Source organism: Lepisma saccharinum, chromosome 12 (genome assembly GCF_977018435.1).
Source record: "Lepisma saccharinum chromosome 12, izLepSacc3.1, whole genome shotgun sequence".
Classification (NCBI taxonomy): Eukaryota; Metazoa; Arthropoda; class Insecta; order Zygentoma; family Lepismatidae; genus Lepisma; species Lepisma saccharinum.
This window is the reverse complement of record NC_139240.1, coordinates 46,547,739-46,665,236: the sequence shown is the minus strand read 5'-3', so window position 1 is coordinate 46,665,236 and position 117,498 is coordinate 46,547,739. Positions and strand designations below refer to the sequence as shown.

At 38.6% G+C, this 117,498-nt stretch overlaps 1 protein-coding gene across 1 annotated transcript; it reads right to left on the bottom strand.

The window, feature by feature from the left end:
* Positions 1-4,971: 4,971 nt before the first annotated feature.
* LOC145996043 (PDF receptor-like) lies at positions 4,972-98,132 on the bottom strand. The gene is made up of 12 exons (XM_083132251.1): positions 98,020-98,132; positions 97,095-97,185; positions 61,998-62,105; positions 49,793-49,941; positions 44,521-44,624; positions 41,072-41,222; positions 40,213-40,346; positions 39,795-39,881; positions 38,917-38,986; positions 38,029-38,114; positions 9,829-10,012; positions 4,972-7,489 (listed from the first exon to the last, which is right to left on the bottom strand). The coding sequence occupies exons 2-12, from the start codon at positions 97,159-97,161 to the stop codon at positions 7,364-7,366; spliced, it is 1,266 nt and encodes a 421-aa protein (XP_082988377.1). The 5' UTR covers positions 97,162-97,185; positions 98,020-98,132; the 3' UTR covers positions 4,972-7,363.
* Positions 98,133-117,498: the final 19,366 nt, after the last annotated feature.

Here is a 117,498-nt window from a genome sequence, read left to right as displayed (position 1 = left end):
GGGAGTCGGCCATGGGCACCGAGCGATCTAAATGAAAAAGTTGCAAATGAGAGAATACCATATCGCCCAGTGAAATTATTTGCTCCCTATTAAATCAATATTATTTTCAGTTACAAAAAATTTCTTAATCGCTTCGCTCGCGCTATATTTGTTTTCTGGAATGTACTTAAATAATATGTTTTGTATGTATGTATTGAATAAACTTTGAATACGTGCACAATTTAGTGTTGCCATGTTGCACATGTATTTTCTTATTTTATGTCGCTCCATGTTGCATATGTGTAAAACATATCCTGTACAGTGGGATCCATGAGTATTACCGTGCAAATTGTCCATCAGCATATTCGTGCACTTTATTTGGCTCAATAAGAGCTTCAAGAATTAAAATAAAACTAAAAACAAGCTGTTGACAACTTCTGCACCAGCATACATAAAAATCCATCGCTTAAAAACACATAGGATGTAAGAGAAAAATTAACGAAATTAGTAATGGACAATTTGCACGGTAATACTCATGGATCCCACTGTACATGAAAGCTATACATGTTATATGTACAGTGGGGTCCATGAGTATTACCGTGCAAATTGTCCATCACCATGTTCGTGCACTTTATTTGACCCAATAAGAGCTTCAAGAATTAAAAGAAAACTCAAAACAAGCTGTTGACAACTTCTGCACCAGCATACATAAAAATCCATCGCTTAAAAACACAAAGGATGAAAGAGAAAAATAAATGAAAATAGCCATGGACAATTTGCACGGTAATACTCATGGATCCCACTGTACAGAAATAATTTTCGGAATGAATTTATCATTAATTTTCTGCCATTCAAAAATACAGTTTGTGTGCTTGTTTTCCATTGTTAGTTATTGTGAAATTGAACGTATTGAAAAAATATTTCAAATAGTTTCTTCCAAACAAATGCTTTAGCACCGACTTCTACCCCCTTTTTGCTTAATTTTTGAGGATGATAGCGTCTTTGATACCACAAGTAGTAGTAGTAGTAGTAGTAGTAGTAGTAATAATTATAATATTGGTACGTTTATCCTGGTACTTGCTCCAACCCTCCAAACAAAGGTTCGTGGTTGCGCCTCTGCATTCATCCTATTAACCGAAGAAGTGGAAAATGACTTAAAATAAGCAAAGTAGAAATATAAATAGATATATGTATAGGCTTATATTCAAAGGAATAGAAATAAGAAGGAGCACAAAAATATATGGATACAAACAATGGCGTGACCAAGGGAGGGAGGTTGTAAGGGTATCCCCCTTTGACCCGAGAATTCCTTTTAAAAAACGACAGACAGGGAAGATGACTACTAAAAACGTAAATTTAACTCCCATTTCGAAAATCCTGGGCAAGCCAGTGATACGAAATTGGATCCTATTACAATCAGCACTAATGCCGAGTCTGTAGACTTCAAACTTCCTTGAAATTTCGAAAGAGTTTTTTGTGTAAATCGATAAAGTGTTTAGTAAACCTTTAAGATCATGTGTCAAGCAGTAGCTGCTTCTGCCTATTCGCACATTCGCACGTGCACACCCAATAAATCTGTAATGCAAATCATTATTATTATACTTATTTATTGAACTTTATCTCCTTCGAAAAATCAAGTGTTCCCACGCCGCTTCACCAAGAGAGGTGGTGGAGAAGCGTTCAATTAGTGATATCAATCCGCGTAGACCGAGCCGCCATAACACAATGCGAGTTTCGTTCCCTTTGAGGATGTCACAGCTTAAGAGAACGCTGATTGGGTCTTCTGGCTTGGGCGAAGTGCCTGGGGATGTTACACCATTTAGGAAACCCATGAACACAGCTGTCGTTGTGTTAGCAAATGTATTGTTGCAAATCCATTCCATTGGAGACAGTGTGAAGGAGTCGAGGGAACCCATATATCATTGCATATTGATTTTTTTCTTTTTCATTATTTTTTTTTATAAGAAAAGGGAAATGTCGATAGTATATTGTCCCTCTCATTCTGTCACGAGCATGACAGAGGCAAGAAAAATGGGAAGGGGAGGAGGGCAACTGAAAGCGAAACGGGTGTTTTAAACATGCCTGGTATTCGCGATTAAAATTATCCGATATGCCATCTGGTGAGATTTTCAGGAACCACTCCACGTAGGACATCTCGCTCCACATCGCCGTGTTGAAGCCGTTCAAAGCATGGGGAACATGCGAAAAAGTAGCGTATACTGTTCAGTTTTTTGCTCTAAATCGTTTTGTGGTTCAAGACAAGTGAAAAGCTTACATGTGTTTTCCACCCCGTGGAATCGACAACATGAAATGTTTAAATAAATCTGGGAAAACAGAACTGATCGACAAGATTGGCATAACTGAAATGCGGCAAGGAAATTACGAAGAATGTACAAGTCTGTTCACTCTATTCTCCGAAATAATCTTTCGGAAAGATGATTTTATTGCCATGAAAGTAAGTTTTAAATTGTTCATTATGAATATAACATTTTTTTCGAAAACAATTATGTATGTAATTTGGAACAGGTTCAAGTCGATTAAGTGCAAGGATGAAAATAGTTTGAGAATTAATTATTGTCCGCAATCATAAAGGTAAGTCAGAAAAACATAATAAAGGGTAAAAAAAGTAAAGTGCTCCCCTGTGCATAGCACCACGCCATGAAGGCGTATAGGGGGTGTGGGGGTAACGCCCCACACTTTCTTGATCCGGTCGTGAGTGGGGGTGATGTGATCAGCACCACGCCCCTGACCGCCTTTACCCCCCAGGGTTTCCCCCAGGTACCCATGTTATTCGACGCTGGGTGAGCGCCGGGGCCGCTTCCATCGTTACAAAAGTTCCCGGATTTGAACCGGCCGGGGAAAACATAATTGACATGCTAATGTTGCGGTTTTATTCAGTATATCAATTTTTCAGTGAAGACTGAAAATAGCCTCAATGAAATTGTTGTTATTGTTATTATTATCATCATTATCCGGTGTTGTTATTAAACCAGCCTGCCTTGGGGGGAAAAACTGCAACAGCATGTTTTCATTTATTGCCTCCCAAGCCTTGCAATACAGGTGAATTGCTTTATTTTCAAATCATTCAACCGAGATGCAGTGCAGATGAAACAGCACTGCTTTGAAAAACCAATGCGTATACATTAGTTTCGTGTTCGTTTCCCGTGTTATTTTTATTATCATAATTAAATGCTTCGCTCTCAGCAAAACTTCACCTTCGTTATAGTTCCTGGAATTCACATCGCATTCGCAATATTTAAATATAATGCGTAATTTAAACGTTTCTTCCATACCAGCAATGACAACACGCTGCTATTATGTACTACTACTGATTGTAAACAAAGATCTATCCTACGTAGAGCGGCCATATTGGAAGCGACACTAGCGCTGAGGTGGTAATTTTAATCGCGAATTGCCTTTCTTTAGCGCATCTTGGCCAAAATAAACGGTACCTGTGACGTAGTAGCCGAATTATTAACTCGCGCGCGGAGGGAGCGTAAAAAAATCAGTCAGCTGTTTTGCATTGTGGTGTGCCAACTTCGTTGCAAAATTGTTTAGCGCTGTCAAAATATCGTTCCTGTTTCAGTGCAAAGTGTTTGATTTAATGATGAATAGGGAAATTGTACACAGCGAAAGCAGAGACTTAATATCTAACGTTGTTGAATTTTTGGAGGGAAGTGTGCTACAAAGCGTGCAGTGACTGCAGTAATATACTCGTATGGATACGGCGGAAGAGAAGGAAAAATTCTGAAGCACGAAGCAGGGCAGTGTGGACTGAGTGAGTACTGTATTTATTTATTTATTTACTTTTTTTAAAAGATTTATTATTCTCTTGATTTCGCTTGATTTGCTTGGTTCGATCAGTCTGTCATTATAGAAATAAACAACGGCTAGTTAGATTACAACTGATTTCCTCCATGTGATAGTTCGATCGGCTCCTTTGTGTACGCCAATGTTATTATTTTCCTTGTTCATTAATATCAGCCAAGCGGGGAGGAAGATTTTACGAAATATTTTGCAAATCGACAATAGTATTGATATTGTAGATCGGTATTTCTGTTTTGAGTGATTTTGTCAGGTTATCGAATGCTGAATTACATACTGTACAATAACATCGCTCTTCTCGTGATTGGCTGAATAATATCAAAAATATTTGAAATTTGTATAAAATCCGTGTTAAACAAAAATCATGAAATATAACTCAGTCATAGACTCATTTCCAGTGGAAGGTGATCAAAACTTGGGTTGCCAATACATTTAGCATCATTATGTACGCAAAAATGGGTGCGAGTATTTGAGAGGGTTGGTATAACACTTCCGGACGCGAGACTGAAGTGCACACCCATAAGCCAGACCACCAGCCGCCACTGGTGATAAGTCATAAGTTTCCGAAAATTACTTTATACTGAATCTAGAAATTAATATACGAAAGCGCAACGGCAGGGTAGCTAAATAACGTATGTTTATTCATAAGGAGTGCAATCTTCGTTTGAATCTTGCTTTATTGGAAAATATATTCATGTGTGAATTGTATCTGTACGGTGATGATGGATGTCAAAGTCGCCCGACTTCTGGTGGACCAGTCTGTCATCTCTATCGTCTACCGGAAAAAAACTTTGACAAATAACTGTTTTTTGCCAAAATATGCATTATTGTGTGGTATTTAGAGATTTATCCCAGGCAGCCGAATGGCTAGCGTCCTTGCCTTTTGGCGCGAATGTTTCCGGGTTCAATCCTGGTCAGAACTCCTGATATTCGGTATTGACCCTGCATTGCAAATCCGTAGCGGCAGAAAGGGTCTCAAAAGGCATTACAAACTCGATAGGTTGAAATATTTTTTACTTGATCTTCATTAAAATTCCAACTTATCAACATCACCTCCATAACGATATACCATGCAACCACTAAAGAGATATACAAGAATATCATATTTTACATTTTCATTAATTTTATTTCCTTTCCCGTAAGAACGGAATTTGAAGTGCACGTTTTCGTCGAATTTGGTGTTTAAAATAACAGACAACCAGGAATGTTAGAACTCTCATTAATAAGGTATCAACATCTTATAAGTTTTTTATCAGATCAACAAACTAACAATTTACTCCCGTCTTTGAAACGATTAGGTCTACAAACATTATATTTCAACCTTATCATATTCAAAAAAATTGACGACCATGTTCTGTTTTCAATTTTCTACAAAGGTTGCCACGGTTTTAAAAAGTATATGTATATTCGAACACTCAATGAAGAATGTGCGAAGTCTTATTTCACAAAGTTTCCTGACCCGCCTTTCAGAACTGATGCTGAATCGTCATAGTTTTGCCCCAAGAAGTCTTCATTCACAAAGTTTCCTGGTCCCATTTTCATAACTGCTGCTGAATCGTCAGAGTTTTGCCACAAGACGTCTAAATTAACAAAGTTTTCTGGTCTTCCTTTCAGAATTGCTACTGAATCGTCGGAGCTTCAGCACACAAAGTTATATTTCAAAAGTTTCCTGGTCCTCTTTTCATAACTGCTCACGAACTTTTGTTTCACAAAGTATCCTGATTCAGCTTTCAGAACTGCTGCTGCATCGTCGGAGTTTTGCATCAAGAAGTCTTATTTCACAAAGTTTCCTGGCCTCCCTTTCAGAAAGAACTGCTGTATCTTCGGAGTTTCACCTTAAGAAGTCTAATATCACATGAACTTTTCAGAACGGCTGCTGAATCGTCGGAGCTTCACCACGAAGTTCTATTTCAAGAGTATTCTGATTCCCCCTATCCGTGCTGAAACGCCAGAGTTTTACCACACGAAGTTTTATTTCACAAAGTTTCCTGGTTCCACTTTCAGAACTGCTGCTGCATCGTCGGAGTTTCGTCCTACAAAGTTTTATTTCACAAAGAGTCCTGATTACCATTTCAGAACTGCTGCTGCATCGTCGGAGTTTCGTCCTACAAAGTTTTATTTCACAAAGTGTCCTGATTTCCCTTTCAGAACTGCTGCATCGTCGGAGTTTCGTCCTACAAAGTTTTATTTCACAAAGTGTCCTGATTTCCTTTTCAGAACTGCTGCTGCATCGTCGGAGTTTCGTCCTACGAAGTTTTATTTCACAAAGCGTCCTGACTACATTTCAGAACTGCTGATGCATTGTCGGAGTTTCGTCCTACGAAGTTTAATTTCACAAATTGTCCTGAACCCCTTTCAGAACTGCTTCTAAATCGTCGGAGTTTCGCCTACGAAGTTTAATTTCACAAAGTGCCCTGACTACCCTTTCAGAACTGCTGCTGCATCGTCGGAGTTTCGTCCTACAAAGTTTTATTTCACAAAGTGTCCTGATTACCCTTTCAGAACTGCTGCTGCATCATCGGAGTTTCGTCCTACGACGTTTTATTTCACAAAGTGTCCTGATTACCCTTTCAGAACTGCTTCTAAATCGCCGGAGTATCGTCCTACGAAGTTTTATTTCACAAAGTGTCCTGACTACCCTTTCAGAACTGCTGCTGCATCGTCGGAGTTTCGTCCTACAAAGTTTTATTTCACAAAGTGTCCTGATTACACTTTCAGAACTGCTGCTAAATCGTTGGGGTTTAGTCCTACAAAGTTTTATTTCACAAAGTGTCCTGATTACCCTTTCAGAACTGCTGCTGCATCATCGGAGTTTCGTCCTACGACGTTTTATTTCACAAAGTGTCCTGATTACCCTTTCAGAACTGCTTCTAAATCGCCGGAGTATCGTCCAACGAAGTTTAATTTCACAAAGTGTCCTGATTACCCTTTCAGAACTGCTGCTGCATCATCGGAGTTTCGTCCTACGACGTTTTATTTCACAACGTGTCCTGATTCCTCTTTCAGAACTGCTTCTAAATCGTCGGAGTGTCGCCTACGAAGTTTAATTTCACAAAGTGTCCTGACTACCCTTTCAGAACTGCTGCTGCATTGTCGGAGTTTCGTCCTACGAAGTTTTATTTAACAAAATGTCCTGATTAACCTTTCAGAACTGCTGCTAAATCGTTGGGGTTTAGTCCTACTAAGTTATATTTCACAAAGTGTCCAGATTACCCTTTCAGAACTGCTTCTGCATCGTCGGAATTTCCCCCCATGAATTCTGATTAGCTAAGTCTCCTGAATTTCCTTTCACAACTGCTGCTGTATCGGCGGAATTCCCCCCCCCCCCCGAATCTCGTTGGCTAAGTCTTCTGAATTTATTTTATCCCACGAATTCTTATTTCGCAGAGTCCTCTGAATTTCCTTTCACAACTGGTGCTTCATCGTCGGAATTTCCCCCTATGAATCCCTTTGGCTAAGTCTCCTGAATTTCCTTTCAGAACTGCTGTTGCATCGTGGAGTTTTGTCCCGTGAAACCTGTGGTGTAATGTACAGGCTCTAGGACTTCTGCAGCCGTATATCACCTTGGCATCTCTTGTAGACAGGAGTTGTACTCGTGCAGACTTGATGAATAACCCATAGGATGCCTATTGAGATTCCTCTGCGACCAGTGATTGTGCCAGCTTTTCTGTAGGACCGCTCGCACCTGTACAGAAAATGAAAAACTGATTATTGCACACACGACACCAAATACAGGTATCAGACCACAAACTTTGACATTTCCTACCTATGCTTAACCAATTCAGATACCAATATATACAGTGAATTCTGAACAACTTCTGCTATTAACTTACGCCAAGGATCTGGGTTATATGAAGCTAAAATTTTGACAAATTCATATAAACTATTTAGAAAAATGTGAGTTATGTGTGGTGAGTTAAAATTATTAGAGTATTGGCATATTTGAGCCCAAAGGAAGTTATATAAATGTTAATGACAAAGTTTTATTTTATTTTAAAAGGCATCTTAACACAGAACAGAACATTTCCGAGAGGTGCGTTGTAATGAAGCAGAATGGATACAATCAGACAGAGAATTGTACATGCTTGTGACCAATTGCGAAATGAACAGGGGGTGTTCGAAAGCATTTTACCAACTAGGACGACGTTTACAAACAATGAAGTCAGTGGCGGCTTGCAATCAGAAATTCCCGATTATCTCGAAAACTGCTCGTTTGCAGACCCATGTTTACTGAGACTTTTTTGCTTCTATTATCGTGTACTTTCACCTGTGTCAGTTTGCGCTATTACTTTTGAGACACCCTGTATAGTTATGAGAAATATGACAATTTAACTAGATTTTCTAAGGGGAATTTCTTTGCACGGGTGTGACATTGAGACAAAATTACATTCATTTTTAAATTATTTTCTTTGCACCTTCAAATATGTAACTCTATTAATTCATGTAATTTCATTTTCTTTGATGAAAGGTATTTAATTTCAGAATATTCCTCACTCATCTCAATTCTCAGCTCCAGAAAATACATTGATTGTACTTGAGACGGGTGTGACACCTCTGAGACATGACTTTATGAGTTTCCTCAGTCTTTCAGAAAACTCTGTGAAATATATGGATTTACTGAAACAATTCTATTATATTTTTACAAAGCGAACTTTATTCGACATTTAGATGTTTTTAGTTTCTAAAAATATTACTACGTACTTGTTTTTATCTACATTTTTTGCCTGTGACGGGTGTAACATCATGCACATGTAGGATTATGGAACAATGTAAAGGCTATGAAAATTATCACAAATAGATTATTCAAACTAAGGTTTGTATCAGAAATGAAATAGGATATTTCAGAGCTTAAGATATAGAAACAATAAATGAGACAATTAGAACGAAATTTGAATTATTTTAGTTTTCTTATGGTATAATAGTGTATCATATTGAAATAAAATTAAGTGCAAACACCACACATGAAATCCAATTTCTACTATATAAACTAATAGGTTTGAAACAATATGCTACTTAAAAGCCATGAAACTAATGTTTGTATTAATAATTCCAAATTCTGCATAGTCTTCCCTTTTATTTCATACATAGTAAGTGATATTTTCAATAGAAATGAATTAATATTGTTTGTCCACTTTCACATGGAATGGCTCAGAACCACTTGCACAATGGACACTGCCAATAAAGCTTTTTTAAATAATGAGTCTTGGTATTGTTAGAGCCTATACAAACTGGATCCACAAAAGATAATGAGGGAAAATTTCTATCTAGTATCGTATCATACCCTTAGGTATGAGGGATCTTATTGGGAATGTAGCTCACTTAATCATTCATCCTAGACGGTAGAGCAACTTGCTGCTCATAGTGAGCTTGGTGGTAAAGTGCACTGAATCATACATGGTGAGGGTAGGCCAATTACATGTCTAACGTGAAGTCTGATGATCGAATCCAAGAACGAAGTGTAAGCCTGTACTGAAGGCTTGCTTCTCAAGCTAAGTCAGGAAAACTGACTGTTCGAAGACAAAACCGAAGAGAGCTGTTGACTATTCCAAATCAATCCAAAGAGTGATTGCATACCTTTTCTCTTCTATTTCCCTACCAGTGGAAACTTGCTCCATGCCGATTCGTCAAGTTCTGACTTCCTATTCTCTTAGCAAAATTCCTGCCTGTTTACCTGTCTGCTAGTTTGCTACATCAACACTCCAGGAAGTCTGTTAGCACTTGACTTTGCATATTTGAAATGCCTAAGAAGAGTAGGCAGCTGCTAGAATAAGTGTATCAGAAGGTTTTAGAAAATGTACAGGCTTACCCTTCATTACGGTATTACTTAAGTTCAAAGTTGTCAATTGAGAACTTGGCAGACTCTGATTATACATCTACGTAATCAAGAAGATGAAAGCTTCTTTACATTTACAGTGAGAGTCAAGTTCAGAGATGGCAACTTTCCCTAATTTTGAAAGAACTAACTTTTAATCCAGTTTCTCTAAAAGCATATATGTAGCTTTCCGAAATATGCTGATTACTTACCTCTTTGTTGAAGAAGCAGTAGAGAAGAGCAATGAAGAAGCCTTGAAATGACGTCAAGAAGTTGGTGACGTAGGACCACACAGCAAAGCCAATGGCCCTTCCCGCAAGAGGCGCATGGACCATACCGATGAAGTTGGTGATTCCCAGAAGCGGCAACAGGACAATCGCTGCTCTAACCGCTTTCCTGGAAGTAGAAAAATAAGAATTGTATTCGATGTTCCTTTCAATCCATCATGAACAGTGGCGTGCTCGGAACTATCGTATCTGGAAATTATAGCTTATTTTCGGTAGCAGTTAGTACATATTACCATCTTTTCGTGAATCTAACGGTCTTTCCTTTCACGGAAGTTTGATCAAAGGATGAGTTACAACAGCAGGTCTCTTATCGCACATCGTATTGAGCTCCTTCGTCGACTGATGTATTGTTTTCGTTCATAGATTAGGCATGTTACGTTCAATGCTCGTAGCATAAATACGGTAAATACACTGCAATTTTTCGAGGATTGACCAGAAAGGTACTCGTATCATTTATGTTAAGAGCACTAAATCTAACATGCCTATCCTCACAATACGAACATTTATAGTGACGTCAGTATATGAAGGAGCTCAATACGGTGTGCAATAAGTGATACCCTACAACACCCCCTCTGCTGGTTCCTAAGTATGCCACTGCTAATGAACGAATCATTCATTTCAATATATTGCTGTACAAAATTTATGGTTTAACAACAAAATTCCCACGAAATAGGATCTTCCTTACAGATTTTTAGCTACTAACTTCAAATCTGGTATTCGATTTTAAAATAAGCTAAGTTCAAAATACATCTATTATTTCTTTAAAAGACAGTAATGTACAAATATATGGATATATATACAGGGTGAGTCATAAGTCTCCATACAAATTTTGAAAACGGTGACTAATGTTTATTTTTCCTTTTCAGGCAGGTGAACCAATGAAAAAGAGATGCCACTAACGAAGGAAGAAAGGATTGACATCATTCTGTTGGCTTGGAGTGGTACCACCCGTCATGTAGCACGTACATTCAATGCAACCCACAGAACGCAGATAACCTATGACACCGTGGCACCTGCGTTACCCTCCTTTCATCTGTTGCTGTCTTTGGTCTTCCAGGCCTGCTTTCGTCGGCGACGGAACCTGTCCTTCTGAATTTCGTGATAAGTTTGGCCACTGTGCCATGGGTTATCTGCGTTCTGTGGGTTGCATTGCATGTACGTGCTACATGACGGGTGGTACCACTCCTAACCAACAGAATGATGTCAATCCGTTCTTCCTTCGTTCCTTATTTAAGAGCCTAGTTTTCAGGATAATTAAATAATATTTCGCCTACAGATAACAACTTTCTACATCCGCCATACTATCATTTATTAGTGCATGTTCTTTTTATATATATATTGTTTCATTCAGACCTTATTTTCAGGCACAAATGGTAATTCTTTTAATTAAAAAATGAATTTATCCTTAATCCTACATAGAGACCAAGATTAGAAGTACCCCGACACACTCGCGATAATTCAGTAATTTGCGAGGTTCTCAATTTTTTTAATAGTCCTTAATTCTTCCTTCCCTTAATTCACTTCTTGAATAGAAATTTCTTAAGATTCAAAAGCGTCATAATACTTATAGTGTTCCAGTTTAGTTCACTTAATTTCAGAGTCCCATAAAAATACACATGATTTCGTTAAGCATTTTTTATACACATCGCTGCTCATTGAATGTTGGCAACATTTATACATTCCTGTTCATTCTTATTTGGTTACTGATTTGCCAATATGCGGTACTGGACTATAATCTGAATCAACGAAACTTAGAAAGCCATTGGTTTCTGGTCGATTAGATATTAAGCAAAGGGCGCCCGCAGAGGGGGTGGAGATATCTGGAAACGCTTCATACAATTCAAATTTTGAAAGCATAGACGAGGGGTGCGGTGAAAGATGGCAGATTAAATGCCTATGCAAATTATCCTGGTGGTGGGTGCTATATGAGAATTCTCTAAACTGAGGAAAAGCATCACCCCACCTTACCTCCACTTTATGTACTGCTGCCCCCCCCCCCCCCCCGAAGAAAAATCTCGCGGGTGGCCTTTATTATGCAAATAACGTCCAATTATAAGCATGCATTGTATGTTGGTAAAAAGATATGCATGTGAGGTTTAAATGAATGGAAACTAATTGCAGCCTACTAAATAGTATTCTGGGGAGCTCTTTGCAAACATTTATAAGATTATGAAGATAGCAAACCAACTAAGTTCATCCCCTCTCTCCTCTCTGAGTTAGTCTTCAAGTTTTCTTCACGAATCTAGTCGCAAGTGGTTCTCACTTGTAGTAAAGTTAGGAAAATGCGAAGTTTCGTTGAATAGAAATTAAGGAAATTTAAATTTTTACTATTCCATTACCTATGTACGTAGATTGTCCTATTAAATGCCTTGCAGCATTATAATTTCCTCAGTACCTGTACACAGGATTACCCTTTAATATTATCACTAACTAAAATTATACCTTCCTTATTCTAAAGAAGAAATGTGTTCTTTAATAAATCTACAACCATCTATAATAGCGTATTTATTCCTTTTAACAATTCCATTTCTTTTGGATAAGATAATGTGGTGATGACCTGTCTCCCAAGGAGAATGCCTGTGATAATTTTTGTAATGGATAAAAGCATGAATGAAGTTAGCCCCAGCTAGCCCCCCCAAGCGGACAGGCAAAACTACGCCTATGGGCTACAGCCAGTGATGTGCGTCTACGCGTAAACAACGATAGTCTACATTCTACACGTAGACTATTTTATACACGTAGATAACGTAATCTATGTAAACAACATGGCATAGGCGCCGACTCCATGGGGCTTGGGGGGCTCGAGCCCCCCAATGTTAACAATGTGGGGGCAGAGCCCCCCCAATAATTTTGCTTAAGAGGATCTAATTTATTATTTTGCTTCTCTTGTAAAGTTTACTCTGAATTGTGCCACATGATCTTAACTTTAAATACACATTTGAAATGTTCTAGACCATCAACTTTGGGGGGCTGAGATCGCCAAACCATCAACTTTGGGGGGGCTATGACCGGAGACAGCAAAACACATGTCTTATTACTACATACTAAGAATATAATTATAATATATTAATCAGAGACATAATAAATTTAGCCAACGACTTCTTCAAGACTGTTTGGGAATCCCCTAAAAGAATGAAAATATTTAGGAATATTATTGATGTGAATGAGAAGGCTGGCCATACTGGACTGCGACCACTTTGCCCTCGTCGGTGGACGTTGAGAGCCTCTAGTATGCAACAGATCTTAAGGAACTACGAAAACCTTCTCAATTTTCTTGAGAAATTTTCTGAAGAAGATTCTACTGACGCAGCATCAAAATGTGCTGGATACCTGGAGACAATGCTTCACTTCAAGACATTTTTCTTTCTCTCCCTCTACTGCCATGTGATGGGTCCAATAGAAGAGGTAAACTGTAAGATTCAGTTTCCACACATTGATGCTACAGAAGTGGGATGAAAACTAAAATACTTGACTGACATCTTTCAAGAAAAGCGAATGGGTTTTGAGCAGTTCTGGCAGAGGTCAAAATGCACAGAGGGCAAACCCAGCCTCGTTGATGAGCCAGAATTGCCCCGGCAACGTCACGTCCCTAAGAGACTTGAAAAACCTAATGCTGCCAAACCTCACAAGTTCTACACTCCAAAATAGTATTATAAATCAATATACACTGACGTGTGTAACACAGCAAAATCATGTGTTAAACAATGACATGAATCTACAGGCCTACAAAAAGTAACATCCGTAGAGAAAGAATGTATCTCAGCTGTGAACAGTTGCACAACAAACTTTCAGCAAACGCGAGAATTTTTTCGCCAAGATTTGGATGCCGATAGGCTCTCCTTACACATGTCCATGCTTGGTGATATCGCCAAACAGAAGAAAGTGGTTCTAACTACCATGCGTGACATAAGGAAGTTTCTTTTGTAAGACAGTACCCTCCAGGAGTTTCTGCCTGAAGTTGCCAAATTCATGATGGTCCTCCGCACTGTGCCAGTGACGACAGCCACAGGCGAAAGGTCATTCAGTGCTATTCGCCGACTGAAGACATATTTGAGATCTACAATGGGACAGAAGAGACTAAGCAGCTTAGCGGTACTCCACATACATCAAACTGTGCTTGATAATTTGGACCTGAGACCGCTCGTTAATGAGTTCATAAAAAAATAACCCAGTGCGTAGAGCAACTTTTCCTTAGTGTTGCCCACGGGACGAGACGGGACAGGCTTTTAAAAATTCGAGACGAGACGAGATTGATCATGTGTCCCGAGACAAACGAATATTTTCGAGACGAGACAGCATTTCACAGCATTTCCACGAGACGAGACAGGCCAAAGTCTCGTCTCGTGGGCAACACTACTTTTGCTTTATTTTCAAATCATGTTTATATGTTTTTGTTGTGTATGTCACTTTATATCTTAGTGTACATGCTATCTGTTTTTTTATTATTGTAAAATTAAATTTAAAAAATTAAATATTGTACCAAGAACAAAAAAGTAAAACTTATTTTTCTGCTATTTGTGTTAGCATTTATGTAAATAATTAAATAAAACTGTTAAATATTGTAAATATTCGTTATTTTATGGGTACGTCAACACTCAGGTTATTTTCAACCCATCACATGTCTGTTGCGGACATTAAGACACATCCATGTCCTCGCCGGGACTCGAACCCGAGACCCCTGGATCAAAGCGAGTTGAGTCGACCACCCAACTTCGGCTACCGAGACCGGCATAAAACTGTTAGGTTGGCCTCTTAATGTAAATACATACTTTTCAATAAAAATGTTAATTGTTATCTAAGAAAAACAAATGTGCAGACACAAAAGACATAAAGCGACTTTGAAACATTTTCTAAACGTTTTTCATGTTACATTTCATTTGCATGAGGAATATAATTGCTGCTTAAAAACTGCTATACGAAGACGTAATTTTTATTTTTAAAAAAGGGAGGGAGCGAGTCATTCATTTATTTCAGTGATCAGAGCCCCCGCAATAATTTTGACAAGTCGGCGCCCCTGCAACATGGCAAAAGGTGATAACTTAGCAAGGGGCGCCGTGGAATTAAAGTTAATTATACTGCGTATCAGTTGCTGACGTGTGAAGAGAACTGTTCATACTCTTTCTTCCAAATTCGAACAATTTCTCACCTAGGAAAAACCCTAAGATAGGAAATATTTTAGTGTTTTATGGGGAAAAGACTAATTTTGCCTCACGACTGCCATCTGTTGTTTCTTTTGCATACTATTTATCTTCTTCCACAGTTGATAATAGAGGAGAAGAGAAATTTTATTGTAAATAGGATTCTTTTCAGTTCGTTAGGAACCAATATAGTTGAAAATGTCACTTTCTTTTCATGAAACTCTTGAAAATTAATTTTAATGCACTTTAGATTGTCTACGTAGTCTACGCGTAGACAACGCATGTAGACGTAAACTTATAGTCTACGGCACATCACTAGCTACAGCCCTTCCCGGAATCTTGAGAAAATCAAAATTTTCAAATGAAAGCAGTAAAGAACTCGTTCCTACCCGATACGCACTAATGAAATTTCCACTTTTGCAATTCCAGCCGCCTCCGAAAAAAAAATGCGTGTATACGTTAGTCGCGCTTGATGATATTTATCCTCGGGGATGTAGCTCCAGAAAAAAAAATATCCGCTGTTTCTGCATACTGAGTTATACTGAAGAGAGTACCTTACTGATACTATATTCTCTCAAAACGATATTTAATCGGTAGTTACTTGAATTTAAGATGGCTTGCTATTGAGCGGTTCAAAGTCACCTTGCCTTTTTGTGTCCTATAGTACCCCTCGGCTCGAGGTGTTGGGCGATATACACAGATGCTTTGTCTACTCACCACAAGATGGTGCTAAGGTTTTCTAAATAGGAAACTAAAGATCTGGGAGGCCTACAAGTTGATTCAACATAAGCAATAAGAAGGATATATAGAAAAAATGTAAGTTTGAAAGAAAATAAACTATTTTGCAACTGTAAATGTAAATAGGTCAGCATTACTGGTTTTTTTATACTAGGATATACGTTCATGATGTGAACAAGTTTACATAAATTCAGTTTGATACAAAAGGATTATATTAGATTGCCTGTTCTTTGTTAAGAATTGATGTTGTAAGTCGATTTTATTCACAGGAAGGTATCCATGACAAATTTTAACGATAGAGAATTGTAAATATCATCGTAGAAGTATAGAGTTATTAAACTGCAGAAACGTTGACTGTAGATTGCCATCCCACTATTGTAAAAATTACCATTACCTTTTTGTAAGTATTAACAATTATTTCGTAGTTTACCTAACTAACTCTCTAGCCTTCTTAAACCCAAAGGTTCATGGTTGCAGCAACACAGGCCTTCCATCTGTCCCTTTCCTGAGCAAGATCTATATACTCTTTTCCATCCCTGTCGATTTCCTTTAGGTCCATCTCAACATTATCCCTCTATCTTCGTCTTGGCCTTCCTACTGGTCTTCTACCATCAGGTTTCCCAACAAGAATCCTTTAAACTCTTCTTTCCTCTCTGTTACGTACCCAATAGGACCAAGTAATGTGAATAGTTTGCCAAAGACGAATAGAGATGGCAGCACCAGGCGTGCAAGGTTAAGAATTGGCATAATATATGTGAATAATTTTATAAATAAGAACAAAGCAAATTGGAAAGATGAAAAACAATAGAATATATTATAAGAAGACAAAGAATAAATATGAAAGAAGTAAATTAATATATATATTTTATAAATCAAATCAGTGATCACATGTAAGTTAATATGAAAATTAAGGAAGTCAAAGCACTGATACAAGTTTGTGTCTTTCAAAAGATATTGCATCTGTCTGATTGATTTACATCAGTGGCAAGCGCGTTCTGATCGACGCCCCACGGCACTTTTTGGTTGCGCGGTTTAACCGTAGCACCTACTTGGATGCGCGTGTCAAGCGTTTGCACCAAGTATGCACTTGGTTGTACAGTGGGATCCATGAGTATTACCGTGCAAATTGTCCATGACCATTTTCATTAATTTTTTCTCTTACATCCTGTGTGTTTTTAAGCAATGGATTTTTATGTATGCTGGTGCAGAAGTTATCAACATCATGTTTTGAGTTTTCTTTTAATTCTTAAAGCTCTTATTGGGTCAAATAAAGTACACGAACATGGTGATGGACAATTTGCATGATAATACTCATGGATCCCACTGTACCTAGTTAGTGGTGGCGCGTTCCAATTGCAGCCCCAAGGGAGGATATTAGTATTATTCCCAAAGCTTAAAGGAAAAAGTTGGAAAAGGATAAAGGAATTCGTTAAATAGTCAAAACCTAAATAAATTGAAATCCAGAGGGAAGTTCACAAAAAAGACAAGAATAAAGTCCAGATCCAGACCGTCCATTGAGAAGGAAGTTCCGATCCAGACCGTCCATTGAGAAGGAAGTACAAATAGAAGAATATCCAAATAGAGAAAATAAATAATAAAAGAATATTGAGATGAAAATTGACTGTAAACGTGAAAATTATAGAAGAATGTACCTTTTCATGTAAATATTCTTACTCCATGTATCCTGTGTTTAAATAATATATTCGTTTAAACGTCTCCATTGGAAGGCATCCTGTCTGCTTTCGTTCTCTACAAAGAACCCTACCCTGTAGATAAGCTAGCTGAGTTTTAAGATTAAGGTTTATGTACCTTTGCACCAAATGAAGGTAGCATAAATAAATGGCGACCAACTTTTGGGGCTAGAGAATTAGGAACCAGACAGCGAAGAGAGAAAGAATAATTGAAAATGGAGGAAAAGGATAAAGATGGAAATGAGAATGAGGAAGCTACAATGAAGGAAGACGGAGAAAAAAGGGATACTTTCATTTGCTGCGGAGAGGAAGGAAATAAGGAAGAAATTATTTTCTGTGTCACATGCAAGGAAATGAAACATTGGACGTTCGAAGGAATAAGAAAGGAGAAATACATATCAATAAGTAAAAGGGAAGAAGATTATACATGTAAGGAATGCAAGAAGGAAAAGCTAAAAGAAAAGCAGAAGAAGACAGAAGAAATAAACTTGATGGAAATGTTCCAAAAGCTGTCAATGCAGATAAATGAAAATAACAGAGAATTGAAGGAGAAGATTGATGAGAGTAATAGAACAGTAGAAGAAAATTTAGAAGAAAATAACAAGGAAGTGAAAGAAAGGCTCGATGAAAATAGTAGAAAATTAGAAGCAGTAAGAAATGAAAGCAAGAAAATGTACGAGATAATAACCGAGAAATGTGAAGAAAATAGAAGATCATTGGAAAAGAAGATAGAAGAAACAACACTGCTAATTGAAAACAAAAGCGTGGATATAAATAGGACGATCGAGGAAGAAGTTTCAAAACTTAGAGAGGAGAATATATACAGAACCAACAGTATGGAAAGAAAAAATTGTTGAAAATAAATCGCAAATAGAAGCAGTATCTTCTAGAGTAGATGAAAATGAAAGCAAGATAGAGGAAGCAAAGGTCCTAATGGAAGATAGAAGCTGGGAAACACGCAATAGAATGGAAAAGGAAGTTCTAAAACTGAGAGAAGTAAGTACGCGGGAACTGCAAGAAGTACAAGAAAAAACTAGCAGTATGGAGAAGGACATTGCGGAAAATCAAAATAAAATTAATGCAGCAGATAAGAAAGGAAAGGAATTAGACAGAAAATTAAATGGGGCAGTGTCAAAGATAGAGAAGACAGAAAAGAAAGTAGAAGAAGTGGAAAGAAAGTTAAGAAAGCCATTCATCAAAGAAGGAAACATAAATCCTAGGTTTCGAGAAAGTGAAGAAACGAAGGTTAAGAAAGAGCTGAGAGAAGAGAGTTCAAGCGATGAATCGACGACGGAGGAAGAAGAGAAGCATAAGAGATATAGAATAGCGGGAGGTCACAATAAAAGGAAATGGAAGAATAGCGAAGATGGAAATAATAATGATAGGCTCTTAGACATATTGGAAAATGAATTCCCGAGAGACGAGAACTATAGGACCAGGATACCTAGGCCACAAGAATTGCAGCATCTTCCAAAATTCAATGGGAATATATCTGATAAATGTCCTAGAAAGTTTTTAAGGGAACTAACAACAAATGTCAGACTTATGAGGATCCCCGAAGGAATGATTTTGAACGTCATAGAGACATGTTTTGAACAGTCGGCAGCAGGATGGTATCAACTAAATGAGCACAAATTTAGAAATTTTAAGGATTTCAGCCGAAAATTCCTGAACTACTACTGCAGTGAAGACATAAAGGAAAGGCAGCTAGAAGCATTAAAAAGAAGATATGTAGATTGGTCAAAAGTCGACAGCCTGGAAGAACATACATGGGAGACTCTTAGAAGCTTCAAAAACCTAAAGGAAGGATGCAGTGAAGAGGAGCTGGTTAAACAAGTTGTCCAAACATTGCCATTAAGAATACAGAGAGCTATAGCAGCGGTTAAGATAAAAGCAGTTGATGATTTGATTGAATATCTAAGAACCGAAGATGTGCTAACAAAAACTCAGAATTCCTGGAACGATAAGGAAGGAAGATTCTATGGAAAGAGGCAACATTCAGAAGAAGAAGGGCGCTCAAAACCAAAGTTCCGGAGACAAGAATTTGATGTAAGAAGAATAGAAGTTAGAAACCAGAGAACAAGTGCAGAAAGAAGAGATGTAGGAAGAAACAATGGAAGATATGAAAGAAACATAGACTCTGTGGAAGAAAGAGAGAGAAACGATGATAGATGTCGAGGAAATTGGAGAAACTTGAGAGGCCGAAATAATTTCCGAAGATACGGAAGAGGAGGAAATCAGCGATGGAGGAACATATATGAACAGAACGAAAGAGAATACCGAGTAAGTGTGCCCAATGAAGAAATGGAAAGAAGAAATGCACTTCCGGATGTAGAAAGAGACGAAGCCATAGAATTAGCCAGAAATTATTGTAATGACGCAAGAAGATTCCAAGAGGGAATTACAGCAGATGAAGATTCAAGGAATGCAGAAGAGAATAGAGGGTCAAACATGTAATGCTCTTGCAGCATCCCCCAGGTGTGAGAGCAAAGACAGAGAGAAATGTAAGGCAGGTAGAAATTGTAAATAGAAATGTACATAGTGAAAGAGAAAGTCTTGAATTATGTTTAATAGAAGAGCCGAATTTCAATGACCTGAAGCCAGCTAGAACTTTTTATGTAAAGGCAAAAATTATAGAATTAGAAGTAAAGTGCCTAATAGATTGTGGTAGTGTGGTAGAAGTAATGAGTTATGATTGTTGGAAAAGGATAAAAGGAAAATATCCACAAGCTCGTCTAGATGCATCAGAAAGGGATAAAATAAGATTGGTCATGGCAGCAGGGAAAGAAGAATATAAAATACAAGGAACCGTCGGCGTAATGATGAACCTTCAAGGGTTAAATTTTCCTGTCAGATTCCTCGTAGTAAAAGGTCTAAGAAGTGATATGATATTAGGAATACCATTTTTGGAAAAATATGATGGTCATATTTATATCAAAGATAGAAGATTGAATCTAGAGTCATTGGAAGAAGAAAGACTAGATGTTCATATGGAAACTGTAAACAACGAAATGGAGAGAAAAGAATGCATTGGCAACCTCAATTTAATGTACGGACAGATGAAGGCTGTACCAAATGATATATGCGAAGAAATTGAAAGTGAAATGAATAAAGAAAATTATGAATACACTGCATCTGTTGAAGAGATAAAGAAAAAGGTTGATGAGTGCAAAGATATCTCCAAAGAAGAGAGGAAGCAATTACAAGAAGTTTGTTAGTACATAGGAACTTGTTTAGCCAAAAGCCAGGACTCACCAGAGGGTATTCCTACGAAATAGAAGTAGATACAGAAAGACCTATAGTATCTAAACAGTATCCGATACCTTTTGCGAAAATAAATGCTGTAGAAGAAGAACTTCAGAAATGGTTAAGATGGGAAATTATAGAAGATTAAAATAGCATACATGTAAGCCCGATGCATGTAGTTGACAAACACAATGGAGAAATAGTCAGACTGTTAAGAACATACTGCCACGATAAACATACACGATGGTCAACTGTTGTTAATAAAATAACTAAATTGTTAAATAACGCATTGTCAGAAGAACCAGGAAGAAGCCCTGCTGAATTATTTCTCGGATACACGGAGGAACCATATGTGTTTGAAGAATTGGAGTGGCCAGATATGATGGAGCAAAAGAGCGAAATGAAGAAAGTTATATTAGAGCTGTATAAAAAGAGAAATAGAAGAAAAACAAAGGACGAGTAGAAGGTTAATAAAATATATATCAAGAAAGGAGATTTGGTGTTTTGTAAAACACATCCGGTGAACAAAGCTTCAGAGAAAGCTATCAAAAAGCTATTTTTCATATATGAAGGCCCATATGAAGTGATAAGTACTTTTAGAAATACAGTTCCTCTAAAGCACATAAAAACAGATGTAGAAAGGAGAGAGAATTTAGACAACATTAGAAGATATAATTGTACAGAAGAGAAGAAAGAATGCGTCAAGAAGAAATAATAAAATTGTATATATATAATTTGAAAAAATTGTATCTGCATATATATATATATATATATATATATATATATATATATATATATATATATATTACGATAATTTTTTTATGGCCAACGGGGGGAATATTGTGTTACGTACCCAATAGGATCAAGTAGTGTGAATGGTTTGCCAAAGACGAATAGAGATGGCAGCACCAGGCGTGCAAGGTTAAGAATTGGCAAAATATATGTGAATAATTTTACAAAAAAGAACAAAGCAAATTGGAAAGATGAAACTCAATAGAATATATTATAAGAAGACAAAGAATAAATATGAAAGAATTAAATTAATATATATATCTTATAAATCAAATCAATGATCACATGTAAGTTAATATGAAAATTAAGGAAGTCAAAGCACTGATACAAGTTTGTGTCTTTGAACAGATATTGAATCTGTCTGATTGATTTACCATTCCTATAGGGGAAATTTTGTTTACATTAGTGGCGAGCGCGTTCTGATCGACGCCCCACAGCACTTTTTGGTTGCGCGGTTTAACCGTAGCACCTACTTGGATGCGCGTGTAAATCGTTTGCACCAAGTATACACTCTGTTGTACCTAGTTAGTGGTGGCGCGTTCCAATTGCAGCCCCAAGGGAGGATATTAGTATTATTCCCAAAGCTTAGAGGAAAAAGTTGGAAAAGGATAAAGAAATTCGTTAAATAGTCAAAACCGAAATAAATTGAAATCCAGAGGGAAGTCCAGATCCTCCATATCAAGAAGGAAGTCCAGATCCAGACCGTCCATTGAGAAGGAAGTTCCGATCCAGATCGTCCACCAAGAAGGAGTCCCGATCCAGAACGTCCATTAAGAAGGAAGCCCAGATCCTCCATATCAAGAAGGAAGTCCAGATCCAGGCCGTCCATTAAGAAGGAAGTCCCGATCCAGATCTGCCCATTACGAAGGAAGAATATTGAGATGAAAATTGACTGCAAACGAGAAAATTATGGAAGAATGTAGCTTATCATGTAAAATTCTTACTCCATGTATCCTGTGTTTAAATAATATATTCGTTTAAACGTCTCCACTGGAAGGCATCCTGTCTGGTTTCGTTGTCTACAAAGAACCCTACCCTGTAGATAAGCTAGTTGAGTTATAAGTTTAAGGTTTATGTACATTTGCACCAAATGAAGGTAGCATAAATAAATGGCGCCAATTATTTATGCTACCTTCATTTGGTGCAAAGGTACATAAACCTTAATCTTAAAACTCAGCTAGCTTATCTACAGGGTAGGGTTCTTTGTAGAGAACGAAAGCAGACAGGATGCCTTCCAATGGAGACGTTTAAACGAATATATTATTTAAACACAGGATACATGGAGTAAGAATATTTACATGATAAGCTACTTTCTTCTATGCTTTTTATTATTTTATTTTCTCTATTTGTATATTCTTCTATCTGGACTTCCTTCTCAATGGACGGTCTGGATCGGGACTTCCTTCTCAATATGTAGGATCTGGACTTCCCTCTTAATGGACGTTCTGGATCTGGACTTTCTTCTTGTCTTCTTTGTGAAATTCCCTCTGGATTTCAATTTATTTAGGTTTTGACTATTTAACGAATTCCTTTATCCTTTTCCAACTTTTTCCTTTCAGCTTTGGGAATAATACTAATATCCTCCCTTGGGGCTCGAATTGGAACGCGCCACCACTAACTAGGTACAACAGATTGTATACTTGGTGCAAACGATTGACACGCGCATCCAAGTAGGTGCTACGGTTAAACCGCGCAACCAAAAAGTGCTGTGGGGCGTCGATCAGAACGCGCTCGCCACTGATGTAAACAAAATTTCCCCTATGGGAATGGTAAATCAATCAGACAGATGCAATATCTTTTCAAAGACACAAACTTGTATCAGTGCTTTGACTTCCTTAATTTTCATATTAACTTACATGTGATCACTGATTTGATTTATAAAATATATATATTAATTTACTTCTTTCATATTTATTCTTTGTCTTCTTATAATATATTCTATTGTTTTTCATCTTTCCAATTTGCTTTGTTCTTATTTATAAAATTATTCACATATATTATGCCAATTCTTAACCTTGCACGCCTGGTGCTGCCATCTCTATTCGTCTTTGGCAAACTATTCACATTACTTGGTCCTATTGGGTACGTAACACAATATTCCCTCCGTTGGCCATAAAAAAATTGTCGTAATATATATATATATATATATATATATATATATATATATATATATATATATATATATATATGCAGATACAATTTTTTTTTTTCAAATTATATATGTACAAGGACACAAGCTACGCAAGGAAGGAGACTTCACAGCTTCCTTCCAAACATAAAAGAACGACTTTCGATGGACCATTTCCATCCCACGAGAGGTCTCATACATTTCCTAACGGGACACGGTCCCTACGGTCAACACCTAAATAAGCACAACCTCAGACAGACTGATAAATGCCTGAAATGTAAAACCGAGACGGACACACCGGAACATAAAGCCTTCTTTTGCCAGACATCAAACAAACAAATCAAAGATTTAAGACAAAAGCTACCAAACTTCAACACGTACCAGTTAATAAGAAATCCCGAGCACTTTACGTCACTAAACGACTTAACAAACCTGGTGTCGAAAGAGGAACATTCCCTCTTCAAATCCGGCATCTCTCACCTCCCCATTCAACCCCTACCTCCGGAATGTAATATACCCCCCAGAAGATCACAAAGAATCCACCTTCGACAAACTCAACAACAGGACATCCCTCCTTAGGACTAAGATCACCAAGAGGATAATGAAGCAGAACCTCCCACAGGAACATCAAGAAGGAGACACTAATACAGAAGACAGTGATACGCCAAAACGAAAAAAGGTTACGTCTCCCCGGAGAAAGGCAAAGGATAACACTGCAAGGACTCGACCTAGGAACCAACCGAATTTAACCAAGATTCTTCTTTTTCGTTTCTTTCTTAAATTGTAATCTTACACCACCTTCTTTATTCTCGTTACCAAACACACTGCAAACTTCTCTCACTGATTCTTGACAATTCTCTATATTTCCACTACCGAACGTACTAATGTACCCGATACTTCCCAGGAAATCCCTCCCTACTTCTTCCCTTCCTGATGATGTCCCGGGTACCAACCGTCGTACCGATGTTCATCCCAGTCCGACCAACTCTTGCTGGTCTCCCGCAAGTCTCCTTGCATCAGGTACCACTCGTTCTTTCATATCTCTTCCTACTATTAATACGTACATCTCAAAGCCAATAATACTCTCACTATCTCAAACATAATATACTAGAACATAGACCCTGCTTAACATTCATAGAATCGTGTTAATGTCCATTCCTCATCTCATCCATCAACACTAATGCACACGACACACAATAAAACTTATCCTAAGAAAACATTACCCACCCAATTACACACTTATGTAATTTCGTATCTGTGATCATAAATAATGTTAATGTTAAACACTAACACTTATTTACTTCCTACTATTTCTAACCTTTATCTTAATCTTCTTACCTTGTAGAATGATGTGAAACCAACTTTGTTCAGGAAAACCGAACAAATTTGGTTCTTCACACTGGGACATTCTTGCCAATGTCACAGTGAATTATTGTAATTAAAAAAATAATGGAAATCAAGGATGAATCAAAGAAAAGCGGGGGAATCCGTAAAAAATTCACGGAACTGACGCCCTGGGTTAATTTTCAGGTACCAGGGCATAAGCACATACCTCCGAAAGTAGCTTGACTACTTTTATCCGTATACATAAAAAAAAATAATAATCGTTCTATGTAACCATATCTTGTATACTGTTTAGGAAATAAAATTCTTTGTATTATACGTACAAGTCTATTATTTCTTCTTGACGCATTCTTTCTTCTCTTCTGTACAATTATATCTTCTAATGTTGTCTAAATTCTCTCTCCTTTCTACATCTGTTTTTATGTGCTTTAGAGGAACTGTATTTCTAAAAGTACTTATCACTTCATATGGGCCTTCATATATGAAAAATAGCTTTTTGATAGCTTTCTCTGAAGCTTTGCTCATCGGATGTGTTTTACAATACACCAAATCTCCTTTCTTGATATATATTTTCTTAACCTTCATCTCGTCCTTTGTCTTTCTTCTATTTCTCTTTTTATACAACTCTGATATCACTTTCTTCATTTCGCTCTTTTGCTCCATCATATCTGGCCACTCCAATTCTTCAAACACATATGGTTCCTCCGTGTATCCGAGAAATAATTCAGCAGAGCTTCTTCCTGTTTCTTCTGATAATGCGTTATTTAATAATTTAGTTATTTTATTAACAACAGTTGACCATCGTGTATGGTTATCGTGGCAGTATGTTCTTAACAGTCTGACTATTTCTCCATTGTATCGTTCTATGGGATTCGAGCTGGGGTGGTATCGCGTTACATTTATTACTCTGACTCCTTTGAATTGCATATAGTCCATGAAATACTCCGATACAAACTGTGTACCATTATCTGTTAACACCTTTCTAGGAATTCCATAGTGTTTAGTGAAACCGTCTTCGAAACATTTAACTATCTCTTTTGATGTTGCTTTTCTTATGTTGTAACACATTACAAATTTACTACTTATGTCCACGCATGTAAGGATGTATTGGAATCCTTTTGATCTCGGCAGTGGTCCAATTAAGTCTATGGATATTAAATCCAATGGCTTTCGAGCTATAACATGTAGTTCTTCCTTTTTTTATTTCCATTTAGATAGCTTAGTCTGTATGCATACAACGCAGTTTCTAACATGGTCCACAACATCCTTTTTCAGAGTCTTCCAAAAATAAAAACGACGTGCCATCCTCAAAGTTTTGTCTGTCCCAAAATGCCCTGACTCTTCATGTACTGTTGTTAAGATCTTATAGATCATTGTTTTGGGTACACATAACCTTACTTGGTGTGGATTTTCAATGTTCACTTTAAAAATCATGCCTTCTATAATTCTGTAATTCCCTTTGATTCTGGCTTTTCTCATCTTCCTTTCTCCAACAATGGTTTCTCCTTCCAATATTTTAAATATAGTACTAAGTTCTTCATCTTCTTTGACCTCTTTTATCCATTCTTCTTTTACTATACTTTTCATTTCTTCCTTCACAATCGCATTTATGGACAATTTGATTATCTCTTCTGGTTCTTGTTGGGGTCTTATTGGAGCTCTGCTTAATGCATCGGCAATTTGATTATCCCTGCCCTTTATATCAATCACTTCAAAGCTATATTCTTGTATTAACAGGGCCCATCTGGTAAGTCTAGGATTCCACTGCTTTGCCGAATTTAGCCAGACCAAGCTTTTGTGATCGCTGAATACCTTAAATCTCCTTCCTTTGAGGTATGGTCAGAACTTTTGTATTCCGAATAGGATGGCTAGGCATTCGAGTTCACTTATAGTATAGGATTTCTCAAAAGTCTTAAGAGAACGGCTGGCATACTGGATGATTTGGTCTTCTCCATTCCCGTCCTTCTGGAATAGATACGCCCCTAGTCCTATATTAGATGCGTCGGTTCCCAAGCAAAATGTTTTCTCGAAATTCGGTTGGCTTATGGCAGGCGATGATATGAGATCGATTTTCAGTACACCGAAAGCTTTATCATCTTCTTCTCCCCAATTCCACTTGTTAGTTTTCTTTAATAGCTCATACAATGGTCTTGCCTTTTGTGCAAAATCTCTAATGAACTTGCTTCTCCAATTACACATTCCAAGAAATCTCTGTAATTGTTTCTTTGTAATTGGCTTAGGGAAACGTCTTATCGCTTCATCCTTATCTGTACATAGCTTAATTTCTCCACCGGATATAACATGGCCTAAAAACTTAACTTCCTTTCTGACAAAAGAGCATTTCTCCAGTTTGACGGTTAATCCTGCTTTTCCTAATTTGCTCAATACCCAATCTATTCTTCTTATATGTGAATCCCAGTCTTTACTGTGAATGCACATGTCATCTACATATATGGCTAACCAATGCTTAGTTTCTATCCCAAATATCTTGTTCAACGCAGTCATAAATGCCGAAACAGATGAATTTAAACCATATGGCAATCTTCTGAATTGAAACAATCTTGAGCCATATCTGAATGCTGTATACTTTCTTGACTTCTTCTCGATCTCAATTTGAAAGTATCCCAGGGTCAAATCAAAAGAAGTAAAGTATCTGCTTCCTGCAAATGAGTGTAGCATCTCATCTATTCTATCCACCTGGTTTCTTGGAAGTAATACGTGTTTGTTTAGTTCTCTCAGATCTAAGACTGGTCTAACTCCTCCATTGGGTTTGTCAACTACATGCATCGGGCTTACATGTATGCTATTTTAATCTTCTATAATTTCCCATCTTAACCATTTCTGAAGTTCTTCTTCTACAGCTTTTATTTTCGCAAAAGGTATCGGATACTGTTTAGATACTATAGGTCTTTCTGTATCTACTTCTATTTCGTAGGAATACCCTCTGGTGAGTCCTGGCTTTTGGCTAAACAAGTTCCTATGTTCTAACAAAACCTCTTGTAATTGCTTCCTCTCTTCTTTGGAGATATCTTTGCACTCATCAACCTTATTCTTTATCTCTTCAACAGATGCAGTGTATTCATAATTTTCTTTATTCATTTCACTTTCAATTTCTTCGCATATATCATTTGGTACTGCCTTCATCTGTCCGTACATTAAATTGAGGTTGCCAATGCATTCTTTTCTCTCCATTTCGTTGTTTACAGTTTCCATATGAACATCTAGTCTTTCTTCTTCCAATGACTCTAGATTCAATCTTCTATCTTTGATATAAATATGACCATCATATTTTTCCAAAAATGGTATTCCTAATATCATATCACTTCTTAGACCTTTTACTACGAGGAATCTGACAGGAAAATTTAACCCTTGAAGGTTCATCATTACGCCGACGGTTCCTTGTATTTTATATTCTTCTTTCCCTGCTGCCATGACCAATCTTATTTTATCCCTTTCTGATGCATCTAGACGAGCTTGTGGATATTTTCCTTTTATCCTTTTCCAACAATCATAACTCATTACTTCTACCACACTACCACAATCTATTAGGCACTTTACTTCTAATTCTATAATTTTTGCCTTTACATAAAAAGTTCTAGCTGGCTTCAGGTCATTGAAATTCGGCTCTTCTATTAAACATAATTCAAGACTTTCTCTTTCACTATGTACATTTCTATTTACAATTTCTACCTGCCTTACATTTCTCTCTGTCTTTGCTCTCACACCTGGGGGATGCTGCAAGAGCATTACATGTTTGACCCTCTATTCTCTTCTGCATTCCTTGAATCTTCATCTGCTGTAATTCCCTCTTGGAATCTTCTTGCGTCATTACAATAATTTCTGGCTAATTCTATGGCTTCGTCTCTTTCTACATCCGGAAGTGCATTTCTTCTTTCCATTTCTTCATTGGGCACACTTACTCGGTATTCTCTTTCGTTCTGTTCATATATGTTCCTCCATCGCTGATTTCCTCCTCTTCCGTATCTTCGGAAATTATTTCGGCCTCTCAAGTTTCTCCAATTTCCTCGACATCTATCATCGTTTCTCTCTCTTTCTTCCACAGAGTCTATGTTTCTTTCATATCTTCCATTGTTTCTTCCTACATCTCTTCTTTCTGCACTTGTTCTCTGGTTTCTAACTTCTATTCTTCTTACATCAAATTCTTGTCTCCGGAACTTTGGTTTTGAGCGCCCTTCTTCTTCTGAATGTTGCCTCTTTCCATAGAATCTTCCTTCCTTATCGTTCCAGGAATTCTGAGTTTTTGTTAGCACATCTTCGGTTCTTAGATATTCAATCAAATCATCAACTGCTTTTATCTTAACCGCTGCTATAGCTCTCTGTATTCTTAATGGCAATGTTTGGACAACTTGTTTAACCAGCTCCTCTTCACTGCATCCTTCCTTTAGGTTTTTGAAGCTTCTAAGAGTCTCCCATGTATGTTCTTCCAGGCTGTCGACTTTTGACCAATCTACATATCTTCTTTTTAATGCTTCTAGCTGCCTTTCCTTTATGTCTTCACTGCAGTAGTAGTTCAGGAATTTTCGGCTGAAATCCTTAAAATTTCTAAATTTGTGCTCATTTAGTTGATACCATCCTGCTGCCGACTGTTCAAAACATGTCTCTATGACGTTCAAAATCATTCCTTCGGGGATCCTCATAAGTCTGACATTTGTTGTTAGTTCCCTTAAAAACTTTCTAGGACATTTATCAGATATATTCCCATTGAATTTTGGAAGATGCTGCAATTCTTGTGGCCTAGGTATCCTGGTCCTATAGTTCTCGTCTCTCGGGAATTCATTTTCCAATATGTCTAAGAGCCTATCATTATTATTTCCATCTTCGCTATTCTTCCATTTCCTTTTATTGTGACCTCCCGCTATTCTATATCTCTTATGCTTCTCTTCTTCCTCCGTCGTCGATTCATCGCTTGAACTCTCTTCTCTCAGCTCTTTCTTAACCTTCGTTTCTTCACTTTCTCGAAACCTAGGATTTATGTTTCCTTCTTTGATGAATGGCTTTCTTAACTTTCTTTCCACTTCTTCTACTTTCTTTTCTGTCTTCTCTATCTTTGACACTGCTCCATTTAATTTTCTGTCTAATTCCTTTCCTTTCTTATCTGCTGCATTAATTTTATTTTGATTTTCCGCAATGTCCTTCTCCATACTGCTAGTTTTTTCTTGTACTTCTTGCAGTTCCCGCGTATTTACTTCTCTCAGTTTTAGAACTTCCTTTTCCATTCTATTGCGTGTTTCCCAGCTTCTATCTTCCATTAGGACCTTTGCTTCCTCTATCTTGCTTTCATTTTCATCTACTCTAGAAGATACTGCTTCTATTTGCGATTTATTTTCAACAATTTTTTCTTTCCATACTGTTGGTTCTGTATATATTCTCCTCTCTAAGTTTTGAAACTTCTTCCTCGATCGTCCTATTTATATCCACGCTTTTGTTTTCAATTAGCAGTGTTGTTTCTTCTTCTATCTTCTTTTCCAATGATCTTCTATTTTCTTCACATTTCTCGGTTATTATCTCGTACATTTTCTTGCATTCATTTCTTACTGCTTCTAATTTTCTACTATTTTCATCGAGCCTTTCTTTCACTTCCTTGTTATTTTCTTCTAAATTTTCTTCTACTGTTCTATTACTCTCATCAATCTTCTCCTTCAATTCTCAGTTATTTTCATTTATCTGCATTGACAGCTTTTGGAACATTTCCAAATTCCTAATTCTCTAGCCCCAAAAGTTGGTCGACATTTATGTACCTTTGCACCAAATCAAGGTAGCATCTCCCATTCGTACCACATGGCCTGCGCACCTAAGTCTTCTTGATTTAATCATTCTAATAATATCTGGACATGAATACAAATTATGTAGTTCTAAATTATTTAATATGGAATAAAGAAGAAATACCCCAACAATGGAAATAATCCATAATTTTCCCTGTGTTTAAGAACGGTGATAAAATGAACTGCAATAATTACCCTGGAATTTCTCTACTCTCAGCAACATATAAAATATTATCTAACATTCTTTTAACAAGACTAACTCCATATGCTAATGAAATTATAGGTGATTATCAATGTGGATTTAAACGTAACAGATAAACTACAGATCACATTTTTCTCTTCAGACAGACGCTTGAGAAAAAGTGGGAAGATATTCAAAGTGTCCATCAGTTATTCATTGATTTAAAAAAAAGCATATGATTCGTATTTAATATATTAGTTGAGTTTGGAATACGTAAGAAGCTTGTTAATGTGATAAAAATATGCACCAGTGAAACAGAAAGTAAAATTCGTGTGGGTTGACAAATTTACAATTAAAACAAGGAGATGCATTATCTCCATTGCTCTTTAATTTTGCCTTAGAATATGCTGTTAGGAAGGTAAAAGAAACTAACGAAGGACTAAAATTAAACGGTGTGACTCAGTAGTTAGCATATGCAGATGATGTAGACTTATTAGGAGATGATATAAATACAATTAAGGATAATGCTAAAATATTTTTCAAAGCAGCTAAAAAGATAGGTTTGGAAGTTAGCAAAGAGAAAACTAAATATATGCTTACAGGCCGAAACCAAGTGTTAGGTAAAAATCAAAATCTAATTATTGATAACAACTGGTTTGAACCAGTTTCCAAATTCAAGTAGCTACTTAGGAGTAATACTAACAAATGAAAATTATATTAAAGAGGAAATAAAAGCAGGCTTAATTCAGGAAATGCATGTTACTTCTCTCTTCATAAACTTTTGTCTTCTCGTTTAATATCTAAGAAACTAAAAGTTAAAATATACAAAACAACAATTTTGCCTGTATTATTATATGGATGCGAAACTTGGTCCCTTACATTGAAAGAGGAACATAAATTGAGAGTATTTGAAAATAAGATCCTTAAGAAAATATTTGGTCCTAAAAAATGCTGAGGAGACAGGTGGGTTGAGAAGGTTACATAATTTAGAAGTACATAATTTGTATTCATGTCCAGATATTATTAGAATGATTAATCAAGAAGACTTAGGTGGGCTGGCCATGTGACACGAATGGGGGAGGAAAGAAGAGTTTACAAGATTCTTGTTGGGAAACCTGATGGTAAGAGACCTGTAGGAAGGCCAAGACGAAGATGGAGGTATAACGTTGAGATGGACCTAAAGGAAATCGGTAGGGATGGAAAAGAGTATACAGATCTTGCTCGGGATAGGGACAAATGGAAGGCCTGTGTTGCTGCAACCATGAACCTTCGGGTTTAAGAAGGTTATAGATTAGATTGTTATTAAATTATGTAACCTTCTCAACTCACATGTCTCCTCAGAATTTTTAGGTCCAAATATTTTCTTAAGGATCTTATTTTCAAATACTCTCAATTTATGTTCCTCTTTCAATGCAAGGGACCAAGTTTCGCATCCATATAATAATACAGGCAAAATTGTTGTTTTGTATATTTCAACTTTTAGTTTCTTAGATATTAAACGAGAAGACAAAAGTTTATGAAGAGAAAAGTAACATGCATTTCCTGAATTAAGCCTGCTTTTATTTCCTCTTTAATATAATTTTCATTTGTTAATATTACTCCTAAGTAGCTACTTGAATTTGGAAACTGGTTCAAACCAGTTGTTATCAATAATTAGATTTTGATTTTTACCTAACACTTGGTTTCGGCCTGTAAGCATATATTTAGTTTTCTCTCTGTTAACTTCCAAACCTATCTCTTTAGCAGTTTTGAAAAATATTTTAGCATTATTCTTAATTGTATTTATATCATCCCCTAATAAGTCTACATCATCTGCATATGCTAACAACTGAGTCAAACCGTTTAATTGTACTAGTACTTCCTTAGTTTCTTTTACCTTCCTAACTGCACATTCTAAGGAAAAATTAAAGGGCAATGGAGATAATGCATATCCTTGTTTTAACCCATCATGAATTGTAAATTTGTCAGACACATTAATACCCACACGAATTTTACTTTGTTTCACTGGTGCATACTTTTATCATGTTTACAAGCTTCTTATGTATTCCTAACTCGACTAATATTAAACTCGTAGTTCACCTAATTAATGTAATTTTAATGATGCAGTTTTTAAAAGTATACTTATGGTGCACGCAATTACAGTATATGTAATCATTTTTCCAAATTATTAGTCTTTCGAAAAGAGTAACTCAGTTATTTTTTAAAAGAGTAACTCAGTTACTTTTTCCAAAAGAGTAACTCAGTTACTTTTCCAAAAGAGTAACTTACTTACTTTTTCCAAAAGAGTAACTTAGTTACTTTTCCAAAAGAGTAACCCGGTTACTTTTTCCTAAAGGAATAACCCAGTTATTTTTCCTTAAATAATAACTAGTTACTTTTGCCACAAAAATAAGTCAGTTACATACCTTCATGCAAAATAGAATATTGAAGTTGTAATGTTGTCTTCTTATGTGCCTCTATGATTTAAAACGTGTGAATGTGTGTCTGTTTTTAATATTCAAGCGGTTATACTTCTTATTCTAGCTACATTACGGAGAGGTGACGTCATGAACAAGGTGGACTGATTTAAATCGCGATCTGGTGATATCTAAATCTGGTGATTTAAAAAAAAAAACAGTCAGATATAATTCACTTTAAATAAATAATTTATAGAGTAATGTAGGGCCTACATGAGAATTTTGTAGATATCAGAATCACTTTTGGTGAAAGTTCATTAATCTCGTAATTATTTAATGGTGTTTATTAGGCTCTAAGAAAGGAAACAAAATATATGGACTGATGGGGTGAAGTTCATACGAAAGGAAATATAGTAGGTAAACCGCACACACACTTAAATTTATCTTGATTTAAAATTCAATAATTTTTATAGGCAAAAGTAGCAAACATTTTGTGTAGAAAAGTATACAAAATACTAATCATGTTAAACCGTAATTAGTGTCATTATTATTAAACTGTAAATAAACATTGCGGCTGATACTTTGCAAACTATCACTAAAAAATTGCAAAAATCAGCTACAAAGACAATTTACAATATATAGTACATCCAGAATGTTTTATTTTCACTGGAAGAAATTTACTGAAATTATTATAGTTTCATTAACACACTCAACAAACATTTTCATTGTAGGTTCATATATACATTATCAGAAACAGAAAAATGTATATTTACATATATTTTTTTATTTGCTTTAATCATACTGTTGAAATATTTTACAGGGCTGCTTATCAGAAAAGCCATTCCATAAAAAAGACATATATAGAGTAACATGGGGAAAGACTGTGCAATTTTTGTTCATTATGTTTTATTAAAGTTATCACTCCAAAGGGGTCCGGCGGAAGTGCTGGGGGGTACCTTCTTAAAAGCAAATTACACCAGCGACCTTCAGTGGGTCTAAAAAATCCGCTGATACGAATTCTACCGGAAATCGTATGGGAAATAATGTAAACGCAGCTTTATGCTAAAACACCGTTAGCGGCAGGACGCGGCTCGCCAACGGTTCTAACGATCGGAAGTTCGAATTCCACATAAATAGTTCGAGAGAACATTTCTCACCCCAGTTGTACTCAGTACTTTATCGCGTAATGGTTGTTGCCTCCGAATTCTCTGATTTGCAATTGTTACGTAGAGATCTACCGCGGAGTTTCGATACCGAAGGAACTTCGTCTACAGATTCAACGAGACCTTCAACTACAGGACTAAAGAGGTCAGGTGCCGATCCACGGGGAGGGCGATAGGGGCGATCCCCCCTCCCAAATGCCAGGTTTTTGTATATATTATTATGCTTAAAGTTTCTGAAGACTCAAATGTTCTGTACTTTGTTTAACAGGCTCGTAAATATTTTTTGAAGTTTTCTGAGGATAGGCTAAACGGAAATGAACCTACAGGTTATATTTGGATCCGAACCACTGCGCAATGTGCCTCCAAAGGAGATCGAACCCGAGATTCCTTGATAATAGTTTTCTTTCTGTTTATTCTCTTTACTCCTCATATATGTTCGCTCAGTTCACCGTGGCAATAATAGCATTTATGATGACATTCGATAGTAACCATCAATTCCAGTCACAGACCTCTAATTTTACAAAACTATAATCTCTAAAATAGGGAACTCAACTCGATTCTTGTTCACAGTATCATACGAGTATATTGTTTACAAGAAAACAGGCAAGCGTAGGTTGGAACTGATTTTTCGGTGAGGTGAGGCACCCGACTGAAATTCATCCATCCCAACTGCAACTTCTGGATCCGGCACTACCAGAGGTAAACAAACACCTCTTTCTTTTATTCCCACAACCCTGTCAGTCAACCCCGAAGTGTTAAAATCTAATGTTTAAGTGTTCTTCTTATTTCACAGGAGCTACCCCCTTTGCTTGGTTACGCGTTCCCCTTGTTTCTCCGCCATAATTACCTCAAGCCATAAGTGTACCTCTCGCAGCCCATATCTTCTCTCACCAGTCTCTCACATAGCCTGAGAACTGATCTACTGGAAACAATATTTCAGCAGAAAACAAACTAAAAGCATGACCATGCAAACGCGCAGTCTTGCCCTTCTCTACACTATATATGATAAGTTAACTGGTGTCGTCAGTTGAATTTAGAACTAAACCCTCAGAAATGCTCTTTCCTTACTTATTCCCTAAAAAAGAACAAAGTGCTGTCTTCTTATTCTATTGAAAACAATCCAATCCAAAACGTTTCCACCCAAAAGGACCTAGGTGTTATCATGGATGAAAAACTCACTTTTAATTATCATATTATATATACCACTCAAAGAGCCATGCGCCTTCTCGGTCTTCTATACAGATTTAGCGAAATTCAAAACCCATCACTTGCTTTATTCTTCAAATCTTTCATCTCGCCCATCCTTGAATACTGTTCCCCAATTTGGGCAATGGCCTCAAAAACCAATCTCACCAGAATAGATTCTGTTCTCAGTTTCTTTCTTGCAATTGTTCGCCATAGAATACCTTCCTTTCGACATGTATCCAAATCAGACACCATGGCTGCTCTGAATATTCACACTCCATCCTTTCGTCGTGATCTAGCTGACATGAAATTTTTATACAAGATAATAAATGGCAAAATCAGAACAGATCTCCTAATCAGTGAATTCACACTTAGGGTACCCCAAAAGCAAACGCGCAACCTGCAACTCTTTCACAACCCAACCACTAGGCTATCCCTTCTACAACGCTCCTTGTTTTACAGGCTCCCAGAAATCTACAACAAACTTCCCCTGAATGTAGATATTTTCCTTCCAGAACGTAATTTTTGTATATTACTGACCAAGAACATGTAAATCTATCCCATCTTGTTATTGTCTTTATCTTTTGTTATTTTTTGTTTCTAATTTATGTTGTTTCAGTGTAAAATGGCCAAATAAAACTGTATCTGAAACTCTGAGTAAATAAATAAATAAATAAATAAAAACCACACAAGCAATTTTAAGTCTGTTTTTAATGAAAAATCGATTTAAATAACAAATCATCAAAAATCCTGATTTTTTTACACCCTGGTCATGAATGAGGTCGCTCACGAAAACACGGCTGCGCTTCCTTTTTGTTAATTACTGGGCAGGCTGTTAAATTTTAAATATTGAAAATTTTACAGTAAATTCTAACAGCGCACATGGTTCGTTGCAGATACGGGGAAAATTGATAAAAGAGGCTATTTTCAACATCAAGGGCGGGGAATTAATCCCTTCCATGTTCAGATCGAGTTACATAACGGCAACCTGTTATAGCAATTAGAGGAGCTTATCCTTAGCGTCAATATCGAAGGCTCGCTAAAAGCAGAGCTTCTCTGTTATGCAAAAACTTCAAACGTTGCTTTAGATCTTAAAGCTGATATCAACAGTTTGAAAGTTACCATAGTTTCTGAGGTCAAGAAATGCCGCTTAAGATCCCTTCAGATGCACTCCTTTTGGCGGTCCCTTCAAAATTCATAATGAAATCGATGTAGGGATACCGCGGACTTGAATAAAAACAATTTTACTTACGAACAGTTGTAAGCAAGAAGATTCGTATCTATATAGATGTACAATATGCCACCTGCCAATTATTTACATCACAGAAAATTATATTTGCCCATTAACAGAAAATATTAGTTTACCTTAGGAATATGTGTCTGGAAATGTCCTCGTTTAATTTTTTATATCGCATGAAAGTAAGAAACAGCGTTTGAATTTCTTAGTGGAGGCATGCTTAGTCGAATAATGAATAGGTTTAAAGGGGTGAATTAACATCCAGTGTTAATTGGGCATTATCCATTGTACAGTGCTTCTATCTATACTTATTCCAACACTATGTTACGAAAGAGCACCTCCTCTCTCGTCTTCAATTCAACAATTAGTTGAAGCACTAAAAAATGATCAGTGTCCTGTTATCATTACATGCTAATAAAATCCCATTGTCACTAACACTCAGGGAAGTTTTAGGGATGAATGGTCGCTGCGTCTCGAGTGCATTATGAAAATTTTGCAAACTAATTTCGACAACTCGTAGAAACCGGTTTTACTATTTTCTATATTGTGGTTGTTATTTTTGTATCAATAACAATTTAGTCATTTGAAAGATCAAATATGAACTTCGCTAAGAAGGAAGAATTATCATTAGCACTTTCACTATTGTTAAATGAATTATTAGATGATAGAGTGAAAAGTACAGTGGGATGTGTAAGTAATACCAAGTAAATTGTCCATCACCATGTTTATTCTCTTTGATTTATTCAATAATAGCCTCAGGAATTGTGACAAGAAGCCGAACAAGCTGCTGTAAACCTCTGCACCAATATACGTAAGCATCCAGTTCTTAAGAAACACATACAAAAAATCAATTAAAATAGTCGTGGACAATTTGCCGAAGAGTACTTGTGCATCCCACTGTACGGATAGCGTGGTAGATATGTATTAATTTTGAAGGTTTTTGGATTTTGAAAGGTCGTCATGGCATTAGTAAGAAACTTCAGAAAGTGATAACTTTAAAAAATTTCTTACTTTTTGATATTATTATTCTACAATCCTGGGTTTACTTTCATGCAGAAAAACCTATCATCTATTATTATATGTGAACATGAATCAAAACTTACCTGACTTGCTGGGCCTCACTCGAGTTGGTCCTTTTTAATTTGGTCACCAGGACACGAATAATGTTCAGAAGGAAGATAAGATTGGCCTAGAAAAATAATTAAAAAAGATTTGCGTAAATAACAACTACGTACTAGCTAATATATGGTAAGTGAATATAACTATGGGAAATGATTTCTCTACATAGAAATTGAACATATTAGGTTATCTATCTTCTAAATTATGACAGAACAATTAAATTATGTAAACTTCGTGTGGAAAATGCGTGCTACAAGATGTCATATTTGTATCGATTTTCTAGTTTTTCATGTCGTATGCTAAAGTAAGTATTACAGCATTAACATGCATAAAATTATTTGTTTATAAAATAAGAACTCAAAAATTGCTTTTCCAAAGAGCACTAACATGTCAATCTCAACGTGTGATGTGTGCACTCTATCTCACTAACATCACTAAAAACTTAAAAACGCAGGTTGCAGTGTTCAGGCGACTAGAGCTTAAGCCTTAATCAGGGACACTAACTTAGACGGCTAACAGAATTTACACCGTTGCCATATCGGTTAATGACAATGCATGTTCTTTGGCAACCTGTCTTTGTAACATACAAACATGCACAAACATCTCTGGCAACGGTGTATTTCTAGTTCAATTTGTAGGAATATTTGGCGTCTGAACAATGCAACAGCGTTGCCACATCGTGGGCGAGAACTTCACATGTTTGTCCCTTGCCCGCTTTGTTCTTCCCTTAAGTGGCAACACCGCTGGTCTCGTAGATTACAATAACAGTAACGCCCCCTTCTTTTTACCTCGCCATACCAGCATATTTTTCAATCCTAAATTCGAGTAGATATTGTCTTAATACTAGACTTTACTTACAAACATAAACTTACCACAATAACAGTTAACCTTGGTCCTTCCAGGATCCAAAATAATGGAGACAAATTGTATCCCCACCAGCACCTGGAAAAAAAAATAGCTTCCTTATACTTGGCAACGCTACAACAAGAATGTGCAGATTCCAACAATACATGCATATTGTTGAGTACAGTTATTGGATAAGCATATCAACATCGTGATATTTTATACAAAAAATTACAATCGATAACCACATCAACATTTATCTCTGAACTTCAAACTGGGATTATGTGGATTCTGTATGGATACGCTCGGAAACACAACATCTCAATGTAAACATGCTCATAATCCCCAGTACAATCTATTCTAAACAAATAAGAACAGAAAGATAAAAAAAATTGAATAACTAACAATGGATATTTTAAACTGCATAAACATGCAGATTACTGTGTTTAGAACAAGAATGAAGGTAACAAAAACAGTATTCACCTTTGGCTAGAAATCGCTGAAAGGCGGTGGGAGCCAAAAAATAGAAAAAGAAGAAGCATAACAAATAAAAGTCAACCGATTTCTTGGTTGTGTCCCCTGGTAAACGATAATGGGAAGAAAAAGATAAATAAATAGGTAAAAATAAATATATTGAAAGAACAAGAGAGAGAAAAACAGACGAAGGAAGGAGGCGATAAAGAAAATGAAGAAAGAAAACAAAAAAGATCGAGGCAAAGGGAGAATTTTAGTAACCATGGCCACCGAAAAGAAGACAGCTAATTAAGAACGTGTCTGAATGTATGAAATGTTTGATATAAAATATCGGGATGTTTGTAGCCATAGGTTAGTGTAAAAATTCGATTCAGATCGAACATATGAACAGTAAACGTAACTTAAAATTGAGGATGTTACACGATCTACTTACTCCATTCCTGTGTAATTTAAGCCGGTGACAAGAGCCCATGTTGCAGTCATAAATACAGGGACTCCCCAGCCTAGGAAAAAGTAGACCCTGTAAAGATAGAAGAACCAGTCAATATGGCATGTCCTTCTTGAACACACAATAGAAAAGACAGTCTTAATTTACAGTTTGTTTCAATTGACCTTCCTAACCTATTCACAGGGAAAGTAAACATGCCAGTAGGTTAGGCGGGAATGAGGCCCCGCACAGGGCATAATCTCAAGTTTTCAGACATCTCTCATCAGTAATTTAACCTTGTGATCTTCAAATACAGTTGTGGCAACTCTGGTTGCGCTATTCATAGAATCTTATGTGAAGAGAGGAATAATGGTTAGGTCAATACGAGGCTATCTGTACAAATGTTTTAATTTCTTTTGCATACCTGTAGTTTGGACTGTCATGGAACACTAACACAGTGATTAGGTTGTGCAGGTACAGTCCTTCTATGAACATCCACATAAACATGGCTGTCCTTGCGTACTCCAAAAGGATGTAGAAACTCTCGCAGAGGTAGCGCTGAAGAGAAAGAAGATTAAATCAAGACTAGGGAAAAATTCAAATAAATCTAATTCACATGTAAGAATAACTGTGGTGAATGTGCAACGTTAACTCAGATACATGACTGAACAATGGTCCAAGATATGTCCGAAAACTTGTGATAAATTCAGGACAACAGGACAGTTTAGTATGTACTGGGACGAATGAGAACTCCAGTAAAACATTTAAGCTTATGTTTTACTACCGTTAAGTCGAAAGCCATGATAACAGAGCAGGAAAAAGTATTCTCTTCCATTTTCTTGTATCACTCTTGGTTTTCCTAACCTACTCACATGTAAAATAAACATGTGAATGGCTTAGGCGGGAATGAGGCCCCTCATAAGGCATAATGACAAGCTTTCAGACATCTCTACAGGATTACCTTGGAATTATGTAGGCAGTGGCGTGCCTCCGGTTAGTGAGAGGGTATTGGTGAAGTCGGAAAGGTTACATAGATCATAATACAGAATTTTTAGGATACGTTTTTAAAATTTATAGTGCACATTTTATGTGCATATATTGTCTGTTTTAATACATATTTGCATGCATATTTTGTTCTTTTTTAGCGCATATAAATCGACCCCCTACACTTCCATGCCTTGCTCAAGACTCGAACCTACAATCCCTTCTTCATAGCAGGCTACGCTAACCACTCTGCCAATGAGATAATGATGGAAACAGCTGTGGAAAACATAATGACTTACTGTGTTGTCGATGCCTGTAGCAACCACTCCGAGATCTGTTTTTCTCCTTGTCACATACTGGTCCGTGTACAGTGTCAGTCTCACCAACACCTGAATCACCATGGCAACGAACAAGTTCCAATGGATGCGCGTTCTGTGATTGCGCAAGCCTCTGAAAAGAAAAGTACTGATTAATTTTCTCGGAGTCAGCTCAATCCTTTGTGGTGCTTTTGTGTCACTAGACCTCGGATATTAGGTTTTTAAACCTATTGTTTCCTTTGCAGGTAAATAAGAAATAACAAGTTATATCAGCGTTTCATTAAAAAACGAAAACAACTGATGAAGTTTTTAGTGCCTAAAATAACCTATTTTGCTTTTTAGAACCTATTTTTAGGTTTTTATATTTTGTTTTACGTTTTACAGGATTTTTATATCTCACAGAGGTATTTACTAGGTTTGGTGGCGAAATAATTCAATGACTGGCGTTTTTGAAACATGTTTTCTGTCGATTTCCCTCCCTCCAAGTAAATGATGTTTATCAAAGCTTTAAACAAAACAAAAAATGTCTGACGTCACTGTTATCTGCGGACAGTGGCGGCGAAACGGGACAGTTCTCCCCTATACTTTTACCCCTGCACTATAGACTCATAATGCTAAGCCTTGCCTATTAAGATAAAGTAAACTGTCCTTGCCCCCCCCCCCCCCCCATTCTCCCCATTCTCAGTTCTGGCACCCAAGCGTCTCTACTGCCTGCACAGTCCCAAGTGCAAACTTCTGATCTGTGTGGCCTTGGTCACTCTCGCATCTGTTTGGTCCTTTTGTGGCATTCACGCCTTGCGAAGGAATGCTTCAGCATTCAAATGTGCGCTACTGACTATGTTTCTGTTGGAAATATAATTTTCAGCACATGAAATGATCCTCACAGACAAAAGGCGGTGTTTGAGTGTAGATAACGCAAAAAGATTGATGGTGGTCACTAGGAGCATGATAAAATTCAAGTATAATTCCTGGTTTTCAAGGCGAACTTTCCAAAAATTCAAGGATACAAGCAGATGTATCTTTCTATTCCAACCTTACGCATTACCGACTCTCACCTTCCCTTCCACACACAAAAATACAAACAATATAAAGCGTTTATATGATTCCAATGTAACAAAAAAATTACCTAATCAACTTCAAGATATATTATTTTGAAATAATCTTCCGTCTGTCAGATAGATTGTTCTGTAAAAGACACTAACAAAGAAAACGGATTGAGAAGATTTTGTTTAATTTTCCATGTACCTTTATTTTTCTTCCTCAAAAAAATAAAATAAAAGCTAAACTGAGAGAAACTTGCCTCAGGGCATTTATAAACATGTATAAATTTAATGGGATTTGGATTAATAAAAGTTGCAATTTTTCACGTCTACGGAGAAAAAATTGGAATAGAGAAAACATCCGCTTGTACCTTATTTCATGTCTTGCCAAAATTCATGAATAATTTCCAGAGACAATAATTCACGCATAATTTCCGGTGCCAATATTTCACGTGTAATTCCCAGAATTCAAGGAATTCCAAGTGAGTAGCCACCCTGATATTGCCCAGCAAATTATACGTACGTAATTCATTTTTCATATCAACAAGTAAGTTTTTATAACAGCGCAAGTGCAGTATTTTAATAATTTGTGGATAATTTTGAAAATGATATATAGAAATGAAAATTTGTTTACAAAATTAGTATTTGGTTATTACGGTTCTTGTGAAATTTTGTTTTTAACGAGTGTATCTTATTAGTATTTTTCAGGAATTTTGTATCAAATTAAGTGTTTTTGCAACCTATTTCAGGATTTTTCGAGCCTAATTTAAGGTTTCTAGAACCTATTTTAGGATTTTTAGAGCCTATTTTAGGAATCTAAAATAACAGTTTTTAGAACCTATAAATCCGAGGTCTAGTGATCACCAATTTAATTATATCAACTTTTATCCTCATCTTCGCGATTATCAAAAAGTGGCAGAAAAGCAAAGTTCAAAAGAAGCAAACCAGTTAATAGCGAACAAGATAATTTAAACCAGAAGTTTAAAAAAACTGTAAATATTTTAAAATTCATTAATCCGTTGTAACCTCTTTCAGATACATACCAAAATCAGACCAGAATGTAGAGATGTACAAAATAATTACAGAACCAGAAGATGGTATCGCGATATTTAATTATTGCATGATTCAGGAATGCTAGTATCAATAATAATGTAACAAATACATATTGAATGCCGAAGGACATGAATAGAAAATCAAATATATATATATACAGGGTGAGCCTAGAAAAATAGACAGATTTAACGTTTTTAAATCGAAAACTGTTTTATCAGGAGGCATTTGGTACTGTTTTATAAAGTCCTCAAGTTTACGACCTCCACTCTTCGTTTGTTTTCGTGACGTTAGCATCACGTCAGCGCCCTTGAGCAATATGGCCACTAGCCAGGTAGAAAAGGCTTTCTGTGTAAATTTCGTTACTGTCGCACAGACACGGTATGGGGAAGAACCACCCACAACGCATCACAACAGCTGCTGCGACTCTTGACGTGTTTGGGGAGAAATGGACTATCGCATTGATATGTGTCGTGTTACACAATGGTCTCGCATAGAAGTCATGTAAACTTCAGTATGTATTTCAATCATGTTTTAAAATTCTTGTTTCTGTAAAACTTTGAAACTGCCTATTTATTTAGGTTCACCCTGTATTTTGCTTCGAGATTCATTATAAATTACTCTATTACTTATGTACAGGAGTTCTATAAATTAGTTATACAAAAGTAACCGTTAATTGTGAAGAAAGTGTATTTGTAACAGAAATGTTTTATACATCAATGAATACAGCATATCTTAAAGTTTTCTCTACAAGTGTTCAATATGTGATCCTTTCATCACATGGCAAATGTCCCAGCGGTATTCGATTTCCTGCCAAACCCTTTGAAGCATGTCTGCATCGATGGTCGCAGCTGCCTCCGTTATCCGGATCCGCAGCTCGCCGACGTTGCTGGATAGAGAAATCCATGGGTTCAAATCAGGCGAACGAGGTGGCCTCGGAATCGTGCCACCACGATCAACCCAAGTCGGTTACTTCTTTATGAAAATGCGGAGGAAAATGAAATCAGCACCCATATCTTCACGCAATTGTGGCATTAGATAATTCTCAAGCATGTGCAGGTATAATATGCCTCTGACAGTCCATGATGACTGGCGCAATACCAGAGAAGATAAGCAAACATTCACGCCTCCAGTGGCGACGTCTGAAACTAACTGGAAGCAAATGACGTGCGACAATAAACTTGAAGATATTATGTATTCATTGATGTTCAAACCATTTCTGTTACACATACACTTTCTTCACAATTAACGGTTCCTTTTGTATAACTAATTTATAGAAACCCTGTATTTGACTTAGGTCAATAAACGTTATAATAACAGCGATCGTTGTCTTTTATTTACCTGAAGTAGTGAAATATAAGTAGTGAAACTATGAGTGATGCTAACGATATGTTTAGTCCCACCATTTCTAATATCCTCGTTCCTTCTGCCACCCTCATTTTCATCTGAAAAATACAGAAATCATAAATTAAAGAGCGTTGATGAGGAAAACACGATTGCAACAAAATATGCTTATATTGCTGAACGTTAATTCATTTAAATGATCTGTGAGCTGAATAAGAAGCTGTTACAAGGGGTAAGGTGTATTCGAAAGGGTTACGAATCAAGATCCTGGAGATTGCACATGATACGGTATTTCGGATTTTACTTTTAAACTGTAGGCCCAGTCCTAATTTCCGACCTTCGTGACGGAGTGGTTAGCATAGCGCGCTACGACGCCAGGGATCCCGGGTTCGAATCACGGCCTGTGCATGGATGTTCTTTGTGAGTGTTCCTTCATCAATTTCATCATATCATCACTCATCCTCATCTTCGTGATTAGCCAAAAGTGGCAGAAAAGAGAAGTAAAATAAACCAAATCAACAACAACAAAAAATCCAGTCCTAATTGTTTACCACAGCTTAACATGAACTTCAAACAAACTTTGACAAGCTGTTCAAACAATTGCCACAAGGTTTAACTGGAAGGATTTTGTAGTCTTCCCCACCACCCGCCCCCACCCCATGCAGATGTTACATGATTTGCCCCCCTAAGGTTTATAGAAGGGAATCATTAATTTGGTTTGGTTTATTTTACTTCGCTTTTCTGCCACTTTTGGCTAATCGCGAAGATGAGGATGAGTGATGATATGATGAAATTGATGGAGACACGCTCACAAAGAACACCGGGATTCGAATCTAGGACTCCTGGCGTCGCAGCGCGCTGTGCTAACCACTCCGCCACGGAGATCAGCTACAGAAGAGAAGGAAACATTTCAGGAGAACAATGCAGAACCATCTTTATGTACAAGTATCTTTGTCAAAGATTCCATTAATGTCACTTTCTTCTCAAATAGGCTAATCGGGGCTGGACCCACAGTTCGAAGTGAGAACCGCGCCACTGTACTGTACAATATGCCTCCACGGGGGAACGAATCCGGAATCCCTTGACTACAAGACGGCAGTGTTAACACTACATCATCGAGGAGACCCGTATACAAAAGAAAGCAAGCAGAGACAAATGAATGAATATACAATACAATACATACATTGACTGCATACACATTTACTTGAATTTTTGTTCACCTTGCAAAGACCAATCCTATGTTTCTCTGCCCCACAAAAGCAATTACGAAAAGTTTTCCTCGAAAACAAATTACGGAACACTTTGCATTACCGTTCTTCAATTAGTTCCAACCCACCATCTCCAACCACGTTTCAGAAAACTCTTTTATTTTTAAAAATTAACTTGGACATCTTACAAATCTTTACTCTTCAAGATCTCCTTTCTCTTCACGTGAATTCTCTAACTTGTTCCCTTGTTCCCAACTCTCCTCATAGCTGTGTAATACTTCTTTTCATTTTCCAATTTCTCCTACTAGTTAAAACTTCCTTCACTTTCCAGACGACTATTTCAACAATTCGAAACCGTTGAAGGGTTCCTTTATTGAAAACTGATCTCTCTAAAAAGTTGTTTTGAGGTCTGTCCAGACATCAGAGTATATGCTATGATATATCATGGGCTTTTACATTTTCGTCCACCGCCCCTCAAGAAAGATTTATTTGGTCAGAAAGCGAAGACGTTAATATTTGAATAGAATTGAATCGCCACGTGGTACATACCTGGAAAGAGCAGTTTTAATTTTATGCAATCCGAGTCACTTTGCAAGCACACATTACTTTGTTATATATTTTACGTAATTTGGGGGGTTAAAGGTAACAGCCGAATGGCAGTTGCATCATGGGTAAAGGGCGGGAACTAATAGGCTAAAGTTAAGAGAGAAATTGGTGCAGATGTCAAGTGTGTCATCATTGTGTTCACGGTTTCTTTCTAGTGTGTTTTTCTTCTTGTGGGGGGTGCACTACAGAAGAATTTCAATGGGTGGTAAAGTGCAGAGGCTGCAAACTTAGCTAAAAATCGCTAAATATGGAGGATTTAATTGGGGACGAAATTCACCAAAGAGCGACGGGCAATTTTAAATGTTCTGTAGTGACTAAGCTGAATAATTGGCTGAACCAAAACAAATCATTCATTAGGGAATTAGGCTATTTTAAAAATATTTTTATCTCCAATCTTACCGCGGTGGCTCAGTCGGTAACGCGTCTGACTACCATGCTCAAAGTCCCGGGTTCGATCCCCGGCCGGTTCAAATCCGGGAACTTTTCTAACGGTGGAAGCGGCCCCGGCGCCTACCCAGCGTCGAATAACATGGGTACCTGGGGGAAACCCTGGGGGGTAAAGGCGGTCAGGGGCGTGATGCTGATCACATCACCCCCACTCACGACCGGATCAAGAAAGTGTGGGGCGTTACCCCCACACCCCCTATACGCCTTCATAGCGTGGTGCTATGCACAGGGGAACACTTTACCTTTACCAATTCTTGAAAACTGCTCCACTACCTACAATTTTAAGGTTCTAACACCACATACTCATGAACTAGCAGCCATGAAAACTTTATGTAGAATAATCAGAGATAAAATTATAACGGATTCTTCAATTACTCAAGTTAGTTCTCGATTACTTACACGACCAACGAACTACGAAAAGCTTTTCTATAGTTCCACTAACAGACTCTCTTTTGCAGGCTTCCAGAGCTTGGCAACAATCTCCAAATTTGAATATTGTCTTCATTTTGATTTTGATTTGATTTAGTTTATTTTACTTCGCGTTTTGTGCCTCTTGGCTAATTTGCGAAGATGGGGATGAGTGATGAAATGATGAAATTGATGAATGGACATTCACAAACAACCAAGCCCGACCGGGATTCGAACCCGGGACCCTTGGCGTCGCAGCGCGATGTGCTAACCACTCGGCCACAGGGTCGGGCTAATATTGTCTTCATGAAATGAAGTTTCTAAGTGTTGCCATCTAGTTTTCTTTTTCTAAAATAGGCTACATGTTAGAGTTGCTCAGCAAAATGGTCCTAAAGTACTGTATCTAAAATTTTGGCCTATATTAGAGCCTGGTATTGGTAGCAGTGGCGCACGCAGGGGGAATTGGGGGTCTACAGCCCCTCCCGAAATTTTGAAGTAATCAAAATTTTCAAATGAAAGCAGTAAAGAACTTTGCAAACTCCCCTTTAAATGACCTCCTATTACCGTTTATATTTGAAGAAAAACGGTAATTTGCAAAATAGTTTGTAGTTTATCCCGGCTATATCTAGAAAGTAGCTGCGTGATATCCACTTTTACAACTCCTACGTACGCTAGCATGCCATCTTCAACTTACAAGAGTCAAACCTAAAAGTCAGATCAAATTACAGGACAGACTGTAAACAGGTCAAATTTACATGAGATATCGACTGTTATTTACAAAACGACCTCAAGGCTGCAACACTGATCAAGTGGGCTTCACACCATTTTTGACATTTTTAAGATGGCGCCTCCTTCATACACATGCGCCAGCGAAGAGCAGTGGTTTCTTGCCCTCTGGAAGCCTAAAACGTATAGCCATTCTGTGGCAAATGAAAATTCAATGTTTCTATGCATGCTTACCACGCCAGCAAGTTTACAAATAGAGGAGGAAGTTCGACAATGGCTTCAGTCCCCACGCAGATTGGTGGAAAGACCTTCACGGTGGCTCATAAGTTACTGAACATACAGTATTGGCCAAATCATTGAACTAATTGTAAAAAAAAAGAAGCACATTTCCTTGTTTTGAAAGTGTTCTAACTATATATGTACTTAACGATTGTTATAACTTTTCATGGGATTAAACTGTTTGTCTGCTTCGATGTAATCTTGTTTCCCACAATCCATTCTTTTACTGTGTCCCGAGAGCATATTTACAAACCCTATAGTACTGCAGAACCTCCAGCGATATTTGGCTACTAATTGGCTGCCATTCCGGAAGTTGATGCAGCGTTCCTTCAAGTTAACGCTAGATGGCAGGGTTCAAATTAACAGTATAGATTTCAGATATTCATCCCAACAAGATAAGAAACCCATTTACACTAAGGTTCATTTTTTAGCAAAATTATTTAAATTAAAATTTTAGAAGACAGAAATCAGAACTCTTCTTGAAGTGAATGATTTTTCTATTTAAAGTCACATCAGTGCAAACATTGTAACTACCAATGATTATTGAGAAAATTATGTATATCCAACGTATAGCAATTTAAACATTATATTTTATTATATAAACGTATATTTCTTAACATAATTTCGACAATCTGTTTACAAACTTTATTAGTATATAATCACAAGTCTTATTTCTCCTTACTTTTGCTGTAAATGAAGAAGCAAGGAACAATGGACACGGAACATAAACACTTCCGGTGCACACAGCCAATAAGAAAGTGTTATATACCTCTGGTTCTGCAGCACTATAGGGTTTGTAAATACGCGTCCCGAGAATAGATGGCAGCACGACTCTTTACATATTCGCAAAAATGCCTGGAACAATACGCACATTGTTTACCATGTTATTTATGCTGCTTTTTGGTTGTTAGAAAAGAAGTAATGTAAATTCTGGTTTTTGCAATGGTGTTCTTTATTTGTATATTCCGAGCAACACGTAATTTCATAAACCACGTAGTTTGAATTTCAGAAAAGAACATGAAAAGGAATTGTACACAAACAATGAAACGGGCTCAAAAAGAGCCAAAGGTGGTCATACAAAGTACCGACAGTAGTTGTAGTGTATATAACAAAACATTAAATCTGTCAAATTTCTCTATAAAATGAGATAATCTGCGTTTCATTTTTTCAAATAAGGAGTTCAATAATATGGCCAATACTGAAGATTCCAAATTTTCCTCTTCTTGAGGTATACATGCATTAACCCAGACATAAAAATATCCTGTATATGGATCATCAGTGGGTCTGTGCTAAAATGCAGCAAACTTGTGGGAACTTTACATACAGAAATCTACTAGATAAAAAACAAATTAAGGTTTTAGTTTGACTGTTCCTCGTACTTTTGGTGTTTTACTTCATTTTCTCATGATTTCAGTGTAAAATTTCCATTAAATTTCCTAAATAAATACATAAACAATACAGTTACTAGCGGTAAACTATTGACGCTGAAGTGCCGTCCAGAAACCTTCACCTTCGCCTTCACTTTCACCTTCACTTTCACCTTCACTTTCATCCTTCACCCAATGGGGTGGTTTTGTTGCTGAAGTCATCCTCACCTTAGCATCATCCATTGAGCCGCTAAAGAGGTCTTTAAGCAGTTGCTGCATCCCTGGCGGGAAACACTCGAAATAGTCTCCCAGAGTAAGATTTCCTCGTGCCCTGCTCTCCCATTGGCCAGACTGAGAGCATCGTCTTGTCGTCCATTCTGAAAACAAATGAATGTGTTCAAAGTGTAAGTTATATTGCCTAGGCTGGCAAAAGCCTATAAGATTTCATTAACCTAAAAATTCCAGTTTGATTATTTTAAAGGCAGATGTTTATGTTAGGGCAACGGCTGTTAACGGAAATATACGAGGTGTGATCAAATAGTTTAGTAAGCATGTTGCTAAGATAACAATTTTAAGTACACTTTAGTTAAGAAGCGGCAATTTCTTTCAACTTTACTGTGTGTAATCTGCATCTTGTTGACTGTGAACTACAGAATCTTCAAAATGAACGTTTGTTGAACGAATAAAATAGAAACTTCCTCATGGTTTATGAAACAAGTAGTAGCCTATAGGAAAGTTACGCCTTATTTTGGCTGGAGACGGACTATAAATTTGGAAAGCTAATTTTTGTTTTATAACATTCATTGGGACCCCATGCACCTCCAGAGAAAAATCACCGCAAATCGGGGAACATACATACATTTTGAAAAATGCCCGTTATCATGAAAATTTCAAAAAATTGCATTTGGACGGTAACGGTGGGCCACAAAATGATGATGCTTGTGCTTTTTTATTTTAAACTATTTCAGAAACGTAAACTACATAAAAGAATGTTTAAGAACTTATTTACATAGCTAAATTTGATCGAAATAAGTGATGGTATCGAGTATTTTGATAGCTTATTCTTGGAACGGCAACCCATCTACTCTGAACAATTTTCAAATCAGCTGAATGAAAAAATAAGTTGCAATTCCTATGTTGGCAAGATTTTCGATTATTAGAAGGCTTTACGCAGCCCATCGTTGCGCATGATCCGCCCTGTCCGTTCGCCGGATCAACGCCTCCAAGTGCATCGCTCTGATGGTGGTGTCTGTGCAATTCCTGTTCATGTGTGTTGTTTCGTGGAGCAATTCAATGTATGCATAACTCCTCTTAAGTTCTGGGTTGCATAACGTAGACATTAATCAAAATTCATTCATTCATTAAGTCGTGCGTTATGGGTTTCCAAACATGGTGTGACATTAAGTGAATGGTCTTTTGCATCTGGTGACACTGATGATAAAGGATAGCGGGAAACGTGGATGTTGGTAAAGTTTTTGAAGGAACATATAATTTTGCAGGAAAAGGCTGTAAGAAATCTTAAGTTTTAAAGTTATAAGAGATCTGCAGACCAATAAAGAAGATATCTTAAATGTGGATAAATGACGAATGAAGCAAAATTATCAGAAAACACTAAGTTGCTGACCAAGCCAGTTTATTAAGATGTAAAAACACTTAACATGTAATGTTTCAACCCCGTATCAGGGTCTTCCTCAGACGAAGAACTAAACTAAAATGATGAAATACATGAAACAGAAAGTTTACATACCTAGGTACACATAACAGGGTCACTAGCCACACAAAAACAAATGAAGTCGACAGTCCTTATCTTGGAAGATTTCTCCAAAGGAATTAAACATATCACCTCTTGACAGTTGACTAATGGGTATACCACCACAGTGACATGTGATTGACAGGTCAAGATTAGCAAGAGTCTGGAACCACCTGTTTATCATCCCCCCACCCCTCGTTCCTCTTAGGATATGGATGATTACCTCCTCCTCTGGTCGTCTTCTTTTCTCTTCTCTTTCTTCCTTGTTCATTGTTCTTCTTTTCCCCTCATTCCTTTTCTTCATCATTTCAACTTTCTCTAACACACTCTTCCATTCCTTGTTTATCTTGAGTCCTCCATTCCAATTCATGATGTCTTCTCCTTTCTTTTCTATTTCATTGGCCTGCTTCCATTTTGTTACCAGTTCTCTCTTCTCTTTCCCTATTCGCCTAGCCGAATCTCATTCTACTTAATGTCCTGTTTCTATAGTGTGTTTGAATATGGCATTCCTGTCTCTCTTCAATCTCACATCATCCATGTGTTGCTTTAACCTGTCCTTCAGTCTCTTCTTCGATTGCCCTATATATACACTTTCACATCCTCTGCACTTCACCTCGTAGATAACCCCTTCCTCTTCTTCCTCTCTCTTTTCTTCCTTCTTCTGGCTGGCTATACTTAAAACAGTGCGTCCACCCTTCCTGTAAGTTCTTATACCCACTTTCCTCAGCACTTTGCATATCTTCTCTGTGGCATCTCCCATACTTCTTATTCCAAACCATCTCTCCTTTTCTATTTCTTCCTTCTCTTCCGGTCCTCTCTCTTTTATATCTTTCCTTCTTCTGTTGATGTTGTGTCTGTCTTTCTTTTCATACCCATTCTCTTCCAGTTGTTGCCACAGGCTATTAATCTTGATTTCTTCTCCCCTTTCTCTGTGCATATCTTCTTTATTCTGTCTTCCATGTTCCTTATAAAATTACGTTTTGTCGCGTCACCCACATCACTTCTTTTGTGGCAGAACACTCCTTCAGACCACTTCTTTTGATACCATGTAGCCACAATCCCCATTCCTCTCTTCTTTTTCATCATAATATCCAATAAATTTAATGTTCCTTCCTGTTCCGTTTCGAGCTCAAGGAATATTCCTGCTCTCTCATCTTCTATATCTTTAACTAGCTTACTCAGCTGCCTCTTCGTTCCCTTCCATATCCCAAAACAATAATCCACATATCTACAAAACAGAATTAACTTATCTATGAGGTGAAGTGCAGAGGATGTGAAAGTGTATATATAGGGCAAACGAAGAAGAGACTGAAGGACAGGTTAAAGCAACACATGGATGATGTGAGATTGAAGAGAGACAGGAATACCATATTCAAACACACTAGAGAAACAGGACATGAAGTAGAATGAGATTCGGCTAGGCGAATAGGGAAAGAGAAGAGAGAACTGGTGAGAAAATGGAAGGAGGCCAAAGAAATAGAAAGGAAAGGAGAAGACATCATGAATTGGAATGGAGGACTCAAGATAAACAAGGAATGGAAGAGTGTGTTAGAGAAAGTTGACATGATGAAGAAAAGGAATGAGGGGAAAAGAAGAACAATGAACAAGGAAGAAAGAGAAGAGAAAAGAAGACGACCAGAGGAGGAGGTATTCATCCATATCCTAAGAGGCACGAGGGGTGAGGGGATGATAAACAGGTGGTTCCAGACTCTTGCTAATCTTGACCTGTCAATCACCTGTCACTGTGGTGGTATACCCATTAGTCAACTGTCAAGAGGTGATATGTTTAATTCCTTTGGAGAAATCTTCCTAGATAAGGACTGTTAACTTGATTTGTTTTGTGTGGCTAGTGACCCTGCTATGTCTATGTAATCTTTCTGTGTGTAGTATATTTTATCATTTTAGTTTAGTTCTTCGTCTGAGGAAGACCCTGATACAGGGTTGAAACGTTACATGTTAAGTGTTTTTACATGTTAATAAACTGCCTTGGTCAGCAACTTGGTGTTTTTTTTTAATATGGAAACAAGGCTTTATAATATTAGAATTATCAGAAAGCGAACTCAAGCAGAATGTTATTTTGTTCAACCACAAATATAATAAATGCTGTGATTCTTCTTTTGCCACCATAATTTAATGCATGCCAAACTGAAATCATGAAAACTCCAGAGGACGGAGCAACTTCCTTAAGAACAATGACAATGTTTGATCTCAGATCTCTTGCAGATCATATCAGATTTTAGCACAAGTGGGTCCAAGTACAGGAAGGGATATATGAAGGAACTGTTCATTGAGTGTGGCGGTGATGTGTCGCCAATCTTGAGCAGTTTCGGGAGGGTATTTTGTTGTCGTCCGCTGGCATTTCGTATTCTGACCGACAAGCTGCCTAGGGCCTATTTGATCGTCATCTTTTTAAGAGGAGACACGTTCCCATGCTCATGATTGCTCTTCGTACACAACTTCTCATAAATTACCAAAGAAGATGCAACCCAAACATAAGATCTGCTTCGCCATCATCTTCCCGACCTAAGGAAAAGCTAGCCACGAAAACGTCGTCCCCGTTCCGCACTCCATCTGTTTTCAGCTTTCGCAATCTCTTGAGTCGGCTCTGCAGGTGGGGATCGGCATTTTTTTTATTCACATTGCGATTTCGACCAATACACTTAGTATCTCCACTCCATACCTTAGGTATCCCATTTTAGTGAGATTTGAAAGAAAAAGACACCCGTGAGCGTATTTACAAACCCTATAGCACTGATTGGCTGCCATTCCGGAAGTTGATGCAGCGTTCCTTCAAGTTAACGCTAGATGGCAGGGTTCAAATTAACAGTGTAAATTTCAGATATCCATCCCAACAAGATAAGAAATCCATTTACACTAAGGTTCATTTTTTAGCAAAATTATTTAAATTGATGTTTTAGAAGACAGAAATCAGAACTGTTCTTGAAGTGAATGATTTTCTATTTAAAGTCACATCAGTGTAAACATTGTAACTACCAATGACTATTGAGAAAATTATGCTTATCCAACGTATAGCATTCTAACATTATATTTTATTATATAAACGTATATTTCTTAACATAATTTCGACAATCTGTTTACAAACTTTATTACTATATAAGCACAAGTCTTATTTGTCCATACTTTTGCTGTAAATGAAGAAGCAAGGAACAATGGACATGGAACATAAATACTTCCGGTGCACACAGCCAATAAGAAAGTGTTATATACCTCTGGTTCTACAGCACTATCGGCTTTGTAAATACGCCACCCGCGACTCTACTATAGACGACCACGGCCACTGGAGGAGTGAAATGTGTGATATCTTTCTCGGCTATGCAGACGGGTGTGGTACAACACGACCCAATATCTTGTCAATGCGACTATGGGGGGAAATGTTTTACTCCAACCAGCGCGTGCTGGTGCTGGTCCTTTGTAAATCTAGAGCCTACCAACCTCACAACTATAAACACATTTCCTCGATTTGCTGCTGAAAAGCGTAAGAAGCTGTTGAAGACGAGTATAGAGAATTTGGTCAACCTTTTATCATCAATACTGAGGAAATCGTCTCGCAGATGTACGAGACTGGTGTACTTTACTCCGGAGGAAGTAGGAAAATTCAAGGGTAGCAGTGGTCTTGAAGAAATATGGGAAGAAGTTGACGCAAGGAACGCTGTTGTTTACATGACAAATAAACATGAGCATAGGCGTGCGCACGTGGGGGCAATTGCCCCCCTTAATCAATGGACGTCCGCAGATTTTTTTACCACTGAGGGACAAGAAAGGTATTTTTTCCATAGGGCACATCACCCCAATAATAGTACCACTTGAATTTGAAATTATCTCATTCCTGCATCCCCATTATAATGATTATTTTAAATGCCCCCCACCAACCTTGAACGGTAATGAATTCTAGGGGCCAAACATTGAAGTAAAAGAAAGCAAGACTAGCAGAATTTAAGAGTAGGATACAAAAGGATACTCAAGATGGTATTACTTTTCACGTCTCTCTTCCATTATTTCTTCCAGACGGGCAAATGTACCTGCAGAGTTGGCACTGGGCGCCGAACGATAAAATTGAAAAAAATGTAGAAGGGAATGCCATGGCGTCATTTATGGGGTTCTATTAAATCAATTTTGTTTATAGTTTGCAAAATTTTCTTGCTCGCTTCGCTCGCAACATTTGTTCTTTTCTGTGATGCATTCTAAATTTCCAGAGAAAGACATAAGACCAACTATGTACTTCAGACTGTTGCTCCCAAACAGTTTTGTCTTAATTCCGTGAACGATTGTTCGGAGGAAAGGAGCGCGCACATTTCAGAGACAATTTATGTCATTTTTCTGTTTGTTATGGGGCAGATGAATTGATAATGTAATGTATTTAAATAATATGTTTACATATATATGTACACGTGCGCGTATCAATGCAATTAATACTAAAACAGTGAGATAAAATGAGGTTTTTCTTTCCCGACTGAACTTTCATCAAGGCTTTTGCCCCCCCCCTCCTAATCAGAGGGTTTGCGCACGCGTATGGACATGAGTATGCAATATTGTTCTCTGTCATAAGGGTTTGTTGTTTACACAGTGCCAGTAAAACAGTTGCAAGAACTGGAGGCTACATCTGTTCACTGTACAACGAAAGTAGAATCAGCTTAAGGGTGTTGGATATTTCTCATTATCTCAAAGCATGGCATTTGGATCTTCAGAACATAATACAATTAGAATATACTGTATCGACACATGACGTTATAAGATTAATCTAAAACGTCATCAAACTCCATGTTTTCCCGCTATCCTTTATCATCACTGTCACAACATGCAAAAGATCATTCACTTAATGTCACACCATGTTTGGAAACCCATAACGCACGACTTAATGAATTAATGAATTTTTTATTCAAGTCCACGTTATGCAACCCAGGACTAAGAGGAGTCATGCATACATTGGAATGCTCCACAAAACCACACATATGAACAGGAATTGCACAGACACCACCATCAGAGCGATGCACTCGGAGGCGTTGATGCGGCGAACGGACAGGGCGGATCATGCGCCTCTCTTGTCTGCGCATGCGCAACGATGGGCTGCGTAAAGTCTTCTAATAATCGAAATTCGTGCCAACATAGGAATTGCAACTTATTTTTTCATTCAGCTGATTTGAAAATTGTTCAGAGTAGACGGGTTGCCGTTCCAAGAATAGGCTATCGAAATACTCCATACCATCCATCACCTATTTCGATCAAATTTATGTAAATAAATTTTTAAACATTCAATCATTTGTGCTTTCTTTTATATAGTTTACGTTTCTAAAACCGTTTAAAATAAAATAGCACAAGCATCCTCATTTTGTGGTCCACCGTTATCATCCAAATGCAATTTTTTGTAATTTTCACGATGGCGGACATTTTTCAAAATTTATGTATGTTCCCAAATTTTCGGTGATTTTTCTCTGGAGGTGCATGGGGCCACAATGAATGTAATAAAATAAAAATTAGCTTTCCAAAAGACGTTTCCATCTCCGACCCGAATTTGCTTATATTAAAGATAACGCATAAAAGCATTTCAATATTTTTTAATTTTTAGATTTGACGTAATACACGAAACGGATGGATTACAAAGTTTAAGGATTGTATGTACGTAAAAAATACACATGTGATCATCTCCACAAAGACAAAAATAGGAAAACTACTTGGCATTTAGGCCTTTTTCGACATACTAATATATCGGTGGCTCGGTGGTCAAAGTACGTCGCGTGGTCGACTCACCGTCTCGCCACGAGTCTCGGCTTGGAGACTGGTGTTCCTTTGTGTCTATTTCATCACATCTATCGTCACGATTAGCGACATAAAATTTTAAAAAATGTAGATATGTAGCAATGAAACGGAAAAAAATATATAGATAAATTCTTTAATAATTCAAGGTCTAACACTGTAATCAGGGGGGTACCGGATTCGATACTAGGCGGAGGCACATTGCACAGTGGTTCGGATCCCACTTTAAACTGTAGGTCCAGTCCAGATTAGCCTATCTGTACAAAACAACAATTCAAACAATCCAAACTATATAAGATGTGAAATATTTGACGCGGTGGTCGGTAGGGCATCTGACTGCCACGAGGAAGACCGGGGTTCGATCCAGGAGGGAATTTTTGCAGCAATGTCCTGGTGGTTTAGACTTCACCCAGCTTACAACAAATGAACACCTGAAGATAAAAGCTTCCAGAGCGTAGTGCTGATCACATCACCTCCACATATGGCGAAGATAGTGAATGCCAATGAATTCACAGCATGTCGCAGTGTGCTTTACCTTACCTGATTCGATATTATAGTACGGTTGGTAATACAAAGTCAAAACTGTGTTCTATGCGATTCCATTTCCATAATTGCAACTTCTGTTACATCCAGGCCAGTAGGAAATGGAAAAAAATCATGAATTCCAGAATATAGGAGAGGAGAGGTTTAGAGTAAGCCCACATTTTTTCCTGTTATTTTGGCAAATGTTAATCGGTCACACACATACAAAGTTATGCCAAAACTAATTAGAATGAGTAAATATTTACTCAAAGTCGTGTCAGATATATCCTCGATGCCGGAAATGTTTCGTTTGTGAGGAAAATTCCTGTAACATTCACATTACTAATTACTCCAGTATAAATACATTAATTAATAAAATTCTCAACCAGAGGCAAAATGATATTGTATTTACATTTATATGGTCCCTGGTTCCATTAAAGGTTGTAATACAGCACGGTTAATCCTACCCAATTTGAAACTGTACACCGAGTCCCGATTGGGCTTTGAACTGAAAGCTTTTTGTTGTTTTTGTACAGGCTGGCCCAAAAAAATGAGTACTTGAAAGAATAGCGTTTCAGTAACCTTTTTTCCTCTTTCTTCTTCCGTTCCTCTCTCCCTCGCTCTCTTTCTTCCTTCTTTCCTTTCTCTCTCTCTCTCTTCTTCTCTAAAAATATTCCATTTTCTTTCTCTCTTTACCTTCTCTTTCTTCCTTTATTTATCTTTATTTCCTTTTCCCTCTTTTCCTTCCTTTCTTTCTCTCTCTCTCCCTCTTTCTTTTCCTTGTTTCAGTCGTTTTCTTTTTATTTTCTAACTTTCTTGCTGACACTCTTTTTCTTCTTCTCTCTCTTTTTCTTTCTTTTCTTTGTTTATTTCTCGTACTCGTTCTCTCTTTTTCTGTTTCTCTCTCTTTATCATTCCCTTTCTCTCTTTTCCTTGTTATTTCTCGCAGTTTTTGTTTTTCTCTATTTTCCTTTCTCTTTCATTTCTCTCTTTTCTTTCGCACTCTTTCTCTTTCTTTATATTTCTATTCTCTCCTTTCTTTGTTTCTTTCTCGCACTCTTTTTCTTTCTCTCACTTCTCTCTTTTCTTGGTTTCTTTCTCGCACTCTCTTTCTTTTTCTCTCCTTTCTTTGTTTCTTTCTCGTACTCTTTTCTTTCGCTTTCTTCTCTCCTTTCTTTGTTTCTTTCTCGCACTCTTTCTCTCTATTTATCTATCTCTTTCTTCTATCTACCTCTCATTCCACACACTCACTTCTTTCCTGTCTCTCTCTCACACACACACTCACTAACTTCTCTCTTTACCTTATTTTCCTTCCTTTCTTTGCATCTCTTTCTTTCTCCCTATCTTTCTCTACTTCTCTTTATTCTCGACCTTCTATATCATCTCTCCCTCTCTCTCTCTCTCTGTGTGTCATTCTATCTCTGAAAATTTCTAACGAGCTCTATTTATGTGGGCAGAAGGCTGAGTTGATATTTTACGATGTCAACGCCCCTGCACCATAAGTACTGGGGGAATTGAAAGATGTCCATTGTTCCATTAATTATAAATATGCATAAAATTTACGAGTGTTCTTTCCGCCTGGTTGACGAAACACATAGAGTATTCGAATATTCTAGGCTTGAATTCAGGATGGGAATGTGCCATCAGCAGGGCAGGAGCGTATTTTAAGAGCGAGGCGGGGTCGAGTTTCAGCATCCTCACAAATAGCCATTACCCACTGAGCATACAACTGTAATGGTATCGTGGAATATTTGGACTGGTGACAAACAAAATTACACCTGTAAAACAATTACATAGACTCTTACCTAAATGAAATTCTAAATACGTTAATTAACTAACCTATCTATCTTTTTGTGCGATAAATTTCAATTTCTTTCTTTCATCTGGCCATTGATTGAATAACACGACCAATGTTGCCAGTACACCTCATATTTTCAAAAATAGCAGTTTCTATAAATGTCATAATTAACCCCATGAACCGTCTGTAATGCTTAAAATGCGTAAAAAATTATTGTTCTTTTACCATTTCGATAAAAAAAAAGAGACCATCGAAAATTATTGCAAGTGCTGCCATCTATCCATGTTTGTTTTTACTTCGTACGAAAACATTTCTATGCCTTAGTAACGTTTTCCCGCATACTGAACGTTCATGCGGAGCATCATTCTCTTGTTTAATGTCTAAAAAATATCCACATAAACAAATAGTTAACACCTAGTGTACGTTTCTTGTCTCTATAGCTTCTAGTACAAAAGTTACGCACGATCAGAATATGGGATTAGCGACTTTTTGGGCACCCTGTTCTGATTGTAAATACTCAGTATTACGTACCGTATTTCAATAAATTCTGAGAAACAGTACATATATATGTATGCAGAACATACCAGTAGAATCAGTCTAAGGTTCACTTTTCTTTTTAGAAATATCCAACCTGGTTTTTCTGACGTATATTATTTGTATTTCCACAGACGAATCAGAGCCTGAAATTATCCCCCCCCCTTCCCTTCTCCTGTGCAAAGAAGTGACGTATTGAAGAGGGAACGAAAGCGCACACTTTCCCTTCACTCACCTTTCACTTACCTAATTAAAAAAACATATCATTCCTCTCATCTGCTTCCAAGGCACAAATACAAGCAACCATGCTCATCTAATTAATAAAATATACTTCCCTTAAGGTGTCGTCATTTTCACAATTAATTATTTCATTGTTCTTAATTTAAAACATATCGTTGGTCATGTACTGTCTGCGCTGGCCGAGGAGAATATATATAGGTGGGTCAAATTAACATGACTAAATGACGTCACTCAGAATCTTTGATTTTCTGAATAGCAATAGCATTACAATTTTAACTGTTTTCTGGGATTCATTCCAAATTCTACCAATTTAGGTGAATAAATATTGAAAATAAGAATCGTTTTTGTACTGCATAATCATGTACATTGATAAACTGTATTCTCCTACCTGGCCGTGCGGTCTAAGGCGCTGTGCTTTGAGCTCCGACTGCGGGACGGCATGGGTTCGAGTCCGTCTGGGTTCAGTCTCTGGGTTTTCGGCCTGTGTGTTGGACCGGTGGCAACCCACTATCGTCAGGAAATTGGGAAGCTACAAAGTGAGTAGCGTAACCCGGTCTGGGAAATCTCCTTTATCCGCTGAGGGTTCGACGGGCTGACCCCACGTCACCCCATTACCGGTTGAAGATCTCTACACATCTAGGTAGTGTGGGAGAGAGACTGGCAGTCGGGAGATAGGCCAAGGCCCTTCGAGGATTATGTTTATGTTATGTTATAGATAAACCGTATGAGAGTATACATGGTGAATACTATCTACATTATTATGTATTACTCAATCGTCCAATCAGAACTTCCTGATAACGTGATGATAAAGTCGCTGTCACGTACCCGCGTCCGGCTCCTTGGGCACCTCAGGTATCGCTACCTTCTATATCGGACTCTTTAGTAAGGTTGAGGTAAGATCTAGTCCGTTGTCAGCGATACAGGTCGTGTTTATATTATCTGATTATTTACTATGATAATTTTGCTGTCTTTTCTAATCTGTTCTGGATATCATCAGCTCATGTAATACCGCTATTCCAAGAATGAGGTTTGTGTAGATCTTCTTGACGTTGCTTGATCCTGTGGAAATACTAAAAATCTCGTTAGCGGTGAGAATTAGGTACTCCTGGGTCGCCTTATTGCTGACTCTTACTGATGATTATCAAACGAAAGGTCCTGGTCGGGTTTAGGTGAAGACCTCTCCCCCTTCCAGGTTTCCGAAGTGATCCTCAGACAGCTTAGTCTACGTCTCGAGGGCGAAGACCCTGTTGACGGGACTGTTGGGCAGAGAGCACACGGGGTGAAGACCCTATATGTCTCTGGCTAGCTGTCGAAATTTTCTCGCTTTTATACCCGAGCTTGTTGATATGGTAACTAAGTAATCTTCAACTGTCTGAGGATTGCTAAGCTGATAATTTAGTCTTCTGCCTTTTTACAATTTGTTAGTAATAGATAATTATCATTCTTAAATTTCTAGCAATCTTCTGAAATCATCATTTTCTTTAACATTTGCATCTTTATGAAATTAAGAAAATATAATTTGTCTGCGTTTCCAACGAAATCCACAAAATGTCCGTTTCGGAAAGAGGCCGTCGTATAGGAGCGTCCTGATTCTTAGAAAACGAAAAAGTAACGTTCCTATAGGAGAATCCTTGTTTTACCTATGACAGGAAAGTAGTACTTATAGAGAGGTACCTGTCATCGTCGCCTTGTAATGAATGCGTTCCGGGTTCCATACCAAATGGAGGCACATAGTGATTCGGGTCTTGCTTTAATCCAGTCCCGATTAGTCTTTTGTGCATAATATGGCCTTAAAAACAAGCTAAAAGAAAACTAACTTGTTCTGTCGACGCCTTTCAATGGCGGGCAGCGTAGCTTGGCTTCTGAGTCCGCTTCGGTGGGCGGCCAACAGAGAATCTGGTCCCAGGTTGCATTGCAGTGCGGGCCTGAAAGAAAGAGAGCCAATACATTAATACACCTACCTACCTACTTAGGTATTAACGCACATACATTGAAATATATGATACAAAGTCTAGAACCAAGGACGTATTTAGGGGGGACCAGGGGAGTCCGGATCCCTCCCCGAAAGATTTATCACGTACTAAAATTAAATAATGAAGAATATATTATTTTAGCCTTTGTTGTATAATTTCCTCTGAGCTTATTGAAAGACAAGGATTATATTAAAATCATACAGCTTTGAAGAACAGGACGGACGTATTTAGAGGGTTCGGACCCCCCCCCCTCCCTCCTCACCAGAATGACTAATTAAGTACGAAAATTAAATATAATGAAAATATACTCGTATAGCATTTGTTGTATAATTTTCTCTGAACCATTGGAAGACAAGGATTATATTGGGATCATACGGCTTTGAAGGACAGGAATGACGTATTTTAGGGGGCTCCAGGGGTGTGAACCCCTCCCCCCAAAAGACTTACGAAGTACTAAAATTAAGTAATGAAAATATTAGCATTTGTTGCATAATCGATGGTTATTAATTTCCTTTGAACTTTTTAGAAGGCAAGGATTATATTTTGGATCATGCGGCTTTGAATGACATTACTACTGAATATGCATAGAATCTTAATCAGAAACTTACTTTTCTCCAACTACAGGTAACATCATTTTTTTATTCGATAAATATTCAATTATTCATCTATTTGACATTAATTTCATTCCTAGGGCACTTGTTTTTATTTAAATTATTCCGATCTTAACTATAGGTAAGCTACGTAATGAATATGCGCTGTTATATCTCTATTGTTATACAGTCTTTTTACCTATTCGTGTACTAATAATATAATATTAATTTATGTATTGCAATTAGTATTAATTTTATTTAATATAATTCTTTTAATTTAAACATTATTATTATTATTCCTGAGACACTTGTTTCGGACCCCCCTCCCCCTGAAACATATTTCTAGATACCTAAACCTGACTGTTTTTAATTACAAATAAAAACAAAAATTTTTCGTGCAACGAAGTCAAGTTAATAAATGTTGTACTACATCTCAAAGCATTTTAGGAAAATAACATGAGAGGCAGTTTCATGCAGTTTCTTGACAAGGAGAGTTCATTTTTTGAATGACTCCTCAAGACAGAGACCCGAATTCTTTCGATGTCCTCGGGATTTCTAACCTTACGATGTCCACAAGGTGTTCTTTTCATTGCTGATGCCGGGCCTCCTCGATGGCGCAGTGGTAGCGTCGTCGCCTTTTAATCAAGGGGGCCTGGGTTCGATACCTGGTGGAGGCACAGGTTTGGATTCCACTTTAAACTGTAGGTCCAGTCCCGATTAGCCTTACTGTGTATAAAGTTGACTTAAAACAGTTACTTGATTGAAAAAGTAACGTGAGTTACAGTTACTTGATTCAAAAAGTAACTGAGTTGCAGTTGTTATTTTTACATATTGATATTTACATCCTACAAATTTTGAAATGAGGAAGCAAAGAAAAACTCATTTAAAATATAATAATGTCCAAAATTAAAGAAACAAAATTTTTTTCCCGTGTGTCCATTTGACCACATAATACGATCAGGTGATAGTAATATTTATGATGTCATAGACAACTGGTTTAAGATAGAAAATAAACTAACCTTAATGTGCCAGGATTTATCAACAAAAAAATCACAATAGCAACAGGTTAAACTTGGCAAATTTATCAACAAAAAAAATCACACGAGGAAAGGATTTCTGTTTGTTGCTTTAATTTTGGACACTAGTGTATTATAGATTACATTTATAGATTCGTAGTTTGCATTCCTGATTTCAAAAAAAAAGTTTTGCATATTTAAGAATATTTCAGTTTTGTCTTACCGTCTAAAGAATATTTTTAATAACGTACTACTTTGGGAAACAGAAAATTCCAGCAGTGTGTTACCAGAATATAAGCCTATAAGTAAAAGAAGAAAACGGTTAAGAATAATGATTAAAATAAAACAAGCATAATTTTAGAGCGATTTGAGTGGCGCCCTCGGTGTGGCGCTCTAGGCTTAAACTCCCCTAGCGTATCCCTCGCCACGGGCCTGGAATGTCGTTGTTGGTGTCCTTTTGAAGTCACTTGGCCAGGATTATATAAAAGTTGTTTGGTTCAGAACCCTCCTTTTAAAGGTTTAGTTTTAGATGATATTTGAATAATATCCTAAATTGCAAATTTCTATATCCTTCATGACATTCATTAGTATGTTATTTTATTATATTTTGTTAAAGTCAAACCTCTTCAGGTGCGTATGATTATTATTTCAAGAAAATGTCGAATTTAAGGCGAGGAGGGACAATTTAACTCGTTGGGGCAGCTGCTGATCACTGTTGCCAACTTCGCTCTTTTGGAGCCAGATCTGGCTCTTTCGTGCACTCGTTTGACTGTGAACTGTGGCACCCGCCCTCTGCCCCACTATGATGCCACCACTGGCTCCGGCCCATAAATACCAACCTTTGCCATGAGTGTACATTTTGCACGTGACGTGATATTCGTATAGCTATAGGCTGCGTCACCCACCTCTTCTTTCCTCCCCATGTATTTTTATATATAGCGCTGTGGCCAAGGTGAAGATGACAATATTATTATCCGGGAATCCTTTATTTTCGATTTTATATTAACATCATTGGATTATTGAGATGGGTGATGCCGCCAAATCTAGGCGGTGAAAACTAAGAATAAATTGCCATCACTTTAAAGCTAACGGTAATAGCAGCACCCCCACCCCTCTGTCAACTAAAATTACCCTAGTAGGCACTTTATGCAGCCTTCGTTAATCTAGCTCCTTGAAAGTCCTCTTTAGCTATATTAATGGTGAAATTTGGCTCTATTATGCACATCAGGTTTGGCAACACTGCAAGGATGGCCGTAGGAGGCAAGGAGAAATGCACTAGGCTTATGGGACCATTATTTTATTCGTTGTCTCGGGAATATCAAACATCCGATGACGTAGAGAAGTACATGGACGGAAAAAGGACATGTTGAACTATGTCATAGTAGTAGGAAAAGTCGAAACTCCCATTTGATGAGCCGTAACTTGAAGTTGAAGTTGATGTCCCATAAGGAATACATGGGATTCGGTAAATACTAATTCATCATATTTTTCAAAAATCGTATAAGGCGTAATAATGAACTTAGGAAACCGCTTCCACTTGCCACATGGGGAGAAATTCATACTCTTCATTTCTGGCGCAGATCTTTTTAGTAGCATTGCTCATTCCGACGATATTGGAATAATTGCATGCCTGTTGCGTAATTGTCCCTCTTCGCCTTAAGCTTAAGCCTACATAGAGACCAATAATAGAGCACCGGTAGCGAATAATTCAGTAACATACGAAAATCTCAATTTTTAATAGTCCGAAATTGTCCGTTCTCCTAATTCATTTAATTTACATCAGATTCCAAAGCACTGCAAACTTGGCGAGCGCAAGCGAGTGGGGGAAAAGTCGCAGCCTGGGTAGATGTTCATTTTCAGTTGCACAAAATGTTGAACATTCCACAGTATATGCCAGCGTATTCGGCTACAGCTGAACGGACTTTTTTCTGCAATGAGACGTCTGAAAATATGGCTAAGGTCAACCATGAGGCAAGATTGGATTGGATTGATTTGTTGTTTTAAGTCCACTTTATGCACAGTAAGGCTAATCGGGACTGGACCTACAGTTTAAAGTGGGATCCGAACCACTTGTGCCTCCGCCGGCCATGAGGCAAGACACTATTGGACATAGAAAGGGAAATTGTAGTGGACCATAAATAATTCTCCAGGAATTTATAAAGAAGACCACAAAAAGAGCTCTTAGATAAGACAATTATGTAATTTGTGTAATATCTTAAGGTATTTTTTTCCCACGGAACTAATCGCGATTGCTTCTCAGTGCTGTCGTATGCAGAATTATAATTTGTTCATTACCATGAAGACATGATTGCCCAATAATATACACTAATATTGTACCTTCTTGTACGACGCCAGAGGGTCCGGGTTCGAATTCCGGGCAGAGCTCTGTTCAGAATTTGCATACCCGTACGTGTCACAGTAATTTTGTCACAAACTCCAACATCCACTGAAATTCACCAATATTTTTTTTTAAGGAGGTATAATTTACGGTTATTTTGGAATTAAATTAAACCCTACACCTTTTACCCAGTCATATTAGAGGTTTTGATTAAACCACTGTTACGTGAGAATAAAGAAGTGTCTAGTGCCGTATGTTCTGGATTGGAAACACTGAAATCCCCAAGAATTTACCTTCTAGTGAAAAACGCAACCCACAGGCCACTTCGTGTTAATCGAATCGTGTTTGAAAATATTGCAAACCATAGGGTCTCTAGCACAATATCGAAGTTCGATAGAAATTTATGTAGAGGGCTGCAACAAGACGCGCATGGTATGTCTTGTAACCTTATTTCTTGAAAACCCTTGTACACTCAAAACTGGAAAAGAGAGATTTTGTGTTTCTCGAAGGACAAGAAACCTGACGGGACTATGAATCCTGATCTATCAGATCACAAATAAAACTCTTTCTCTTTATCATTTCCTCACCTATGACGTAACACGGGAGACTGAAGTCAGGCGGTGAAAACAAGAAGTTTCTGCAGACGTTGGACATGATTGAAACAAAATAAAAAGAAAGACGAAAAGGTCTCTGAAGATCAGATGCTCTAGAGAAAAACTGCTGAGAATGACCGATGTCAAGTGATACTCGTGCCTATACGATGCCAGTGACATCTATCGGCGTAGCGGGAGGTTGCGAATGTCGAGAGCCCTAGGAAAAAATTATGCACAAGCCTGAGCGAGCCCTCAGATCTCAAGAGCTCAATCGACTTTCTGTAGAATTCCCATTTCGCGAACGTCGCTCAAAGATAGAAAATTTCGCTGCCTGTAGAGAAGGAGCACTTCACGTTCATGCCAAGAGTAAGAAAGGGTCGAGACGTCACTTTCTGTTGGAAACGTGTGCTTCTTCTTGTCCAGCTATGGAAGACAATAGAAGTCATGTTCTTGTAAGTTCTTTAATATAGTTCCACTACGTCTCCATTCTGGGATTCATATACTTTTGATTTGTATGCCAGCAAAACTTTGAAAAGAAGTTTCCAACTAATTGAATCGTGCATTGTTAAAACTTGATATGTTACAAAAATCAAGGCTCTGGTTTGAGGAAAAAGTACTTAATGTTAGGCGATACTAGAAAGATGTGAGATACACTCTATTGTATTTCATTATCAGTCTTCGTTTGAGCGTTGCTATGACAACCAGCTTTTGTTATGCGAGTGAGACGAGTTCTTTTCCTTCCTACAGGCGGATAGCTACATTTGAAAGTTAATGTTCAGATGGAAGACTGCATTATAAATAACACCGCCTTGTTAAGAGAAGAAAATAATATTGTAGACATTCGTGGGAGGTGGTTTAATCTTAAAGAGGAGATTTGTTCTCGTTTTCTATCTTTCACTTTCTTTCTCCCACACACACACACAAATACACTTTCCTTTTCACCACGTTTCTCTCCTATTCTCCTCTCTCTCTCTCTCTCTCTTGCTCGATGATATAGGGGATCAAATTTTGAGAAAGAAAATGAAAATCGAGCATTTTCAAACAGCTTTAACTAAAAGATGAAACCAGTAGCAGAGCTCAAATATTTTCTGCCAAAACTTTGGATGTATATGTTTCATCTATACGAAATAATATATAATGATATAATATTAATTTCCTACTAAAAAAATCCTATTTTGTTCAAAATTGAATATCAATTTTGTCCTTAAATTTCAGCCATTTTCACTGGAGATTGTGAAAAAAGGCACATAACATAAAATAAAGCTTAAAATATAATGGAAACAATATTTTTTACCACAGCTTTCTATCAATTTTGTTAGGTGAGTCATCATAATTATCGCAACTGTCTGCAAAGGCCAAAAATGCCTGAAGTCATGAAAAAATGGCCACCATTTTTAAACGTAGCCAAGTTTTAGAAAAATAATGCCTTCTCTGAACTACTCTTGCATAGGTGTTAGAACTACAAAAATATTGAACATTTTAAAAGTGCTGAAGCAACCAGTGCTGAACCATTCGGTATGGACAAAAACTCTGGTCTTAGTACAATTCCTGTGAGCTAAAAGTGGATAAACATCATAGTAATGATTCTCCCACGCATTCATTATTTGCAACAATATTATGTGTACTCATATTAGTGGTAATTTGTTAGTGTTTTAGGGCCATTTTTCCAAAATATAACTCTGTGCCAGTGGAAATAGTGGTTCATACATTGAATAGTGAAACGTTTGATATTTCTATTATGAAAAATATTACCATTCTGATTTTCTAATATTATGTTGAACATGTATTGGTTATGCTGTGTAACCAATTTTCATTGTGGTAAAACCTGGGGCTCCCTATCAAACCATTACCCAAAGTGGAGTGCTTTTTTCATCACAACATCTTACATTCCTTAAAGATTTTTCTACTTTCGGAGCAGGTAAGAATGGTAACACAGTTACTTTCTGTTAGGACTGTCCTTCTCCTCTCCAACAATACCTAAATCATCACAATACTACATATAGTTTCCGAGATGTGGCATATTTTGTGTCATATGGTGCGTTTGTTCGTCCATCCTATTTCTGAAAATCTTCAAATTTTAAAAAAATTGTAACTTTCAACATATTTGTTGGAAAAGTGAACTATTACATATTTGTCATATTGGACCACGTATCTATGAGTAAAAAAAAAATTGGAAGCGAATCCATGACTATGTAGCAATATGTTGTTTTTCAATTGGGTGATATCTAGGCTTATCATACGTCCGGGTTTTTTAGTGCTGTCCGGGGTGATGTCCGGGGTTTTGAGAATCATGAAAATACGCGTAGCTACCAGTATAGTTATTGATGACCTGTATTTAATGAACGTACATTCTTGAATAAGGTAATTCAAATCCAAAAGGTAGGTTGTGGTTCAAATTCTGAAAATGTACCAGATGCTATTGAAGTGAAGTGGCAAACAATTTTTAAGGTGTTTCAAAAGACTGACATTTCATGTACCAACATTTCAAAATGGTTGAGTTTGCTATGTCTTTGCCTGCTCCAGTTCAGAGAGTATTTTCAATTATGGGGAATATTTGGTCTGCATAAATAGTAGCCTTCTAGTATCCACTGCTAATCATCTGCTGAATGTTAAAATTAATGCAGAACTTTCATGTTGTGCATTTTATGATGTTATTGAAACAAACAAGCCATTTCTGAAAAAAGTCATGTCTAGTGAAAAGTACAACAGAGAGGTTTCGTAAACATCAGAAAATGTATTATTAAATGAAACATTTGAAAATAGTTAAATGTTCCAATAAAATGTTAAGGCTTTTAAGCAATTTCAATTTATTTTTATTCATTTTTGTAAAAAGAACTGAAATTCGGTAGCAACGAGTTGATCGCGAATATGTCCTGGGTTGGACCCAAAAAAATATGGTAAGCCTAGTGATATCACCCATAGGCAGTGGTAGATTCACAAATAATTACAAGGTTTCTTACACATACATTCATTTATTGTACTGTTCGTATATCAGCATGGGTAACACTGTCAAATTCTTAATAGAGGTCACTGCAACACAACAAATAACCATAATGAAACAGTGTTTTAAGAAAAGCATATTGAGCATGCATACACCCATGCACCCCTTCAATGAGAGGATCGTCATTTTTTGTTTTTTTCACTAGTATGTCCCATCAAGGGAAATCAGGGTGGCTACAAACAAGCAGAAATGAAATTCCCTGACTTTTCCAGGTTTTCCAGGACAAAATTTACATTTTTCCCTGACAATTACAAACTAAACTAAATCGATGTTTTTGCAAATGGAAATAATAAACTCATACAGATCCAGGCATGGTTTTGTTAAGTACCAATATTATCTTCTATGAAATTGACTCAATTTCTCTATTCTCTATGATTTGAATTCAAACTGCAAAATAGTGAATTTGGAAAATTATTACAATTCACAAGCTAGGGAAGGATTATGGAATTTTGTCATGCGCAGTAAGTTTAAAATAAAATACTTGATTATTTTTAAAGTTACGACTAAATGAGATGAGAGTGAAGAGTGAATGATTAAGAAATACAATTTGTAATTTATCAGTCTCCTTATACATTCTCGGTATTATATGTTGATATTTCCACTGAGGTTTGGTACCCTCTGCTTGCAAGAACCATGAGTGCGGACTCATTTTTCAATTCATAAAGCTCTCTTCTCTTTAAGGCAAACAACTTAACTCTTGCATATAAGTGAAACAACTGAATCGAACAAAAGAAAGTGTCATATTTCCTTACATTATCAATGGGATTTCTGCTTCAGTGCAGTATATCCAACTGAGTACTGTGAAACTGACAACATGCAGTTATACCATTAATGCTGACGAAAAGGGTATGTACGTATTAGAAATTTAACGCAAGGAATTTATAGAATTTCATTGTATAGGTACCTGATTTAGCTAACCACACATTAAAACAGGAACACACTAATAATAAAAGCTTCTGAAAGTTCATATACAAGGGGCATCCTGAAAAAAATCTCCAATGGTGCCTATACGCAGCACTAGTGGTCAGAGATATATATACACACACACACACACATGCAGGCAGGAAGAAGTGGCATGTAGCAGTAATCTGGTACAGTTGCAATGCAGCCGTTTTAGGACAGTTCTAGGTTAAAGATTGCAGCTCTCATACAGTCTCCCACCGAGCCTAGCCTACATTGCACACTTAGAATTTGGCACAGAGCCACCAGCAATCGTGTGAGGTGTGCAGACCGGACGTCGTGAGTGATAGTATGGTCAGACTATGGTGCAGACAATTCACGGAAGGCCAATCGAATGTGCACAACCCCATACAGCTGAGTACACACGGGCCCTTTGCATCACTTCAGGTGAGAGATCTTGGACCACTCCCCTTAACAGCCCTGGCCTTGAATGTACAGACTTTCATCTCTTTGTTTAACGGAAGAGGTTTCTGGCAGGGCAAGGATTTGACAGCTACACTGTGGTAGAGATAGTTCCAGTCTTTGCTGTCAGACACATATACCAAGGGGCATACAAAATTTAGTGCCATGCTACTACAAATGCCAGAACAGCGGTGGTGATTATGCCGAAAATTAGGTTAGGACTCACTGTTACTAATGCAATAAATTACAACTGATATTCATGTTTTATTTATGCCTAATTGGTAGGGACCTTGATATTTTGTTATCTTTTTTTAAAATTGGTGTATTTTCTTATTTTTTTATTCTTTACTATATGGTGTTATTTTTCCCAAAATTCACATTTTCATGTTAGCTCATTTTCTGGCAAATATCTGAAATTATACGTACCTTCATGGTGTTTTTAAACTACTGTTTCAAATTGTAAGTCACATAGCTTATGCCATGTGTTTGATATCTTGAAAGTTATTTTGGGAAAGTTATTTTCCATACCCCTTTCTTAATTTTAAGGTAAGGATTTTAGATAATGGAATTTTCCCCGTATATACTAAAGGGTGCATAATGACCATAAGTGGCGACGCACCCAAAAAATTAAAATCAATCAATCTCACGTGACAGATACCGATATATTATGGCACCAAAAATTGGCATTATCTTCTTTTGACTTGTCAGTATTACGTTTCCCAAAATTCGCGTTTCTGTTTTAGAACATTTATCTGCCAAATATACCAAGTCTTAATACTCCATTGTGCTTTTAAACGATTATTTTAAATTGTAGATCACATGGTATACGTATTTTCGTGACAGTTTGATATGTTGGAACAGATTTTTGAGGAAGTAAAAGTAAAGTGCTCCCCTGCACTTTTCCATGAAGGTGTATAGGGGTGTAGAGTTAGTGCCCCACACTTTCTTGATCACGGCTAAAGGCGTGGGTGATGTGATCAGCACCACCCTCCTGGCTACCTTTATCCCTCAAAGTTTCCTGAAGGTACCAGCTTCATATGATGCTGGGTGGGTGCCAGAGCAGTTTGAATAGGTGGAAAACATCCCGGTTCTCCCCCGCAGGGGATCGATCCTGGGTCTCTTGCATAGTAGTCAGACGCCCTAATGGCCGAGCTCCATTATTACTCGCTCGACAAATGCCGATGGAGCGCACTTAGCTTGGTAATTCCAAACATATCTCGTGCGACAAATATGAGAATGTGGCTCCCGTGTGACGGTAGATACGCACTCGATCTCCTGTTAGAACCCTGCCACTTTTCTCAGTGATGCAAATGGTTTTGATAGAAATTGAAAAAATCGTGGGAAATACATGATTTAATGTGGCTGTCGGAATTATTCCATGTACGTATAACTCTATAGTTTACTCTTGAGTAAAATGTTGGAAAACTTGCATGTACACAAACATGGCCTAGAAAAGACAAGAATGTTGGATTTCATGGAATTTTTTATTGTTTTAGGATATTTCTTGAAAAAAATCGTTAAAAATGCCAACAATTCGCATTATTTCGATATTTCGAAAGGGCGAAAAATGTGTCCAGACAACTTCGCAGCAATTACCATTTTTCACGGTTTTGGCGTTTGCGAAAAATCAATCGGAAATTACTTTCTGGGCACCCCTCGTATAAATCAGTAGATGGAAAGTGAACATTTAGCAGGGCTGGCAGAGAAAAGTTAATTCTTGAAGAAAGTGATTTGCTTTTATGATTGAATGATTCGAGTAAATATATTAAAATATTTACGTATTCATTATTAGTATCTTATTTCATAATATTGGACATTAACTTTACTCAGTGAGAGATTAATGACCATCTCTCACGAGTTTAAACAGACAGGACAGAGTGTGGCGTTAATTTTATTGCAATACTAGTGTTGCAGTAAATTTGAGGTTGGGAGAATGCCAATTTTTATAACGTGCACCAATGCAGATTTATGTTTCACTTTTTCGTGATAGTATTCAATATATATCCAGTTTTGTTGGATTCTTCTTGATATCTAAGAATAGTGCAATGTCATTGTAAACGTATGTTAACTTGTGCGAAACCAGTAATACGTCAGGATGATGAAAGAAAACCTTCGTAAGCACTGCTACATTAAATGAGGTGAAGTGAGCCAGAAGAGTAATAAAATTCCAGCAGCATATTTGCAGTCTAAAACTCTTCTTGTTTAAGCATACGATTTTTGTTGGATGTTGCAGTCCGAAGACATCCAACAAAAATCATAAGAGTCCCATGGATGCAATTTCTGTCGCATGTTGTAGTGAGATACTTTGTCGGGTGGCGATATTCGACAAAAATCGTATGTATCAACGGAACCTATTCGTTTCCATGTTCCTTCAGTTTGTCCAACAAAATGCCTTACTACGACGTCCGACAACTATCGGACGGTGCCACCCGCTCCCATCCCCTCCATCTGTTGACAGTTCTGTCCCCTTTCTACTCCCATACGGACAAGAAAAAATGATAATTCAATGCATTTTCCACGTCATATTTAGAGGCTTAACCTTTACTCCCCCGATGATACGTACCATATGGTATTATGAGAGTAAGGTTGTTCTGGCCCGATGATACCATATGGTATCATGGTGCTGATTACGAAATGAATGTGCTTTTTGGACCTTCATACTCTTATGTTTGGGTGGAAACTCTGACACAGTTCTGGAGCAAGCCTGGGAAATTCATATTGATGACCAACCTCCCCCCCCCCTCTCCGCCACATTTCCGAACAGTTTTACATTTTTGGCTCATTATTCAACTTGTATGGCACCCAGGAACATGAATATGTTTCAATCTCTTTGGAAACGTCCATTCTTTGAAGAGAATACTAAGTTTTGCACCTTCTCCCCAAAATAGCAGGAGAAGAGGGGGGCAAACTCCAGAGTTTTATGTTTTCTTTTTCAATTGAAATTCGGTGGTCACGCCCCCAAACCCCCCTCCCTCGGTTCGGCGACCTGAATTGTACACCGTTGCATGCTATAATATTTTAGCTGCAAAACAAAACTTATCCGAAGAAGATTGCTCCCATAGTGCCCGAGTTATAAGAATTTTCCTCCAAAAATACAAATTACCTATTTTTCGTAAGAAAAAAAAAATATATTTTGGCTTATTATTCAACTTGTATGGCACCCAAGAACATAAAACATGTTTCATTCTCTTGAGAAATTTTCATTCTTTGAAAAGAATACTAAAGTTTACACCTTCTCCCCAAAATAGCGGGAGAAGAGGGGGCAAACTCCAGATTTTTATGTTTTTTCCATTTAAATTCGCCGAACGTGCCCCCCAAGCCCCCTTCCTCGGTCCGGCGTTCTGAATTGTGCACGATTGCATGCTCTGATGTTTTAGCTGCAAAACAAAAGTTATCCGAAGTAGATTGCTCCCATAGTGCCCGAGTTATAACAATTTTCCTCCAAAGAGTGTTAGAATTTAAAATTCCCGCCGAGAAGCCCGGGCGAGAGAAATTTCTCTCTCTCTCCTCCTGCCATCACTGGTTTCTGGCGCCGTGGTTGTGTTGCGCATAAAAGGGGCCTAAAAGTTGAGGCAGAATCTTACGAACGAGATTTCCTGTTCCTGTGCAGAGTTCCATAACGATATCTTTAAATAAATAAATAATAACAAAAAAAAAGTAAATGAAGACGAAATTCCCTGACATTTCCCTGACTTTTTTTGACACCTCAAATTACCTGACTTTTCCCGTTTTTCCAGGTTTTCCAGGTCTGTCGCCACCCTGGAAATATATGCATTAAGGGGGAACCCCCGAAGTAAGCCTGCCTCCACTCGCATACATTCGAGGGTATGCGCTTATTCCTGATTCCTAAAAATATAGCAGGACGTCAGTTGTTCCGGTCCCCCGGACTTTATTTCCTCTACTTACTACAATTTGGTTGCATTTTGTAATAAATATAACAATGGATTACAATACTATACATAGAAATATATATATATATATATATATATATATATATATATATATATATCGCGTGAGGCACCTAAAAGTACCACCTGAAATAGCGAAGAAACCAGAAACAGTAGCGATGTGAGGTTCGCGGGAAACAATAATATCAAATGGGGCTCGTAAATCGGAGGTATGGGGGGGTCGAAAAATATCGACAAATGGGGCATCTGGAGCAAAGTCATATTTTTTTAAATGGAACGATATACAATAACATGCATAATATAAAAGAGCACACGCAGAGAAACACAATGCCGTTGGTCTCATGCATCTACTGCACATAGGAACGAAGATATGGCCATGTGAAAATATGTAAACAAACTAACAAGTGGCCCACTTGACCGTCAGTACCACGGCATGTACAAGTATGAGATGTCGGAAGCCATTGGCCAAGATGAAGACAGATCCAACGATCCAACGATTTGGAAATGTATTTTTCACACATGCTGTAGCGCGTCTTGCACTGTGGGCTGGGCACCCGTCATGTTGGTACCACATTTCCCTCCTTGTCTGAAGTGGTATGTCCTCCAATAGTGCAGGCAGTTCATGTTGTAAAAACTGTATGTATCGGTCAGCATTCAGTGTCCCTTGTATAAAAAAAGGGCCAATGAGATGTTCACCCACTATACCACACCACACGTTCACACTCCATGGGCGCTGGCGTTCCACTTGGCGAAGCCAATGTGGATTTGTCACCGACCAATATTGCATGTTCCTTAGGTTGACATTTCCATGATTGGTAAAAGTTGCCTCGTCAGTGAAGAGGATACGTAACAAATCGGGTGTGTCGTGTCGTAACATCCATGTGCAAAACCGAACACGGTACACAAAATCATTCCCGTGAAGTTCCTGATGGAGGGAGATATGATATGGGTGAAACTTGTGTGTGTGCAGAATGCGCAATACACTTCGCTGACTCATCCCAGCATCCCTGGCAATTTCACGGGAGCTAACGTGCGGATTCACAGCAACAGCGGCGAGAACATTTGTTGCACCTGCCTCACCTGTAGTTGGCTTGTTCCGCACACGTGCTCGTGGTGTTACACTTCCGGTGTCTCTTAATTTAATAAATAACTTACCAAACAGACGTCGAGATGGCTGTCGTCTGTCCGGATATCTCTCTGCGTACACACGGTAGGCTTCTGAGCCATTCTTTCGGCATTCCCCATAAATCAGGATCATGTCCGCTTTTTCTATGTTTGTGAACATCATAATCTTCGCTCTTACCACTACGACTGCTTGCTATGAGCTAACACGATCTCGTGGACCTGCTATCAAAACTTGCTCTGCGTAAAGGCAGTTCTGTCAGGCACCTGAGAAGTCTTACTTGCCGTGGTACTGACGGTCAAGTGGGCCACTTGTTAGTTTGTTTACATATTTTCACATGGCCATATCTTCGTTCCTATGTGCAGTAGATGCATGAGACCAACGGCGTTGTGTTTCTCTGCGTGTGCTCTTTTATATTATGCATGTTATTGTATATCGTTCCATTTAAAAAAATATGACTTTGCTCCAGATGCTCCATTTGTCGATATTTTTCGACCCCCCCATACCTCCGATTTACGAGCCCCATTTGATATTATTGTTTCCCGCAAACCTCACGTCGCTACTGTTTCTGCTTTCTTCGCTATTTCAGGTGGTACTTTTAGGTGCCTCACGGGGTATACACATGCAGGGTGTATCATAAGTAATAGCGCAAACTGACACAATTGAAAGTACACGATAATAGAAGCAAAAAAGTCTAAGTAAACATGGGTCCTCAAACGAGCCGTTTTCGAGATAATTGCGAATGTGTGGTTACAAGCCGCCACTGACTTCATTGTTTGTATACGTCTTCCTAGTTGGTAAAATGCTAATAATGTGTGCGAATGTGTGGTTAGAAGCCGTCACTGATTGCATTTTGTAAACACAGAGTGCTTTACTCCTTGAGCGGTCCGAGGTTTGCTCTTTGTTTACAAAACAGAACATTTCCGAGAGGTGGCGTTGTAATCAAACACGATGGATACAATCAGTACAGAGAATTGTACATGCTTGTGACCAATTCCGAAATGAACCGAGGGTGTTCGAAAGAATTCGAAACTCAATGCGGAATCGCGTACAGTATTGCATCCAGATGCAAGGACGACACTTTGAACACCTCCTTTAACAGGTACGAGTGTACAGTAATTGGAACATGTAACATACTAGCGTTTGTTAAAGTAAGTAGAATGTTCAATAAAAGCAATGAGATCTCCAATGACTTTTCTTACTGTATTATTAGCATTTTACCAACTAGGACAACGTTTACAAACAATGAAGTCAGTGGCGGCTTGTAACCACACGTTCGGAATTATCTGGAAAACGGCTCGTTTGAGGACCCATGTTAATGAGACTTTTTTGCTTCTATTATCGTGTACTTTCAATTGTGTCAGTTTGCGCTATTACTTATGATACACCCTGTATATATAACATAATTGGTGTATACAATACATTGCATGATATCATATATGTTTTGGGATCCACAACAAAGAACATGTACCTCGTGAGTGATATTACATTACATGTACAATTTTTAACCATTAGTGTACAGTGAAAATATAACATTTACCATTATTGTAGTTTCTGGTTTGGACTCTTGGATAGAGAAACAGGCATAATCGTGGAGTGACAGTTGATTCCGTTCTGGCTTTCCAGAGCGTTTCTGATATCTGTAAGAGCTGTTTTCTATCCCAGTCTGGCATTCCAGAGCAGACAATCCATGCCATAACTGGGTTTGAACCTGAGACCTCTAGCTTAGCAGCTTGTGACGCCAGGTGGCGTAAATTGTACTTTTTACAAACTTTTGATTACGAACGTCAAATGGGGTCAAATTGGAGGACGTGAATCCACCAGTTCATTCAAAATTAACGAGAATGAAGTGAACTAATTCCCCGATGACTTAACATCATGACGTAACAAGCAAGGCGCCTCAGGAGTACGTAGATGTGGACCAAGTGCTTCTTGAAACACCGCCCTTTCACAACACAGACGAAACTGTTCCATCCATCGGGGCTGTAAATATTTACGAAACCTTCCCAGTCGATGCAGATGCTTCCAGCATTATAGCTACGGAAGTAAATTTGTTGTCGAGAACTTCCTTTCAAGACTGGAATCGATTATTTGCTGTTTACGACGAAAACTCTCTCCATTCGTTCTTGCTTTCAAGCGAACGGCAGAGCGTAATCTATCTGATGAGAGTATCTATTTGAGTGTTGAATAGAGACTGGCTAGATGCAGGGAGGAATTGAGGCAACAGGTCTAATCCGTGAACTGGAGATTACACAAGTTTCAAGAGAAAACGTCCCTTACTTACTCTTCGCCAAATTTACAGTGTTTGGGAACTTACTACTTAAAAGTAACTGAGTTACAGTTATTTCATTTAAAAGTAACTCAGTTCCAGTTACAGTTACTTGATTGAAAACGTAACTGATATACAGTTACTTGGTTCAAAAAGTACTGAGTTACAGTTACTTGATTCAAAGAGTTACAGTTACAGTTACTTGATTGAAAACGTAACTGAGTTACAGTTACTTGATTCAAAAAGTACTGAGTTACAGTTACTTGATTCAAAGAGTTACAGTTACTTGATTGAAAACGTAACTGAGTTACAGTTACTTGATTGAAAACGTAACTGAGTTACAGTTACTTGATTCAAAGAATAAATGAGTTACAGTTACAGTTACTTGATTGAAAACGTAACTGAGTTACAGTTACTTGATTGAAAACGTAACTGAGTTACAGTTACTTGATTGAAAACGTAACTGAGTTACAGTTACTTGATTCAAAGAATAAATCAGTTATAGTTACAGTTACATAATTGAAAACTGAGTTACAGTTACAGTTACTTGATTGAAATGTAACTGAGTTACAGTTACTTGAGTCAAAGAATCAATGAGTTAAAGTTACAGTTATTTGATTCAAAAAGTAACTGAGTTAAAGTTACTTGATTCAAAGAATAAATGAGTTACAGTTACATGATTGAAAACTGAGTTACAGTTACAGTTACTTGATTGAAATGTCACTGAGTTACAGTTACTTGAGTCAAAGAATAAATTAGTTAAAGTTACAGTTACTTGATTCAAAAAGTAAATGAGTTAAAGTTACTTGATTCAAAGAATAAATGAGTTACAGTTACAGTTACATGATTGAAAACTGAGTTACAGTTACTTGATTGAAATGTAACTGAGTTACAGTTACTTGAGTCAAATAATAAATGAGTTACAGTTACTTGATTCAAGAAGTAACTGAGTTACAGTTACTTGATTCAAAGAGTTACAGTTACAGTTACATGATTGAAAACTGAGTTACAGTTACAGTTACTTGATTGAAAACGTAACTGAGTTACAGTTACTTGAGTCAAACAATAAATGAGTTAAAGTTACAGTTACTTGATTCAAAAAGTAACTGAGTTAAAGTTACTTGATTCAAAGAATAAATGAGTTACAGTTACAGTTACATGATTGAAAACTGAGTTACAGTTACAGTTACTTGATTGAAATGTAACTGAGTTACAGTTACTTGAGTCAAAGAATCAATGAGTTAAAGTTACAGTTATTTGATTCAAAAAGTAACTGAGTTTAAGTTACTTGATTCAAAGAATAAATGAGTTACAGTTACATGATTGAAAACTGAGTTACAGTTACAGTTACTTGATTGAAATGTAACTGAGTTACAGTTACTTGAGTCAAAGAATCAATGAGTTAAAGTTACAGTTATTTGATTCAAAAAGTAACTGAGTTTAAGTTACTTGATTCAAAGAATAAATGAGTTACAGTTACAGTTACATGATTGAAAACTGAGTTACAGTTACAGTTACTTGATTGAAATGTAACTGAGTTATAGTTACTTGAGTCAAAGAATAAATGAGTTACAGTTACTTGATTCAAAAAGTAACTGAGATTCAGTTACAGTTACTTGATTGAAAACGTAACTGTTTGACAGTTATTTGGTTCAAAGAATAAATGAGTTTCAGTTACAGTTACTTGATTCATAAAGTAACTTAGTTACAGTTATTGATTCTAAAAGTAACTGAGTTACAGTTACTTGATTCAAAGAGTTACAGTTACAGTTACATGATTCAAAGAATAAATGAGTTACAGTTACAGTTACTTGAATGAAAATGTAACTGAGTTACAGTTACTTGAGTCAAAGAATAAATGAGTTAAAGTTACAGTTACTTGATTCAAAAAGTAACTGAGTCAAAGTTACTTGATTCAAAGAATAAATGAGTTACAGTTAGTTACGTGATTCAGAAAGTAACTGAGTTACAGTTACTTGATTCAAAGAATAAATTAGTTACAGTTGCAGTTACTTGATGGCCTCCCCGATGTCACAGTGGTAGCGTCGTTGCCTTGTAATCAAGGGATTCGGGTTCGAAACCCGGTGGAGGCTCATAGTGGTTCGGATTGCACTTTAAAACTGTAGGTCCTGTAGCCTTACTGTGCATAAAGTGGACTTAAAACTTCAACTCAATCAATCAGTCAATGCAGTTACTTGATTGAAAAAGTAAATGAGTTAGGTTACTCGTTTTAAAATATAACTCAGTAGCAGTTGCTGGTACTTGAAAAGGAATTGTAACTGTAAAGAACTTTTGTTATTTAGCGTCGCTTTTCTGTCAGATTTAACTAATCGCGACGAAGAGCATAAGTGATGATGTGATGTAACTGATGAAGGAAAACTCGCAAATAGTTGAGTTGAATTTAGTATTTGGTTTTATGTCCACTTTATGAACAGGAAGGATAATCGGGACCGGACCTACAGTTTAAAGTGGGATCTGATTCACTTGTGCCTCTACCGGGTGGCACGCTTACCACTACGCCACACACTCACAATGAACAGCCATGCCCAGACTGAGATTCGAACCAAAGATCCACTAGGGTCGGTTGGTACATAAAATAGAGTATTAATATACCGGGTGTCCCAGAAGTCTTTCCCTGATTACAAACTTTATTCATATCCGCTATATGCAATGTAGAGATGTGAAAGTGATGCCAAAATATTGGAAAACTAACCAAGTTTATTTGTTGCAGGTTTCAGTAATGAGGCTGTAGTGTAGCAGTCTCAGTGCCAAGGAATCCGGAATTAATACTCTTGACATCGGGTGGCATCTTTCCATACAATGTTTCTTGGACTTGACAGGATTTGGGAATGAAGATAAATTCCACTTTTAAATACCAACTTATTGATGGCAGATATTCTAGACGAAAGAATTCTGTACATTTGAAAGTTCATCTGCACTGTTATTGGTGACCGCGTCTCGTGATACCAGAGGACATGCTGAGCTTTTTCCTGATTTGTGAACATTTCCGGTTTTCTGGGCACTGACACTGCTAGACTACAGCCACGTTACTCAAACCTGCAACAAAAAAAGCTTGGTTAGTTTTCCAATATTTTGGCACCACTTTCACATCTCTACCTTGCATATAGCGGATATGAATAAGGTTTGTAATCAGGGAAAGACTTCTGGGACACCCGATATTTATATATTATTACAACAAATAAAAAATGATGGAACAAGGAGCGAGTTTTGATACATATAACATACAGGGTGTCTAAAAAGTCGCTGTGATTCTGTCATAAAGATATGTATCTTTAGTACAAATTAGTGTGTGTCGAATATTGTGTAATTGTTAAATTTTCTATTTTCATAACCTTGTCACTGATGATGATCATGGGAGATTTAATCAACAATGATGAAGCGACCTTGCACACATGTGGGAAGGTTAATCCACATAATTGTGGCATTAGGGCAGACGAGAAACCAACGAGTTTCCATGAATGGGAACGAAACGTAGCTTAGCTCATCGCTTTGAGGTCTGTAGAGAGCAGCTGATGATAAGAAGCAGTAATTCCTTCCGGCATATAAGGGGTATCTCAGAAATATTTTCGTTCTTGAATGCGGCCTCTGGGGCAATTCGCACATTACGGAGAAATGAGGTAGATCGCAAACGCTTGGTAACATTGTTAATATTTAGTTGCCATGGAGAGCTTTACGGGGCAGCAACGTGCTTTTTGTGTTCGTGCGTTTTATAAAAATAATGATTTTTATGTTGTTGACGTCGTTTGTACCGGCATCATTATAGTCTGGCCGGAATGAAAGACGTCCCAAGCTCAAATTTAATTAAATATTGGGTCAGAAAGTTTGAAAACACTGGAAGCACTATGATGAGTAAACCGCCGGGACGTGCAATGTCATCAAGATCGGATCAGAAACGTTGATCGTGTGTGCCGTTGGCCCATATTATTTTTAAGTTTCTGTTTTAAGTCCACTTTATGCACAGTAAGGCTAATCGGGACTGGACCTACAGTTTAAAGTGGGATCCGAACCACTTGTGCCTCCACCGGGTATCGAACCCGGGACCCCTCGATTACAAGGCAAGGACGCTACCACTGCGCCATGGGGGAGGCCCCATATTATTTTTAAGATGATCATGGTAATGCTCAAACTGTAACTTCTGAGCGCTACTGCCAAATTACTATTTTAACTCCTGCAATTCAGAACCAAGATGGCTACAACAGAAACACGTTTTTCCAGCAAGATGGAGCCACTTCTCACGTCACCAATGATTCACTGAATGCTCTTCATCAGTTATTCCCAGAAAGTGTCATCAATCGCAGAGGGGACATTAACTGGCCACCGAGAAGTCCCGATTTGACACCAGAAGATTTTTTTCTTATGGGGTTACCTTAAGAGTAAGGTATACACCCCAATGCCACAAAATGTGAGAGAATTGAAGCAAAGAATTACAGATGAAATCAATGCTATTTCTCTTGCAATGCTTCAGCGATCGAGAACTTTAGTTCAAGAATAATTGAATGTGAAAACATGAAAGGTCACCATTTGTCCAATACTCTATTTCACAAATAAAAATTTAATGTTTAAGCTTTCTTTTGGTAACAAATATATCTTTATACAAAAATTTAAGTATTTATTTTAATAGTTTTAAAAACGAAAATATTTCTGAGACACCCTTTACTTTGAAATAAATATGACAGGTGGCTTCATTGGTAATAATTGAGGGGTCTAGTGAGAGAGGGAGCTATGCCACTTTGACAAGAAATGGAAATAAATTGAGTTTTCTAGAGCATTACGTTGAGTCATAATTTGAATAACAAAGGGTATTTTTTTCTGAACATATTGTTAGGTAAATTATTCAAAAGAAAAAATATGAATTTCAATATAAATATCATTTATTATGAACATGTATGGTATATTGTAGTATACCCATGTGAAAAAATCAATCTAGCACATCAAAGACTTTGAACAAGGCTTAAATACTTTTGCCTGAGTGTAAATCATGTTCACAGGGTTACATATGAACTACATAAAGACAACTGCATGTCTTCTGGAGTATCTTCACTGTCCCATTGTTGCTGTGGATTTTAGTTTTTGGTAAACACCATGAAAAACTGGAGGAATTATTGCTATGAGATCTTTTAACTTCAGGGCTGATATTAAATCTAGCACCGGTTACTGCAACACAACCTCTGCCACTCCTATTGCAGACACCATCAGTAAGTGGCATAGCTCCTTCTCTCACTCAAAATGCTGATGAGGACGTATTCAAGAACTCAGAAAATCTGCTGCAGAACAAGCGGGAGCTATGCCACGTGGTTGTAGTTCACATGATAGATGGCAGATGGCAGGAGAATACTGAAAATGGCAAAAAATAAAATTTTCAAGATTTGTGGCATAGCTCCCTCTCTCACTAGACCCCTCAATTATGCAACGGGTATTTCCAAAAAAGTATAGCTACTTTCATACCGAAATGAAATGAAGTAAAATTATCACACTTTGTTGCACCTTCTCGTGAGATTAGCACATTTATCCCCTTTTTACCGCCTCTTTGATGCTTCAGTACCTTTTTCCTTCCTGTTTTGTTAAAAGAAATTGGATCAAGTTGTTCTGATCATGTTACTGTACAAAATTCTCACGAACAACACTGAGACAGATTACCAAGGAGAATATGAAATTTCTGGAAAAGAGTGCATTTTTCCTCATCATCTTCTACAAAGCGGCCTCTAGAGAAAAGCGTTTCGGGTTCAAGCAGCATAAAGGTTAAAGTTACGTTGAAAATAATAACATCATCCTCTTTCCCGTGAAATTCTAGCTCATTTTGATATGTCGCATAACCACTTTTCAATTTAAGAAAATTAAGCTGACTTCAAGATGGCCGTCTTGTTGTTAACAAAACCCTAACAAGTTCTCCCCCTTTCAATATCATGCATCGGAACCTTTGGCTCTTGTTTGCCCACCTGTACTTGTTTTAAGCGGGTATTTCCACACTGGTAACCAGGATATTATTACTCTCACAGTTCAAAGCATTTTAATGTGATGAATGACTACCCTATGTCTCTACCTAGCCACGTGATTACTGGGTGTGGTGGCATGGCGTTATGATGGATCATACAGACGTTGCAATACGAGTATATTAATCGAATTTGCTCAAAAAAGAAACTAATCCGATTAAAAGCTTTCGCAGACGTATAGTAGCCGAAAATAACTCGCATAATGCGTTAAAATTGTTAACATCTCAATATACGAGGGTAGGTCAGAAATTGAGGTCCTCGGTTTCGTGCCGAAATAATTCCTCTCATAGATTGTGGTTCACCGACTGTAAATTCTTAGGTTCTGGATTCGAATCACGGCGTGTTTCTGTTACCAAAAAATACTCACATTGTATGCTAAAATTTTAAAACCTCAATATACGAGGGTAGGTCAGAAAGTGAGGTCACCGGTTCCGTGCCGAAATAATTCCTCGGATAGATTGAGGTTTACCAACTGTAAATTCTTGGGTTCTAGGTTCAAATAGCGGCGTGTTTCTTTTAATAATATGGCATATATGATTATTTTTCTTTACAATCTTCTTTTTTTAAATTATTTCTTTAATATTATATCATTACATGTATCTGGATGCATCGGCACCGAAGATATTAACCTTGTGGGGTCTGAACAATACACACGGAGATGTAAATCCATCAGTTGAATGAAACAATGCATAAAATCTGTAGCTCAGACAAAATGTTTAAGTGCATCGAGAAAGATGCATTAAAAAACGCACAACTGATGCATTAGAGTACAGCTCGACATAGAAATACTCGATTGCATCATATGATGCACTTCGGCGTTACCTTTTCAAAAGACGTACAAAAATACATCAACCCGTAAACAAAGGCAAAGGCCAAGAAACACGCCTTTAGTTTCATGTGTGTAAGAATAGCCAATTTGAGTCATCAAACCATAAGAAATGTCTACATAATAACAAGTGTTATGTAGATGTAAAGGCTGTGACAGCATTCTCAGCATATTTTGGAGCTCACAATGTAAAAGAAGAAATTACACCTACCGATTTGTCACAGTGGATAGCCAATTAGGTATCAATATTTGAATATGGCCCCTGGCAAATGACGACCGTGTCGCACAGCACATTCAGCCAATGAGAGCTTTCCATTACTCGTCTTATCGGCAGAGTAAATGATGGTACGGTTTGGTACCGTGTGCTGATACGGCCCTTGAAGCCCTACACCGTCGCACGATGCTAGAGAAAACCCTGTAAGGTCTGGAGACCTGGGCGGCCTACGGTTATCACCATACATTAGCAGGCAAGCAAACGATACCTAAGCTGACGTCACCTTTCTACGTGAGTCAAAATATCAACATATAATTACCATTCCTGCTATTTGCCACTGTGAGAACTAAAAAAAGAGAATTTGTTTTCTTACATTTTGCGTGTCTAAGTATTCTACGAACTCTGCCGCACCCCCTTTTTTTATAACTCAAAGCCAAAGTAGAACATAAAAATGATGAACTATAGTTACCGCACCGATAACATAACAAATGATGCTGTAAGGAGACGCTTATGCGCACAGAAAAGACAAAGGTGAGCACACAACTTCACAGATGATATTATTGGCTGTGGGTCCAGGCGTCACAACCTCATTGCCTGGCAAGGGTGCAGCGTGTACGAATGATCTGTACAGCGGACAGCAAAAGCAAAATGTCCATCACTATTTTCAATCACAGCCTTCCGCAATGTGCGGGATGCAGGGAGGGCAATTAACTAAAAAAAAAAACGTCAATAGAGGACAGCATCTGTTTGAGTACCAGTACACTCCCTTTTCTAGACACAACATGGGATGAAGAATAAGAAGGAACCCAAACAGCTTTGGACAATTTGGCTAGTTTTATTTTGGCGTTGGTTATATCCGTGAAATTTTCCTTTTAAAAAGTATTTTACCGCACGATAACCATTGCTCTATGGTAAGTAATTATTATTGTACCTAGAGTGTAGGTGGGTTTCGCAGTTCTCTTCTCCAATAGACACAAAACAATATTTAAAAGCTCAACTTTAGTTTTCAACTTTAATTGACTTATTCCGTCGGACACGTTTGAACTTCTAAAACACTTTAAACGATTAAACTTTCAAAAACTTGTGAAGTGTAATATAAAGTTCAGCTAAAGCGTTTTCGAATATCTGATCAGTTTAGGAAAGAGGCATTGCTTGAAGATGAGAAATTGTATAAGGTTTCGTGCCCTGAATACATTTATGGAGATGTTATTTCTATCTCATTACATACAGGATGAATTAAAAATAGCCCCGCCGGTATCTACACTGGTATGTTGCCACCAACAGCTGGAAGGTATAGTGGAACCACGAGCAAAACAACCTGCGCAGACTAGGGATGGCCAAACGGATCCGGATCCGGATCCGGATCCAAAAGTTACGGATCTGGATCCTGATCCGAAAATACCGGATCTGGATCCGGATCCGAAAATTCCGGATCTGGATCCGGATCCGAGAGTTTCGTATCTTAATCCCATTATAATATTACCACACCTTAAAAGGTATTATGATCTTCGATTACAAAGAAATTTTTCATTAGTTAGTCCTACAATAATGTTTTTCAAGTGTTGTTCCTAAAATACTTTGCTACGCATCGGCTAACACACACGTGCACAAAAATAATCTTACTTGTTTAACATAAAATGTCAGAGGTGATTTTGTAAATGCCATTGAAACGAATATGTATTCATTCGAATGTATTGGAAATGGAAACAAACATAAATGTGAGACATTCCATTCCAGGATGAAACTTTTAACGCATATAACAAGATAGAAATGTTATACAAAAATTATACAATTTTTCTACAGTTACAGTTTTACAAATTGATATATGCAGTGTTATATAATTACAAAGTATAAGACTAACAAGGGAGGTGCTCTAAGTGTCCCCCTCCGATTTCCATGAAAATTGGCAGGTTCATAGTGGAGCCCAATGGAAGAAATACGTATTTTTTGTTTCAGCTAAAATACTGTCTTAGGGGCAAAACCCCCTCAAATGTCAAGATGAGGACAAAGTGAAGTGAGGATCTGACCCCTGTGTTCCCTTCCGATTTCCATGATACTTGGCAGGTGTGTGAATAAACGGGCCCAAAGGAAGAAATACGTGTTTTTTTTTTCGGCCAAAAACTGTTTTAGGGGGCAACCCCCCTCAAATGTCAATATGAGGACAAATTTAAGTAGGCATTTGACCTCTGTGTCCCCCTCCGATTTCCATGAAACTTGGCAGGCGTATAGAGGGGCCCAAAGGAAGAAATACGTGTTTTTTTGTTTCAGCTTAAAAACGGTTTTAGGGGGCAAAACCCACTCAAATGTCAAGATGAGGACAAATTTAAGTGGGCATTTGACCCCTGTGTCCCCCTCCGATTTCCATGAAACTTGGCAGGTCTATAGTGGAGTCCAAAGGAAGAAATACGTGTTTTTTTTTTTTTTTGTTTCAGCTTAAAAACGGTTTTAGGGAGAGAGTCCGGAAAGTGAAAGTGGACGGACGTGTTTAAATCTGCTCCGTGGAACCGCGTGCCTAGCGAAGAGATGGGGGTGTCGACCGAGACCTGGCGCTGCCGTATAGGAATGTACATGGGAAAAGTGCCTTCGAAATGTCAAGCGACCGTGGGGTGCAGTTTTGGATTGAAACAGTGTTTCTTTGCTTACGAACTAGTTGTGCTAGTGTTATTAGTGATTGGAGGCGTGGAACCAAACCCTGGCCCAAGTGACGAAATGAAAGAAATCAAAGAAATGTTCCGTGATCTCAAAGCGTCTCACGAATCACTTGTTACCGAAGTTCGACAATTCAACGACGCACTTAGAACTCTGGTCGGTAGAGTGGATGTCCTCCAAAGTGACGTAGGTTCGCTTACAAAACGCGTAGAAGAACTGTCGGAGAACAATAGATGGCTTCAACAAAGGCTGGATGATCAGGAAGATAGAAGTCGTCGGGATAACCTAGTGTTTTACGGTGTCGATGAGGATTCCCCGGGAGAAGACTGGGCAGAATCCGAGTCCAAAGTACGTCGAATTATACAAGACAAGCTGAGCATAATTCTGCAAGAGGATGACATTCAGCGAGCTCATAGGATAAACACGAACAGCACGCGAGGCCCACGCCCAATCGTTTGCCGCTTTTTACGGTACAAAAAAAAGGAAGAAATTCTCAGGTGCAGCAACAAACTAAAAGGTACAAAAATATATGTTGAACATGACTTTTGCTATTCCACTCGGAAGGAGCGCCAGGGACTCCTGGAACATATGCACAGTGCCCGGAATGCTGGTCATAGAGCCTACATTAGTTACCGCCACCTCGTTGTTGACAATGTCAAGCAGGCGCGGAGCGTCCATGTAAGCCGTGTAAGCCGGGCTTACACTTTATTAGTTCTAGTAAAATGTATGTAATTATATGGCAAAATTAGTAAAAACTTCAAAGTTCAACTCGGCCCGATACCAGTCTTCGAGGTCCTGTTTGTTATATTGCAACACTTCAGCACCAGGGGACACATGGGAACTCCCACCTTTTGCTTGCGGAAAGTTGTAAGCCGTCTTAATGTTGCCTTACAAATTTCTGACCGCGAAGGAGCAGTGCCTACCGTATCTGGATGAAGAAGAGCAAGGAATATAGGGAGAAGAGCGGGCCAAACCCTAGGTCTGTAAACCTATGGCCACAGGCTTACAGCAGCGTTGCAAACCCCATGTTTAGAAAAAGTGTTGTTCATGGACGTCCGCAGTATTTCTTTCCACCAGGGAGGATTAAGCAAAGTATTTTTTTTCTGGGGTTGGGGTAACTAGGTATATTTCCCTTCTCAAAATATCTGCAACGCCCTTACAATAATTAACAATTTGATGTGACTGAAATGAAATTGTATGTGTGAAAATGGTTGCCATTCATTTTTCAGGAAGTGTCTCCTTGCCTTCCCCCTTCTGGACATCCATGGTGTCGTTTAAACTCCGAAATTATGCTACATACTACTAAATTGTTCTGTGATTTTCATATTATTAATATTAATTTATAACAAAAACATAAATATAAATTCGAATGGTTCAACCAACGTCATGGGTTCGACGTTATACGTGAAAAGTTTCAGAAAATTCAACCACAACGAAAAGTGGCTGCCTTGTTTTATTTATATCCCCAACTTACAAACGACTTTTTAAACTTGTGCGAGATTTAGCACCATTATGCTTGGGTTGGCTTCACTGAATACGTGCCAGCGAGACACAGGTCCCCTGCAAGAGGAGGGGCTCCAGCGTTGTCGGGTATGAATGGTTGACTGCAAAGGAAATTTGAGCCGGTGGTGCTTCAAGGAGGTTTTTTTCCAGGAACAGGGAATTCTGAAGCAAAAATCTAACAGGAAGGGGAAAAAGGAGAAACCTAAAAATGAGCGGGATACGGGAAAACTAGATACAGATTGATGTGCTAAATTCTTGTTTCTGTTTTTAGCTTATAGGAGAGCATAAACATCAGAAATATTAAGATCTCTGTTTTCCGTTTATGTATGAACTCAGCTGGTAATAATTGAGCTAAAAAGTGCAAAAATAAATAAATAAATAAATGTTAATGAAAGCTGAAGATTGAACCAATTTTACAAATCTCATGTCAAATGTGAACAAAATATTATTAATTACGTAGTTCGAATTACGTTCGAAAAGCCTGTTTATGATCTTTTAGGTGCTAGATTTGCTTTTACAGTATCCTAAGAAAGCACTTACATGTCCTTTGATAGAAGTTTCTGGATATGTCCCTACAATTAGTGAGCATTTCTTTTATAATTAATATTGTATTTTTTTTACTAAATATAGGGAATTTTAAGGCAAGATAGGGAATTTTTTATATCCGAAAGGAATATTCCCCTCACAGTCCGAAAGATCACTGCTTTGAGCAGTGACCAATTTTGGATCTGGTTTCTTTTTGTTTCCCCGTTCTTGTTGTCGATGTATTGCTTTTGCGAATTCCATCTATTCAAAGTGGTTAGTCGGCCCTGTGCTGTTGTGTGATAGTGAAGTGCATTATGGAATAAAACGAGTGTGATTGTGCGGTGGGGTGGATAACTTGGTGCAGACGCCGTTATCCAGCAAGGATTTTGCTGCCAAGAAGAAACTTGTGGATGTAGGTAGGCCCACCCCTTCCTTCTCTAGCAGGCATAGTAAGAGAAACGAAAAATAAAGTGCGCCGATTTTGTGATTCAGGGTACGAAGTTGATACTTGGTTATGCGGTTGTAAAAAGTATTCTGCACTTTTCTGTTTCCTTCTGTTTTCGTTTCTTTATTATTATTATTATTCATTTTATCTAACTTTGCATATTTTTGTACCGTTACGTTAGTCATTGTAATAGGAATAAGACTGACTTAATTATCTGTTAAAATGTAGGAGATACACAGCCTAGCAAAGAAAACACCAATCCCAGAGATTTATCCAGAATTTTTAATTTGGTGAAAAATTCCAGGGAAGTGTTCTGAAAAAATGGGGGGGGGGTCGATGTGTGTGGATAAATCACTAACCATGTCAGCCCAAAAATAAGCACAACGGGAAATAACCTTCATCATGATAGGCTTACACTGTTGGAAAGGTCACGCTCCGCCACTGATGTCAAGTATTCCTTGAGTGATCTCCAACCTGACCCAGCCACCTTATCTGAGCCCCAAACTGTTGGCGCCAACCCGTCTCGAAGTGAAAGTGCAGTTCAACATCCCCCAGCCCCTATCCACCCTGGAAGTTCAGGAATGCAGTACGATCGGCGAAGCAAGTGGTCCCGCGGAAATGGCCTCCGGCCTCTCTGAAGATGTGGACGTAGCCACGCCCATCGCAACCTGACAGGTAAGAAGGACATCCCCTCAGGACCCACTGGTGTATTAGTGAAAACAGCTGACAATCTCGAACCTAGCGGAACGAGTACAAACGCAACTAGTGCACACTCCGTTTCTGATAACTCGCCAGAGGATGTACATTCAGTCAAAACCGTTCACGAGAATCAAACAAATCGAGTCCCCATGAGCATTATTTATCAAAACCTAAGAGGTATACGCACGAAAACGAATCAGTTTCTTCTCAGCATTTTGGCGAATAACTACGACGTGGTCTTGTGCGCTGAAACTTGGCTCAACACTTCAATATCCGACTCGGAAATATTTTCAGAACAATACAGTGTTTTTAGATCGGACCGCAACCCACGAGAAAACGGGAAAACCCTAGGAGGTGGTGTTCTTATTGGTGTAAAGAAAGAACATTGCCCTGAACTGGTGGATTTACCGTTAACTGAACAAACCATAGACTGTGTAATTATAAAATTAAAACCGGAACATGCACATGCCATCTATATTTCTGTAATATACATCCAGCCGTCATCACCCCTATCGGTATATGAAACTTTGTTCTCCCACATAACCGCACATTGTCCTCTAGGGGCCCCATTGCTCATCGCTGGTAACTTTAACATCCCTGACATAACTCATCCTACTAACGACCTCCTCACGTTAGGTTCCCACTGTCGTGAATTGAAGTACTTTATTGATTTTAATGATCTCAAAAACTTAAATACTATACAAAATGCCAACGGTAAAACCCTAGATTTAGTCCTAACAAATATAGATAAGGTAACGATACTCCGGCAAGATGCACTGGTGCCGGAAGATACTCACCACCCTCCCCTAGGAATAAATGTACCACGCCCCAAACCTAAGCGTAAAACTTCAAAGTCGAGTATTAAGCGATACAATTTTAAGAAAGCTGATTTCGTCAGTATGTTTCACAAATTTAAATCGGCTAACTGGGAACAATTACATAAATACAAAGATATCGATCTTGCAGTGGACAAATTTTATGAAATAATTAAGTGTATATTTGATGAATGCGTCCCATTCTCCCGCTCAACTTATTCTAATCAGTACCCATGTTGGTTCACGCTAGATATTATAAAAGGTATAAAGATCAAGTCGCACCATCATAAAAAATGGAAACAAAAACAAGGGAATGTAGGGTATCATGAAGCTAACTTTAAAGCCCTAAGAACGAAATTAAAAGCGGAAATAAACAAAGCTTACCAAAACTACCTTAACAGCTGCGAAGCTAATCTGACTCGCGACCCAAATCTATTTTGGTCTTTAGTTAAGAATCAAAGGAAGAATCCACCAGCCCAACCAACCAAACTCAATGGTGAACCTATCGATAACAATAACATCCAGAATGTTTATGCTACATATTTCGAATCTGTCTTTTCCGCGGAACCGTCCTCTTACGAAACCACACGTACGAACGCGCTCCCGAAATCCCAACTTAGTCTCTTAAGCATCCCAGAAATCTCCCTAAAAGAAATCGAAAAAGCCATCAAGAAACTCAAACCAAAAAGAGCAGCTGGACCGGACCTAATCCCCCCCTACGTTATTAAAGGTTGCTCAGAGGCGCTCAAGTTCCCTCTCCACACCCTCTTTAATTTAATCTTGAAAACAGAAAAATTCCCCGCAAGTTGGAAAACGACGGAGATTTGTCCAATCCCCAAAGCAGCAGATAAGACAGACATAAGTAACTACAGACCAATCGCGAAACTGTCAGCTCCAGCTAAACTCTTTGAGCAAATAATTTATAATCATATTTACTCTCATGTCAAACCTATCCTTTCTCCACACCAGCATGGATTTGTACAAAACCGTTCAACTGTGACTAATCTCGTCGAATTAACAAATTACGTTGCGTCAACTATTGACGATAAAGGACAGGTCGATGTAATATACACGGACTTTTCAAAGGCCTTCGACACGGTACACCACGATACTTTAATTCAGAAACTAGCTTACATCTGCCTCTCCCCGCAACTTATAAAACTACTTGCTTCATATTTACAGAATAGATGACAATATGTCATGCACCAAGGACTAAGGTCCTCCTATTACGTAGCCAGCTCCGGTGTCCCCCAAGGTTCGAACCTAGGCCCCCTGCTGTACTTGATTTTCATTAACGATTTGCCAGATGCACTAAAAAACTCCGAAAAATTAATCTTTGCTGACGATGTCAAAATTTTCAAACAAATTAAAAGTGATCACGACTGTACGAAATTACAAGACGAACTTAACGAAGTACTTGATTGGTGCAAGAACAACAAGGTTAATCTCAATCTCAAGAAATGCAAAGTAGTGTCATTCACACGTAACAAACATCCCATCCAATATTCATATAACATTTCCGACATAGAAATCCTAAGAGAGAATACTGTAACTGATCTTGGAGTCACTTTTGACAAAGTTTTAAATTTCCAGACACACACTGCGCGCATCCTCAGTGAAGCGCACAGGAACCTAGGATTTGTGATGAGAATGTGTAGCCAGTTTAAGAAAAAAGAAACCTTTTTACTACTTTACTATACGTTTGTCAGATCAAAACTTGAATATGCCTCAGTCGTTTGGGACCCGTTATTTATAAAGGAAATCGAAAAAATAGAGAAACTCCAAAATAAATTCTTAAGGTATTTAGTATATAAATTAGATGGCATTTATCCAAAATTCACTTCGGGTGACATCTTACGCAACATGCTGAGTGTCCCGTCCCTTGAAAAAAGAAGACAGATGCACCAGTTAAACTTCCTTTCGAAACTTGTCAATGGAAAAACAGACTCCTCCGCACTTCTTGCAAAAATAAATGCTCAAAATTAAGACCCAGAAATGACCTCTTTAAAATTTCACGCGGTAGAACCAGGATGGCTGAAATGGATCCCATGAGGAGGATGTGCGCGTTGTACAATATAGTCTCCAATAATACCCCTGACATTGATCTATTTAGACCTATAAGCAATCTTATTATGTGAACCCTGTATATAATAGCATTGTAACCAAATACGTTGTATACTTTATGATATACCACCCTTGTATTATATATTGTTGTTATGTAATGATTATTCTGTTCCGTCTTGTACGTAGTTATTTTCTACTTGTCTTTGTTGTTTTCTCTTACCAATTTTTAATTACTTGTTTTGTCAATATGTATGTAAACTGAACTCAGTTAACCTCAAAGCACTGTAACTGGGCATTTGCCTGTAGTGTTCAATAAATAAATAAATAAATAAAATAAATAAATAAAACCCACTCAAATGTCAAGATGAGGACAAATTTAAGTGGGCATTTGACCCCTGTGTCCCCCTCCGATTTCCATGAAACTTGCCAGGTGTGTGTATAAATGGACCCAAATGAAGAAATACGTGTTTTTTTTTGTTTCGGCTAAAAAACTGTTTTAGGGGGCAACCCCCTCAAATGTCAAGATGAGGACAAATTGAAGTGGGGATCTGACCCCTGTGTCCCCCTCCGATTTCCATGAAACTTGGCAGGTGTGTGTATAAAGGGACCCAAAAGGAAGAAATACGTGTTTTTTTTTTGTTTCGGCTAAAAAACTGTTTTAGGGGCAAACCACCTCAAATGTCAAAATGAGGACAAATTTAAGTGGGCATTTGACCCCTGTGTCCCCCTCCGATTTCCATGAAACTTGGCAGGTGTGTGTATAAACGGACCCAAATGAAGAAATACGTGTTTTTTTTTTTTTGTTTCGGTTAAAAAACTGTTTTAGGGGCAAACCCCCTCAAATGTCAAAATGAGGACAAATTTAAGTGGGCATTTGACCCCTGTGTTCCCCTCCGATTTTAATGAAACTTCGCAGGTGTATCGAGGGTCCCAAAGGAAGAAATACCTGTTTTCTTTTTCGGCTAAAAAACTGTTTTAGGGTGCAAAACCCGCCTCAAATGTCAAGACGAGGACAAATTGACGTGGGGATCATCTGACCTCTTTGTCCCCCCTCCGATTTCCATGAAATTTGGCAGGTGTATAGAGAGGCTCTATGCCCCCTGTTTCTTCCTATGCCATATTTACGTAGTTTCGCGGTCAGATCCCCACTTCAATTTCTCCTCATCTTGACATTTGAGGGGGGGTTGCCCCCTAAAACAGTTTCTTTGCTGAAACACAAAAACACGTATTTCTTCCTTTGGGCCCCTCTATACACCTGCCAAGTTTCATGGAAATCGGAGGGGGAGACTTAGACCTCCCTTGTAAGTGTATTAATTAATTACAAATCACGCACGCGCACACACACACTATATATATGTATATATGTATATATATATATATATATATATATATATATATATATATATATATATATGTATATATATATGTATATGTATATTGGCAGGTAACAATATGTTATAAACATATTCTTACTTTCCAAAGAAGCGCATGTGGGATGGCAAAAGTGATCCGGATCCAGAAGTACCAGATCCGGATCCGAACGTTTTGGATCCGGATCCGAAAGTACTGGATCCGGATCCGACAGTACTGGATCCGGATCCGGATCTGAAAATTCCGGATCCGGATCCGAAAAAATTTTGGGATCTGGCCATCATCCCTAGCGCAGACCCGCGAGTCCTGTGCACCGTACCCCCGCGAGTAGGGGAGGGGGAGAGTTGACCATGCTTCTTTATGGCCCGAGGTGGAGGGAAGAAGGGAAAGCTGCGCGGGGACTTGTCCTCCCAAGGTTTTTTTTCCTTGTGGTCGATCTATAGTAACCATTACAACTGGTGTAAAGCCCACGCATTTGAAGCTGCTTTAAAGTTATTGGTGAAAAAAAACCCTCCAAAGATGGCGTTGTAAAACGAAATAGTGTTTGCCGGCAAAGAAGTTCGGTCCGCTGTGTTGAGCGGACGGAGAGATATTTTCAGGTGGAGATTCTCCCTTATGCTCTCCCTTCCTTCCTGTCTTACTATCTCTTTGTTTCTTCCTTCCTTCCTCTGCTTCTATCTTGTTTCTTTCTATCTCTCTCATTTTCATTGTCTATTTCTCTCCCTCTCTTTCCCTGTTTCATCTCTTTCCTTCTTGTCTATATCTGGTTTCTTACACTATTTCCCTTTCCATATTTCTTTCTATCTCTCCCCTTCTTCTTCTTCTTATCTCTCTCCCTTTCATCATCCTCTTCTCTCTATCTGTCTGTTTTTCTCTCCACTCCTTTCTCTTTCTATCTTTCTTATTTCTCGGTCTCTTTTCTATCTCACTCTTTCTTATCGTCTGTTCCTCTTCATTTCTTCCTATCTTTTTATATATTTTTCTTCCTTCCTGTACTTCTTCATATTTTATATTTTCCTTCTTTCTATCTCACTTATCTTTCTCTCTACCTCTTTCTTTATTATAACCTTGTATCTATCTTCCTTTTTGCTCTTCTTCACCCTCTCTTCTATCTCTTGTCTCTTGTCTTCTCTTCCTTTCTTCCTCTCTCTCTTTCTCTCTCTCTCTCCCTCCTCTGTGTGTATTTGTGTTTGTTCCTAGATCTGAGTTTGATTCTATGTTTTAAGTCCACTTTATGCACAGATAGGCTAATCGGATCTAGACCTACAGTTTAAACTGAGTTCCGAACAACTATGTGCTTCCACCGGAACTCAGTTTAAACTGTAGGTCTAGTCCCGATTAGCCTATATGAGCATAAAGTGAACTTAAAACAAAAACTCAAAAACCTGCCGTATTGGAAATGATGTAAGCAGCACCATGCTCCGGTCGTCTTTTACACCCTGTTAGTTATCACACTGGCTAAAAATGAAACCCCTAAAGCCGTGTTCCACATTTGCTTACAAATTATCTACTATATCTCAACTTCTGTAAAGGTGTATTGTCTTTATAGTTAAAAATTATAGCACATAAACCTAATGTAACTATACAGATAAAAGTTAACAAAAAATTTTACTACTTACCTTGGATACTGTGGTTCTGGTACATCAAAACACACTCCTCCAAATTGTTTGTCCTTGTGGTATCCATTCATGCAACTTATTTGTTATAAACCTGTAGGCAATAAAGAAAAAATAAATTAGTTTCCAAGTCACGGCATCACGAAAACGTCCATAGACATGCAATTAAATTTTAAGAAACTGGTAAGGAAATTATCACAACTTGTATAGGAAAGATCATAACAAAATTTAGTTGCAATGCTACTAAGAATCTAACCATAAGCCAGAAAAAAGCACACGAATGATTAATAATTCAACAAGTTACGTTTATGAATATAATATGTGCTAGTTTTACGAGTCCTACAAATGCCTGTTCTTCAAGGAGTACGTATAGTGGGATCCATGAGTATCACCGTGCAAATTGTCCACTACCATGTTCGTGCACTTTATTTGACCCAATAAGGGCTTCAAGAATTAAAAGAAAACTCAAGACAAGCTGTTGATAACTTCTACCCCAGCATACATAAGAATCCATCGCTTAAAAACACATAGGATGTAAGAGAAAAATTAATGAAAATAGTCATGGACAATTTGCACGGTAATACTCATGGATCCCACTGTACCACTTATGGGCAGAAATGGGCAACTTACATAATTAGTTTTTAAAAAATGCGCTACAGTTGGTGTTATATTGTTTGCAAAAGTACACCGTTACTCTATCACATAATATGCACGTTTAACGTCTTACATAAATCACATCTATTCTCTGTAGTGAAAGTTCTCGCAGTATAAGTTTAAAACAACACAACAATGCTCTAGCAAATGAATCTACCAGTTCTCAATTTATCAAGTTGACGCAAAGTTACAAAATACCGTTACAATTACTTAAGTAGTTTCGGCAACGCTTGACTTGCGCAAGTAACGAAATAAAGTAACCAATTCTCCTTACTTCTTGCCCTCCTGCGTAGAACAGAGAGAGTAATACTGTAGTGCCTTCAAAAAGTCCATTATTTACGCTCCAAAACGCAAAATGTACAACCATTGAATTTTTCTTGGTACGTACAACGCTTGATGTTTGTAACAAAATCTCTCGATATTTCCAATGTTGCTAACTCCAAATCGTCTTTTAATAGTTCCTGTATTGAAAAAGTTCCTAGTTTCAACATGATGACTGTGTATCTGAACAGGTTGAATCTTCTGTCACATACAGGGTTGTTAAAGGTCCAGGAATTTTAAATAAATTCAATTCCGGTCCAGGAGAGAAAATTAGCAAGCGTAAATGGGTTCTAGGCCAGGGACCTTTTTTCAATTTGAATTTAAATACGGTTCAGAAATCTTTTTTCCGGCTCAATTTAAATACGGTCCAGGAACCTTTTTTCTGGATCAATTTAAATTCGGTCCAGAAACCTTTTTTCAATGAAACAATACGAAACTTAGACCGAATTTAAATTATGCGAGAAAAAAGATTCCGGTTCTGCAGCGAAACCAAATAGAACCCATTAGAATTTATGGATTCCTGGACCCCTAACAACCCTGGTCACATGCGCTCTTTCCGTTCCTTTTCTAAGAGGTAGAAAAGTGATGTACTACAAGAACGGAAGTAGATATGGAGAGAGGGAGAATTTGTGTGCGTGTGTGTGTGTGTTTGGTTATTGTTGGGTCACTTTTTCTATCGATTTAGGTGAATCGCAACGATGAGGATGAATGTTGATTTTGAGTGAAAGTGACAAACACAATGAAACCAGTGGCCGGTCGCGTTAAGTGCCCAGCTTTCGAATTATTATTTTGGTAATATATCGTCGCTTTTTTATCTATTGGTACAATAGCGACGATGAGTATGAATGGTGAACTGATGAAATAGTGATGGGATTAACACAATGCCTTGACCCAGGACCTCTGGCTTCGTAGCGGGTTACACTGACCACTCCGCTGGCGTGGTTAACTTGCTATCTCGCCACCAAAGTTCCGGATTTGAGCTTTGGCGTGGGCGTGAATGGCCTTTTATTAATTTCATCCTCACCTGCACGATTGGCCAAAAGTGGCAGAAGAGTGGCGCTAAACAAATGTGACATAAGGGGAGGCACCCAAACGTCAACCTCTCTATCACGTAGTGCATCCTGCACCCTGGACTATACCGTTGCAGACTAACGAGGCTGTAGCGTCTGTACTTACAGCCACTATAATCAGGGGCGGCTTAATCTGCCCGGGGGGGGGGGTCGTCCAAACAGGAGCGTCCCCCTTGATTAACGCCAAAACCTCATTTCTGATTACATAATCTTGTCGACTATTTGTTTGTTTTAGTTTATTTTTAAATACACTTTATGCACAGAAATAGTGTCTCCATAGGGGGGAGGGGGCTATTTGTTTTAAAAAGAGCAATTTAGCCGCGGTGGCTCAGTCGGTAACGCGTCTGACTACCATGCTCAAGGTCCCGGGTTCGATCCCCGGACTGTTCAAATCCGGGAACTTTTGTAACGATGGAAGCGGCCCCGGCGCCCACCCAGCGTCGAATAACATGGGTACCTGGGGGAAACCCTGGGGGGTAAAGGCGGTCAGGGGCGTGATGCTGATCACATCACTCCCACTCACGACCGGATCAAGAAAGTGTGGGGCGTTACCCCCACACCCCCTATACGCCTTCATGGCGTGGTGCTATGCACAGGGGAACACTTTACTTTACTTTTACGTAGCAATTTAAGCTATGAGATTATTGTTATTTTGATGTTATTACGCATGTATGTACCAACAATAAACATGTTATTTATCAGCAATGAATTAATTTAAAAACGAGGATATTATTTTTCATCATTAAAACCGTAAATATATAATATGGTCATGTTTTTCTTACTGGAAGAAGGTGGAAAGATGGAAAAAGTAGGGGGAGATAAAAATCCACCTCGCTCGGGTGAAAGTTTTATTCTGAGTCCTCTGCGGGACTTGTGTTATGTGCTGCAGTGGCGGCGATTGGGTACCAAAACTTGGGAGGGCAAACTAGGGTTCTTTCCCTTGGCAGATAAGGTTTAGCATAGTGTGGGAGCAAAAGTTGCTAAAAGTGCGGGGGGGCAACTGCCGCCCCTCGCCCACCCTAATCTCCGCCACTGTGTGCTGGTGATGTGTGTTTGTTGTTCTATCATCCTTAATTTCGCGATTAACCAAAAGTGGCAGAAAATAGAATTAAATAACAAATATAAAAACAAATCTCTCTAGCCAAGAGAAATTCCATCGACAATGAACGATCTGCCACTGCTGGGTATGTATCATCCATAAGTAGCCTTCAACCGCTAAGGAAATATACTTTATATCCACATTTCCGATACTTCATACACGCTTGCATAAACTCAACCAATGAATCGAAATGCCTCCAGGTTGAGAAACTGAATCCCAAGTGGTGCCATCTTCCGGAGCATCTCGTGCGAAAAGAACCGCCTAATCAAAGCCAGCAGCGCCCCTAGCGGAGTGTAACTTCAGACCCAGCAAAAATCACCACAATATTTCAATTTCCCAAAAACCTTTCGAGAAGAATAACGTCCTCCAGTTAAGCCTCCCCGTTGCACAAATCCCTTATGCTTGCAGCACACCTTCCCGGCAAGCAAGACAAAAAACCTCTTCATAACTTCATTATTGCCTCCTCGCTCAACCATCGCCTCGCATGCGTGTGATTCAATCTAGTTGCTCACCACGGGGCTATGATGAAAGATAATGAAAGCTTATGTTTCAAGAGCAAGCTTCCGAAGGGGTACCGAGCTTTGGATGACACCAGAACTTTTGCGTGCAAGGCTTTGGTCAATAAAATGATGATTGTGAAACCATCGGAAATCATAATTTACGAGGGTCGGTGCATAAGTCATGGCAACTACAGAATGTCCCGAAATAGAGTTTACACTCTTTGAACGTAAATAATGGGAACATTAATAAAAGCAAGTTTGAACTTTTTTCCGTGTCGCATACCTTTAACTTATAGGCAGTGGCGGCGATTGGGTACCAAAACCGAGGGGGGGGGGAAGATGCCAAAACTACGGGGGCAAAGACAGTATATTTCCCTTTGTAGATAAGATTTAGCATAATGCGGGGACAAAAGTGGCGAAAACTGGGGGCAACTGCCCCCTCGGCCCCCCCTAATCGCCGCCACTGATTATAGATGTTCATTGGCAACAATGCTGTAGAACAGATCGACAAATCAGCAAGCAGCAGATATGGTTTCCACAGGAAGAGAAGCACAAGTAGTGTCAATCGCATGTTTCATGTCATCCAGTGACCATGGTATTGTGGGCTACACATCGTTCTTCAGTTTCCCAGTGGTACACATCTAACGGTGTTAAATTGAAAGATCTGGGTGGTTAATTGCCACTTCTTACATTGCTCACCTGTGCCACTTTGGGTACACAAATGCCTGCCACCTGGTGGGCTGTGATTGAACTAGAAACAAGATAATGTCTACACACGGTCACACACACACACACTCAATGTAGATATTGAAGCCTCAAATATTAAAAGTCCAGTCAAATTTTCCTTAATAGTTTCTGTTATTAACATTCCAAAAGTGTAAACACTATTTTGGTACACACTGTATTTATTTACGAGAACACGGGACCGGCAGGAAAATCAGAAATATACAGGCTGTTTCACTCGCTCTCGGCACCTAATTTTTCGCTTTTAAAATCAAACTATTGGTCACAATGTAATGAAATTTGCTACGAACATATCTTGGTGTATGAAAAGCATGGTGACGTCACAGCGAGTGTTGGAAGTGTCGCCATTAGCATCAATGCATGCCTGAACACGCCTGTCCATGCTACAGAAGGTAGCCACCAACACATCAGGAGTCACAGGGTCAATTTCCCGCCGAATGCTGTCTTGCAGTATCATGATAGTCCGTGGCTTGTTGCGATAGAACTTTCCTTTCGGTATGCCCCATAGGAAGAAATCCGTGCACCACACTCCAATTTTTTGATCATGAAGAGATGTTTCGTGCACAATATAAGGATTCTCAGTATCCCAAAGCCGGGTATTCTGGGAATACACAACGGATGTGCATTCACAAGACAAGAACTCAGACTGAAAGAACACGTCCGTACGGTTGGCATTTAACGGCAGAATCGCCCAGACGCACGCGCATGTCCACGCAAGGACTAGAGACACTGTGGCGCCATCTCCAATGACGTCACAATGCTTGTCATACACCAAGGCACGTAAGTCCGTAGCAAATTTCATTACGTTATGACAAATAGTTTGATTTTTATACGCGAAAATCAGGAACCGAGAGCGAGTAATACACCCTGTACAAATGGAAGGGGATAGTGTGTGGTACTGCGGAATGAATGAACAAGGAAGATCATGTGTTCCAAGTATAGGATAAAGGGACTAGCGAAAAAAACAAAAACCGTGCCAACTGCCAAATCAGAAAGCATACAACCTTTACAGGAATAAAAGAGGCGCATACTATAGTAGGATACTATTCCCCACAGTTTCCACCAGCTCCCTTTGGCATTCTCTAGAATTTCTTTCCCGAAGAATGGTTATTTTGATACACGAACTTTGTTCACGCCGTGTCAGGCGGTTGACTCAAAAATGAATTGCCACTGCCCTCTGTACGATAACCATTCATCACACTGCCATCTAGTGACACGTTCAAATATGTACTTCAGGTGCCACGCTCTCCGGAACATACGATCATATTGTGGTGCCACCGTTTAACTTTAAGTAAAATATAGATGCCATGACTAAATGCCGAATCACAGGGAACTGGATTTCCAGTAAGAATGTCTAGTTGCCGCTGGACTGGCTACCCATCAGCAAGTTCTCGCCTCACACGATACTTGTTTGTTACCGTACTTGTCGGGATACATGTGTTCCCATAAAACATTGCGCAGAGCACACAATCTAACAAGATGGACGGGCGATTTGAAGAACATTGTAGGAGAATTACCGCTATTATTAATTAAAAAATGAAAAGTATGGACTAGAAATTGGCTCGAAAGAAAATTTGGTTTGGTTTGGTTTGATATGGTGTTCTAAATCCACTTTTTTGCACAGTAAGGCTAATCGGGACCTGACCTACAGTTTAAAGTGGGATCCGAACCACTAGGCTATATGCCTCCACCCGGCGGCCATGATTTCCACCCAGATAGCCAGTTCAGCGCCAACTAGGGCATTCCCACTGGAAATCCAGTTCCGTGTGACTTGGTCTTTATGTCCCAGCCAGTGATGTGCCGTATACTATAAGTTTACGTCTACATGCGTTGTCTACACGTAATCTACGCGTAGATTACATTGGGTTGTACTTTACATAGACAATCTAAAGTGCATTAAAATTAATTTTCAAGGGTTTCATGAAAGGAAAGTGACATTTTCAACTATATTGGTTCCTAACGAAATAAAAAGAATCCTATTTACAACAAATTTCTCTTCTCTTCTATTATCCACTATGGAAGAAGATCAATAGTATGCAAAAAACAACAACAGATGGCAGTCGTGAGCCAAAAGTGGTCTTTTCCCCATAAAACACTAGAATATTTCATATATTAGGTTTTTCCTAGGTGAGAAATTGTTCGAATTTGAATGAAAGAGTATGAAAATTTCTTCTCACACGTCAGCAACTGATACTCAGTATAATTTTCTTCTAATTCCACGGCGACCTTTGCTAAGTTATCACCTTTCGCCATGTTGTTTACAGAGATTACCTAATCTAAGAGAGAAAAAATTCTTCTTTGGGATTTCGATCCTGACAGACGTATTGTTTGCCCAGGGCAGCAAGAAGAAAGGAGACCAGATGCAGAGAAACGTTTACGAGCAACGCCGAGGAGGCGGACCGCCATTCGTCCGACCACGGAATTCAAGGAAACCATTGACCAAAGAACAAAGAGAAGCCCATGAACTCTGGAAGCAGGAAAGGAAGAAAGTGAGAGACCGAGAGAAGGAGGAGGCGAGGAAGAGAGAAGAAGAAGAGCGAGAACAGGCACAATCAACACCACAACCTGGCCAACCTACCAGAGGGAATGAAGAAATCTTCATGCCAAAGTCCAAGGAAGAACAACCAAAAACAGACACTCCACGCGAGATGCAAACCAAGAAAAGGGAATTCCCCTGCGATTCTTCCGAAGTAGAAGAAGACATGGACGAGCCATTCATACATCCTAAGAAGCCAGTACGAGCTAGATCACCACCGATAGTCAAGCCAATCGACACAACAAACACGTATCAAACGTTCTCAGATCACGATGAAGAGACAATCGAGCGACTGACAGCCAAGTTACCAGCAGTCTACATCTACAACGCAGATAGAAGCCATCAATTTGTCACTTCGGTGACAAAGGTAATAGATGACAAACAAGCCAAGATCCGAATTCTACATGATGGAATGAAGATACAAGCCAACACCAGATCAGCATACAACAAGCTCATTAACCACTGCAAAGAGCACTCGATCAGCTACGCCACCGATAAACCACGCCGAGAGAGGCCTGTTAAAGTAGTACTCCGACATCTGCCAATCGACCTACCAACAAAAGAAATACAGACAGAGCTAGCAGCGCAGCACTACCAAGTACAAGAAGTTCAACAGATGAAGAGAAGAGATACGAAAACCTTCATCAAAACACCGATGTCACTGTATCTAGTTACATTGAAGAAAGGCGAGACAACAAGAAATATATACAGCCAAGATCACCTCCTGAACTATGAGATGAAAGTGGAACCATACCGCTCTCCAGGTATATTACAATGCCACAGATGCCAGAGGATAGGGCATTCCCAGAGCCAATGCAAGGCTCAACCAAGATGTGTGAAATGTGCAAACAATCATTTCACAGCAGAATGCCAAAAGAAAGACCGAAAACTCCCTGCAAGATGCTGTAACTGTGGAGGAAACCATCCGGCCAACTACAGGGGCTGTAAAATGTTCCAATCAGTACATCAGATGAAACCAAAACCCAAGCCAGATGATGGGAAGGAACAACAGAAACAACTACCATTCAGCTTACCACAAGAGAAGCCACCTGCGCAGACTACACCACCGACTTCCATGAACTATAGCCAGACACTTCAGGTTCCAACCGAAGAGCAAAAAGAGACAAATGAAATCATCAAATGGATACTGGCAAAACTGAAAGACCAGAAAATAAGAACGATCATCAGAACGGCGAAAGACAAGATAGAAAAGACGAAGAACGAATCAGATAGAACCGTCGCAGCCCTCCAGGCACTCGTCGAGTTCGTCACAGAAATATTCTAAACAGACAACCAACAATAACTCAGATATAACACGAAATGTCATAGCAAAACGGCCCTTTGAGGACCAATAACTAATGATAGGCCCTTTTGAGGACCAAAATTCTGACGGCCCTTTTAAGGACCAAAATTCTGTCGGCCCTTTTAAGGACTACAACACTCAGTTCGTAACTGAACTGCCATCACAGACCGAACCTCGAGCGACAGTTGCAGAGGTAACAGAAACCAATTCATCGCACTACGCCACTACCACAACTATAAAACAGATGGGAGTCAAGGAAACGATGCTTCTACAGAAAAACTTCAAGAAAATTCAACTGTCAACTGTCAACTAATCTAAGTGTATAAAATAGTCTACGTGTAGAATGTAGACTATCGTTGTTTACGCGTAGATGCACATCACTGGTCCCAGCCCTCGTGTAAATCGGAAATATCACTGTCCCATACAATCATAATATAAATTAGTTTTGTCTTACATATTACTGCCTACTTCTATATTAATTTAATTGTTCGACGTTTATTTCATCCCAAAATATTATGTCACAGACAACTTTATTTAGACAGAAAGCTCGTTACTTAAACAAGCTGGGCTTCACTTTTCAAAATGCGTGAAAATCAATGACGTCACATTGACGTCCAAGACTAGACTAAGTGCATTGACCAACCTGTTTGTACCTGCCTCATGACGTTAACTATAACATAATCTAGATGTCAACATCCTGGCTATTTCCAGATCGACGAGTCTACAGATGTCATCGAGACAGAAGCATACAGATGTTAATGGGGGAAAGCCTTCTTCTCTGGCCTTTTTTAACGGCTTAACCAAAGTAAAGAAGCTATACTTGTACTAATGTACATATGAAAACCTTAATTTGTTTTGTTTCTTATGTAGTAGATTTCTGTATGTAGGGCTGTACAAGTTTGCTGCATTTTACCACTGGCCTATTGCTGACCTACATATATATTTAACTTTGAGTTAGTGCCTGTATTGCCCAACTCCCTCCTCCATTAGTAAACTTGCTGGCTTGGTAAGCATGCACAGAGATATAATGAATTTTCATTTGCCGAGAAATTTCTGTAAGTTTCAGGCTGACAGAGAGCACGAAACCACTCCTGCTCACTGGTAAAAGTGTGTATAGGAGGCGCCATCTTGAAAATAACAAAAATGGCGTTTTGAAGCTCACTTGATTAGTGTTGCAAACTTGAGGTCGTTTGGTAAATAACAGTTGATACCTCATGTAAATTTGAGCTGTATACAGTCTGCCCTATAATTTTTATTTGACTTTTCAGGTTTTCATTTGGCACTTGTAATACAGGGTAATCTTGGCGCCTACGGATAGATGGCAGCACAAACCTAGTTTCCAAAATGGCGTCTACGCAGCAGAGAGCATTCTGTGTTTTTGAATATGAGAAGTGTTTTTCCGTTGTTACCGTACAGCGTGCATTCCGGAGACAGTTTGCAATTGCACCGCCAGGTCACCTAAGCATTCTGCGATGGCATCGACAGTTTAAGGAGACTGGTTGCCTGTGTAAATGAAAATGCACAGGACGTCCAAATGTTTCTGATGAAACAGTGGAGCGAGTTAGGGCGAGTTTTGTGCGTAGCCCAGAGAAGTCAACACACCGCAGCCAACTGTCTGGAAGATTTTGCGAACCCGATTGCGACTGAAACCGTACCGCATACAGTCATTACAAATGTTACAACCGGACGACCTCGTCAAACGATATGAATTTTGTAATTCCATGCAGGACGCTATGGAGGACGATGGCTTACTTGAGCTTGTGCTGTTTAGTGACGAGGCGACATGCCATTTGAGTAGCAAGGTTAATCGCCATAATGTTCGTATCTCGGGTACTGAACAACCACATGCTACAGTGCAACATGAACGAGATTCCCCAAAAGTGAATATGTTTGCAGCAGTGTCTAAATAAAAGGTGTACGGTTCCTTTTTCTTCGCAGAGAACACCGTGACGGGTATGTCATTCCTCGATTTGCTGCAGTTGTGGTTGTTCCACAAGTGAAAGAGGATTCCAATAACTTCCTATTCCAACTTGATCGGGCACCGCCCCATTGGCCCACTGAGGTGCATCGCTTCCTGAACGAAGAACTCCCACGTCGTTAGATTGGGCGATGTGCTGAACATGACTTAGCGCTTTTCCCATGGCCTCTTAGATCTCCCGACCTAACGGTTTGTGATCTTTTCCTTTGGGGGCATACGAAAGACACAGTGTATGTACCACCACTACCAACAACTTTGGTTGAGCTGCAGGATCGCATTACAGCTGCATTTACGACCATTAGTAGGAATATGCTAGAGCGCGTGTGGGGCGATCTAGACTATCGCATATATGTGTGTCGTGTGACGAAAGGAAGCCATATTGAACAGTTGTGAAAGTATGTCTGAAACTTAGACAGTTTCTGTTTATTTTCATGTATCATTCTTTATTGTGTGTGTGTGTTATATATATTTTCATAATGCAGCGCTTTCAAACCCGATGAATCATTTATAATTACCCTGTATATAGTTTGTAATCATGTATACGAGGAATGAACCTTTTAGTAAGGTTGCTACTGCCTGAGAAAGCTCATCGTAGCATATTTCAATACTCGTGCTCACCGCAGGAGGAGCAAGTGACCCAGAGGCAGTGGCAGCGATTAAGGAGGGTGTGGAGGTAGTTGCCCCCCCCCTACACTTTTTGCCATTTTTGCCCCCGCAATATGCTAAACCTTATCTACCAAGAGAAAGTAAAATGCCCTTCCCTCCTAGTTATGGCACCTTGTTACCCCCCAGTTTCAGAACCTAATCGCCGCCACAGGGCAGAGGCATACAATAGACCCAACAATACCCCCTGCATGCCATAAACAACGAATATCGTAAAGAAGGAAAGACATTATTGTATTCTAAGACCTTAACTTAACATGATATGAAACTATCTCGCATTAATGGGCCTCCTCGATGGCGTAGTGGTAACGTCGTCGCTTTGTAATCAAGGGGTCCATGGTTCGGATCCCACTTTAAACTGTAGGTCCAGTCCCGACTAGGCTATTAGGCTATATATGCATAAAGTGGACGTAAAACAAAAATTCTTAATTCTTATACGTATATCCCAGTAAGGTGCCACGAACTACTCCACATGTGAAACTTCCATGCTAGAAGTCCGGCGGTTTCTAGAGAAACATTTTTTTTCCCACTCCCGAACCACCCGAATGAGGTAAAGAAAAGGTAATTCAATGATTTCCCAAGGCACTGAGTTCCGGGCCACCGTAATGGAGAAAAAGCTCAAATCTCTTCGAATGTTCGTTCCACGTGAATCACACAATCGATATCACATTGCGTTGCTATAAATAAAGAAAAATACGTCATGGTGTTTTTCGGACACTGGCAACATTGTCTACTTGTAAACTATAGGTGATTCAATTTCTCTATTTGAAGTGGCTTTCAATGTCCAAAGACACAATATATATCATATTGCGTTGTTGTTGTTAATAACGCAGTGGCCGCGGTGGCTCAGTCGGGAACGCGTCTCACTACCATGCTAAAGGTCCCGGGTTCGATCCCCGTCCGGTTCAAATCCAGGAACTTTTCTAACGTCCCGGCGCCCACCCAGCGTCGAATAACATGGGCACCTGGGGGTAAAGGCGGTCAGGGGCGTGGTGCTGATCACATCACCCCCACTCACGAACGGATCAACAAAGTGTGGGGTGTTACCTCCACACCCCTATAAGCCTTCATGGCGTGGTGCTAAGCACAGGGGAACACTTTACCTTTTTATTGCGTTGTTGTAAACCCGTAAACCCAAAACATGTTATGCTGTTTTTCGGACACCAGCAACTGGCAACACTGTCTACTTGTTTCTGGTGAACCACAGCTGCATCAACTTCTCTATTTGAAGTGGCTTTCAATGCCCAAACACACATAAAAACTCACTGAGCCATAAACGTTATAAACTAAAGAGTTTCCCACATACCTTCTCGATGGTTGTCCGTATCCATCCAAAATGTTGTTTAGCACGACAGACCAGATGGAGCAGAACCTTACTCCGTGATTAATATCGAACGCTGGAAGACTACCGGGTGACCTTGACACTAGCCCACGCTCGTGCAAAGATGTTTGGAGTTTCCTCCAGGCTTTTGTCCAGAACATTGCACTTCCTTCTCCTTTTCCTGCTTCCTTATGTGTACATCTTCACGTGTGTGTTTCCTCCAGAAGTACCAGAAGGAGTTGACATGTGGGGAGGACAGTTCTGCCCAAGGACAGAAGCCCATTCTCATGCAAATGCTGAATATTCGAGCACTCGGCTACACGAAGGTGATCTGCCCGGTTTCGAATCATGGATGTCGGTACGCGATGGACCCTAGCTGATCTTAAAATAGTCTCCTGCTATTGGCGTCGCCAGAAATTTTTGTAGGGAGGCGGTCAGGTCCTCTGTAACAGTGTTTCTCAACCGCTGGGCCGCGTTTCGGTACCGCGCGCTATAGCGTCAATTATAACGGGTCGCGAGAGTTTATCCTGAAGTATGCGACTTGATGATATTCAGCGAACAACTTCCCCAACAATTCATTGCGAGAAATCGCGCTCCGTTGCAATATTTCGGGCAAAGAGATCACATCCTCCGTTGAAAACATGCCGGGTAAGCATTGTGCGTATGGTATTTGCTAAGAGATTCAAGGTATGATTAGCGTGAACAAATTAGGAATGTGTACGCATATTTCTCGTTGTTAGATGGCTTCTCATACGCTTTCCTTAACACGTGCCAAACTGTTTGCCCAACTTGGTTCCCAAAGTGCACTGCGTGATGACGTCAAGTTGAATATCATCCATTCAACATATACCGTGTCCCAGCTAACTGTGGAGCAAGGCCGCGCAGAACGTCAGAGAATCGAAGGAAATCTAAAGTAAGAATCACGAACCTTCCGACCCTCTGTAAACAACCGTCTCAGTTCGAGTAACGCATCACTCCGCGCCAGCTGTTCGTGAATGGTGCGGCCATCATATGCTGCTCACTCGCAACCTTTAATTTTACGTAACATGGAAAAACGTATTCTTATTTTAACTCATAATCTACACATTGAAGTATAATAAATTTTCTACAAGTGATTAAATACGTATTCTTGTTCAAGAATGAACATATTTTTTCTTACCTAGATTCAGCAGTTCCTTTTTGAACTTGAGGCATTTTCGGCGCTAGACATCATCCTGTCAGAGTACGGTCTGTCAAATTTGCTTCCCAAAAAGGAACTCAACGTGGCACAAGAGGCGATTTAACGTCGACTGCTAAAATTGGGGAGATCGTCATCAATCATCACTATCAACATCTTCCCCACAGTGGACAGGACGGCTCTTTGAAAGAATACGAAAGCACCTCGCGTTGTATTGCACTTATCTCAAAATCGGTGTACTTGTTTATACGAGCAACAACGTTTTTTTCGCGGGACTCACAACTTGACCGGTCGTTTTCCTTTCTCTCACCACACCGAAAACACAAAGACGCAGACACACAATTACACTTGGACACCGACTTCACTGCTTGCTCTGGATAGCACCGACACAACGTTACATAAACGTTAAGAACAACCTGCTTCTTGCCACTTTTCAAACGGCTGTATTTCCGAAAGACTACTCTGAAAACACGGGAGACCTTCCTGCAAGCATGGCGCTATTTTCTCGCTGTTCACGTGATCGATTGTAATTTATACAATAATCACGTATTATTATTATAACCAGAAACCTTTAATGAACATATATTTTAAAATGTATAATCCAATGTAATTTACACATTTTTCTTCCATTAGCGTACTTTCATAGATCGGACTACATGATGCGGAAGAAATCCGTTATTAGGCTGTTGCCAACCTCAATACTTCTCACTAAGTCAAGTACAGAAACGGAAGTGGTATGTCGAATGTCGGCATATGATAGTGTGATTTCACATTGTCAGTGACGACCCCCGGGGTTGGGGGAGGGGGTGGGACGCAGGAGTCGAATATATATATATACCGCGTGAGGCACCTAAAAGTACCACCTGAAATAGCGAAGAAACCAGAAACAGTAGCGATGTGAGGTTTGCGGGAAACAATAATATCAAATGGGGCTCGTAAATCGGAGGTATGTGGTGGGTCGAAAAATATCGACAAATGGGGCATCTGGAGCAAAGTCATATTTTTTTTAAATGGAACGATATATAATAACATGCATAATATAAAAGAGCACACGCAGAGAAACACAACGCCGTTGGTCTCATGCATCTATTGCACATAGGAACGAAGATATGGCCATGTGAAAATATGTAAACAAACTAACAAGTGGCCCACTTGACCGTCAGTACCACGGCATGTAAGACTTCTCAGGTGCCTGACAGAACTGCCTTTACGCAGATCAAGTTTTGATAGCAGGTCCACGAGATCGTGTTAGTTCATAGCAAGCAGTCGTAGTGGTAAGAGCGAAGATTATGGTGTTCACAAACATAGAAAAAGCGGACATGATCCTGATTTATGGGGAATGCCGAAAGAATGCCTCAGAAGCCTACCGTGTGTACGCAGAGAGATATCCGGACAGACGACAGCCATCTCGACGTCTGTTTGGTAAGTTATTTATTAAATTAAGAGACACCGGAAGTGTAACACCACGAGCACGTGTGCGGAACAAGCCAAGTACAGGTGAGGCAGGTGCAACAAATGTTCTCGCCGCTGTTGCTGTGAATCCGCACGTTAGCTCCCGTGAAATTGCTAGGGATGCTGGGATGAGTTAGCGAAGTGTATTGCGCATTCTGCACACACACAAGTTTCATCCATATCATATCTCCCTCCATCAGGAACTTCACGGGAATGATTTTGTGGACCGTGTTCGGTTTTGCACATGGATGTTACGACACGACACACCCGATTTGTCACGTATCCTCTTCACTGACGAGGCAACTTTTACCAATCATGGAAATGTCAACCTAAGGAACATGCACTATTGGTCGGTGACAAATCCACATTGGCTTCGCCAAGTGGAACGCCAGCGCCCATGGAGTGTGAACGTGTGGTGTGGTATAGTGGGTGAACATCTCATTGGCCCTTTTTTTATACAAGGGACACTGAATGCTGACCGAAACATACAGTTTTTACAACATGAACTGCCTATACTATTGGAGGACATACCACTTCAGACAAGGAGGGAAATGTGGTACCAACATGACGGGTACCCAGCTCACAGTGCAAGACACGCTACAGCATTGGACGTGGAGGGACTGTCAAATGGCCGGCTCGTTCCCCAGATTGGCCACCGTTAGACTTTTTCCTGTGGGGAAAGCTGAAGGACATTGTCTACCGGGATGTGCCAACAACTCCAGAGGATATGCAACACCGCATTACTGCGGCCTGTAGGGACATTCCCTACGAGATGCTACATTCTGTGCAACGATCTTTGCGTGGGCACCTCGTTGCCTGTATCACAGCTGACGGCCACCACTTTGAACACACACTTTGACAGGTTTTCGCTTCTTACGCAGTGGTTCTTCGACATACTGTCATGGTCGTTTTCATTATGCTGTAACACTGTCAAATACATGGTGCTGACGATGTCTACTGTATTTTTTCTTCCTTTAACACGTTCTGTCTTCATCTTGTCCAATGGCTTCCGACATCTCATACTTGTACATGCCGTGGTACTGACGGTCAAGTGGGCCACTTGTTAGTTTGTTTACATATTTTCACATGGCCATATCTTCGTTCCTATGTGCAGTAGATGCATGAGACCAACGGCGTTGTGTTTCTCTGCGTGTGCTCTTTTATATTATGCATGTTATTGTATATCGTTCCATTTAAAAAAATATGACTTTGCTCCAGATGCCCCATTTGTCGATATTTTTCGACCCACCCCATACCTCCGATTTACGAGCCCCCATTTGATATTATTGTTTCCCGCAAACCTCACATCGCTACTGTTTCTGGTTTCTTCGCTATTTCAGGTGGTACTTTTAGGTGCCTCACGCGGTATATATATATATATATATATATATATATATATATAATCCAGAGGTGTTCACCATCCAGATGGTGACATCCTCACACTCCGGAATACTTTTGCGGGTGAAGGAGGGCAGGCCGCAGGCTGAGGCAGGTTGATTTAAAATGAACACCTCTCAACAAGAGAGAAGAAAAATGTGACAATATTTAAAAAGTCACCTCCAAATATGCATTTTATTTTATATGAAGCGTACAATAAAATGTGATTGCCTCAAAATATTTCTGTATTCCACAGTCTTCTTTCCCCACATCGCGCTACGATGCCAGGGGTTCCGGGTTCGAATCGTGGCCTGGGCATGGATGTTTGTGAATGTCCATTGATCGATTTCATCATATCATCATCATTAATCCCCATCTTCGCAAATTAGTCACAAGTGGCACAAGAGGGGAAGTAAAATAAAGCGAATCAATCAAACCAAATGAGTTATTTCCATTATTTTTATCTAATTAATAATTATTAATTTAGTCAATCAAATCATTTGTATTAGCTTACTTTCATTATCTATAATAATAAATCATAACACTTTCAATCATCAAATAAATTTAATGAAGAGACCCCGGTTTCAAACCGTAATTTATCTCAATGTGTCACATTCTTCTAGCAAGATTTTTTTACTAAAATATGAGAGAAAATTAATCCTTTGGTACGGAACCGTCTTACTGCTGGGGAATAAGAGGTAAATTTTGTATTTGATTTTTTTTAATTTAGCGTTGTTTTTCTTCCACTTTTGGCTAATCCCGATGATGAGAATAAGTGATCGTCAGATGAAATGGATGAAGGGACACTCACAAATAACACCCATGCCGGGATTCGAGCCAGGGAACTTCGCTGATGAGCCTGAAAGTCGGCCACCAGGCAAGATGTACATTCTTTTTTTTTTTTACATACATTCAATAACTTTTAACAGGTCATCAGTGATACACTGCTTATTCCGCATCTGTTGACAAATGGAATGTTTTTACACCTTGTAGGCTATGTGGATTATTCTATTTCATAAGTTTGCAACATTGTTAGGGTACACGTGCTTTTGTTTACAGAAGGTCTTAAGTTCTATGATTCTCACTTTAGCGAAGCAGTACACACTGCTGGGAAGGTTGGTAACTGCAGTCGCTTTCCCCTACTCCACTCCACTCATTGGTGGAGCCGTCTCGCGTCACTACTTGCGCAGAGACTTGTTTTCGTTTGCCTGCTCCACAGTTAGCTGAGACAGAGTATACGTTTTCCTTCGCGCATTGAAGGTAACGTTGATTGATTGATTTGGTTTATTATTATTTATTCATTCGGCTGATCATAAGATGAGGATGAGTGATGATATGATGAAATTCATGAAGGTACACTCACAAAGAGCGCCCATGCCCAGGCCGGGATACGAACCCGGGACCTCAGGCATTTTAGCGCGTTGTGCTAACCCCTACGCCACGGAGGGCGGCTATTTGAAGGTAATGAGGAGTAGTGTTACTACGCGTCGTTACATCAAAGAGAACCGATTAAGGGGAATGACATAAACTATTAAAATCCATTGGTCCATTGCATAGACCGATAGGTGTGTGTCATGTGTATTTTAGGTACAGTAAAACTTCGTTAATCCGAACAAATGAGGGGGGATAAGTTGACCGGTTTAATTAAAGTCCGGATTAACTGAAGTAATCTAAAAGAACAGTAGAAAGTGTATTAAACTCCGTTTATAGCAACAAAACACGTTTATTATTATTAAAGGGCATAGGCTTAAATACACTATACAGTACAGTGCAAAGTCTGCGAGAAACAGAATTTCATCAGTGGTAGACTGTCTTTTCTTTAGGAAGTTCTCTTGTCGACTTCTAGCCACGTTTAAAACCTTGCATTCAGCTTTGTTTTCCCTTTTGCCTTTGCCTGTCCGGATTAAGCGAAATGGGGGTCCGGATTAACGAAGTTTTACTGTACTTTACATTAGTCAACTTTTATATTTATACATATATGGTTTAAAATTATCAGAACCACTGTGCAATGTGAATCTACATGGATAGAACCTAGAAGAACCCTTTGATTACAAAGCATAGTTTCTTTTAGAATTCCACTCTTCAATTCAACTCGGTAAGCTAGAGTGAAATGTGCAAGAGACTCCTCTGCTCCTTGTTTTGCCACGTCTGGCGTTGTCAAAGGGAACCACACAAAAGTTCATTTGCACGGACAGGACGGAACGTTCGCCACAAAACAGGAAATTGCACGCATCATGCTCAAGGAGCCAACTCCACTCACGGCAAGAGATGCATTGTCCTCAGAAGAAACCGACATGGAAATTTTCCTCACCCTTTGTCAATTTTGCAGCCGCTTTTCTCCGGGAGGGACATCAAACTTCACGGGTGGAAGGGTATCATAGCCATCAACTTATATTACTAATAAAGCAATACTAATACAAGGCCTGTTCAAAAATAAACCGAACTCTTTTTCAAAAGTTAAATTGGTTGAAGAGAACCGCCAGTGGTGGTGTCTAGCGGTCTCCTTAGTTATTAACTTGGCTCTGTTTCAAAGCTGTTGCTAACCGCAGTAACGAAGTAGTTCGCGTTGAGTGCCCACGGCCATTTTCAGTTACCATGAAGGGACTGGAAGGGCAGAGAGGCCACAGATATTGCAGTAATGAATGGTTCATCACAATAATGCACGTGCTCATTCCTCACTCGTTCTTCGGCAAAGAACCTGACACCTGTGTTCCTACAACCGGCCTACTCGCCTGATTAGGAACTAGCAGACTTCTTTCTCTTCCCCAAGTTGAAATCAACCCCAAAAGGTCACAGATTCCAGACAATAGAAGATTGATTGATTGATTGATTTGGTGTTTTAAGTCCACTTTATGCACAGTAAGGCTAATTGGGACTGGACCTACAGTTTAAAGTGGGATCCGAACCACAATCTGCCTTCACCGGGTATCGAACCCGGGACATGGGAGAGGCCCTAGGACAATAGAAGAGATTAAGGAAAATTCGCATCGGGACCTCCAGAACATTCCAAAACTGGAGTTACAGCAGGCATTCCAGGACTGAAAGAAACGCTGGAAGCGGTGTGAGCACAGTGGAGGAGAGTACTTTGAAGGAGACAGGTAGAAATAGCTGGTGAATATTACTATCTTCTCAAATTTGTCAAAGTTCGGTTTATTTTTGAACAGCCCTTGTACTTTAAAATTGTCCCTTACTTCTGGTATGTAATTAAATTAAGTGTAATTTCAAGAATGATATTATGAGAATCAATAAAATTACATTATTGCATGCAATAATTTACATTTACAGCAAAAAGGCGTATAGGCTTTATACAGCATATCTGTGGATGACGTCATCAGTGAAACTATATATGCATTTCTCGTTCCTTTCAATAGACACGTTTGCATAAGCTTGAAGCGTATACTGATCCACCATATTTCTTAATTAACCAGTTATCAAATCGAACGTTAATTTAAATGCGTTCATTACTTTGACGACTTTTAATTATAAAGAGTACTGAATCAGGACTTATTACTACCAAAAAACAGAAAAAGTCCGTTAAATTTAAATAAAGGAAACGAAGTCAAAGTGAACATGTTTGCCCATTGTCTTGGTTATTGTACGAATGCTCTGCCAAGTTATTGAAATTTTCGGGGCGGCTTTTTAATTGCCGGGGGTGATTTCCCCCTTCGGACCACCCCCTGGATTCATCACTGCTTACAATGCGTTAACAAGCATAAAACATATTATTGTTAACCCTGGTTTCATATTTTCATTCATCGTGATTTGTGCCCAATCAATTAATTAGACCATGCAGAATAGTTATTAACCTATTCACATTGAACACTTTATTATTCTGCACAACGAGAGCTTCCGAACAAGGGGTCTAAATAACAAAGATTTTTTTAAAAAAATCAACTCGAACGAGGCGTAACGAGACGGGTCGAAAACCAGAAATAAGCTAAGTAAATAAGCGTAGGTCCTACACCGATGAAACTTTCCAAACGAAAACCGTTTCTTTCCGTTCCCGTGTGCTGTTTCTTGCAAGTTCATGGTCCGTTGTCTTGTTGCGCAGTTCAATCTGCTGTAGCCTTGTGCGCAACTCCATGCGCAGCAGTCCTCTGCGCATCTCCATGAGTCCATAGCTTCAGAGCCATCATCAGTTCTGAATACGGTGCTAAGATATGTGAAAACTTAGTGGTCCTGTGTTGCATACAGATAATTACACTAAGTCAA

What these genes read in the sequence shown, in the direction of transcription:
- LOC145996043 (XM_083132251.1), bottom strand. Translation starts at nt 97,161, where the DNA reads ATGGATACCACAAGGACAAACAATTTGGAGGAGTGTGTTTTGATGTAC. An exon ending in CATGACAGTCCAAACTACAG is followed by an intron (nt 39,882 to 40,212) that starts GTATGCAAAAGA and finishes CTATCTTTACAG; the next exon opens with GGTCTACTTTTTCCTAGGCT. An exon ending in ACTGCTTCTTCAACAAAGAG is followed by an intron (nt 7,490 to 9,828) that starts GTAAGTAATCAG and finishes TTTTCTGTACAG; the next exon opens with GTGCGAGCGGTCCTACAGAA.